General features: G+C 32.8%; 6 protein-coding genes, 1 long non-coding RNA gene and 1 pseudogene across 12 annotated transcripts; 2 read left to right on the top strand and 6 right to left on the bottom strand.

Annotated features, from left to right (window-relative positions):
• Positions 1 to 12,931: 12,931 nt before the first annotated feature.
• On the bottom strand, positions 12,932 to 16,928 carry LOC148598276 (tachykinin-like peptides receptor 99D). The gene has a single exon (XM_088562531.1). The coding sequence runs from the start codon at positions 14,789 to 14,791 to the stop codon at positions 13,784 to 13,786; it is 1,008 nt and encodes a 335-aa protein (XP_088418657.1). The 5' UTR covers positions 14,792 to 16,928; the 3' UTR covers positions 12,932 to 13,783.
• A 212-nt stretch (positions 16,929 to 17,140) lies between these two features.
• LOC148598275 (uncharacterized) lies at positions 17,141 to 26,743 on the bottom strand. Of its 6 annotated transcripts, XR_015918769.1 has the most exons (5): positions 26,625 to 26,743; positions 24,725 to 24,869; positions 23,599 to 24,327; positions 19,586 to 19,784; positions 18,400 to 18,537 (listed from the first exon to the last, which is right to left on the bottom strand). XR_015918769.1 is itself a non-coding variant. In XM_088562524.1 (3 exons), exons 2-3 carry the CDS (start codon positions 19,737 to 19,739, stop codon positions 17,414 to 17,416), a joined length of 1,278 nt encoding a protein of 425 aa, XP_088418650.1. In that variant the 5' UTR covers positions 19,740 to 19,784; positions 26,625 to 26,742; the 3' UTR covers positions 17,141 to 17,413. The 6 variants fall into 6 exon arrangements, 5 of the variants coding, with proteins under 5 accessions (XP_088418650.1, XP_088418652.1, XP_088418651.1 ...); XM_088562524.1 differs by lacking the exons at positions 23,599 to 24,327; positions 24,725 to 24,869 and having other exon boundaries at positions 17,141 to 18,537; positions 26,625 to 26,742; XM_088562526.1 differs by lacking the exons at positions 24,725 to 24,869; positions 26,625 to 26,743 and having other exon boundaries at positions 17,141 to 18,537; positions 23,599 to 23,681.
• A 27-nt stretch (positions 26,744 to 26,770) lies between these two features.
• On the top strand, positions 26,771 to 52,112 carry LOC148598273 (tubulin epsilon chain-like). The gene is made up of 12 exons (XM_088562523.1): positions 26,771 to 26,926; positions 29,643 to 29,716; positions 30,230 to 30,349; positions 31,376 to 31,491; positions 32,208 to 32,329; positions 39,474 to 39,540; positions 40,099 to 40,219; positions 40,994 to 41,190; positions 42,376 to 42,516; positions 44,285 to 44,425; positions 45,431 to 45,605; positions 50,634 to 52,112. The coding sequence occupies exons 1-12, from the start codon at positions 26,902 to 26,904 to the stop codon at positions 50,790 to 50,792; spliced, it is 1,458 nt and encodes a 485-aa protein (XP_088418649.1). The 5' UTR covers positions 26,771 to 26,901; the 3' UTR covers positions 50,793 to 52,112.
• Positions 34,374 to 39,301, bottom strand: LOC148598274 (uncharacterized). The gene is made up of 2 exons (XM_088562529.1): positions 36,913 to 39,301; positions 34,374 to 36,860 (listed from the first exon to the last, which is right to left on the bottom strand). The coding sequence occupies exon 1, from the start codon at positions 39,152 to 39,154 to the stop codon at positions 37,895 to 37,897; it is 1,260 nt and encodes a 419-aa protein (XP_088418655.1). The 5' UTR covers positions 39,155 to 39,301; the 3' UTR covers positions 34,374 to 36,860; positions 36,913 to 37,894.
• An 887-nt stretch (positions 52,113 to 52,999) lies between the features above and the next one.
• Positions 53,000 to 74,252, bottom strand: LOC148598272 (prolyl 4-hydroxylase subunit alpha-1-like). The gene is made up of 13 exons (XM_088562161.1): positions 71,896 to 74,252; positions 69,059 to 69,228; positions 67,955 to 68,107; positions 66,885 to 67,054; positions 65,371 to 65,431; positions 64,099 to 64,247; positions 62,984 to 63,148; positions 58,620 to 58,705; positions 57,584 to 57,689; positions 55,433 to 55,495; positions 54,417 to 54,467; positions 53,787 to 53,855; positions 53,000 to 53,176 (listed from the first exon to the last, which is right to left on the bottom strand). Exons 1-13 carry the CDS (start codon positions 72,063 to 72,065, stop codon positions 53,000 to 53,002), a joined length of 1,590 nt encoding a protein of 529 aa, XP_088418287.1. The 5' UTR covers positions 72,066 to 74,252.
• Positions 74,253 to 80,665: 6,413 nt separating this feature from the next.
• LOC148598271 (heavy metal-binding protein HIP-like) lies at positions 80,666 to 81,996 on the bottom strand. Its single transcript, XM_088560707.1, has 2 exons — positions 81,568 to 81,996; positions 80,666 to 81,179 (listed from the first exon to the last, which is right to left on the bottom strand). Exons 1-2 carry the CDS (start codon positions 81,863 to 81,865, stop codon positions 80,791 to 80,793), a joined length of 687 nt encoding a protein of 228 aa, XP_088416833.1. The 5' UTR covers positions 81,866 to 81,996; the 3' UTR covers positions 80,666 to 80,790.
• Positions 81,997 to 89,433: 7,437 nt separating this feature from the next.
• Positions 89,434 to 99,910, bottom strand: LOC148598270 (uncharacterized). The gene is made up of 3 exons (XR_015918400.1): positions 99,818 to 99,910; positions 94,659 to 97,585; positions 89,434 to 92,725 (listed from the first exon to the last, which is right to left on the bottom strand). It is a non-coding gene; the product is annotated as an uncharacterized LOC148598270 (long non-coding RNA).
• Positions 99,911 to 108,380: 8,470 nt separating this feature from the next.
• LOC148598269 (uncharacterized) lies at positions 108,381 to 116,365 on the top strand (annotated as a pseudogene).
• The last annotated feature ends 1,532 nt before the right edge of the window (positions 116,366 to 117,897 follow it).

Genomic DNA, 117,897 nt, shown 5'->3' with positions numbered 1-117,897 from the left:
GGAATGCTACTTTATTCAAGCAGCAGTTTCTAGGAATACACTAGTTTCATTTACTTTACCAAGGGTATCTTTGATAAATAAGACGATCTAATACTCGAGATGATATTGCTAGCATACAATCAACTGCAGTGACATACTTGTAACCACTCTTTTTTTAGAATGCTGATATATTCTATTGGTAAGGAAACTGCTTTCCTCAATGCCATCTATTACTATTTAAGTATCAGTCCATATAAAATTCAGTCTCTACCAATGGTAAAATAATTCATGGTATAGAAAAATCCACAAACAAATGGTGCTCTTTCGGTCTATATATGCTATATTTACACATAACGATACTCATTTCTGCATTCAGATCTGCATTTTTTTTTAGAAAACCATCCATTTATCTACCACTAAAATCAACCAAATGAAACCGAACCAAGAACGACAACTCTTCCAAAGTGCCAATTACGTGTACAATCTATATATTTATTACCTCAAAAGCGCAAAAACCAAATGAAAAACTAGATTGCTTTGTGTTCAGTAACTGTTTCTGAGTAAGAAACAAAACTGAATTCGATGGGTTTTTGACATTAAAGAATCACCTACTGTCTGATTTTTATGAAGACTGCTACTTAAAATGTGATTGTTAGTCACGGAAACTACCGTAAAAACATTTTATTACCATTTGTTACAGTGCTATTTTATTCAAGCAGCAATTCCTAGAAATACAAGACGCAAAGTTAATATTTCAATGAAAATGTTCTACGCAATTACACTTGTCAAATCACAAGATGTCAAACTACTAAAGGAACATGATTGTAACCACACTCTTTTGGAACGCTGCAGCGTCTAGGAAATCAATAATTAAGGTTTATTTACTTTATCAAGGATATTTTCATTCATAATTACAACTCGTCAGTGTTATGTTCTGTTAGAATCAGGTAGTTGATGAATCATGGTGGAAAAACACAAATCTTTTCATGAAATGTTTTTCAATGTGTTATCTGGAATGCAGAAATGGCATTCATCTCTTTCTTTAAATGTCAGTTATTCGAGGTACAAAATTTATAAAATGTAATTTAATTTCATCATCAAAGGGAGATAACTCACGTCCCATTTCATTCTATTTTAATTTTGAACTTATTTTTGCACTCTCTGCCAATTCTAAAACAAACGAATGGTCAATTAGCCTTCAATAGACTACAAACCATGTGTCCACATGGTCAAATTCGTGTACTGTATTTTTTGTTCATGATTCATCATTTTTTAAATTTTGCCTGATCCTTACCGATCATTAAAATAACATTGCTTCTGAAAGATCCTATGGTCGATTTCACAAAAATTCTTAAGTGGAAAATAAGTCGTAAGTAGTGATGTCACAATACTTTGATTAATTTTGACGTCATAACTTACGACTAATTTTAAACTTCAGATTTTTTTGTGAAATCCATAACTAACTACTACAAAGACATGTTCAAACAAAAGTACTTTAATAATGTCGTTACATTTAAATAGCAGTCACAACTGACCATACTTTTACTTTGCATCAATATATTTCTCTTATTTGAGTAAATCTAGGGGTGATATTTTATTTCATGCAATTACATATCATATCAATTATATCAATTATGAACACGGCAAAATACTGTACTAAATTTCTCCTGAATTTTCTTTTATACAAATTTTGCTACATTACTTTGACAAAGCTGATTCGTGTCCAATGCTTCGGTACGAAGCAAGTTGTTTAAATGTTTGATCTTGTTTTAACTACAGCACTACCGAAATAAAAAAGGTAAAAAAATACATGTAAGTATAGTATGTTTCATAAAAAAATCAATGTCTATAGTCATCCGTTCACGATAAGAAATAACCTTACTTTTCTTGGGTTAAAATTTTGGATTCCAATTAACTTATACAATTTCCGGTATGCCAGAAATATCTTTCAAACTACTAAATAGATTTATTGAAAACAAACCCAACCTACTATAAAGCAAATTTCCGTAAATTAACTTATTTCCGGATGTTATGAACTTTTAATTGAAGACATGTTTTCAGAATAAAGACACGTAATGTGGTTACCCTTATTCTAATTAATTAGAGTGGAACCTGTCTAAACCAAAGTCGCTTGCACTTGAAAAGAAAAAAATGATACGATTCAGACAGGTGTTCGATTAACCAAGGCTAAAACAACATTTAAACTGATATGCTGGAAGTGTCTGGTTTAAAAAGGGTTTCCGGATTTTTTAGTTTCGATTTAGACAGGTTTTACGTACCCTACCATTGCACCTGGTCCATGTTCTCAGCTTTAAGTGAAGTCCGGGTTGCTCATTTACTTCTGTTTCATGATAGTGTTATTTTGGTTATGTTCTTTGTGGTGTTTGTCTGTTTTCTCTGTCCTGTCATCTTTGAAACTTATTCCATTAATTTCCACTTGAATCGTCATTCCATTGTTACTCTCAATGTTTTAGACTTTCCAATGAAAATATTTCACGGGTCATAAATCACCTGAATAAAACTTACAAAACACATGCTGGTTAAAAGATTTTCAATGGAATGTACTATGTATCACAAGAAATATAACACATTGAGAGATTACGACAGGGAAATCTCGTACACTACATTGAGATCTTATTCGAAAATATCTTATATTTTTAAAAAGGTCTGCTTTCTTTTGATTTCTTTAATTGAAATTATTATATTTCATCTTGTACACTTGCCTAAAACGCTCGCTTTGGAGGAATGGTTATTGACATAAATAAACTTCACGAGTTTGATTTAGACAAACAAATATTGTACACGCTTTAAGGAGGTAGACCTAGGGTACGGGACATTACTCATGAAATCAGTGTTTGTTTCATTATATTCAATTTCACCAAAGCCCATCAAGCTTTCATTTGAAACAGTATGAAATCAATCCAAGTTACTTTGATGCTTGCATTAAAATGCTGAATACAAACGTTTCAATGATTTTTAACAGTTGTATTTCTTACCCTAAGTCTACCTCATTAAGATAGAAACATCATTGGCTGACATGTAAAAAATGAAAACTGAAAATTGTAAAACTATAAAATATGGTTATTTAGATTGTTAACGGTCTCCTTTATCACTTTTCTTTTCTTCCTATATTCTGAAATTTTCGATCGCAGGCAACTGTCATGGTTATTATTTGATTATCAATATTCGTCAACAAAGTCGCCCCAATACGGATAACGCTAGTTTTGAATATCTCAACAGACTATCTCAACTGACCCTTTGTAGCTCTCCATGATATTTTCTATGTCGACTTCAAAATAGTCGTTATTCTGTATTTATAAGACTTTTTTATGCTTACAATACCTTTGACATTTCTACAGAAATTGGGCAGAGTACTCTCTGAATATTTGACTGAATTTAAGAGCACATTTCTCTACAAAGTATTCCAGAGAAGTCATACAAACATAACTTAAGTGTTAATAGCCGGTACGATACAAAGCTGATCTGCCCTTAGCTTTTCGTTGTTACAGTATACGATATAACGAGAATTGGTATGATGTATATGTCAAGAGACAAGAAACCCACCGGGATGAAAATCTCAGGCCAATTATTCTTCAATGACGAGGAAAACTTCACACCACAGGACAGGCTGTAGCTGGCTCCACAACATCATTATACACAGATACAGCGATAGAGTTGACCTATATACCCAAGTAACATTAAACTAAAAATGCGGTGGTTTGAAAGTACTTTGGCGTAATCACAACTCCCCTTTAAAATCTGAACTTTGTGGAAAAAAATAGTACACAATTAAACACACCTAAAGGTCAGTTTAAAAAGTTTGAGTTCCTTGTTACAACGGAATTACAGACACTCAATATAAATTATAAAAATGTACTTATTAAGGACTACTAGCAGTTAACTGACATGCCAATTTCAGACCAATTTAAACCTATGAAAAGTTATGTCCCCATCGTATGTATATTTAACCATAATTCTTCCCAAGCGCGAATTAGAATCACAGTACATCATACAATAAGGACACAATCCATGTCATGCCAAAACCTGCTTTTAAATTTAGTGTTTTAATTTCTATGTAAAGACCCTATGAGCGAATTAATGTTCATACCTAAAAAATGCAATCCAAATATATCTGAATCTATAATTGTAGGATCTTTTTTTTTCAAAATTGTTTAAGAAACAGTTCCTTTCAGTATTTTTCATACTGTTTGGGGTCAAATGAAAGATTAATGCAATTATTTTAATAGAGAAATTTGGCATTTGAATTTTTATTTGGTAAGTTAAACTAGGTCAACTTTTTAACGTCCGGAAGCCATTTGGTCAGTTTTTAGGGAATTGCTGTGTTTATGTATTTAAAATGAAAACAAAATGGTGGTATTCTTTTTTATGTTTTGAAGTTGTAGAAAGTTTCATATTATCGAACCTTAAAATTGCGCTGTTGGATTTTTTTTTTATATTACGGAAAGGCTGTAAAATTAATTGTGGTCTCCTGTCAGCTCTTAAACAAATGAATTTCCGCAGTATCGACGTAATATCTTAAAGGCACTTAAGAGATATATTAAACAAAACAATATGGGGCTTGAATAAAAAAACACATAATTTTACAAAATGAAAGTATGGCAGCAAAATATATCATTATAAATGTGTTTATTTCACATTGAATTTTTAAAATAGCAGTGCACGGCAACGTTTCAAATTCACACTGAAGATAATGATGTGTAATATCGATCATGCGATACGAACTCTTCCCTTACAGCATCACCACTCTCGCTGCCGAAGTCAACCACGCTAACTATTGCAAATGATCATCCTCCAAAACTATGATTACCAGCGGCTCTATTGCAGACGCCGCAAGGAAGGGAAATGTAAAGTGCTAGATAATTATTATACATGGGATTTTCTACTGTAATTGGCAATGCACGACATCTTTTCAAATTCAATGTGAGAACGATGGTGTTATGACATATATTTATGACAAACGAACTCATTCCATTACGGGACCACCCGCTTGCCGCCATACAAATACGTAGAAATAATAAGACTCATCGGACTCATTTTTCGAAGTACTATTAACAATCGAAGGAACTATGTCTTTTTTTTTGGACGAGTCTTATCAAATTTAAACAACGAACCTATTTGTGCATTCCTTAAAAATAAGTGAATCATTTCATGAGATTTTCAAAGGAATTTTGTAAGCATTTCCGAAAACAAATTATTTTAATATTGAATAATAATACCAGGGATATTGTGGTATTATTAGGCACGTGATATTGGCCTGAGGCAACTCTGGTCCAATGTGACGAACCGAAGACCTATAATTCATTAATATGAAAATCATTACATAATAATACTTTTTTAATTTAACTTTAGATTTGAAATATTATTTTTTGTGGCTAAACTGCCGAAGTCATTTTGAAACAAAAAAAAAATAAGACTACCCCGACGTGACTTACCCAATACTTATGTTCGTCTTGAGAGTAAACTTCCATTCTTGTCATGAAGACTTTTATAATTCCAAAGTTACCTAAGGTCCACAGATTTTATTACATGGAACTCATAAAGGCTGAAATGAAAAGTCAATTATTTGCATTAAATTGTGTTGTAACATCATGCAAGAATGCAAAAAGTTTGGTTGATTTTTTTACTTCATTACAAAACGTAATCCCATTTCATCCGCTTATTTCTAAACTGACATATTCAAACTATTCTTCTTAAAAATTGTGGAGTTTCACCGTGTGACACGATGTGTTTACCTTTCCACAATTCATCTGCAACTCTTTAAAAATTCGCTTAAGGTAAAGTCCCGAAAATTCCAAACGTTTCACATTACATTTGTGTACGTTGAAGTCAAGTATTTTCAAGAATTTCCGAACGACACTGATCGGGACCTGACCAATATAAATGAAAATCAATATTGTCTTTGTTTTACATATATTGGCTTAGGTATTTGATATTGGCAGGGTTAATGATTATATATCATAAAGGCGGTGTAGGTTGTATTAAAGACAATACTAAAGAGTTCATTAATAATATAGTATTATTATAAGTTTTCCATATTGGCTTAGTTATTGGTCCGAGTCTTATGATATTGGCCTGAGGCAACGACATCTAGCAGAACTTTATTAAGTTATTTGGAAATTCTATAGTAAGTTTAGAGGTACTCAAATATGAGTATTTTGGCCTTGCAACATCCGGGTTAATATGGAAAAATCCGTATTGGCCTTGTAGATTCTCGTATTGACCTTCGGGGATAAAGTTTTCGAGTTGGTAGTTTTACCCGTATTCAGTCAAATATATTCTAGTTAAGTAATAAATGTAGAAATGGTAAGTCACACATGACCAAATTTAGACCTCATTAAGATAAAAAAAAATACACGCTTGACCAATTGCCGAGTAGCTATAAGCAACTTATTCCCTGATGAGAACAGAAAGCAAAGATCAACGAGATTTGCATCTAGGACAGAACTGATCTAATAGTTTGACTTTATCCATTTACCTGTGAAATCCACAGAGATATCTGCAATCATTGATTGGTTTAAATTAGTCAGCATTAATTATGCATTACCATTCAAAGTATTTACAACCGTTTCAGAACGTTTTGACGTTTTGAAAGTGTATCTACAACGGATCTCTGGTTTATTTCGAAATTCTTCAAATGTTGAATTGTGTTATTATCATTGCATGTCCTCGATATGAAAACTTGTATACAAATATGAATATGTTTTCCGGACCTTTCTCTTGACTTTTTATAAAGAATTTTGTACTGGTCAAGGAATTAGAAATTTGTGAAAATTTAAAAACAAATCACCCGGATTATTAAACGGATACAGTTATTGTAATATATAAAATTTAGATGATAGACTAAAGTCGGTATCATACTGAAATAAACTTGATTGAAGTTAATTAATGTCATTAATGTGTCTTTGCGTCGTTATTTTTACTTTTTAGATTGTTTTTTTTAGACATGTCATCGTTCCGTTACACTGGATTTAATTACTTTTGTTGTTTAGATCCTTTGGGTCTTACTTTAAAGTGTATTTATACCTGTTAAAGACCTTTTGGTGATCTCTGTAAGTATTTTCGATTTTGTATTTAGGGTATACGCTCATCTTCAGATTAAGTGCAATGGAAATCGTATGTAAAACATCTAAGTTAAATTCGCCGGGCTGTAATTTTCGTGATTTCCAAAACTTTGTAAATATTGGGAAAAAACGGTATACATGTATATTGCAAATGTATGTTTTTTTGTACACACGTTCAACGGAGTAACCTCTCATCAACGGCGTAAGAAACAAATCATTAGGAAGCTCAGATCCAAAAATAAATTCTGTGCAAGAAGTACTTAAAAGCCAGAAATATCTAAATAGAATGCAAAATCCAGCACCGAGATATTCTATTATGTAAAACAAGTGTTATATTTGTGTAATTGATACTGGTTAGTGAAATCAAATCAATTCAGACTGGCTTATCATTTCATGATAAGCATGGTAGTTATGCCACACCCCAACTACTCATGCATATTCATTATTTTGAATTGTAGAAAACACGTGCAGTCTGCGGGATATAAAAGAGGATTGATATAAATTTTTGGGTGTTTTTTTTAGATAGAATTTTAAGAATTTCACAAGTTATATTTAGTAGTGAATTTTTATAATATCAGAACTGATGCTATATGTTAACTGAATACCGTATTCTATGTAACCGCATTTATACTTAGATTTAGTGAATAATAGAATAATATAGAATAACAGAGCTATATCTTGAGATTACTTTTTATTTAAAACTGCAAATAATTAATTGGATTTCGATACCTGCAGTATGAATCTAAAATGGTGGAGAACCCGGGCAATGAAGTCTCATTGTTTTATGGGTTTCAAAATTTGTGCAGCTGAAAATTTCAGTTAATAATCTATGATATAGCTGTAGTTCGGGGAAAAAAGTCTGATAATACCATAGGGGATCCATTGAAAATCGAAATTACATTTAAATCCGAGTAATGTTAACTTTTTGAATGGCTCAGCTCATGGTCAGGACATTTTGTTGCTAATTTATTGTCTCCGTCTGTTTTCTTCTGGTCTGGTGTCTTTGTCTCTTCGCATTTCCATTTCTCATTAAGGGTCAATCGAGGTTATCATTGATTTAACTGTCAGACAACCTTTGGGTAACGATGTGTAAAAACGGCTGTAACTATTCCTGTAAAAGTTGAATATAAAGGACATATTTTCAATCTTTTACTTGATTTTTCAAATATTTAATCAAATATAAACTACGCATTAAAACATAAAGATTTTGAAAACCTGAAACGAGCTAGCAAGAAGAAATAGATAATAAATATCATTCTGTGTAACAATCAGGCAATAAGTGGAACATCATTATTTGGTCATTTTATGCCTGAACTATATTCAATATATCTAGACACCGTTCAAAAACTGAGGTTATAAAAATTTATCCTATAGCTTCTGCGACTTATATACCTTTTACTGGTATCTATGAGGGAAAATGAAGGAAATTTTCCCGTCATTTTTACATTTCAATTAAATTTGACCTATCAATATCTTAAAATCGCAAAACCTGACAAACACTGGAGGTTATGAGGATTTAGTACTTGAAAATCCAAAAAAAAAAAAATGTGATTTCTTGTAATCTGACACACCCTATACACAGTTTGTCTGGTACTTAGGCAAAAAAATATTAGTACTTTAAATTGTGTAGGGGGTGTTAGATAAGACATCATGCGTACAAAGCAAACTAAGTAAAGTTAAGGTCTAGACGTAACGAATATGCATTAAAATATATACGAAATATATGTTTTTCATATGTTTAAAAATACAAACATGAAATGGAATACATGACTGACTGCAGGAGAAATTCCGGAAACAACAAATTCAACATACGGAAAGAAAAGTACAGAAGAATTTATTTGACTGATCATTAATAATGACAAAAAAAAAAAAAAATAAGTACATCTGACATTTTCCCAAAGAAAAAAAAATTGTATTTAGAATCAAATTCAAAGTTCCCATTGGGAAACACTCTTCTCGTGAAAAAGTTGAGTTCGTATGGGGAAAAGCTATTTCTTTTGGGAATAAAGTTCCAATGGATCTTGTTTCTATATAATAAGTTTAACTGAAAATTGAAACTAAACAAAAATTAAATTTAAAGTTATTTAAGGATCTTACAGGTCAATTTCTATTAGCAATTAGGAGTTATTTTGATGTAGTATTACAATTTTGATGCGATATTACACTTTTTTGGAGAAAGTGTTAAACTGTTCAAGTGTAAGTATTCATAAGAATCAGGCAAAGTGGGAAAAATCAGAAACATGCATGTCAAAACCCCATCGAACTGACAATAAAATATCGCTCAAGGATGCTTTCTCTATTTGAAAAGACCATAATTTGATCTCTGCATCATTGGCTTTGCTCAGAAATTTTTCTACAGAATTTTAGAAAAAAAATGAGGTTTTTGACAGAGTTATCTGTCCTTGAAATGTTCAATTTTCAGTGCATTTCAATGAAATTGTAACTCAATGGTCCAGCATGATATGGAAAATCTTGTCTGTTTTCGTTGATTCTGATGATGCAAATAATCAAATTACACTATCAAAATGATGGGTGTTTTCATACCATGTTTCACCTACTGCCTGATTCTTACAGGGACTGACACTTAATTATCGTATGTCCTTCAGATAAAAGAAATGGCCTCTTGGTCAAAAACACGTGTGTCCGTGATCAGGAACAATTAGAAGATTGCACTTCATGCAGCTGCAAACAATCAAATTAGTACAGATATCTATAATTATAAAACAACAGTAAATGGTGACCAATTATAAAACCAGATGGCAAGTTTGACTGGATGGGACCTCGCCTATAAAGTTGCTAGATTATTACCTTATTATACTTTTACTTACGTGCAACACAACGGTTGTCGCTTGCGGGGCAGGACATGCGTACTCTTCCGGATATACATGTTACTTCCGGTTACTTTTGAGAGTTCATATTGCAAGTGCTTTAGTTTGTTTGTTTGGTTTTTTTTTTGGTCTGACGTCTTTTTTTTCCGTATCTTCAGTTTTTATGTGTTGTCTATATTTCATTCGGTTCGCTATAATGTGTATCGTGTTTGTTTTCTGTGTTCATTTTTACAGATTTTAGACGTATTTTTTAAAAAGCACTCCGGCTAAGAATCATGCAAAATGTGATACATAGTTGGAAAGCCTACATATTTTTATTTTTGATATTTTGTTTAAAATGCTTTAGTAAAAAAAAAATAATATTTGGTTTGTCATATAACCTGTGCTCATAGGAAATAAAAATTGTATAGAATGCACTGTATAATTCAAAATTAAGGGAGATAACTCTGTATATGACACCCAAATACAATAGAATCTATTGGATTTTCAATGTTGATTATCTCCTAAGAGCAAGCAGACTTGAATGAATAATTACACATTTCATAATATAGACCCATAAAACAACTTGATTACAAAAATAAAAATATGTAGCCTTTTTTGGGGTGTATCACTATTTTCAGGTTTTGCAAGATTTTTACAAAGACAGCTACTTAATTATCCCATTACTGACGCTTGTGTATTTTTGCCGACATTTTAATCTCAAGATACTATGTCAATCTTGACAATCAACCAGCTGACAGTTCTAATCGAGTTTAAAATCCTTTCAGTTAAAAAGAGTAATCAAGGGAACCAAGATTCGAGCGGTAATCAAATGAACCCAAGGAAAAGAATACACAGGGAAAATAGACATACACTACAAATAACATCAAATAACTTAAAACTGGGAGCTTAGACCAGGTGCACCGATAGGGTAAGCGTCCTCTGCTTTTCTAGAAACACCCTCCAAGTTGTTTTTTAAATGCGAAGCCCGGGGTAGACGAAAAAGGAAACGAAAACTATGACAAGTTAAACAATGTGTGCTGAAGGGTAGACCCTAACGATCAATTCATTTTTGTAGGTATGACTAGCTGGAGATAAAAAAAAAAAAGAAAAGGCATTGAATAAGTCTGTCTAGTGTGTGTGTGTTTTTTTACTCTTGCATGAGCTATTATAATTCCTATAATATGTATTTTGTGTGCGAAGAACGATAACTCTATGGTATAAAAACGCATTTTATACAAAGAGTAATCAAGGCAATCAAGATTCTAGCGGAAATCAAAAGAATATAATACAGGGACAAAGACCCGGCATGGAAAACAGACACACACAACAGAAAACATAAAATAATAACCAAAATAATATACACAGCAACAAGAGTAAACTCGGACTCCTCTAAAGAACAGGGAGCATGGACCAGGTACACCGGTAGGGTAAATGTCCTATGCCTTTCTAGAAATACCCGCCGAGTTGCTCATAAAAATTCAAGTCCAGGGTAAACAAAGAGGAAAGGAAAACTGACACGTTGAACAAGTCAGTTTTCATGGTGCAGATGGATATACCGTAACGATCCACGAGTTCAGGATGACGAGCCTAAAACTTCTGTAGTGATGACTTCAATCTTGTAGCAACACAACCCTGTTCCAGAAGCCTAATTGTAAGAAATTTAGCGGGATACAAAAAGTCTTCGTAGTTACTGCAAGCTCTGTCATAACGTATGAGTTGTAATACGAAAACTCCATACGCAGGTGCTGAAGGGATGCTGCCACAGATGAAAGGAAACTTGACAATACGGAATGAAAAGTCAGCGCGTTTGCCGTATATAATTTGGTCAATAGTTTTCCTTAACCATCGATCTCTAAGTGTAAGTCAAGATATAAGGCTGACTTCAGTGTCTGTAGTATTCTTTTTCTCAAGTTCTTTGGGGGAAGATGCGATCTATCGAATCCCCGAAACTAGGATTGTTTAACGATAATACGTCTATATAGCGGAAACTGATATTAAAGGATTTAGCTAAACGATGTTCCTTCTTTCCACTCAGATCCGCTATTAAGTCAGCCTCATAAGAGTATAAAATACAAATTTAATAATCATATTTAAATTGCAAATTTCTATATGCTGTACACGTGTTTTTAGGAGTACACTATCAGCAGAAACATTAAAAAACAAATACTTAAGAAGACCGAAATCTTAAAAAGAAATTTTTACCAGTAGAATGTATCGTAACAGAAAGCGGAATCCAGCAATAAGAAGTTCTACCCAACGCAATACAAAAATGGAGTCTTGGTGTTTTCTGAATTAAAATATGTGTAATACTGCAAACTTCGACAAACAATATGAAATTATTCATGGTCAGACAAGTCTAACTACTGGATTGTTGAATGCCCACGGGGACCTGTGGTCCACAAGCAGTGGCATCGATCCAGTGGTCATCAAATTTGTTTGTATCAGCGATAATGGCATCCGACCACTTTGCCTTGTAAAACCTTTACGTTATCATTTAAGGTACGTGTTATAAGTACACTAAAACACTTTCTGATGAAACAACAGAAAGAACAGCTAAAATATTCATATCAAAGTACCAAGGGAATAAGGAATTTTATTGTTTTTCTTTCCAATAACTTGAATAGACAATTCCTTATATCTGAACATAGGATGTTGTATATTACATCAATTACAAATTTAGCATTTAAGAAAAAAATAGTTTTCATAGAATAAGAGAGAAAATGTTTTAGTGTACTTATAACACGTACCTAAAATGATAACGTAAAGGTTTTACAAGGCAAACGCCAACTTTCTTAAATGATTCAGTGGTCGAATGCCATTATCGCTGATACAAACAAATTTGATAACTACTGGATCGATGCCACTGCTGGTGGACCACAGGACGCTTACTCACCGGTGCACCTGGTCCATGCTCCCAGTTTTTAGGGGAGTCCGAGTTGCTCATTTGCTTTTGTTACATTGTATGCATGATTTTAGTTACTTTATGTTCTTTGTTGTGTATGTCTGTTTTCCATGTCTGGTCTTTGTCCCTGGATTACATTCTTTTGATTACCGCTATAACCTTGGTTCCCTTGATTACCCTTAGAACATTGAGGGCATACATTAAATCATTACGAATATTAATAAGACAATTTTGAATTGGATTTAATAGGACAATGAAAAAAAAGTAAAAAAAATACAACAGGCATCACAAGTCATGTTAGTCATAAGAAGAATCTAATCTGTGGATTAACTTCACCATGTGGACCATTTATGTTTCGCTGCGGGATAGTCGATGACCGCGCGCGTCATAAATTTGATCGGGGTAGGGCTTGTGATAGAACGAAAAAAAATCATGCAAAATGTAGATGACATACACAAAGGGTACCCCGCAGCTCAGACAACATTAATCAGGATATCGTATCATTGTTTAATCGTAAACAAAACCCTAATCTTCACCTTTAAGGTTGGAAATCACAAAATCCCTATAGTGTATATGGCAAACCCATTCAATGTGAACAATGATATGCAAGTACCTTATCCAGGAAGAATTTTAACAATAGAACTGGGTTTGTATTACTTCAATCAATCGAAAGTGCTTTCTTCCGTTTTGATGAGTTGTTCACGTAAGACAACCCATGAAGTCATTTGCGCATGGCCTCTTTCATCAGCAGCCAAAACCCCATATAGACGTCGCTTGCGATTTACAATTACATCAGTGATGTCACAAGCGATAACGTAACTTTTTGGAAATGACCGAATTCTCTCAGACTGGAACTCATAGTCTTTTCAATTCTACCGCTATGGGTCACTGGTTCATAAGAATGAAATTCTCAACAATCCCAGTTCTTTGATAGGAAACTGGTAAAGAACCTATTATTCTTTTGACATTACACGGCAAAATAGTACTGAGTAATTTGAATATAAACACTTTTAATTTAATATTTTTTTACAAAAGACATTTTTAAGAATTCCTGTATACTTCACGTCTAAGAAGGCATAAACAATAGGATTTGCTAAATTATTTAAGACAAACATGGTATCTAAGAAACGAACCAGAAGTCGGGTGCTGAGAGGTAAGGTATCCCAAAATCGTTCATTTACACATTCGAGGATAAAAATCACTGCTTTTGGAGCGTAGCTAATGATGAAAATGACAGAAATTAGCATAAACATCGCCGTTGTCCTGTGTTTATTCGATTTTCTGGTTTTGGCCATTTCTTTTCCTTGTTCGTTTAATAAGTCCATTTGAGTAGCAATTTTAACTCTTTTCCTTTTGACGTGGGTGACAAAAACACGCCCTACGAATGAATACAAAATGATGAGTGACCAGACAACAACTAACACCGCCAAGTTCATTAGAACACTGTGACCCAATGATATCCCTCGATTTTTGTAGGTAAACCTCCTGCATGCGTTTCCTGTAATGTGATAATAGTCACTTTTGACATTGTCAAGGCCATATGTAAACAGAATAGGAATTGAAAAAATCAGTGCAGTGAGGAAAACAACCAATAACGAAAATCTCCTCCATTTTAGAGTCATTTGTTTTCCATGTGGACAACATATTTTCAGGTAACGCTGAACTGCAATAGCAAGCAACAGAAATATTGAAACAAAACTTGTCAAATAACCGAAGAACCAACTCCATTTACAAAGGCTTTCGTTTGTATACATCACTGGATTCAAGTTGTACGATATATTAAAACCTGCTGTTTCACAAAGCGCAAGAAGATCAGCGATTGCAAGATACGGCACAAAGTATCTCTCTTTAGATCCACGGAACTTCAAAATGTAAACGAAAAATATCAGAATGTTCCCGCACACACCGACGAAAATGCAAAACGCCAGAAATACTGTATTCGGAAGTGCCATCGTTGAAAGATCATTATTCCATGTTTCCAAACGCAGTAAAATGTCAATGTCTGTGTTGTTATCCATTGTATAAAATGCTTCCTTTTTTCAAGTCAAAAATTGATTGTATTAAAACTCTCTTTCAGAAATTTTGGATATCCATCTACCTTTCTTTTTTAAATGACATATACTGAAGAAAATATGTTCAAATTAAAGTATTTAATTGTCAATTTCCGGATATAAGACATCAACAAATCAAAGCGTTGTCTTAGATATCATGCCATTTATTAGTAAAATGGGGTTTACACTGGAAAATACCCACGTATTTCTTGTTTCCGGTATATTAAAATTGATGAGATAGGTCATTACTTGCTACCAAGAATGCTGAGATTTTTTTCAAATATGACGACCGTATATCCTCTCTGCTTAGTGGTTTTCGGACGGATTCTTAAAACCGGGTTATGACAGTATAACATTCCATTAATATTAAACAATATGCGTAATGAAAATATTACATATATATGTCTGAGTTTTGGTAACATATTGATGAAATAAATAAGAAATGTAAATAAGTACTGTCTGTTTATTTTATCACACTTTTGCAAACGTGAGATTGATCTTTTTGACAAGAGTTCATGGCTAAACGCTTATATAGAAGTCTTTGTGTAACTCTAAACTCGTTTTCAAAAAAAAAAGTCATGTAGAGAAAACTATACGGAAGTATAGTGTTGTCCTTAACATGTAATTCGAAAGAAAACGCCGTTTTTCCAAATTAATACAAATATCAGGTAATATTAAATTTGTAGAAGGAAGAAATACTTGTAAATCACCCCTTTACCGGAGATACTGTTTATAGTTTTAATAAATAATTATATCAAAATTCCGGACAGACTTCTAATTTCTTCTAGAATCAATCATACGTCAGTCTCTGTAATGCGTGGTGTAAATGCGTGTATTATGTCTAGTTCACGAAAAAAAAAATATACACCGCCATGGATACCAATATATCAATAATTATTTACAATTCCATTATTCATCCATAAATATTTCAATATAGCTTGCGATAACATGAGAGATGAAATCGATTTCATGCTTTTTTAAAAATTAAGTGATTGTATAGACAGAAAGTTCGGCTCTTCGTCACGTTTACTAAACTGTGTGTCAATGTTTTTATGAAACCAACGAAATTTGTACGATATAAATTGTTGAATGTTTTCCTTTACCTTATGTGTGTGTTTTTTTCGGAATGTCTTTGCTCTTTTCCACTACAAAAGATGTTTCATGTAAGAACCCTAATTGGGTGTGGTTAGGAGCACTGTCTCATGTATAAGAACCGTAAGAACCGCTCAGTGGAGACGGTCTAGAAGACTTTCTCGTGTAAGAACCACTCGGTGGAGATGGTAAGGAAGATCGTATCATGTCAGAACCGCTCAGTTGAGAAGGTTTAGAAGAAATTTTTACCTAACAACACTTCTGTGGGTATGGTTAGAAGGTTGCCTCGTTTAAGAACCGCTCAGTAGATATCGTTTAGCAGACTGTTTCATGAAAGAACCGATAAGGGATCGGTCAAAATTTATCGCCACAGAGGACCGGTGCAAAAAAAATTAGAGCCTAAATAAAAGTTGCAACCCTATGGCTATCTTTCATCTATATTGAAAAAATAAAAAAATAATGTCCTATGTCAATTACTTGGTAAGAAAAAAGTTGGTGTCCTATCATGGTTTTTTTATAAAGTGTAATTAAAAACAAACATATGTATACAATGTATATGAAAATATGTGATCAAAAGCATCAGATATAAATAAAAATAGTATAAGACAAATGGAAGTATCACTTTGGACAATGATGTCTTTCCTGGAATATTCAGTTATACATGTAAATGGGACAAGAAATACTGTGAGCGAAACTCACAAAGGATACCCCCCTCCCCGCTGCACAAATACGGTATGAAACTTTAAGTTGAATTATCTGCCCTTGGAATAAAGCGAGATGAATTATCTTCCAATATGCAAATCTACACATTGTGTTTAAGCTTCATGTGAAGTTTCATTGAAATCCCTTGAACGGTATAGGAGGAGATGCGTTTACAAAGTATGTGGACAGACGGACGGAAGGACAGACAGGATGATTCCTATATACCCCAAAACTTAGTTTACGTGGGGTATAAATATATCTACAATGTTATGAAGTCTTGAAAGTTTTTTGGCAAGCGGACGCATCGTGATCTTGAAGTGCCAATTTGTAAACTGACATCATTATGCATTTTTAACTATATTGTTGAAATTAAATGCATTTCAATTTATTTGAAAATATCATATTAACACATACAGTGTATTAAAGATCTTACAAATGAGGTATTGATATAAAGCTATTTCTATTTTAATACATATAGTTATTCCAATTACAATGAATTATGTTAAGTAGTTGTATTTTCAGGCACGTTTTTTTTCAATATATTAAGCAGAATGGGAAAAAATGGCTAATTTGATAATGATTTTCCAGCGCTAAAAAGACCTGGCATTAGTTTCATTAACATATTTAAAATTGTGATTTTCTTCAAGGCCTGGACCTTTTTTGATCTTTTCATTAAATCTACAATTTCAAGCAATCTTATAGGTCGTATTTTTAGTTGAAGAAGGATTTATAGGCGTTCCAGCTTCTTAAATTGTCCTTTAGAGTAGACAGTGTATAGCAACAAGACATTTTTTTTTATCTTAAGAAAGTTTTTATTGCAGGTGGCAGACGGAGACACTCAATAGCACGGTCAATGTCTGTGCATGTGTTGGCTAATAGCTTGCGAATCTTCCTCTTACACTGCCATAACAGGGTAAATTGGACCTGGTATTGTGTTTTCAACCAGTCCATAATTAAAGAGACTTTCTCGCCAACCTGAATATCTGGTGACAATACCAACCAATCTTGTGTAATCCAAGCTCCAGAGCTAATGAGCATATAGAGAGAATCGGCATGGTCGGCGATAGCAGCAATCGTAATTGGAGGAACTAAATGGCCGTCAATGTTGGCTCCAGAATTGATAAGTTTTACTACGAGTTGTAACATCTCTCGTTGGTCTTTGGGCTTCTGAAAGGGACTTAAGTATCTCCCTTGTAAAAAGTCGATCATGCGACCGTCGTAACTGTATTGTGTTTGTCGGACGATGTCGACATTTTTACGACTCAAATAGTCACAAGCAATGCAAAGTGGAGTATAGTTGTTTACGTCATACAGGTTGAGGTCACACTTTTTGTCAAGTAAAAGTTGAATAATATTTTGATGGTCAAGTGCAATTGCTAAATGAATCGGGCTCCAGCCTTTTTTATCAGTTACATTAATATCTGCTTTATAATCGATGAGAATTGATACTACATTTATAGCATCAGCTTCGACAGCACGATGTAAAGGTGTTCGATAACAGCTATCCCTGAAGTTGACATCAGCTTCGTAGCGCAAGAGCAGTTCAACAACTTTGGTGTTTCCGTGGTAACTAGCAATTGTCATGGCCGACATTTGATCAGCATCCCATGCATTCAGATTTGCACCTTTCTCGATTAATTTCTCTACAACTTTAGAAAGGTTTTGCTTTGCCGCCAAATGAATCGGTTGAGAATTAGGAAACTCGTCGATGCACAATGAGGGATCACAGCCATTTTCTAGTAATTGAATAGCCACATCTTCATGCCCATGATCTATAGCGTGCGTTAATGGAGTTTTGGTGAACACAATTTCTGCATCGATATTAACGCCACCGTCTATAAGTCTCTGAATTTTTTCTGTATCTTGGTTTTCAATGGCTCCAACTATAGCGAACTGCATCTCTTTCTGTTTCATTTTGGCTGCAAGTGAAACAGAAAATAATTGTTATGAAATTAATTAAAAACAATGTGTCACTTTATTCGTATACTACATGTACATGTTTGAACGTTGTTCAAATAAAGTCAATTTATTTATTTGAAACACATCTTTTAAAACCGTGTTTTGAAACAAGACCCATACATGTCTGGATCTGCACATCCGTCATATACTTAACATCACATATAGTATCGTAATATGTATAAAAACGCTATTCCATTTAAGAAAACAATAGTGTTGGTTACTAACTTCCTAAATATACGATTTGCTAAAATGTATATAAAAATCAACTTTCATCATATGTTTATATCATCAATGTTTATATTGTCACAGTGAAAAATTTGAACAGTATCCATTGAAAATTATTGGTTAAACACGTTTTAAGTTCCAGATTGCACTAAACTGCATAATTGATTTATAGAAATAAACACAGTGTCCCTTTAACGGGTCAGATTAACTACCCGTTAATTTTTATTAACGGGAACGTTATCGTACCCGTAATTAACGGGTGTCTTGTGAATAGCAATTTTTTTTTAACGGAGATCTAACGAGAACGTTAGCGGATCCGTTAGCTAACGGATACTTTTTGAATACACTCCCAGGTTTCTCTGATGGTGGCGCAGGTAAAAAGTAAGGCATAACACGTATTACTAACGGCATACGTTTCCATTCGTCTGAATATAGCTGAAATATTGCTGCTCGGACGTTAAACCCCAACAACAAACAACAAACATCAGTCAAACAAAGCCTATGATGGTCAATTAATGAACCCAATTTTGACCAGAAATGTTGGATTTTTACATTTTTGCGTGTCAATATCAAAGTAGAATGTTGATAAACCGTAGGGTCGAAGTCGAACATCCTAATCTCTAGAATTTTAGACACTTTTGGATTTCTACAGGAAAATATAAGAAAAACAAAACGTTAAAAAAAATCAAGCTGTCAAATTACAAAATTTACTTGTCACGTGACACAGATAACATTAATTCTATAAACACATATGACAGTGACTATTTCTAAAATAAAAATAACCTTTTTGTTCTTTGTCTACGTTTCTCCTGAGCATTTCCAATGTGTTATCGTTTTCAGCAGAATTCAGCAGAACCGGAGGGGGTGGCGCTGAAGGTGGAATAGCAGGTACGACATTCCTGTTTTTCGGAGCTTCCTGTGACTTCTTCTCGGTCATGATTACCTTTAACACCTTTTATACTGAGTAGGAAACGATCTGAAACTATCAAAAATAATTCTACTGCATGTACTTCTACAGTTTGTTTTTTAAGTATGAATGATATTGACATAGTTAATTTTATATTAGATAGCGACCAAAGTCGCTATTAACGTATGTCAAATCAACTACATTTGAAATCAATCCAGTCATCAAGAGCCGGGACAACAGCAACGAAATTCATACGGAAAGACGGGCGAACGGACAGGGTAATTTCAATACACCACCCACTTATTGGGAGGGGTTTTAATAATCAGGCACCACATGATACATGTATGCATAGCTATAAGGCCCAACTCGTGTAAACAATATAATACTATTACCTGACTCGAAAGTCGGTCGTGATTCCAAATAAGTTATTTTTGATACCTTTGTCGCAGTTAAAATATTTACTATTTCTCCCCATGAAAACAATTTCAAGGACATACCACGAAATTTTAACTCCAGGAAAATAAATGAGTATATACTCAGTATATTTATTCTCTTTTTTACACTTGCTACGAGTCTCTCAGTAATATACACCCGGGTAAACCCGTGGCTTTCAAAGCGGTGCTGATCGCAAATACGGTTGATAAACAAGTTCACGAAAATAAACACCTGTAGTACAGAAATGAATCATATAAGGAAAAAAGGTGACTGTTTTTCATGTAAGCCTTACACCATTCCCTCATTTAAAGATTTTCTCGTAAGCAAATGGTTCAAATATTGAAATAACTCTTGTAGATTGAGAGAATTTCTAGTTCGAAGTAAAAAAATCCCTTTTTTTCATATTACTTTTCACAAAGTTTGTTTCTTTATTGTAAACGGGCAAGTCTAAACATACAAAATGACTTTATATTTGTATCTTTTTTGTTAAAACAACTCAAAGAAACATTATCAATTCCAAATAATTTGGAGATGAACAATAATTTATCAAAGCACCTAAGTCGAGAATGTGTAGCTTTCAATACGGTTGATGTGTTAGTCTAAAGCGGTTAAGAGCCTTTTAACACTCATTTAGAAATTTCCGAATTGGACCCCTTCCTTTTTATAAAATCTGGATCCGCCATTGTCGTACATTCCATTCACACAAATCTACTTACAAGTTATATGGATCCTCCCGAAAGAGAATAGGCCACTTGTACATGTGGAGCAAAACTTGGATTGTGGGTAAAACACTGCAGTCGCCCGAAAGGTCTTAGTTGTAAAATATGGTGTAAATGTCAAAGAGACGATAACCCCACCAGGATGAAAATGTCAGCCTAAGGCCACCCTTTGGTCCGCAATGAACGACGAGGAAACCCTCATACCACAGAGCAGGCTTCAGCTGCCCCCCCCCCCCCAAAAAAAAAAAAAAAAAACATTATACACAGGTACAGAGAAATAGTTGCCCACTATATACTCAAGTAACATAAAAATAAACTATAGGAGAAAACGAAACAAGAAATACAGAGGCCAGAAATTCCTGACTTGGGACAGGCGCAAAAAATTCGGCGGTGCTAAAGTACTTTGGCGTGATCACAAACCTCCCCTTTTAAATCTAGCCACTGTGAAAAAAAAATATTACGCCATTAAACACACCTAAAAATTACACAAATGTACAAACTAGGGACTACTAGCAGTTAACTGACATGCCAAAAATATATGTAAACACATGCATTACACAGTCAGGATATCCGTGAAATTATTCGAAAATCAATTTATTTTGGATTATTTATGTTTCGTTAAATGATATGGACTGAAATAAGTTTCTCAGGTTTAAAATTTTCCCATATATACCCGCATAATACGAGCACACACCACTTCATCGAAAAAAGTCCAGTAATTTCCTCTTAAAAACAGTTATTTTTAATAAATAACTGATACACATGTATCAAATACCATACTAGGTACATTGACCCCATGAATAAATAGCGTTAGAATACTAGGTTTATCTCGAATGATACTATAAAATAGTCTAAAATTACCAAGATCCACGTGATGTCCGACAAAAATGAATTACACACGCGTCTTACCAAATTACAGCATATATCAAACTATCGGAAGTTCAACGTTTGCCTTTTAACTGAGAGGTGATGTAACCCAATAATTCATACTTTTCATATTTAATCGAGTATAACACTATAGTTAATTCACCTCAGATCTATTTCAACTTGTTATGCGATGACCACCGCTTTGGAAACCATGGGTTTACCCGCGTGATATATGTATTCTTTTAAGTTGTTACCATTACTATCAAATTTTCGTTCACTATGCAGCTCTCTTTACCGCAACTAGATAACGAATGGAGAATTGATAACAATGGTATTAATTTAAAAGAATACATATACTACTGAGAGACTTAATTTATAGGAAATCAAACTATTTTTGTTTGCAATAGATGTATTAGTATTTACAATTGTATCTCTAATTGCTGAAGAAAATGCACATCTCCGTTGTTTTCATAATGAATAAGTGTGATAAAAACAATGATGTAATCAATTTTGTTTCGGTTGCCATGGCATATTATACCTGCATGTGTTATTTGAGTGCAGCTTCGTACTTCCTATATCTTTACAGTATTTATAGCAGCTAAATTTATATCACATCGCAATCAAATATTGATAGGTTTGGTAATAAAGTATGGAAAGCCATTAGTGACAAAACGGAACATTTGTCAAATCCGGGTATTCAAGAATAGTTATAACCTGTTTCATTGCACTGAGGGGGTTTGTCGGAAGGAACCACACCTTTAGTTGGAAGATTGATTGATTGGTTGATGGGGTTTAACGCCCGAGCAGCACTATTTCAGCTATATTCAGGCGATTTAGTTCGAAGATGTTTGTCAATATCGTGCGTTGCCTAGGCAATTAATTACCAACCACTTATTTCAAAAGACTTACCCAGCAATCATGTTATATAATTACACTGTATTGATGTACTTCTTCTGTACAGTAATTGACTTGTATACCAGGCATAAATATTGCAAATTACAAACATATTCTCATGTACATATACTGTTTTTGATTCTATTTTCATACAATGGTAACATAGTTTGTAGTTCATTGCACCGACTGCAAAGTGTGAATCGAAAAATTTACTTTTTATTGAAAACTCGTCTTATAAATTTACTTATGCCGTTTACTTTAGGAAAGATGGAGGACAGTGATTTGTGAATATACATTTTTTTCGCAGGAAAAAATATCATGTGTTTATCTTTAAAATGAACAAGCCAAATTGTACTTTATACAATTCTCGAGTGAACCGATTAAACCTGAATTACACTCTCGGTGATATAGACATCAAATAAAAATCACACGAAGTTCATCATATGCTTTACAAGTGTCAGCGACGTCTTCATAAATATTGGTATTATAAAGCTCTTTTAAAATGTATATAGAGGTGGTATGATCGAAGAACAAGTCAAACAATTAGCACCATAGCAAGGAAATAAGGTATAACCGAGGTGACTATCGGAGAAAAGTTTTTAAGGAGGTTGGAATCGGTAGTTTATTTATACTCGATTCAATTTGCCCAGTATGGGCTAAAAGTTTACGTATTTTACGTTTACACTGAAACAACAGAGTAATTTGAACTTCCACGTGTGATTTTATTCGATCTAATATTTGCGCCATATTTTCTCCGAAAAGCACATCCGGTGATAGGAATTTCCAGTTGATCGGTATCCATGCCCCATAATTTATCAACATATAAACTGTATCTGCGAGATCAGCCTCTGCAGCAACTGTGATTGGTTGATATTGAGAACCGTCAATGTCAGCACCGGCGTTTATAAGGGCAACAACCAAGTGCAAAGAACCACGTCCGTCCCGTTGCCGCTGCAGTAGACTTGTATATCTACCTTGCATAAACTCCCTTTTTCGAGCCTCATATTGATACTGTGTACGTTTGAGTAAATCGAAATGCTGACGATTCAAGATACTACATGCTAATGTTAGTGGTGTTTGTCCATTAATGTCTTCGATGTCAAGATGACATTTGGCGTCCATAAAAATGTTAAAAATTTCAATTTCGTTAAATGCTACAGTTAAATGTAAAGGTGTCCATAAGTTCTGATCAGTTTTATTCAGATTTGCTCCATGCTGAAGCAAAAGTTTCACAATCTCTGGCTTCCCGTTTTCAATTGCCCGATGTAATGGTGTTCTCTGACAGCTATCGGCTGCGTTTATTTTGGCACCATTTCTAATAAGTAAATCAGCAGCCTCGACTTGGCCCGAGTAACTGGCTATGATTAGTGGCGTCATCTGATCAGAGTCCTGAGTGTCTGTGTCGATGCCTAAATCGATCAGTTTTTGCAACACGTTTGTCAAATTTTCTCGAGCAGCCAAGTGGATCGGTTGAGAGAATGGAAAATGTTTCACGCCTTGCTTAGGGTTGCAGCCATTTTCCAACAACAAAATGGCAACATCTTCGTGTCTCAGTTCAATACTATGAGTTAATGGCGTTTTCGTATACATTATTTCATGTTCTAGATCAACACCCTGTGAAATGAAGTCTCTTACTTTGTCTATCCTCGGCTTTTCTATGGCACATACCATTTTGAATTGCAGCGCCTTTTGTCTCATCTTCTCTAAAAGATTAAAATGAAAAAAAAAACAATAATGGGCATAAAAAACACAATGTAGTCGCCGTATTTTGTGTAAGAATTATAAATGATCAAATTCTAAACACAACTCGATCGGATGAGATTGAAGTTCCAAGATTGGTAAATGGTACGATTTGTTAAAGAAATAAGATTATAACAATAACTTAAATCAAGTTAATTACTGACACGTATCATTTTGGTAATTTCTCCACTTTTCTTGCGACTTATTGAGAGGGCAGTCTGCAGTGTTTAGAGTAAGTTTCGAACGTCAGACTCTGTTCGGAACTCTGTAATATAACTGATATAATTGGAAGGAATTATTCGTGGTTAAATACAAAAAGCTTTGAATTAACTGTATGGGGAACATAAAAAGCATACACACCTTCTTGTTCTGGGTCAACGTTTGCCTCTAAAATTGCCATTATGTCCTGTACGTCGTCCCTAATATTAAGTGGTGGGGGCGCGGGGGCAGGTGGTATCGCAGCTGTTCGAGAATCCTCCGATTGGTCCATACCCGATCTTTTCAGCTTCAGGAAATTCAGAAATAAAAAAATCATATTTCCTTCACTAAAACAAACGTTCGCATAGGCTTGTTGTCTTTCTGTTTTGAAATCAACAATGTACTATTTCAATGAAACGGATTTCATTTCAAACAATACACGCTGTGGTTCATATCAAATTTTATTAAACTAAAAAAAACAACAACAACAAATAACAGCACAAGAAAAAAACATTAAAAAAAATAACAAAAAAATAACAAAAAAATAACAAAAAAACACACACAAAAAAAACCAAGGATTTTCTTCATACATTTTGTACATGAAAATATATTCATATCCCGTCGTTGTACATAATTATTTTTTAGGATCTCACATATTTTCGTCAGACGGTTGGAGAATGACAAATGAAGGCCCGGATGTTAAAATTAAACAAGGAAGCAAGTTTCAAGCGGAAATAAAACATTTCAAGGACAAAGGCTAGACAGAGAAAATAGATACCACAACATAGATACATGAAATAACCAAAATAACATGTACAGGGAAACCAAAGTAAAGATCGACCCGGGCTCCACTTAAAAAAGGAGCATGGACCATGGGTAGGGTAGGCATCCTCTGCTTTCGCAGAAAACCCCATTGTTTTGCTCATAAAATGTACGAAAGAGAAAAGGAAAACTATGACACGGTAAATAAAAGGTTCTCATGGTGCAAATGGAAACACCATAACGATCCACGGCCATAAAACTTATAGGTGTGATGACTTTAATCTTGTAGCAACATTACCCAGTTCCAGAGGCCTAATTGTAAGACGTCTAGTGCGGCATAACAAGTCAAAGGTTCCTGCAAGCACTGGCAAAGCGTGTGAATTGTGATTATGAAAACCCCTTCTGCATTCGATCGCTAGCTATACTTAAAATTCGTTATCAAGGAAGAATTTGACAAGTAACAAATTTTATCCCGTTATTGGTGCTTATATATTTAAGGACCGTAATATTGTCGCAGATTCGTAGGTGAAATAGTTTATTTTTAGTATTACTTACAATTAAACGTGACAGGTTTCTTTTTTAATTAAAAGTAAAAAGGATTTAGGACAGAGACTATTGGCTAACTGTATAACTGGAGTCGTGGTCAATGGTAGTAGGCAAGATTAGCTAACTGTATAACTGGAGTCGTCGTCAAAGGTAGCAGGCAAGTTAATCTTAAAAAGCTACCTAGATTTAGGAAAACCCGCAATCATTAATGTCTTGAAGCGGGGAGGTTGATTTTCATGTTGGTAGCATGGATTCTGGGGAACCGGCTTGTTTAAATTTGTTCAACTCTATATTTACGGACTACACGTAGGTTTGTATACCTATGGTGAAAATAATATGAAACTATGCGGAAATGAGAATTGCTTATACCGGGTATATTGTTATGCACCAACAGGTTGATAAGTGAGGGTGGTTAAAGTTCAAGAAAAAACATCGGAAAGAGTGATTCTATATCGAATATACACTCCCTGTTCAAAACTTGAATTTAAAAGGAATGTATATGCATGTGTAGTTTATGAAACATACCCGATATCAAAGAAAACAATGTGATTTAAAACAGGACAGCGAACAGTGATAAGTTCCTATCAAACACAGGCTCGATCGATTAGCACTATAACTACAGTGAACCACATCAACCATACATCAACTCCGGATAGTTCAGATACTGTAACACACAATGTATCTAAGTCGTTGACCAATTTAGCACGTCAAGACAAACTCTTGATTATTTCATTTGCATAACTAAAAGACTTACTGTTCAATGGTATTTCGCTTTCTCGATCTACTGAAAGTTTAGTGCAACTCAAATAGTATTTCCGAAGTGTTAATACATGTGCATTCCGAGATTTGTTCATGAAATAAGAATGGTCATTAAAATGCTTAATTGTAGATGGAGTCAACATACTGTTTCAAACAGAATAAAGACCCCGATGGCTTCGTTATTTGCCACTTCCCTCAGTTGCATGTTGATACAATGTAGTTGCCAGAGTGGAATTTGTGCTAACTTTTAATTCAAATGGTGTTTTCTTGAAATGACCCAGTCAATTGTTGTCCAGGGTAAGGTCAAAATCAGAAAACTCTATACATGGAGGTCAAAATATATATTTTTGTCGCTTTTCTGTAATTCACTAATTGTAAATCAGATTTAAACATGTAAACAAACTTTTCAGGACTATCATATTCATAATCACTGTTCGGGCTGTTGTTGTCCTTCTTCCATTAATGTGCAGGGGGTGTCTTCTCACTTAGCCAACATTTTGTATTTCAGGTACCTACAGGTAATTAAATTCATGTAGGCTAGGTGAGACTTTGCAATTGTTTTTACTGCAATTATTTAATTGATTGGGGCCTCTTCCATGGGGACTATAATAATTATTCAAGGTAAATGTGTCAATTTGTTGAGGTTTTTTTATAATATGCAGGGGTTTGATAGAAAAAAGTAATAAATATATATATCAGAAATAATAATTGATCAAATCACAATTTCAAGCAATAACACATAACAACATATTTTTATATTAAAGCAATGGTATTTTTTGATAATCAGCACTATATTCATATAAAAAATTGTCTGCATGTTATTACGTTTAATTTATTACATTTAAAAAATATGTTCATACAGGAGCACTACAAGTACAATGTGAAATTGTTTATTCAGTCTAAGTGAACCAAGTGAGAAGCACTATCTGCAAATTCCATTAATGTTATTTCTCCACGTTGAAATCTTTCTTCGAGAATTTGAAGTCGGTGTTCCATTTGTCTGTATTTTCTTTTAGAGGCACGCTGCTTACCACCTGATCTGATCTGAATAATCTTCGCCTCATTTGAGAATTTAAAAATTAAACTTATATTTTTTTTTATTTTTGTATTTGAAATATATATATTTATATATTTTTTTAAAGATAATTAAAAAATGTTTTGTGTTATTTTATAAAAACTTTTAAAAATATATCATTAATATTTTTTTTTATTTTACCCAACATAAATGTAGCCCTTTGGGTGGCCTCAATAAAACAGTTATAAAAACAATATTTCTAAATGTTATTTTAACACCCCAATTACCTATGTTGGCCAGATGAGACTATCAATTTTCAAAATGTTGGCTAAGTAAGAATGAACCGTGCAGGGCTCATCTGGAGCATAGTCCCACAACTTGTCAAAATTAAGTGAGAGATTGTATGTTTTTTGTAGTTTTTACATGTATTTATATTCAAACAAAGCACAAATGTACCTCTAGTCCGGAAAGTCCAGCCATTCAAATACTTCGAACCTTCCTACTAATGAGATTCCAAAATCATGTACATGCATCTGTGTACACATACATGTACATATATATGTACAATATGTACATGTGCATTGTTTTTTCTAGTGCTTATCATTTTCGTCAATGATGAAAGACTTACATGTAAGAATGATTTCGCCACCTGAAATCCTTGAAAGTACAAAAAACATGAAGAGCTGTAAGCCCAACATTGGTTCAAGTGGTGAAAGTGACAATTTTGTTATCTCAAGCTACAACAATGTAATTACAACTCTCAACAGGTGTCAACAATCACCTAATTCGTCAATTACACTATTCAGGCACATGGAGTAAATGTTGATTATTTGACATTTATTCAAGCGTGACTTTAATGCACTCAGTTAAATGTCTATAAATTTCAAATACTGGTAAAAACTTCTGTTGGGAAAATTCTTTTACTTCTTATTGACTTTGTATTAAAATGACATGAAAAGTTATTTATCATTTATTTTTGTACATCAAACTTTATTGTAAACCAAATGTGGGTAATTTGGTCACTACCGGTGTCACTGCATTTTGTAGTTGCATGTCGGCAGTATTTACGATCTTGAAAAATATCATTTATTCTATCAATGAACTCCTCAGAGACCAAAACTAAATATAATCGTGAAATAATACTTGATCTCAATAACACACTTGAAATTGTGCTGAAAATATAATCTCATGAGGCACCACAGGGAAAATATTTTTATAGGTTTAGATTATATGATCCCTGATTAAGTATAAGATTGTAAAAGGATTTCTGTTTTTGATGATTCTTAAAGGCTTGGGTTTTTCTGTTTTAATTTAATCTCTGGTATGCTGTTTGAATTGTCTGGAAGACATGGTTGCATGATAGTGAAACAAAAAATAATGTACTCTATTCATATGCAATTAATGCAATTAATTAATTCATATGCAATGTACATTTATGTTTTATATAATGTCTTTAAAAAGTGCTGTAAATAATAGATGATACTGAAATACATGTATCTTAGGTCAGATGCAAATACTACTTTGAAAAATATACCATTAAAATGATCCTCATTTTCTCGCTTGAAAATGACTAAAGCTTTCAAAATCCTGAATAAAACCTGCATGTGTATGGGTCAGGTTTCATTTTTATTCAAGTCTCAACTCTCAGTCAATTCACATGAAAACTGTTTTGCTGACATTTGCAACAGTAATTTGATATACAATGTAGTAGGGGGAAAAATAGTAAGTTCCATTTTCTTATTACATCATTAGGTGTGTATAGTAAGTTTAATTATTGAAATTAGAACCTGTCATTTTGATGCACTACATGCATGTACATGTACATGTGATATCTAAAAATATATTCATCTCTGGATTAATAAATGCTCTTATGCACATAATGATCAGGAATCCATTTTTTTCCTAAGACCCTTCTTGTAGCAATTCATGTTTTTTTTTGTTGTTTTTTTTTTAATTTCATTAATGAACTTGTACAATGTATCTAATTTATGTTCTTAGTTGGACAGTGTGGAAATCAGATAGGATGCAGATTTTGGGATTTAGCATTGAGGGAGCATTCACAAGTGAATAAGGTATATTTCAGTATATGCACAATGTGTCAGCTATAAAGTTTCTTTTGTAGGAATTTGATTTCAATAAGGAAGTAACCATCAAACCTTATTGGGGGAGAGGTGGCTTAGAGTTGAAATTAAATATTTTGTATGATGTTGTTAAGTCATGATTTCCGACCAAACTTATTATTTTTCACTGAATCTGATTCTCTTATATTTTAGATATTAAATGTACATATTAATTTTATATGTCTGGCACACATCCTGGCTTTTAATTTTGCCAAGTTACCCATCTCCCCACCCCCACCCCAAAAAAAAAAAGAAAAAGAAACCAAGCAGTTTTCTGCTCATCAGCCTTACAAATCTTATTGAATTAGAGAAGTTGTATGAATGCACTGCTTGAAAATGTAAATATAGATTTTTGTACAAAATATTCAACATACATTTTATTCCATTGTTTGTACTGAGGAAATATTCTAAAAGACCAACATAACAAAGAAATATTAGTATCTCAGTAATGTTGCTTTTTTGCAGTCTGGAGTGTATGATGAATCCCTTAGCAGCTTCTTCAGAAATGTTGATTCTAGATCTGATGATCCTGCCAACATTCCAATGGGGAAAGGGAAAGGAAAGATCAAATCCCTGAAAGCAAGGGTAAGGAGATTTTTGAAATTGCATATTAATTTTTTTTCAGGATAATGTAAGATTTAAAGATAATTTTGGATCATACATGTAAAAGATTGGAACATTCAGTAGTGATAGAAAGTACAAAATTGTTTTGTTTTTTTTTTCTCTCAAACTTAGAAAAACATGTAATTTTCATCGATCGTAAAGAAAAGGGACTAGTATTTTAAATATTTATTTATTTTGAAGTGTTTTTTTTCTAATGTAAAGGAAATATTAATTTGAACTATGATTGATTTTCTTACAAAATAAAAGCAGAAATGTAAAATTACATTTTGCTCGAATTAATTAATTTTTGAGTCATTTCCCAAACCTTAATATATCACAAGGTTTATTGAGATTATCTCCCTTTGAAAATACAGCTCATGTTGCAGATTTTTTACAACTATAAATAGAAACATTTTATTACTCCCAACAATAAGCATGTTTGAAAATATTTTTTAGGGGGGTGGGTGAGTTTGTTAGGCCATGTCAGATTAATTTGTAGATTTTCATCCTCCAGCAACTAAAAATAATGGGAAGGTAGGGGCATTTTATTTTCTAATTTTCATGATCAGGAACTGTAAAATTTTAATAAGCTAGCCTATGCTGCTGAACATGCATACTACATTATACATGGATTAAGACTATATAGATCTGCCTAAAGAATTCACATTACATACACCACCTATCATCATGATTTCAAACTTTGTTATGACAGGAAGTCAATAGCCATCTTGCAATAGAATTGTCATGACAGATACAGACATAAAAAATTACAAATAATTAGTAGACAGTTATTTCTGCCTGTCTGTCTCAAAAGATTCCATTTCAATTTTTAAAATTTTTAAATTGGGATGGGACTTCTGAGGTTGAGGCAGGAAGAAATGACAATCTACCAATTAACTTGACATGGCCTTAATTGCTTAATTTTGGGATGTTTTAGAACATAAAGAAAGATGTAATCAATGAGGAGATGATGAATCTGTTTCTAGATGTTGTATTTTCTGATTTCAGGCTGTGCTGGTCGACATGGAGGAAGGAGTAGTCAGTGAGATGATGAAGGGACCACTGAGAGAAGTTTTTGATTTTCAACAACTAATTACTGATGTATCTGGTTGTGGAAATAATTGGTAAGCAAATAGATTGAACATGTTCTTTTAGGGGGCAATTTTGGGATCATTATGCATGTATGTCTGAAACTATTTTTTTGTGTTGTGTTTTTGCATTCATTCTGTAATCCTACATTTAAGATTGTTTTGATGCTTTTTTCATGGATAAAAGGGTCACATCATTGTACATGTACTTCATGGATAAAGGGTCGCATCATTGTACACGTACTTCATGCATGCGACGATGTAATATTGTTTGCACAGTTGAAAAAAAAAGTATTTTCTTTATGAATCTGTTTAAAGAGTAATCAAGGGAACCAAGGTTATAGTGGTAATCAAAAGAATGCAATCCAGGGACAAAGACCAGACATGGAAAACAGACATACACAACAAAAAACATAAAGTAATTAAAATCATACATACAAAATAACAAAAGCAAATGAGCAACTCGGACTCCTAAAAAAACTGGGAGCATGGACCTGGTGCAGCGGTAGGGTAAGTGTCTTCTGCTTTTCTAGAAACACCTGCCGAGTTGAAGTTTAAAGTAATAAAACTGGTGTAGAAAATTAGAAAAAAAAAGATCACATAGTATTCCAAAACATTTCTGTAGCATCTTCAGCAACAAGAACAGATATGGTAAAATGCAGCAAATGCACCAGTTTATAAACTAGATATATAATAGTAAATATTGTCTGTAGTGTGAGTGATCACCACTGGAGGTTATACTTATTTTACAGGGCCGTAGGGCATAAGATGTACGGAGCTCAGTATAGGGAGAAGCTATCAGATACTATCAGAAGGGCTGCAGAGTTTTGTGATTGTCTGCAGTGTTTTTTCATTTTGCATTCCATGGGTGGAGGTTAGTTTTATGGGCAGAGTTTAAAAAAATAGCCATGGTACATGTAGGTGGGTTTAGGGTGTAGGTAGAGGCTCCCTAGTAGAAGTATAGTGAAGGAAGGCATTTGTGAGCTTTTCTGTGATTGTCTATAGTGTTTTTCTTTTTTTTATTCTACATTCCATTGGTAGAGGTCAGTACATGTACAAGGAGATATGTATAAAATTTGATGACAGGTTGTGGCATGAGACAAGCCCCTCTCTCTGTAGACATCAAGTAAAGGTAAAAATCATCTGCTTTCTACAATGATTGAGAACATCTAGCAAGCAAACATTACATTTTTAACTGAGAAAACATTTGATTTTTTGGGCAGTTGTAGGGATAAAATTGGATACAATGTATTTGTGGACCACCTTGATGGTCTCCTGCTTGCTCCAAGTGTGGAAGGTCAGACGTCTACTGATTTCAGTCTACTCTAAGATTGATAGTTACTACTTATATCACAAATGTGGCTTACAAAATATAGAGTGAAGAGTTGTTAACTGCAAGTCAGAGTAATGATTCCCGGTGTTATGACATGCTTAAGTGGGAAATATTGCTTTTGTGAGCTAGCAGTCATTTAAATCTGTTTCAGTCTGTCTGGCTTGTACAATTTTGTTATTCAGGGTCTGTCATCTGATCAAATGCTCTTGCACTGAAATGCATGATATATCTGCCATATATCATGAAACGACCTTTTACGTTTCTTATTCTATAAACCAAACTTCATGCATACCTTGTTGTTTATCTAGAAACAAATGAATTTGACCTTTTTCTTTGAAGTTTTTACTGGCATTATATCAATATATGGAGTATATGATTCACAATTACAAAAGCTTAAGGTTTTGTGTGCAGTCTTGGTTTATGTTCTGTTGTCTACATTGTGCATGGACAGTCTTGGTTTCCAGTTTTCATTTTTGGTCATGACTTTGAACCTTTTGTTTTGATGCTTCCATAATTTTTTTTGTCAATATTTCAGGGTAAATATTTTACTTAGATGTGGGAATGCTACCCCTACATACCATTACTTGGACACTAGTTACGCTTTTTAAAAAGGCTCATTGCCATTATCATTGATACATGTAAGTGTAGGGTGTGAATTTCTCTCATACCTAAAGTGTTGGTAAACTTTAAGGAATTTTGGATGAAACAGATTAGGTTGTTATCTTACTTATGCACATACATGTATATTTAATGTTCTAGTTTTAAGTGTTTCTTCAGTTTTTAGAGCTTCCAGTGTGTGGTCTTGAAGTTGCTATGGTATTACTGTTTCCTTTCAGTAAGGTTGGAGGGGTGTTAAGAGTAATCAAGGGAACCAAGATTCTAGCTGAAATCAAAAGAATGTAATCCAAGGACAAAGACCAGACATGGATAACAGACAAACACAACAAAGAACATTAAGTAACTAAAATAATACATGTAAATGAGCAACTCGGACACCACTAAAAACTGGGAGCATGGGTCAGGTGCACCAGTAGGGTATGCATCCTCTGCCTTTCTAGAAACACTTGCCCTAGTTGCTCATAAAAAGTCAAGTCCGGGGTGTACAAAAGAGGAAAGGAAAACCATGACACGTTGAACAAAAATTGTTTTTATGAAATTTGATTATAAAATTGTATTGTACTTGGATGGCTTGGATAATTTGTGAATATATTGCTTGAAACAAAAAAACCATTCAAATCGTCTTTATGGGTTTTACATGTTCTTCAGCTTCTTAGTGCAGCTCCTCTAAAATTGTTTGATGGGTTTCAATGAAACTTAACGTGAAGACGAGGATAACAAGAAAATCGTGACAACCAGATGTTAGCAATGGGAGATAATTAACATAATCATTAAAGATATTTTTTTCTAACTTCCATACATGTGTTACATCTAGGTAACCAGAACAGTATACATGTACATTGTGTGTGACATGAAAAGATCTGCATGTAATTTTGTCAAGTCAAATACATGTCTTTGCTTTGACAATGAATCAATGTTTCAGTAACAGTTTTTTTAATTAATTTTTCAACTGAATCAAAAGACAATCCTGAAAAAAATCTTTTATTTTGAGTAACAACAACATTAAATATTTGCAAAGTCTGTCTACACAGGAAGGCACACGATTTAAATGTAAAGTATAAAATATATTATATCACAGTATGATCAAAAACTGTTTCAAAAAAGTTTTTAACAAACTACAGTATGTCATAACATGAGAATGTTCTGTGTACTTGGTTTAGAAATTTCCTACATTGTTCTAAATTTTTTTAGAAAGAATATGAAATGTTGCAAAAGAAAACAAAAATCAAACTAAATCAGGTACATGTACTTCTATTTCATTTAATTAGATATGACTACAGTGTTCCTTGCTGTTTTTGATAAGGTCAAGGTATTCCAAGTAGAAAAAATGCACTCTAGCAGGAAGAGGCAAATTTGAAAATTAAACATCAAGCAAATTTAAGTTTTTAATATCTATTCAGAGAAAATTGACCGAAAAGAACAGGGCACTTCTAAAACCCAAACTGGACACTTGCCCCCTCCAAAACTGTCTGTAGGAACACTATACTATATCAATAAAACCAGTAAATACAAAAAAATGAGAAAAACTGTGAAAAAACACCCTTAAGCATGTCAAACTGTCCTCTCTGGCTACGAAAATGTACATTTTTTTTTACTGCAATATGGACTTTTTTACTGCAATATGGACGAGGCAGGACAATTTCTTTGTCAAAATGATTTCAACATTTCCTTTATGTTTGTACATCAACATTAATACAAAAATATAGCACTATTTATTTGTTTTTTTTTTTAAATGTGGAAAATTATTCTTATACAATGTCTGTAAAGAACTTCCTGTCACATTCAAGATACATTTATGTAAAATGTACATTCACAATCCTGTAATGTTAATACAATGCACATACATACACATGCACATTGTGCATCAATGTACATTTACACATTATTGTGATATATTTAATGGCATTTGTTCAACAAAAAACAATATAAAAGCCATCCAAAAAAGGATGGATCATGCAAAATTTCTATGGATATAAACATGAAAAGTTTTACTTTTCTACATGTATTTAGAGACTACATGTACCTTCTTTAAAAATGTATGGTCCTTTGTTTTACTGAACTTCCTCTATTAATTTGGTATAGACATGTACATGTAACCTAACTACAAAAGTACATGTAGCTGTTACATTGTAAGTGCACATTCATCAATACATATCTGTTACAAGTAAATGAGTATAAAATGTACTTCAGTATTTAAATTAATGGAATATTATAAAATCAACTGTTCAGAAATAAATGTTGATTGTCAAACAGAGATTGTACTTAGGCAATTATTTATTTTTCTTGAGGATTGAGACAGATTGTACTTGCTAGTTGCGAAGTATAATAGCAAAGATGATGCATTGGATAATAAATACTGGGCAAGATTGACTGGTAATACATGTAATTATACAAGATGTGTACAGGTACAATTTTTACATGAACCTTGCACAAAAAAAATTGTAATGTACAAAAATGTAAATCTTTGATGAAACCTGTGTAAAGGGAAAAAGGGGCATCTTCAGCTCAATAAAAACATGTAGATCTGCCACATTCCTTGTAGGGTAATTGATGCACATCAGAGTTCTAGTGTGAAAAGTTTTTTTTTATGGTGTGAGAACTAAAAACAAAACTAAATCTGAAATTAATAGTACTAAACATTACAGTGGTGCAACATCAGAAAATAGCCTACATGTATGTTCTTTTCTCAAGTTACATGTATCATCTGGAAACTGCCAGTTTACCACCAGACAGACAGACGGACACACACCTGTCAATGAAAATGGATAACATCACAAAACACTTCACCACTTTGTGTGACCAGGTGGCAGAGTATAAAAAAACACTTTCAAGTCGATCACATGAGATAGGCAGCACAGAACACATTGACAAGATACAAAATAAAATGTACTTTTTTAAGCCATTAAGCAAATACAAGGTACAATGTATTGTAAGTGTTCATACATGTACATGTAAATGCAAGAATGCCAGATATACATTTTTTTGTACATGTACAAATGTACATTGTATTTTATAATCAGGGTTTGAGACTCAACATTTTTAGCTACATTAGGTAGCCCTAAGGACTTTCTGTTCAATAAGGTAGTCCTCAAAATAACCTAGCAGCCCTGTCTTTAGGTAAAATAAGAATTTAAGAATAAATTTAGGTAGCCCAAAGGACTACCTATTAAAATTTCAACGTAGTCCTCTCTCAAATAAGGAAGGCTCAGAACTACTGTTAGTGTAAGTGTTCATACATGTAAATGCAAGAATGCCAGATATACATTTTGTTGCACATGTACAAATATTCATTGTATTTTATAATCAGGGTTTGACACCTAACATTTTTAGCTACATTAGGTAGCCCAAAGGACTTTCTGATCAATAAATTAGGTAGCCCTCAAAATAATCTAGTAGCCCTGTCTTGAGGTAAAATAAGAATTTAAGAATAAATTTAGGTAGCCCAAAGGACTATCTATTAAAATTTCAATGTAGTCCTCTCTCAAATAAGGGTGGCACAGGACTACCTGTCTGCTGTTAGTGTCGAACCCTGATAATACCATAAAACATGCCGAAACCATTACCAAACCTCTATAAATGGAACGTTGTTGGTTCAAGTGGGGCATTATATGTACTTCAAAAACAATAACCGGTACATTATGTTTCAAAATCCATACAAATTTAAACTGTTATGACAAAGTTCACAGGAAAATGTATACATGCACTGTACTCATTGTAAAATATTTGAACAAAAAAAAAAAAGCTAGTACTTACCTTGTACAGCCAATGTACATATACAATGTACCTGCACATGAAAATACCTTTTTAGCCTGAACTAATTTAATAGTACTACATGTAAATGTGCACATGTACAAGGTAACTGTCACAGAACATGAGCATGTGACCAAGTAAAGTTCATGTACACAAATGTGATTTTTTTTTTTTTATAAAAAATTGCAGTAACTAAATACATAAACATGTATAAGGGGCAGATTTACAAAATGTACATTGCACAATGTATATGAAAATACATTTGTAAAGTAAAACCTTTCCCATAAATGATTTTTTTTTCTCTTCTTCACAAAATCAACTTTTACATTGTAATTAATTTTTAGTAAAGTAAAACAAAAAAAAAAAAAAAAACAACGATTAACAAAAATTGTTTCAATGTAAATGCCACAGGTCCATGTACATTATTACACTGGGCGTCAACCAAAATTTTAATTTCTCCACTCTTCACAGTGGAGTCACTCATGTCCTCCACTGTGACTCCACCACAGTAAAAAATGAGATAAATTGCTCCAGTTAAATAGTTTTCAAAATGTTTTCTGTCCTTTACTGAAATGTTATTTAACTGACAGAACCAATAAATATACCTTGGTATAAATACAGGAGAAGTTAATTACAATTTTTGAAATGATGACTCCACTCAAAATATCTCCACGGTGGAGAGTGGAGAAATTAAAATTTGTGTTGACAGTACTGTATGTTACACACATACGTGAAATTTTAAGAACTCAACCATCTAAAAACTCTAACTTCGGCAAACTGTTCTCCTACAAATAGTACAGCAATATCTTCTTTGTGTGTTACTGCAACATTCAGAGGTTTTGCCTCATTACCAAAAGTTTCAGTATCTTTGACAAGGCATTTGATATGTTTGCCTTTTTTGTCAAAAATCTCAACTCTAAAGTTCCCTGCATCAGCTACAATGATATTATTCTGACTGTCAGTAGTAACACCCATTGGACACATCAGCTGGCCATGATCTTCTCCAGAACTTCCAAATTTTAGCTTGAAATTGCCAGAATGGTCAAAAACCTGAATGCAGTTGTTTACACAGTCACTAACTATGATTTGATTTTTCTGATTTGTGGCAAGGAAGTTCGGGGACATGAATCGATTGTCACCGGTGCCTTTCAGTCCAAACTTTGTTGAAAACTTTTTCTGGTCAGTGAAAATCATTACACAGTGACTTTCTAAGTCAGTGATGTATATTTGATGAGTAGAGTTCATTGCAATTCCACTTGGTCTGGCAAACCTATAATGCTCTCCGATACTTTGCAGAAGTTTGCCATCCATGTTGTATAAATGCATTATTGCTGATCCAGCGTTTGAGACTGCAACAAGAATGTTGCCATCATGCATAATTGCCAGACTACTGATTTTGCTATTTGCACATGTTATTCTACTTAGTAGGATTCCTGTGCTCGAAAATACAAGAATTCTTGAACCACTCCTATCAGAGATTGCAAATTGACCAGTGGGTCCTACAGCTAGCCCATATGGTTTGTGGAAGTCGTTTAATGTTCCACCATGATGCCCAAATTTGAGAAGTATGCCATCTCCTTCTACGTAAACAAATTCTTTTTGATCCCCTTTTTCAGTGACAGTATTTTGTATTGATGGATAAAGTGGATTACAAGAGGGAATTGTTGTTTGTTCGTGATTATTGTTCATAGGGGGTGGTGGTCGAGCTGGCGTACCAAGAGCTTCATAAAGACTAGTGACATGGAAATTGTCGGGGAATCCTGAAACTCCATTAGCTGGTATTATAGTTTCTTTTTGACAGTTAGGACATGGGAACTTCCCAGCTGTATCGAAGTTCCTACCATATACGTAATCCCTGATACAATTTTCACAGAAAGTATGCAAACACGGAAGGGCTTTGGGTGTCTTGAAGTGTTCAAGGCAGATGGCACAAGTCAGGTGGTCGTCTTTCAGCTTTGATCGAAAAGTTTTCGCCATAGTTGGGTTGGAAGTAGCCATTTGTTTGTCTACGGAAGTGCTTTTCAAATTACCTTCTGCGAACTGTCTTATTTTTTGTTCGAGATTTACTGATTGTTGTTAATCATGCAACACAGATTTGGCATAAAAAAATAAATTAATCGAAGTTATTTATTTACTTGTTTAAATATTACATAGTTTAATATTCCATATCATGAAACCTTCAGCACACTGTGCAGGGAGGCAAACGCAACAGCAGGTCGGTTCACATAACTAATAACCGAAAGGTGAATGATGCTATCAATAATGACCGAAAATATAATTGAAAAACAACGCACGAAAATGATCATTTATTTTTCAGGTACTGGTTCAGGAGTTGGTACATTTATCTTAAATTTGCTAGAAGATGAATATCCTGATGTTTATAGGTAAAAGTTCTCTGACTATAAACTTTCTTCAACATTAATATCATTAAATTGACCTAACCTTGATTTTATATGAAACATTAATGTTTGCAGTTTGGTCCACATGGGATGGAATACAATCTTATTTCCCTTCATGAACAATATGAAAAGTTTATTATTAAGATAAATTTGAAGCAGGTTTGAAAATGTTCATTAGCTTTTCATATCTTCTTCTTTTAATGAGATAATGGTAAACTTATAGGTACATGTACATAAATAAATGTAAAAAAAAATGTAAAATGTAAGTTAAAAATTAAGATGATAGTTGATTGACTGTTAAACTCAACATGTACTTTCAATTAAAAGAAAAAGATATATTAAGATGTTTTCATTACTGAATTGTGAGTGTATGTTATTTCAATTATAGAAGTTTTCATACATGTATGATTTAAGCATTTTCATCTCAAATTTGTAAAAAAAAACTATTTTTGCCATTGTAGTTGGAAATGACCAATTTGCAAATAGAAATTTGCAGTGTGGTAGATTCTTTTTGTATTTAGATATTCATATCTTCTTTTACAGATTTGTTACAGCAGTTTACCCTTCTGCAGAAGATGATGTAGTTACCTCCCCTTATAACAGTGTACTGGCAATGCACCAGTTAACAGAGAAGGCTGATTGTGTATTACCTGTAGAAAACCAGGTAAATTTTTGCAAGTTTTAAGGTTAAATCCAATAACCTTTCATTTACATAACATAAACTGCCATAGTTTTAAAAGCATTTTTCTTAAGCTATTCTTTTGCCTGATATTGTATGGTTACAATTTATTTGCCTACCCATCTGTCCACACATTTAAGAATTGAATAAGATAAAAATTTTATCTGTTGAAAAATAACATGAATTTTCCATGTGCATATTGTTTATTGCGCGAAGTGCAATAAACAAAATATGCACAACATGGAAAATTTATGTTATTTTTCAATAGACAAAATTTTTATCTTATTCAATTCTTATAAATTAATTTTATAACATATTTTTATCTTTAAACATGGGAAAAGTAGCTCTGAATTTAACTGAATAGGGGCGTGTCAGTATTTTTTGATCCATTGAGATATAACAAAATTATTTTAACCAATCAGATTACAGTATTTATTTCAAATTAATTGATTGTACAATAACCCAAAATATGCCTTGCTCAAACTTAGTCTTTGTTTTGTTGTTATTTGATTTTCTTAATGGCAACAATAATGCATTATGGGAAATATGAAGCTTTACATTATTATACCTTGAACACTTTCGAATATTTTCATATTTTACCCTGACACCAAGATTATAGCATCAATAAACATTATTAACAAAAACTGTTAAAAGTTAAAAATTACTATGAAAGGTTCAGTTTTTTCCAGCTAGACTATGCTCAATGGGACTGATAGTAGTTTAGAAAACTTTATTGACAATTATGAGGTTTTTTTGTAGGCTTTAGTTGACATTGTAAACAAAATTGGTAATGCCATCCCATCAACAAAAACAGGCAAGAAGACTTTCTTCCCAACAGACGTCAAAACAGGAAGTGCAATAAATACTGGAGATGGTGGACTGACAAAGAGCTCTGAGGAAAAACCATTTGACAGCATGAATAATATTGTTGCTAATCTTCTGCTGAATATGACAAGGTATTAATCATGTTAATATTAACAAGGTGTTAATCCTTGCTGAAAATTTTCAAGAGGTTGAACACAATGCATACTGATTTAATCCCACTAGTTTTTATACCACCATAAAAATGTGTATTTTTATAATGGTATAGTCATCATTGTTGTCAGTAAACACTTGATTTTGGTGTGGTAACTTGAGTTGAAGATAATAGATTTTAATTTTTTTAACTTTTATTTGTAGGCTATGTAACTCAGAAAGAAGTTTACGGTTAATTTTTTGAAGTGCTTTAGAATAAAAAAAAATAGCCTGAAGTGCTTTGGAATAAGGGGCCATATAGAGACCAAAAATAAGCAATTCATAATACTTAAACTTTGTATAAAATGTTTATTTCTTGACCAGTTTCTATGTAATTTAATTTGAACTTTTTTTCTGATTTTTTAAAATGCTAACTCTAACGTTCATAATATCCTAAGCTAGTTTTACCCCTTTGGTCATGATATGGTTTGACATTGCCATCTCAAGATTTTTCTCACATGATTTAATATGGTATTTCTACCTCCAATTAGATTTATCATCAGGGGAGGTAAAAATATCTCATCAGAGGGATAGGTCTATTATTAAGGGGCTATAGAATGATAGCAAATTACATGTTTAGCTAACGTGAAATATCTAAATTGATTTAAATCAAGATCTAGAATAAGTGATGCACAATAGAAAAATATAAACTAGATTCTGTGAAAATTTCATAAATTTCATTTCCTTCAGTGGTGTAGGAGAAGTAATGGATTAGAAATGGAAGTATGGCGGGACACCCCTATCACTATATACCGGTACAGGGTTTGAAAATAGCAAGAGCCCACTCGCCAATGGTCCTTAAAATATGGTATGGGCTTCTAAAATTTCTACTGTGATTATAAAGAACTATACTTATTGGCTATCAAAATTTAAGCTGTGGGCCACCAAGCCAAGATTTTAGGTTAAAAACCCTGATATATCCTCACTTTGCAAGTTGAGAGATATGAAAATGCATGAGCAGAATACAGTTATGAACGTTTTAGTTTTAGGTTTCAAATTAAGTGAGAATACAGTCAAAGAAAGTATTTGTGTTTAAGGATTAGTTAATGATGTTTTTGTGATGTTCCCTTATCATCATCACTGTCTATAAAAAGTTAATACATTCAATTTACATTTTGTTGTTTTAGCTCTGCTAGATTTGAAGGGTCGTTGAACGTTGATTTGAATGAAATAACAATGAATTTGGTACCATTCCCCAAGCTTCATTACCTGGTTGCTAGCCAGAGTCCACTCTATACCTCTGCTGATGTTCATCTTCCTCCTAGAAGGTATTATTACATATCTATGAATCAGACTGGTTTCCATAGTAACCATGCTAAGTCAAGACAAATTTGAAAAAAAAACTTCAAGGAAGGGCCACCTCAGTGGTCTGGTTGTAGTATGCTGCTCGAGTGTAGGTGGTAGTGGGTTCAGTCCCCAGAAGAATGATAGCAAAAAGCAAAGACTTTAAAAAAAATTGGTAGTCTCTTCTTTTCTTCTGAGAATCTGGGATATAAGAGATAAAGAGACTTGGAGACAGAATAATGTGTTACAGTGAGATGATAAGGCAACCCATGAGATGTTGCTTCTGTGAGCCAACACGATAAAAATCTGGCTCAATATGTACAAAGTACAAAGCAGAATCTGTCCAATTTATCAAACATTTTTGTTCTGAATCAATCAATCCATCAAACAAACAATCAACATTGCTAAATGCAGTTAATGCACTTCTAGAACAATCTAACTTTCACCCTAAAATGCAGATCAAGGATGACGGAGAAAGATTTAATGAGTTGAAAATTTTTAAAATGTAATGTACGATGTTGCCACCAATTTAATTTCTTATATAACGAATCACAATTGATCTATCATCACAAGGATATCTTACAACTATTTTTGTTGTCAAAAGTGTTTTTATATGCCCGTCGAAGACGGGAAGTATTATGGTATACCATTGTCCGTCTGTCCGTTGTGAAGTCCGTCCATCATTCCACACTTCAGACAATAACTCAAAAACACTTTCACCATCTTTTATGAAACTTTGGTGAATTGTGCATATCTATTGACATAAACTCCCATTCACTTTTTATAAAGTTCAGATTTTTCATTTCCCTGTTATGAATTTTTTACTTAAAAAAAAGGGGGATTTTCGGACAATAACTCATAAACATTTTCACCTACTTTTATGAAACTTTAGTGAATTGTCTATATCTATTGACATAAGCCCCTTTTGATTTTGATAAATTTCAATTTTTCTTTTCTGTGTTATGAATTTTTTTTACTTAAAAAAAGGGGAATTTTCAAGTTTTTGCACAATAACTCAAAGACACTTTCATCAGCTTTTATGAGACTTTGGTGAATTGTTCATATCTATTAATGTAAACTCCCTTCGTATTTGTATAAATGTCAAATTTTACATTTCCATGTTATGAAGTTTTACTCTTTGAAAAAAGGCAGAAACTGCCAAGGAAATTTTATTCGTTGAAAACGGACCATTTGTTATGATGATTGACTAATAAATATAAAATGCACCTGGTAACCTTGTCAGAAAAGTGTGTTTCAAAAAAGATAGAAATATATGGGTGAAAAATCAAGACAACAAACTTAGTTAAACTTGAGGTAGCCTTGAAAGTGCCAAATTTTTGTTTACTTTTTTTTTTTTTGGTGGAGGGGGGGGGGTATTTGACAGGGCTTAGTATTTCTAGTTGATCATATAAATTCATTAAAAGCATAAGGACAAGTGAAAAGGGCAGTGGGCATATCATGCACTTAAAGCGCTGCTCTTTATTAGGTGTGTTGAATGCGTATCAGTGATGGAAAGTTCCGACAAATATTTTTGCGCATTTTACTGATGCCTAAATTTTACATGGACTTGTATGCAAGCATTTGACATTGGTTAACATAGTACTGGTTAATCAAGAAATTTTCTTCAGGTGAAAATTTTGTTTCTGTAGCAAATTTGAAAATGAGGATTGACAAAAATAGAAATAATACGATGGTTAAATAAAAAAATTTTTCTTTCAATGTGCCTCAGTTTTAAACTGGTTCTTTTTTTAGGTTGGACCAAATGTTTTCTGATGCCTTTTCAAGAGATCACCAATTATTAAGAGCAGACCCAAAACGCAGTTTGTATTTAGCCTGTGCTCTAATGGTCAGAGGAAATGTTGAGATATCTGATGTCCGTAGAAACATTGAAAGGTAATAGACAACAGTTTCAAAAGGTGGGCAACAGCATACATGTACATGCATATGCAATCTGCAAAAAATTTGAAGACACCATAAATTTTTTCCCAATTATTGCAACTCCAGTGGATGGATTGATGTCATATGAAATGGTAAATATGTGGCCTTATATAGATATTTTAAATCTATTTTACGGATACCGTCGTTCTGTTTGTCAATTTTGACACATATTTACTGAATGCAATTAAGTTAAGCATCAGTTTATTACTGTTTTCTCATATTTGTTTAATTTTTAACAGAATAAAATATATTGATTTAATATCTTGAAAGATAAATTTAATATAAACTCTTTATGAATCTTTTCAATAGAATATTCTGAATATTACATGAACAGATCATGTGTCACTTTACATAGCAAAACTGCGGTCAGGTCAGTCATCGGTTATCGATCTGTCAGCGATCATTCAAATAGATGCACATATCTGTTCAGGGACTGTACTCACGTTCATGATTATGACCATAAAAGTTTTGTAGTGATGACATAATATTAATCTTGTAGCAACATACCTCTTTTCCAGAAGCCTAGTTGCATGTGAAGTTTTAAAATCTCAGTAAAAATACTTATGACTCTTACTGAACCCTCTGTAGCTTAAGAATGAACTTGGAACAAATGTTGAAAGATAAATAGTTGCAGTGTTTTTGAAAATCTCGTTTTTTTGTCCTTTCTGTTGGTTACATTTTGGGAACTCAGAATTATGTCCTCTGCTCTAATTTTTAACCAATCAGATTGCTTGAAATTGAAGATTAAGGAAGAATTCAAGGATTTGATAAACATCTCAAAGACTTTTACTGAAACCCAGGTCCGGAGTTTGTTTTGGAAAGATTTAAATTTTAAAACTTGTGCGATTTTTCAGTTTAACTTTGTGTGAGAACCTATTATTTTTTGTGTACAATATTTATGAATTTTCAATGATTGACTGTCTAGTAAGTTGGTAATTTTTTGCCTTTGTATTTTTTCAGATTGAAGCCAAATTTAAAGTTCATCCATTGGAACCAGGAGGGGTGGAAGACAGGGTTATGTTCTGTACCCCCAGTAGGCCAGTCGTATTCTCTCCTCACTCTAGCCAATAACACCTGTATACATCACTCATTCACTGACCTCAGGGATAGATTTGTTAAGTTATATAAGAGAAAAGTAAGTTTCAATTTTATCCCATTCTTTTTCATTATATGAAAAGGAACAATAATTTGATTTTAGGGGGTTTAATGTACCCTCCTCTTATTGACTAATCTTATTTCCTTCCCACATCTCTTGTAGACTTATCTTCATCCCTCCTCATACCTCTTGTGGACTTATCCTATTCCCTTCCACACCAGCCAATGTTACCTCTATATGTCACATGTTTACTGATATGGGACAGATTTCTTTAATTATATGTATCGCCTGAATATGGCTGAAATATTGCTGCTCCGGTATTAAACCCTCAATCAATAAATTACAGATTTTGTCTCAGGGCTGTTTCATTATAACAGATAAGGTGTGGGGGTAGGCATTTTTTTACATGTGGACTTACCCACATAAAGCAATTTTAAGTTGAGCTTATATGATTTATTCAGTTTGTCTAGAGTTTTTACAACTTAAAAAAATCCTTGTATCTCATGTGTTTAAATGGAAAAGCCCTCAGGACTTTCAGGAATATTCAGTACAGGTTCATCTAATAAACATTTGTACAAATAAAAAAAAAATAAGATAAGTTCAATGTTTCTGTCAATTTACTAATAACCTGTGGGCTTGAAGAAAGTCAAATAAATGATAATTACCAACTGACCAGATTTTAGCAAGAAATCTTCCAAAAATGGACCAGATAGAACCATTCCCAAAATATCCAGAAAAATTCCCGAATTTGTTCACGTCAAACCACTATATAACCAGTTATTTTATTTCTCAACTTTCCAACTTTCTGTTTTTAAAATCTTGAATAGTTTTGACTCTAAATTAAGAAATTTGATAGAAAAATTGACTATTCTGTATGCATAGTTCTTTGTTGGATCTGTACTAACAGACAAGATTTATAAATGACAATTATAGTATTAAGGCACATTTTCACAGGAGGGGGGGGGGGGCTTTGATTATTTTGAAAAAAAAATAGAATTATTCCAAATTTATAAAAGGAAGTCAGGCGCGTAGCTGAGGGCAAATTGAGGTGTAGGCAAAATTACGGCAGGGGGTCTGGGGGCAGCTTAGAGGGTCCAGGGGGCAGCCCCCCAAGCTCCGCGGAGATAGCGTTTTAGAGCATCATTTATGCCTCTTCTGGATGTATTTTATCTCAAAATAAAAAAAAAAAATTGGCAAAAATAAGTGCAGGCAAATCTTTTTTGCCTAACGGCAGCTATGCGCCTGGAAGTTATAGTATTTAAAGGCATGTATGACAACTGTTATTGGCTTGACCTTTAAAATTGCTATTATTTTAATTTCAAAATCTTGAAAAAACAGGCAATTGCCTTGATAAAGATAGATAACTTTTTAGAATTAGCAAGGAATCTGTGTGTGTGTTGGCTCACTAGTGATAGATCTAACCATATGGCATATGTACAGGAAGAATGTGTAGATAACTTTTTAGAATAAGCAAGGAATCTGTGTGTGTTGGCTCACTAGTGATAGATCTAACCATATGGCATATGTACAGGAAGAATGTGTTAAAATTTAAAGCTGCTATGATGAGTAGTTGCTGGGAAAAGTGGGACTGAACAGCTACGGACAGTATTCCCACCATTCCTTTGTGGCAGGGGTATAACAATAGACAAGTTTCATATATGTAAAGGAATTCATAGTTACTAGTATTTGACTTCAGAAACTGTGCATTAGTCATAAAAGGTCCAAATTAGGAAAGGGCAGTGATAGTTCCCTAGATTGAAATATGAGGGGAAGGAGGTTTAGGAGCTAACCCAGGGTACCAAACTTTCCTTCCAGTAATGGGTGAACAAATATTTGCTTGTGTTTATAATACTTTTAACTTATTTGCTTATCCCTGTCGCCACAAAAATTAAAATTTACTCAAGTCTTAGAATATTCTTAACTTCCATGGTAACTTCAAAGTCTTTGAAATTAATGAAGTTAAGAATTTTTTCTGACTTTTTAGCTCACTTGGCCAAAGGCCATGTGAGCTTTTGCCATCACTTGGCGTCCGTCCGTCCGTCCGTCCGTCCGTCCGTCCGTCGTCCGTCCGTAAACTTTTACATTTCAATCTTCTTCTCTGAAACCACAGGGCCAAATAAAACCAAACTTGACACAAATGTTCACTGATATGAGGGGATGAAAGTTTGTGATTTTGGTGCCGATCGGAAATTCAAGATGGCCGCCACCGAGGATCTTAGTTTAACATTGGACCCTATGGGAGAAACATGTAAAAATCTTCTTCTCAGAAACCACTTGACCAAATTAAACAAAACTTGACACAAATGTTCACTGATATGAGCGAATGAAAGTTTGTGATTTTGGTGCCAATCGGAAATTCAAAATGGCCGCCACCGAGGATCTTAGTTTAACATTGGACCCTATGGGAAAAACATGTAAACATCTTCTTCTCGGAAACCACTTGACCAAATTAAACAAAACTTGACACTATTAAATGTTCACTGATATGAGGGGATGAAAGTTTGTGATTTTGGTGGCGATCAGAAATTCAAGATGGCCGCCACCGAGGATCTTAGTTTAACATTGGACCCTATGGGAAAAACATGTAAAAATCTTCTTCTCGGAAACCGCTTGACCAAATTAAACAAAACTTGACACAAATGTTCACTTTTATGAAGGGATGTAAGTTTGTGATTTTGGTGCCAATCGGAAATTCAAAATGGCCGCCACCGAGGATCTTACTTTAACATTAGACCCTATGAGAAAAACATGTAAAAATCTTTTTCTCGGAAACCGCTTGACCAAATGAAACAAAACTGGAAACAAATGATCGTTGGCATGAGGAGATGAAAGCTTGTGATTCTTTTGCCATTTCAAAATGGCTGCCACTGTGGATCTTAACTTAACCAAAGTTTCCGCTCGAGAAAATATACATCTAGAGGTCGCCACATGATCTTCAACATGTGGGAAATTTCCTCCATGTAGCAAGCTCTAAATTGCCCCAATAAAAACAAAGTGGATAAATCAGTGAACACAATACTGAGGGGAGGGGGGGGGCTGGAGGGGGTCTGATCCCGGAATCCCGACTTTATTTTTACTAAATCCCGAAATCCCGAACAACAAAGGAACTTAAAAACTGCTAAAATCCCGATTCCCGGTGGATTTATTTCCCGAAATCCCGGGCTTAATTCTCAGAAATCCCGAAATCCTGAGCTTAAAAACCTCTGATCCCAGCATCCCGAAAAAGGTCCGGCCCTTCCTCAATACTATATCAGTTTATCATTTATGGTAAGAAACTAAAATGTTTTAAAAAAAGACAACTACATGTCAGTGACTATATTTCCTGCCTTGGGACAGGCACAAACAATATGCAGCGGGGTTAAACTAGTTTTGTTGGATCCAAACCCTCCCCCTCTATACGGTCAAAGGCTAAAATAAATACAAAGACACACAGTAAAAATCAACCTGAAATACATCCAATTCATTAGAAAAGTACCTCAACAATTATTAACAATAACATAGAAGACAAACAAATGAGGTATAAACAATGAATGCTCGCAGTTACTGAAAGCAAGCTCAGGACACAAATAAGGATGACAAATCTTCAAGCCTCCCAACACAAAAAATATCAGTTACAAAACTTCCAAAGGATTTAGAACTGCAACATCATAGACTATGTTGGTCTAGCAAGAAGTTGTGCAATGACTAAAATGCTAAAATATGAATGATTAAGTTATAATGTAATGATCTAATAAGAGTATCAATATTTTTTCCTACAAAGACAAGATTTAATGATCTGACAACAATGTCGAATTTATATCCTTTATGAATCAGTCTATTTAAATAATTCTTAAGATTTGATGGACATTGTTTGCATTTATGTGCCTTGTAAACTATATTTCCATGCAAAACTGGATGTGAAATGCCTAGTTTAATAAGATTAGTTTTTTAGCAAAGTAATCATGTTGGAGGCTAAGAAACGCTGTGTTTTGCAGAAATTTCATGGATTCCGCAAAACAATGGCAATTTCTGCATTTTTAAAGGCCTGGTTCCGGATTTTAGTATGTTGGGGTTGCAAACTATGCATTATGTCCCCTTTCCAACCTGTCCCATGCAATAATTCCTGTTTACCAATGCTTTAAATTGCAAGAAAATCTTCATCTAAGGAAAATTCCTTGTAAATTTACGCAAAATTATATGAAATATTTAGCAAGTATTAAACCAGGTGAGCGATACAGGCTCACGTGAGCCTCTGGTTTCAAGTTTGTGGCACTGGGACCTGATTTTGCATTTAACTACTATGTATATTGCTTTTTGAGTATTTGGTTTTTTTTTAACATAAAATATGTAACATTTAACAAATATTTCAATTCCATAAGGTAAGGAGGTGCCCATGGATTCACCTACGAAAGATAGTTCAAATTTTTTTGTAACTTTTATATCTCATGCAGGAAAATTGCTGAGGGTATAATGTTTATAAAGTGTCTGTCAGTTCTTCCTTAGTCATTACAACCGTTGTCCATCTATTGAACACAATTTTAGGAAATTTGGTATGTAGAAAGGACACAGTTTGTAGTTATTACAAGGAAATTTTGACCCATCATATTTTATGGGAATTATGCTCCTTTGAACATACATGTAGTTTCCAGAAGTAGGGTCCTTGTTATCATAACTGATTTCAAACTACTACACAGACTTTCACACATCTTGGTATATAGTAAGGACACGATTTGTAGTTTTATTCTATAGATAGATCAGTTCTAACCTTTCAGGGGAACTGACAGAAGGGCCGGCTCTAGGACAGTTCTAAAAGTGTCATAGAACCAATAAAGCCAGCTCTTCTGACAGTTCTGCTACAAGAGCCAGCTCTTCTGACAGTTTTAGCAGTGCTTGCTCTACAAAAACAATTCTACTAGTAGAGCTGGCTCTACTGCTAGAACTGTCAGAAGAGCTGACTCTAGAACTGTTGTAAATCTGTCATAGAACTGTTCAAAAGACAATTCTAGTACACTTTGGTGAGAGCTTAGAGCAGATCTCATCTGTATGATTTCATAGAGTTAATAAATGTTATTCCTTTTTATCTTATAGGCTCACATACATCACTACACTCACATAGATGGTATGGATATCTCAGACTTCAATCAGAGTTATGAATCTCTAAATACATTAATTGATGAATATCAGGAACTAGAAAAACAAATGCATAACCCACCACCATCTGAACCCAGGTTACAAGTATTGACTTGACTGATGGCCATTTTAGAGTCTAGATGGTATCAAAGTGTTCTGATACTTTCACTGGTGGTCATTGAAAAGAAAAATATTGTTATCAGAAGATAAACACCATTTACAGTTGCAGCTTGCTTTCCAAAGTGTCACTTTGATTAGATTGTTATTTAAGCATTGGCAAGAGTTGAGGACATGAAATTAATGCCAAAAGATGGAAGCGTACAACCTGTGCCACTGGAACACCTACCAAGAAGAAATTACTTTAAGTTGTGGTTAAGTTGATGAGGATTTTTGCACCGTTGTGTTGATGACTTGACTTAAGATTACACTAGATTTTTCAACTGAATGCATGTTCATGTATGAAAAGAAACGATGAGTGAACAAAGTAATTAAATCCACTGATTTAATTAACTGAACTATGACGGCCCATTTACTTAATGCAACCACTAACTGACAAATTCCTTAATGCTTGTTGATTTGCCAACCCCAGTTCTTAAGTGTTAAGTGCTAATTGATCTTAGCTGTCATCAGGAGAACATAAACTGAAATATAATGAGTTTTTGGATTTTTGCTGTAAACAACTCTAATTACTACCTGTGATATCATCTTACATTTTAAGTAGCACTCCAGCTAAGAATCATGCAAAATGTGATACATGGTTGGAAAGCCAACATATTTTTATTTTTGATATTATGTTTAAAATGCTGTAGAAAACGGAAATTAACAATTTATATAACCCGTGTTCTTAGGAGATAAAAATTGTATAGAATGCACTGTGGAATTCAAAATTAGGGGAGATAACTCTGTTAATGACACTAAAATACAATAGAAGCTGTTGGATTTTTATTGTGGATTATCTCTTATCAGCATGTATACAGATTGGAGTGAATGATTATACATTTCACCATATTGACCTGTAAAGCAACTTAATAACCAAAATAAAAATGTGTAGACTTTTTTGGGATGTATCCCATATTACAGAATTTGCATGATTCCTACAAAGACTACTACTTAATGTTTGTAAAATTGCAATTTTGAAGCAAATTAAGACATACTGTTATTTTCATTGTACCACAGAAACAAAATTTTGGTGAAATTAGGGGGCACTTTTACTCTTAAATCTTTCACCACTTTAAGGACAACTTGATAAAAGGGGAAACATTTTGCTCAATTATATAAACATGTACATTCCTGCCATTTTCATACATCACATACTGTATTTGTTTTCTAATGTAGTATGCACTATGATGTGGATGATTTTATATAGATTTTTTTTATTGTTAATAAAGTTTATGTGATGTATATGTATGTATGCAATAAAGGACATTTTTCAGTTAATTTTCAGTTTTTATATGCCTATCTTTTGAAAGACCTTCATGTACTTCACTATTATCAATTTATCCATCTGAATGCATGTTGTATGATAACTTTGAGCAAATGTGGATTCAAATCGGGGTGGGGTGGGGGGGGGCATGAAAACTTGATTTTCACAAGTGCTATCCCTAAAATTTTCTTGCACTATTTTGCACAACCTTTAAATTTATTTACTTCCCATTACCTGAAATCATGGATCTGCCTCTCGTTTTGGATAGATATTTGGTGTCATAGAAGGACACACTTTCAGTTTATATTGTTTACAATTTTGAGGGTTCTCATTAAATCGAAAGCTGTATATCAATTCTAAAGTTTCTGTCTCATTAAGTATCAGGCAGTGGCTGACACATGGTCTGAAATAACCCACTCTTGAACCATTTGTACCATGAAAATCAAGATTTAAAGTTAAAATTTTCCATATCGTTTTGGTAAAATGAGTTATAATTTCATTGAAATGCATTGCAAATAAACATTTCAGGGGCAGATAATTCCTCAATTTTCTAACAATCCTATTTACAATTTCCAAACATTTCTAGTAATACTGAGGTCAGATAGGGGTCGTTTGAAAGAATATTTTGAGATCTTTGAATCTTGAGGTGTTTCTAGAAAAGCAGGGGACGCTTACCATACCATCTTCTCCATGCTCCCCAGATTTAAGTAAGTCTGAGTGGCTCATTTACTTTTGTTGCTTTGTATGTATTATTTTTATTTTTGTTATGTTTTTGTTGTATGTGCCTGTTTTCTATGTCTGGTCTATGTCCCAGCATTACATTCCTTTTGATTTCCACTGGAATCTTGGTTCCCTTGGTAACTCTTTGAAAGAAAAAGCATCTTCTTTATTTTAAACTTTATTATGCAGCTGTCCATATTGATGGCACTGTCTTTAAGAAGTTTGTATCTTGGTTCTTTGCATGAACCCATTTGTTAATGATCCATTTAGATCCAATGAACACTGGACAACCAGCATGTAAAGTCATAGGATCACCCTTCCCCTCGCTGTCTAGGTTGGTGAAAAACAAAGCTGATCCCTGTAAAATAAATAAGCCATGCTATTGTTATATGGGCTGCTTATGTTAAAAAAAAACAAACAAACAAAAACAAAAAACAAAAACAAAAAACAAAAAACAAAACAAAAAAAGCAAAACCCCCCCCCAAAAAAAGCATACGTTCTTGTAGTATGAAAAATAGTGTTAATTGTTATATCGACCAATGATAACAGTTGAAATCATTCACACGATAAGTTATTTTTTATCGTATAATTTGAGTAGTTACAGCCATTTGTTGAAGTACTTAAGTTATTATGGAAAAGGATGGAAATAGGGATTGTGTTAAGAAGACTGAAACTCTGTAACATACTGTACGGCTGGGTTAAAAGTTCAAACAATCACTTCCTAACTACATACGTCATTTCCGAATAACGTCACTTAACCTTCCGCCAAAAAAAAATTAAAAATTAAAAAAATAGTCATTCATTTTTCAGAGCATCTACAATTACTGGATGTCGTTGAAGTTTCGTCCCGATTGAAATACAAAAGTAACCGCTCGCAGAAATATGATCTCTGGTGGTGAAAACGATCTCCATCTTTAGTTACACCACAACTTATCTTTTACAAAACGTCATATAATCTTTTTCTGTACCTTTGATGGAGCAATTGATAAATTTAAATTTGGAAAAACTGTGGAGCCTCCAACCTCAACGTCTGTCAACTGAAAATTAAATATACAAAATGTGATTTTGCTAAATAAACTAACATGTTTTGTACAATTATAGAGGTTTTATTCATATTAGAAATAACGTTATAATAAGGGGTAAATGCAATATCTTCTTGCATAACATTTTTTACGGTTGTCAGGAGTTATTTGTCTCTACCCCAAATAGTCTTCCTTATTGACAAACATTAAAATAGTAGCCTTTACTGTACACCAATCCCCACCAGAAATGGAACTTAGCTTTTTTCAACGAATTTCCCGAAACTGCTTGACGGATTGCGTATATATTTGGTAGGAATAATTATCATTAACAGTGTATTAAGAAACTACACCATCATTTCAATACATCAAATTTTGTAGAAGTAAAGGATCTTCTTGTAAGCATTTTACACTTCATCAGCGATGGAAACATACTGCTTCATTTAGCAATTTTTTACCGATCTTTTTGGTGTTGATTTCTTTACATAAAAATCGTTCATTCTTCACTCATTTAAACTACTAGTAATAGGACTGGTTTGTAGACAAATACAACTGTACAAATGCTTATTTAATACTTACATATAAAAGAACAGTTAAAATTCTGTTTGTATGCGTATAAAAATGTGGCAACTAGAATTAAAGAAAAAAATAGCAATTAAATATACAGTGTAACCTGTCTTACGTGACCTTCAAGGAAAAGCAAAGTCATAATAAAAAATCCTTTCGAAAATACAGTAAAACCTGTCTTAAATAAACTTCCAAAAGAAGAGTAAAATCATGGTCACATAAGACAGGGGGTCTTTATTTGTTGGGTAATTTTACATTCAAAGCACAACATAGCAACACTTTAATCATAGTCTTTTAAGACAGGTTATGGCTGAATATAGGGTGGCCAATATGACGGGTTTTACTGTTAATATAAACTTCCGCTCAGGTTAAGTAGACATTTCCATATGTCCACTGTAATCAAATAGAGAGTGCCCATGTGAAAACCAGACAGGTCTTGTGATATGGGTGGCACAGGGTAAAATTTACCCCACTTTCTTTTTATTCAATGTAATGATAGAGATAGCAGCATTTTTTTCTGTATTATAAGTGAATGAAATAGAATATATGCTCAACATGCTCGGACAAATCAACTAAATTTTCAACAGATCAACGAGTTACTTCCCTTTATTTCAAAGTTTGTAGTGCTTTTTATTTAATTTAAATTTTCTTACCATTTCACTAAAACAACATGCAGTTTTAGGAAAACACGAAGTTGTCAAATTTTGGATATAAAATTAAATTTTATATGTTATACACTGCCTGGGTTTTCCATGGACACCCTTTTAAAATGAAATATCTCAATCTCAGAATAGTGTTGACTGCTAAAGGCTAATAGTTATTCTTGTGCATCATGTTAAACAAGTATTAAAATTAATTTTTGTGGTGGTACAGCAGTTTCCTCCCATTTTCTCCTTGTATTGCACAATGAATTTTTTTTCATTTTTTTATAATCTACTACACGTACTGTCACTTCTCAGTTCTCAACATCATCCACTATTACCGCTATCTATTAATACAATGTACATTAAAAAAACACAGAAACGTACCAAATAATCGTGTATCCAATCGTAATGTGGTTTGTATTCTCCTCCTATTCCGTAATTTACGACCTGAAATATAAGTATATAATATGTAACCTACAAGGTTAACAATAAGATTACCGAAAACTAATCTGAATCTGAAAATAAGTACTAATAGAAATCAATATTAGAATAGGCAAAGCAACATCAGCTTTTAACAAACTTGAAAATGTCAGAAAAGCAAGAAAAATAAGAATATTCAAGAGCAATGTAAGAGTAGAAATACAAAATGGAGCAGAAACATGGAGAGCCAACTAGAAATAGAGAGAAAACTACATGGAGTAGAAGGAAAATTGTTTAGGAAAATGTTCACAATTAAATGGACGGATAGAGTATCTAGCATTGAACTCGCAGTACGAACTGCAATAAGTAACGTCAACATGGACATACAGAAAAGGAGACGGAAATATACAGGACTTGTACTTGGAATGGATAATTTCAGGCATGTAAGGAATTTAAGCGCTAAGGTGGACACCACCTTGCAGAAGGAAACCAGGACGACTAACGGACACATGTAGAAGGACGTTAGAAGGGGAGATGAAAGAGAATGGAATCGATTGGGATATTGGAAAGAATAGCATAAGACAGAGCTGGATATAGGACCCTGGTAGACGCCTTAAGCTTTGCATAACACTTAGATGATATGATGGTAATTATGATGATGAATCTGAAACACTTTATAACTGATGTTTTGTAAAGATCAAATGCTGCAAGAATTAACTACAATTTTACAACCGATTAGAGTTCTCGTACTAGTTCATAAGAAATACTTAAGAGAATAATATGTCTTGCTAAGAATACCATATTGTTTCAATTTTTAAAGTAAAAAAGAGATTTTATGCAGGACCTTATCTAGACATCAATGACAGGGAGAAGTTGAAGTAAATTCTGTTAAAAAACAAAACAAAACAATATTTACATTTATGTCTACTTATTACATAAACCTTTCTCTGTCAAAGACACATTTGAGAAGTGAGTACAAACAAGGAAAATGTTTGCTCATTTCTCCTTCTAGATTAGGCCCTTTTATGAGATGAAAGTAAAGAAGTATGTTTTGTTTTACAAAATACAACAATACTAATCACATGAATATTGCGAATTCATTTTATACACTGTACACGTGTTTTAAGGAGTAACCTCTCACCAGAAGCACTGTAGACAATACATAGGAAGATCTAAATCAAAAAGCTTAAGAGATTGCTATCAAGAAGTAATCGAAATAAAACTATTGGAATAGGAAGCAAAATCAATCACCAAGAAGAGAATCAATGTTTCCTGATGATCACATACCGAAAAGACATACTGAAATATTGCAATCGATAGGAATACATGTACCACTATAAAATCATAAAAAATACAAAAGGGGAGTTTGTGTCTGTCTAAGATTACCCAATCGTTTCAATGTTTTCAATGGGAGCTTGGTATCCATGAAATCATAGTGTCACGTGACGAGATTTATTAGCCGTATTGCTCTTTTTATTATTTGTTAATTCAGGATTTTTTTTTCATTTCCAACAGAATTTAATAGACCATTGTAAATGAATGTAAAATAAAACAGGAAATGTGCAAATTTCCCCAGTGCGCCATTCCGGTGTAGAAGGTTTGCCCATGGAAACTATAAAACTGTGGAGAGAGACTTATGGACAACAGATGATTAAATGTACTTGTATTCTCCTATTATTAATGCATGCACCTATTTCAATAGAAAATGTATATGGCTTTTAAATGAAACAAATGTTCGTGGAAGTCTTTGTCAGTAAAACGTATGTAAATTTTTATGTTAAAAAAGAATGCCATATATTTTGGGGGAATTTATGAGCACACAGACTACATAGTTTTACATGAAATACACACGAACGTACGTCATGTGACCAAGGTCACATGCAATTCAAGTGAATTAAATATTCTTGCAAATTGCATTTAAAGGATAATATGGACATCATGTTCTTTGAATTTCAAATTTAATTCTGGGGAACCTCACCTGAAACATTGTATACACGAATTCCCTGTGAGTTATTTTCCTATGTGTAACAGCCACTAAATGAATGTAGACTACTCTACATGCCTTAGACAATCTAGCAAATTATTGGTATACTAAAAGTACAAATTTCACTGTACCTGAAAGTAGTCTGCTCTTTCACCATCCATTCCTAGACCGGTTAATTTTTCTAAAAGTGTATTCACATGACGACCATCGGCGTCACTATCATTCTTAAATACATAACTGAAAAGGGAGAACATTTATATTGGCTTAACAATTTAACAACATTACAACAAGAAAATAGTTATAAGATAAATAAGGAAAATAGTAATTAAAAAAAAATACCAAATCTGAATTTAAATCGTTATGGTGTATCCTTCTGCACCATGAAAACTGATTTATTCAACGGGTCATAGTTTTCCTTCCCTCGTTTGTCTACTCCTGATTTGACTTTTTATGAACAACTCGGCTGGTGTTTCTAGAAAAGCAGAGGACGCTTACCCTACCGGTGCATCTGGTCCATGTCCCAGTTTTTAGTGGAGTCCGAGTTGCTCATTTGCTTTTGTTACTTTGTATGTATGATTTTAGTTACTTTATGTTCTTTGTTGTGTACGTCTGTTTTCCATTTCTGGTCTTTGTCCCTGGATTGCATTCTTTTGATTACCGCTATAACCTTGATTCCCTTGATTAATCTTTCTTGATGAGGTCTGTCATTTTAAAAAATTAGTATAGTTTTGTGATGCTTATACTAAATTCATATTCATGATAGAAAATAAAGTTTAACATATATATACAAATTTTAAATAGCGGCAAACGTTTATTTCTATAATCACTTATTGAAATAGTTTTTGAATCACTCGTCAAATGATAGTTGGCAAGCAACATGCAGAACAAGTCATCTGGTTCATGCTATTTAAAACATAGGCTGCGGAACAAACTCTTGAAATCAGTAATACACTTGTCATACATTCAATCATCAATAGAATGAAATACATTTAATTTACTTAGATGCTGACATGAAATTTACGTTAAATGGTTTACAAAACAAATGATTCGTAGATTTATACCACTGAAGCTGACTACCTTTTTTGATATATAGTTTGTATCGCTACGAGAACATTAGTCGCCGTTTATATCTTGATAAACGAGGAAAGAAGTCATGGTTTTACATACGTTGAACTCGTCCTAACGTTTGATGTTTGTCGCGTTGTGTTTTCCCCCTTTGTAGTATCGACGATAAAGACACCAGATCGCACAAGCTGTAAATACAAAAGTATATAAGACGGATAAATAAATAATGTCGACACGACAATCTCGCTCTGCGTCTATTTTGCAAGAAGATAATACTTGTATGACTACAGCAAGGGCTGGAATTGTACAATTTCGACTTATTGTCGACAAATTGTAGAAATTAATGGTTTAGATATGAAACACGATAAAAGTATATGTATAGTAAATGTTTACCAAATTCTGTTTCGATTTTAAATTTGTAACTTAAAGTAATGAAAGCAGAATTCAATTGAAGTGATTAATTAATGACCAATTACTTATATCTATAAGTCACTCCACAAATTCGTACATATATAAAACGATGAATGTAATATAGGTTTCGGCACATAATTATATACATATATTCAGAAATATATCGACAATGCTTTACAAAAATGCACACGAGTGTGCATGAAGAATAATAACAAAATTGAAGTTTACGTTTCGCGAAACGTGGGGCAAGTCACCTCCCGTACACATTCTGCCTCAAAACCTTCAAATGTAAATTGAGGCACATTATTTTCACCAGCAAAAAATGAAATTATACCAAAATCGAAACATGGTGAAATCGGTCACCATGGTAAAAGCGAATTTCTTATGGTCATGAAATCCCGAAATTTAGATTCAGAATGTGATTTTCACTCTAGAAACTTAATTTCATCCAAATCAGATCATTTTTAAATTTGGCGGGAAAATTGGTTGCTATGGTAACGGCGAATTTCGAATCTTCTAGAAATGTAAAAGTATACTAATCATTTCATTTTCACCACCTAAAAAATCAAATTTCATCCAAATCGGAGCATTTGGAAATTTTCGCTGGGAAATCGGTTGCCATTGTAACGGCGACTTTTGAATCTTCTTGAAATTTTAAAATATAAACTGAGCATATCATTTTTACCCTAATAACCAACTTTTATCCAAATGGGAGCATTTTATAAGTTTGGCGGGATTTTGGCTGTCATGACAACAGACAACATATCGATACCGATTTTTTGCATGCTATTGTTCAGCATGCCTAACTTTACCACTGCACCCAATTTTAAGCTCCTAGGTTCTTAGGTTTCTGAAATATTGCATATGTCCAATATTTTAACCTGTTTCCAAATTCGGCAGCCCTTTTAAAATAGCCGCATTTTCCGGAGTTTAAAAAACTTTAGGTACAACTTCAGATGTTACCTGATATGTGTGCAAAGTTTCGTAAGAGTCGGCCTTACGGTTTTTGAGAATTTGTACGGATAAGTTCATTGATAGGAAGACAGAAAGTGACGAAAAAAAAAATTAATTAAAGTTTACGTTTCGCAAAACGTTGGGCAAAGTATTTTCACTTGTTTTTTTTTTTACACGACTCAACCGAACAAATAAATTTCGTAGCAGACGAAACGTTACATGCTACTCATGTAAATTGAGCCTTCACATGAATTTCACATTACATTTTAAGTTTGCACATTAATTTCATGTTAATTTCCTGTGAATTTCATGTAAATCTTGAACAGGTTTTGCCTGTGCATGGTGGTTTACGGTACGGGTTTTAAACGAAATTTCAGCGGAAATATTTGTAAAATGCAGCTATAGAAGAGGTTGACGCCTTACATACTCCAAAACGCTTTTTTTTTCGTAATCAATTGGCAGTAACGTTTTTTTTTTAATTTTGATTGATGTTAAACAAATGTTTCTTTTGTAGATTGTTTCACTGTATGCCCCTGTTTGTTATTTGTACAGAGGCTAAGAAAACAGTTAAATGGACGAATTAATAAATATGCAAGACGTAAATGCTTAGGACACTATGTTAAGCGAATTAATATTTAAACAATTTGCTGCGTTAATTTAAAAAAAAAATCAGAGAACAAAATAAAATAAAATAAACAAAATAATAATGATAAGAAATAAAAACAATAAAAAAGGAATTAAAATTAAAAATAAATAAATAAAATAAAATAAAAAGAAACAAAAGTTTTCTATAAACATCTGTCGAATTGCTTATAAAAAGTCAAGTCCTAGGTTAGCGAAAAGAAAAGAAAAACTGACACAGTGGACATATCAGTTCTCATAGTGTTGATGAATACAAAACAAAAAACTATCCACGAGTTAATGATGACTTCGGTGGTAATGTAGTGATGATTTCATTCTTGTGGCAACACAACCCTGTTCAGAATCCTAGAAGTCTAGTAAGGTAAACAAAGTCCGCGTAGAATCCGATTGTATAAAAGTTGAATTGACACATACTCGTAACTGAAGTGTGTTCTAATGGTAGAAATATACTTAGTACACATTTATGGACATAAGTAAGCAAATAAGGTTAACAATAAAATTACCGAACACTACTCCGATTCATATTCAAGTCAATTCCAAAATAAATCTGACAAAATAGATATTACACCACCGGAACTGCTGATACCGCAATGGTCCTGACTTGCTATTGTCATAATCATAAAATCAGCGGACACATCAGCACAAAGAACAATTTACAAAAAACAATCATTACTCATTTTTTTTAGAAGAAACTGAGTATTTTTCAACCAAGAACTGATATCTAGAAAACAATTTTGTAAGAGACCTTTTAAGACGTATTTTCCTCATACCCCTGATTCAGTAGTATGATAAAAAGCAGGAAAACTGAAATGTGAATTTCATTCCAAGATCCGCATTTTGGACATTAATATCGACATATCTTATGAGTTGATAAAACTGAATAAAGCTGAATGACGATATGCGTCTTTTCTCCATGTGTTATTTTTGGTGTTTCAGGCGATGTTTGGTCTATGGGTTCTCCGTTCATGTACATTCAGTCCTGCTTCTTTGTCTTTGAGTGAAAATGTGTTGTAAGACGCATTGTTTTCCTATCATGCATGTTTTAGTTTTAAAGTATCAGTCTTTAGTGATTCATGCATGTCAAAACCATCCAAATACACCTGGTAGTTTTCAAGAGTTATTATTCTCTACTTGATTGATCTTTAATGGAGATAAATGTATGGTCTCTCCAAAGATACATATTTGAATACAAAAAAACCTCATGTAAAAATATAGCACATGTATACAAAAAAAATGTTCGGTGGGTTCTTGTACGCTATGAATTGTCTCTACCATATATAGGCAGTGTATGAATTTTATATGGACTGGTATCTAATACATTTTACTTTTCCTGATGTTTTTGCAACGATTGTTATGAAATTGGCAAATGTTGTTCTTGATTTGGTTGATTTTAGTTAAGAATTGGCAATAATAAAACTTTTGTCCAATGAAAAATAACATAAATTTTCCATGTGCATATTGTTTATTGCGCGAACTGCAATAAAGAAAATATGCACATGGAAAATTTATGTTATTTTTCAATAGACAAAATTTTTATCATAGCCAATTCTTATAAATTAATTTTAAAACATTTTTTATCTTTAAACATGAGAAAAGTAGCTCTGAATTTAAAATGAATAGGGGCGTGTCAATATTTTTTTTATCCATTGATATATAAACAAAATTATTTTAACCAAGCAGATTACAGTATTTATCTCAAATAGGTTTATTAGGGAATGAATGTATGATTTTCTACAAAACTGAGATCAAAATAGAAAATAAATTATCGGTACTGAAATTTTAGCATGTGTAGACCGAAAAAGGATCATTTGTTTGGTGTTATTTTTTTACTCTATGAATCACCTCTACTATAGGCACTGTTTGGATTTTATATAGATTGGTACTCGATTTACTAAACGCAACATGTTCAGTGGAACTTGTTTCCAATATAGGCTTTTTAAGTATTTTTCATCAGTGATGGATCCGGGATTTCCGAAAGTGGGACGCTGACTCCTAAGGTGGGTCCTGAAGGAATTTTCAGTTTTGTCTATTCAAGTGATGGGATTAATATTGAAACATATTTTTTTCCTGTCCATTGCTATGTAAAACTTGTCTGCTTAAATTTGGAATCATTTAATTTTTTTGCCCTCTTCTCAGTATAAAAATAGTTGGTGCCTAGTCAACCAAATCTTTAGATGATTGGGACATTCGTGGACATAGCCATGGCAGTATAACACAAGAGAAGCATTTTTTGAACTCTTTGAGATTATAAATAGGCAAAATTGACATATAATAACCATTTCACTGAGACCCATAACGCGCCTCATAACCTTTATATAAATATGCTTTTGATATCAACATATTACAGAAACATTTGTAACAATCAGTTTGAGCTTTGCGCTCACTAATCTCAGCGAGAACAGTACCACAACTCGCTACTGGGAAAATATGATCTTAAATTTCCTTAAGACCTTTCTTACCTCATCTTTAAAGCTGAGAAGTTTTATTCTAAATTTTTCACCAAATAAATCATGTATTATTAGTATCCTCGGTGATTTATTTATAAACTCAAGCTTGATTGGCCTTCCATAGAAAAGTATTTCATTAAAAGTGGAGTATTTACAATATCCACCAAATCTTGTTTCCTGTTAATTGAAAAAAAAAGAAAAAAACATGATAGAATTTTCATTGCATCTGATCACAGGGGCTCTCAGAACAATCCAGGGAAATATGTCGAATGGAATCATTGATACTCTAGAAATCGTGGAATATGGCAGACGTTTATTGTCTAAATATCATGCAGATTGTGATTGTTCACCTACGTTATATTTAAACTTAATTATATAAGATTTGTTTAGTAGGGCTTTTGAAAAAGTGTACAAATTTGGTGAAATTATCCCGTACCTCATCGTAGAAGACACCAAAAATATGTTTAAACTAAATATCGCTAATATGGCCAATCAAAACATCACTTACAATTCAATATTATATTGGTATATCAGGTTTGTGTTTTCAGCACAAAAAAAAAAACGTCATAGTTTAGGGACAAACAAAAACCAAACAAGCCTTCCTCCTAAACACTTAACTGTATGTCATTTCATTAAAAGAGTAAATGTGATAGATAATTCATCCAGGGTTCTGGTTTTAATCTTCAAACTATTAAAGTTTTTTTTTTATTGAATTTTATGCTATCTAAAATACTTTCATTTTTAAAGGGTCATTAATTCGAGGTATAAATTATATGATACGGATTGCAATTTCACAACGAAAGGGAGATAACTCATTTCCCCCAATAATCCTTTTTTAGCTTTGCAGTCGCTTGTCTGTATTTTTTACACATCTAAGACGATGGACTATGTGCCCATATTGCCAAATTCGTGTGTGTTTTTTTCCTTAAAATGATTCATTATCTTTTTCTTCAATTTTGCCTGATTCTTTCAATTTCTACACACTTAAATACAACATGCACCAGTTTTGTCGGTCAAGCACATAGTTTTATTTTTTCAATGTTCACATAAAAAATATTAGCCGAGTGATACCTTATGATTAGGCGAGTAGTTATTAGATCTGTGGAGGAAATCAATATATTACATACCCGTTTCATACATGATGCTTCATATCCTTGGAAAGCCTTTGTGTTTCGTATAAGTTCTTCCCCATAGAATTTCATGGTATTTTTTCTCATCATTTGTCGAACTTCCAACAAATTATTTTGCTCATCAATTTTTTCATTAGTTAGCAATGCTGCAATATTGGAAAAGACAAAAGATAATATATACATATAAAGGTCTGAAAAATTCCCAACGATGTTAGAACTGTCAAATTTGCGATGCAAATTTTTGGTCGTTCCCTCCGCGGGACTCGAACTCGTACCGCTGTGACATCTATGGCAACACCGCCTGCACAAAGTCCAGCGCCCTAGACCACTCGACTGGCCTACTCGAGGAAACGACCAAAAATTTGCATCGCAAATTTCACAGTTCTAACATCGTTGGGTATTTTTCAGACCTTTCTATACGTTTACATATCTTCCCTGTATCAATTTGATTCGATGGAGCAGTGTAGCGAATAGAGTCGTCACATTCTGAGACGTTGTATAATATTGATTTGTTGTGACATGCATCATTAATTTGATTCTCTATCCTACATAATAACATCTAAATGAACTGTCCCCTACTACCATACATCGTGTACTAAGTTACAGCCCTAGATTAATCCTACGTGGAGGAATGACCCGGCCAGCGCAAGCTATATTTTAATATAGCCTAGCTGGTCGAGTGGTCTAGGGCGCTGGACTTTGTGCAGGCGGTGTTGCCATAGATGTCACAGCGGTACAAGTTCGAGTCCCGCGGAGGGAACGACCAAAAATTTGCTTCGCAAATTTGACAGTTCTAACATCGTTGGGAATTTTACAGACCTTTCTATACGTTTATATATATATATATATATATATATATACAACATCTCAGAATGTGACGACTTTATTCGCTACACTGCTCCATCAGATCAAATTGATACAGGGAAGATGATGTTAACTTATATATAACAAAAATCAGTGTACAATGATCTAATTACCCAAAATGTGTATATTGAATATGAACTCAATCAAAAACACATAGACCTCGTTTATTATCCGACGAGTAGTAATTACGGTTTTATACATTCTTAAAAAATAGAATAAAAAAATATTTATTTATTTCTAGGTGTATTCTTAAGTCAATAGCTAATTTATTTGGATAATAATAAAAAGATTTCCAACAATTATAGTTTGAAATTTATAGATCTAACATGAAATTGATACCCCTTTGCAAAAAATAAATAAATAAATAAAAAAAAAAAAAAAAAAAAAAAAAAATTGAATACTAACCTGGGTCGACAACTTCATAGGACCCTATTGCTATTCTATCTCTTAGTTTTTCTGACCTGTACTAAAATGAAATAGAAACATTAATGGGTAAAACTAAAACTGGAAGAGTTGTACATACTTTGACTTATTAAGTACTAGCTTTTGTAGGAATCATGCAAAATCTGAAAAAATGTGATACACCCCCAAAAAAGGCTACATATTTTTATTTTTGTTAATAAGCTGTTTTATAGGTCTCTATTATGAAATGTTTAATTATTCATTCTGCTCTTAGAGGATAATCAACATTGAAAATCCAATACATTCTATTGTATTTGAGTGTTTTTTTTACGGAGTTATTTCCCTTATTTTTGAAATCTACAGTACATTCTATATATTTTTTTTATCTCTCAAGAGCATGGGTTATATGAAAAACTGAATGTTAATTTCTGTTTACTATGGCAATTCAAATAAAATATCAAAATAAAAATATGTACGCTTTTCATCCATAAATCACATTTTGCATGATTCTTAGCTGGAGTACTATTTAAATTATTGTTTAAGCATTGTGTTCCCCAACCCACGAGTCAGACTCGTGTGATCCCGATTTATATCAGATTTTATTAATCATACTTATCAATATTTGCAGTATTACAAATTTCAATATACATAAAACACTGAGGATTCATTCCTTGTATATCAAATGGTAGAACCTCTCAGTGATGGATTTGGCTTCCTATTTCCATAGTTTTGGTTTTATGTACATGTTGAATACAATTGATTTTTGGAATAATATCTTTCCGCGTATTTGACTCTAACGCTGCTGTTGATAGGTTACTCCTTGAAACACGTGTACAGTAAATGCTTTTAATTTTGCATTTAATGACATTGGCAAATGACCATACGCACTTGTCTCGGAACTATGCAAACACTATATTTCGTATTTGTACTTACCCTCCATCAATGTCCTACTTTTACAGTACAAAAAGTTAAGTGAATATAATTTCAAAGGCTGAGTTGATATATCCTCGTTGAAAGAGTTTGTTTTTTTTTCAAGCCAGGCTTCAATAGGTATCGTATGTAATGTGTAAAATTGAGATATAATACATTATGGAGAAATTTTGATAATATTTTAGAAAATTTTCAAGGGCTTTCTTTCATGAGTCTGCTCACGTTCTTTTCCTAGGGACAGGTATTTTAAAGTAGCTTTCGATATACCCAAAACACTTTTCCATGCCTGCAGCTGTAAATTATTTTATTAAAATGGTAAGAGAAATTAGGATATTCTTCATTGTTCAAAACTTAACTTTAGGAACTTATGATCCGGGAAGTTTGGAATTATTTGTATACATGTAACGACAAGCACCATACATATAGAAAATTGAATGCAAATACCATAGTTACAAATAAATCTCAAAATATTGTATTGAAATAGACAAAATTATACTCAATCCCTTGAGTATAACAAATGTGTATTGCATATTGTATTTCCCCCAAAATAATGATGTAATATACTGTTCATAATGAGGTCATACTACCTGATTCTTTGCTTCCGTCAGTGAGCGTTTGAGGTCGTCTAAAAGATTTGATATATCCGTTCCATTGCTTCCTTCCAAGGCTTTTGATTGGGCTGTTTCCAACCATTCAATAGCAAGTCTTGGTTGTTTCAGATCATACATGAATGCACCGATATCAAAGCAATCGAAGGCTGTAAAAAACACGATTTGTTTGTGGTGCTGATTGATAAGTCAATATATAAGGCCAAACAAAAAAATGTAAATATAAAAAAAATGAAAGTCTTTGTTTCTCGCAACCAGTATGAATAATAGGTAAGTAGGGAAATTATTTTATTTTTTTTAAATCATTTTACATTGAGTTAATGGGAGGAAATCAAGACTTCAACAAGTGCTTAAGCAAAAATGTTAAGGGAAAGCACAAACAATAAATAAATATATAAATGATTAAATAAATAAAGCTAAGTAAGGTATAGTAGCAGGAAATAGACATATTATATATTTTGCCTAAATTGTTTGATTAAGAAAAGAAAAACAGATTTAACGTGCCATTATTGATGGGGTAACTGCCCTTTATATTTGCAGAGACAGAGTTAAAATTCAAGTCTAAAGTAAAATGAAATTTTCCAACGTACTTATGACTTACAGTTGACGTTGACACGGTCTCGGAACTAAGAACTCTATATTCGCAGCTGTATTACGACTTAAGTAGTTGCATATTCAAGCACATTTTTTCAATGTTCGAATGAACTGAACGACCTTTTAATACGTTATGTTTCAAATGAAAAATTAATATCACAAAGCTTAAACAAAGCCCATATATACAAATACAATTTGACCAATTTGTCATTGCGATATTAACGTTTTAAATAATTAAACAAAAACTGATGTAAAATTTCAATTTTCATTGTATCTTTTTAAGTGGCCTAAATTCTCAAACTATTCCAAATAATATATGTAATAAGTTTTAGATCTTATCCATATAGGAAATATATTTTTAATGGTTGATTAAGACTACCGTATTCAATATTTACAAAACTGAAATCGCTTTTTTCATATTTGTATATTGTTTTTAGGTTTTTCACTTCAATTACCTGTTAAAACTGGTACTTCAAAGCCAAAGACACTCCCACTCGCCATTTCTGCTGCAGTTACACTGTACGTGTTTTGTAATCTGGCAAATGCGTTTACCACGCCATCTACATCCGTTTTACCCGGTAAATGTTCATTGAATGCCGGACCTAATGCTGTGCAAACAGCAGACATTTAAACAAAGCAATTACTTTAATGGAATATCTAAATAATTCCATTGATTTTTCCCACAGGGCTCAAAATAAATTCCAGGAAACATTTTCTTATCATGCATTGTATTATTATAATTTGTTTTCATAAGAGACGATTTGAAAGCTTATAAAACAATCAAAGTAATAAAGTACTGTTTTAGCAGCACTACAATGGATTGCAAAATAGTGCATATTTAAATTATGTAACGTTTTATTTTTGTGCAAAAAGTGGTTTGTTTTCATTCAACACATGTCACCCCTTTGTTCCTTGTACATGTATATACACATTTAAAAGTTGCATCCCTGGTTGTTTAAAAATATAGACACAAGAATTCAACTACATACCCATCAACATGTTCGTGTTTTGAATTATTGCAGTATGCAGGGAACCACCTAATGACCAGTTAAAGTGAACGGGTGTGGGTTTGTATTACGCACAGAATAGAACAGGGGCGGATTGAAAGAGTTCCATCTGCCGTTTTGTTGGACAGAGTAATCAAGAGAACCAAGTTTTTGCGGAAATCAAAAGAATGTAACCAAGGGACAAAGACCAGGAAACGCTAATTTAATTTGGTGAAAAATTTTGGCAAAATGATTAAATGAAAGCTTGGATCCCTTCAAATACTCTGGACTTGCCCCTGAAGAATACATATGTTTACAAGATCTCAAATGCAAGTTACATAAACTTTTATTAAGATTGTGAGATGAGCATCTGAATTAATTTTTTTTTAATTTCATGTTTCTAGGTCTAGTTTTTACAACATAATCATTTACCCTAGCATGGACAATTGCTATACAGACTTTTCTTTTGACTGATCCTTTTGACTACTGCCAAGATTTTATCAGTTCATTAACGTGTCTAAGAATCCATCTGTTACGAATTACGAATGCTTTCTACGCTTTCTTTGTACATACCTTCAAGATAGTTAATCGTGTTGTTTTCGATTAATTTACTGAATTCCGTAATGTCTTCAGAAGCGTCTTTCATTGCTTTGGCAAACAGGTACATTGATACAGGATTTGGGGGAGTCTTACTTGTAGAATTCGTTGAAGTCATTAAATTTGATCTGATATTAGCTGCTATTCTGAAAATTATCAAATGCAATTGAAACATATCCGCACTTTTTGCCGCATATTTATAATAAAATGAAATATAGCATAATAATATATACATAAGTTAAGTAACAGCACATGTTTAAGCCGGTAAAACTAAAGGAATTATATATAAATTTAATGCCGAAACTATTCTTCTTTCACTTATTACACCTTCCCGCTTATATCCATGCAAATAAAAACCATTTACGATTAACGTTTGTTGGGTGTTAGTTCTATCAAACTGAAAGTCGACACTAATTCATAGAGTTATCTGTACTTGATTTGTAGTTTAAACGAAATTTTAATAAATTGTTTTCATTAAGTTGAGTATCCGCCCGTCCGTCCGTCTGTCCACTCTCGACGGTTTCCAGATATATAATATTAATTGATAACGGATCAATAATTTTTTTAAACTTTGCACAGTTATTAAGTTCTATAAAAAACATGTTAAGTTCAATTTTCTCCAAAATCTAAAATGTAGTAGTGCTATCTTGAGTATTTTGCCATCCCCTTTTTTTCACCATATGTGGGGGGGGGGGGGGGTGTCACTTATTGTTCAATTTATGCCCCTTTTAGGAGTTTGACTTATTGCTGACATAACAAAGACTGGCAGAGACAGAATCCGAAATTAAAGAAATATGGGGCTTGCACCAAAAATAATAAGAAAAGAGAATTTCCACCTTCACTTTTGTTGTTTTTGCCTCAGTCTTTACAAAAATCAAACTACGTTGTTATTTAAAAGTGACTAATGCAACCTCACGACCCCCGAGTCAGGATTCGTTTCTGGACTGACATTAAGTAAACAAAAGACTTCTAAGAGAACAAACATCAATGAAATGATTGCAAAATTGTTATTATATTTATAGTATATAACATCGATTTATATATCATAATTTACTGTGTAATCCATATAAAGCTATATAGTACATGTACATGTATTCCATTTCGCTGAAAGACACGTGCATCTTAGTCTCTGTCTTGAGGTAACGAATACAGATGATAAATCGGTATTTGCGTGACTTTGTAACATTTTAGAAAATGAAGAAAATGAAGAAAAAATAAAATAGATGAACACGATTTAATGCAAACAGTAAATATATTCCTGTTTCTATATATTTATTCATTAATAACTAAAAGAAAATCTATTGATTTTTGATACTTTTAAGTTTGGTTTTAAGGAGGTAGACCTAGGGTAAGGGGCACAACTCTCTAACAAATCATTGGAACGTGTGTATTCAGCATTTTACATCATTCTCTTGTAAGCATCAAAGTAGCTTGGACATGATGTCAGAATCCGAAATTAAAGAAATATGGGGCTTGCACCAAAAATAATAAGAAAAGAGAATTTCCACCTTCACTTTTGTTGTTTTTGCCTCAGTCTTTACAAAAATCAAACTACGTTGTTATTTAAAAGTGACTAATGCAACCTCACGACCCCCGAGTCAGGATTCGTTTCTGGACTGACATTAAGTAAACAAAAGACTTCTAAGAGAACAAACATCAATGAAATGATTGCAAAATTGTTATTATATTTATAGTATATAACATCGATTTATATATCATAATTTACTGTGTAATCCATATAAAGCTATATAGTACATGTACATGTATTCCATTTCGCTGAAAGACACGTGCATCTTAGTCTCTGTCTTGAGGTAACGAATACAGATGATAAATCGGTATTTGCGTGACTTTGTAACATTTTAGAAAATGAAGAAAATGAAGAAAAAATAAAATAGATGAACACGATTTAATGCAAACAGTAAATATATTCCTGTTTCTATATATTTATTCATTAATAACTAAAAGAAAATCTATTGATTTTTGATACTTTTAAGTTTGGTTTTAAGGAGGTAGACCTAGGGTAAGGGGCACAACTCTCTAACAAATCATTGGAACGTGTGTATTCAGCATTTTACATCAATCTCTTGTAAGCATCAAAGTAGCTTGGACATGATGTCAGAATCCGAAATTAAAGAAATATGGGGCTTGCACCAAAAATAATAAGAAAAGAGAATTTCCACCTTCACTTTTGTTGGTTTTGCCTCAGTCTTTACAAAAATCAAACTACGTTGTTATTTAAAAGTGACTAATGCAACCTCACGACCCCCGAGTCAGGATTCGTTTCTGGACTGACATTAAGTAAACAAAAGACTTCTAAGAGAACAAACATCAATGAAATGATTGCAAAATTGTTATTATATTTATAGTATATAACATCGATTTATATATCATAATTTACTGTGTAATCCATATAAAGCTATATAGTACATGTACATGTATTCCATTTCGCTGAAAGACACGTGCATCTTAGTCTCTGTCTTGAGGTAACGAATACAGATGATAAATCGGTATTTGCGTGACTTTGTAACATTTTAGAAAATGAAGAAAATGAAGAAAAAATAAAATAGATGAACACGATTTAATGCAAACAGTAAACTAAACAATCACTAAACCATTCCAAAAATTTACATATAAGTGGCAAATCAAGTGACATTGAAAAAGTGAGGGTTCCAGAGAGGTTATTGAAAAGAGGGGGATATCAGGTTATTATTTGTTCATTTTACCCTAAATTTTGAACGAAAAAAATAAAATATCCCCAAATGAGGAAAAGTTCCTCCTGGATCCGCCACTGCTTAGTGCATATCTTTTCTTACCTTTTTAAAGCTTGTAACTTTGATTCCTCTATTTTAATGTTATTCTCCAAAATTTTCAGAACTTTTACTGCAGTCTTCTCTGATTCTTCCATATAATGAGTACATGTGAAGAAATCTCCCGAAATATTCCGAATGCACACCAGTAACGATATAAGAAAAATAATTTTCATTTTAATCCTATACTACCAGAAAGAGAATTATATTGGAAATTTATAAGGGCATTCTGACTGATTTGACGGACGATTTATTAACACCTATAAGTTAAATTACAGGAAGTTGTAATCAGCTGATGGTTGCTTCAGGATACATTAGGGAGACATCTTGTAATTCCAATGCCTTCGGGAGATATTTTCAGTGATAAGAAATACACATTAACTTGTTAATACTCTTTGTAAAGGTTTAGTTAAATGAAAAAAAAAACCTAAAAATAAATAAGATCATAATTCAATAAAATAAAAAGAAAAGATGCGAGAATCAGCAATGTAGAGTGGGCTATGAATAAATTTTGTATCCCAATGGAACATTTCCCGCTCATCAAATATGAAGAAAATTATTAAAGAAATTGTTACAAAATTTTGTTATCGAATACACTGAGTAATGCGTCAAACGATTATTAAGTATGGACGATAAAAATAATGTTTTTTTCGAACTTATAAATAAATTAAAAAAAAAAACAAAACAAAACAAAAACTGGTATTTATTAAATCTAAATATCGCCATTTAATATCAACATAATTTTCGCGACGGCATGAAAACACAAAAATTGTGTTTATTATTTAGTATATATACAAGTAATCCAATCAAAAAACGTCATAAATAAATTGAATTATGATTTAAATATGTTTTTAGTCGGTTTTTAGTGGAGTCCTGGTTACTCATTTACTTTTGTTTCTATGTTCGTGTTATATTTTTATTATTATATTGATAGCCGTGTTTTATGGAATGTTCTCAGTGTAATAAATTTCGATAATTCACACTAACTAAATTCGGTAATTTCACTCCCGCTCTCTCTTCAACCAAAACTTCACAACTTTGATATCAATCACAGAATTCAAAATTCATATTGAAAATATCGATAAATTGAACACTTCTAGGCGTTCGTCGGCACTTGTGATAATATTTTGGTTATTCACTCTTTCCGATGAATTATCCAATTATTATTTCATGTTTGTTGTGTATGTCGAGTCGTTATCCCTGGATTAAGTTCTTTTTGATTACCGTTCAAATCCGTATGCCCATTGCTTTTCCGTAACACTCTGTCCTCAATGAAAATAAATAATAATATTATTATATTAAATAATAATTTGATAATTAATACGTTTCGGTGCATATCATGATTAAATATGCTGATCTCATAGAATATTCGACTTAATAAAATGATGTTTCATATGTCGATGAACAACAACTGCTAATTATTTATATAGGCCGTACCCAAAACCAAGCATTGGTCTCTTCCATGCCGGCAATACTTTTGCCATTCCAGAATAGTGGAGGAACGTCAATAGTTCGGAACTGGAGCTGCTTTGGAGTTAGACCCAAAACTACCTTTATTGATCAGTGTGTATTGGCGTTTTCTATGTATTTCCAAAAATAAGATAGAAATTAAAAAAGAGAAAATTATCAAATGTAATTATAGAAATTGAATATTTTATTTCTGATGTTTCGTAGGCTTGTAAAAAGTTGACCTGTCGCAAAAATTTCACACACTGATGAATCATCAAAATTGAAACAATTAATTATTAGGTAGAATATTCCTGTTTCTATATATTTATTCATTAATAACTAAAAGAAAATCTATTGATTTTTGATACTTTTAAGTTTGGTTTTAAGGAGGTAGACCTAGGGTAAGGGGCACAACTCTCTAACAAATCATTGGAACGTGTGTATTCAGCATTTTACATCAATCTCTTGTAAGCATCAAAGTAGCTTGGACTGATGTCATTCTGTTTCAAATGAAAGCTTGATATGCTTTGTTGAAATTCAACGTGGTACAAACATATTACAGATTTCAAGAGTTATGTCCCTTACACTAAGTCTACCTCCTTAAGTAGATGTTTTTACTAAAATCACAACGGATTCATTCATGTTAAAATCGATCTGGATTCTCAATTATTTTTAACAATGAAACAATTACAACCATCTTACTAGTCTTAGTTTGTCATTCGGATATTGCCATTTGGAGAAGAAAATTATATAGATTTTGCATGCAATCGACTCCTTACTCGAACCGTTTGTTCAATGTTTTTTTTTTCATTTCTACTTTTGGCAGTGTCAGACTTTCACATAGACTTTACCTAATGAAAATGATTGGTATTTATTGAATAATACAAAAATAGCATTTGGAAGGGGATGGTTTTTACAATATACACTTTCTTTAAAAAAAAACCTTTACAAATTGATGTTTGCAAAATTGAATTATATCATGATTTCCTCTTTCTACCCAGTATAACGTTCTCCTGCATGGGGGTACAAATATGTGGAGAGAAGAATAAGCTTAATTTTTATTACCAATTTGAAAAAAAAGAACTGTTAGGCGTGTTCATGGAAGACGCATGCAGTGGACAGTACAGAAGACATTTTGTTTTCTAAATATCTTCATTTCTTATGGATCACGAGTTCCTGTCTGCTTCAAAGTGAATGTTGGTTTGTAATATACAGCAATAACAAGAATGAACTAGATTTCATAGAGAGCAGTAGAAAATAAAAGAAGACAACTCTTTGATATAATCAAACTTTACCTGATTTTTCAGGAAACTTTAAACACATATTCTGAGATCAAGTTTTGATTGATTGATGGGATAAAGTTCGCCTTATACGACCTATGTTATGGTAACGATTGATGACATTTTATCTGTTAACGTGTTTTGTTCGGGGCAATCGTTCGAAGTTCAACTTGTTTAATACCATTCAGACATCTGATAAGAGAAAATAAAGTTGAAATTTAAGATTTTTTATTTAGTTATTTTACTACTGCAAATACACAACTTTAAATTGCATTGTGAAAACTTGTGCCTGATTTACGATAAAAATATTATTTATCGTTTTTCAAGCTTCAAATGTTAAATGCGAGCGAAACTTGTTTTTTCAAGTAGACGGTATTATAAAATAACTTAAATAATGCCAATACTCAAGAGGGGATAGAACAAGTCGAAAACCTCAAGCTACCGCCAAATTAGCTTAACAAGCAGTTGTTGTAAATTAATGGAGCGTATAATCAACAAGCGTCTACAGACATACTTGGAATCGGAGAAAATTCTTGGTCATGAACAAGCTGGTTTTAGACAGTACAAGAGCACAGAAGATCAGACAACACATCTATCTCAAGTAGTCGAGGATGCATTTCAATAAAAAAAGTAACGCTAGCTGTCTTTGTAGATCTTCAGAGAGCATTTGACAAAGTTTGGAAGGATGGCCTTCTTGTGAAACATCTTAGATTTGGAATAATTGAAAGAATGTACAAATGGACCTACTCATATCTGTACAATAGAAGGACAAGAATACTGGTAGATGGGAAGCATGGCTGAAAAATACTTCTGAAACAGGGTGTACCACAGGGAGAGTATTGTCACCGACTCTCTTCATACTCTATGTGAATGACCTAGTTCCAGAGCTACCAAATGGTGTACAATCAGCACTCAACGTAGATGATCTTTTCCTCTGGTGCTCTGAAGAGTATGCAACTACTGCAAGGTACAGGATACAAACATCATAAGATATGTAGTCAAATGGGCAAATGAGTGGTGTGTTACCATCAATAGAGAGAAAACAACAGCAACCCTCTTTACACTCTCACCTAAAACCCAATCTGTCACCATGGATGACATCCAGATCAGCAAACATACCTTGGTGTAACCTTCGATAAATGATTTACATGGAAACAGCATATAATGACAGCAGAAGCCAAAGCCAGACGAAAACTAAACATCATGAGAAAACTTGCTGGTACAAAGTGAGGTGCTAATGAAAAAGTTTTGAAATCTGTTTACGAAGGAAATGTACGCCCACATCTAGAATATGGCTCTAGTACTTGGATGACAGCAGCTAAGTCTCACCATCAGACTCTAGATAAAGTCCAGAATCAGGCTCTCCGCATCATCACAGGAGCCATGAAATAAACACCTATTGCTAGTATGGAGGAAATTACATACAACCATTAAGTAAGAGAAGAGAATGTAAAGCTATGATACAGGTCACCAAATATCAATGCTTACCAAACCACACTATGAATGAGAGATTGAAACAACTATCCTTAGTAAGACTCAAAAGATCCATCTTCACTCCAGAAACAAGAGCATTGCAAAGAAAACACCAAGAACATCTACCCAAGCATGTCAAACCTATAAATTTTAAAATGAATGACAATCTATGTGCAGAGAAGGAGGACAATGTGACCATTCAAACAACAGTTCCGTTACTCAGTGCCAAAGATGAACAATCAAACATCGTCAGAAAAACCGTAACAATGAGCATGCTGAATGAAGAGTATCCATCAGAATTGTGGGCAAGAGTTTACATAGACGGTTCAGCCACAAATGCGACAACAAAAGGATGTCCCGATATCTACATAGAATACCCAAAATGGAGTCCAACAGTCAATGCAATACCAACATAATTACATTGCTCCAACTACAAGGCTGAAGAAGAAACACTCATTCATGCGGCAAATTACATCAAGGAAACCGCAGAAAATATGCAAGTAGTATTCCTAACATATGCCCTCTCCGTAATACAAGCACTGACCAACAACAAACTATCACAACTTGAAAGAGCTATTTATTCCATCAAAAGCCTTAAAACTGTCATACAGTGGATACCTTCACAATGTGGAATCAATGGAAATGAAAAAAAGCAGATAAGCTAGCAAAGAAAGGCTCTCAACAACAGCAATATGAAAATCCTGTCTGGTACACAGAGTTGAAGACCATCATCAAGTCTCTGCACAATACCCTTTAGAAGCAAGATAGCTTCTACCTGTAGACCTACAGAAGACGGCCAGATTTGTTGAGGAGACTGGCATTCAAGTGTAATGGCGAACGACAAGATGATGAAGAAATAACTTAAATGTTTTATAACCAATCCATATAAAAATGCCAATGATAAAAGTGGTTCAGGGTGGAGGAAAAAAACCACTGATCAATATAATTACGCAATAGTGTACGTAACTATAGTTCTATTTGCATACTGATCTGTATTGTTGGGAAAACCATACATTCATCTTCCACATAAATCAACCAAATCAGGAATAATATGGCAAAGTACAAATAACATATATAATCTATTTTGTGTTTTTTTACATCCATGAATTATTTTTCAAATTGGTATGAAAACTGCATATGCCTCGGTGTTCTAAGGATAACGACCAAAAACTTTATGAGGGTGTTGCTCTATGCTCTTTACCAATGATCCAATTTGTGTATTGCTAAAATGGCTTAGTACAGATAGCAGTAGCAATATAAATATGGGACATCTTTAACTGGTGAGCTATTTGTTCCAAATGATACGACTGAATGATTTCGATTCTCCAGGTGAGTGTCACAGGCTTTTCAGTTTCTATTTGTATATAGCTACCTCTGGGTTAGGTTTTCAGAGCTGGTAGTCATAAAACACAATAAAACATAATAAAAATCAAAAGCGCTGACCAACCAAGCTTCATTCCTTGTTATTCAAATGTAGAACTTTCCATTTCTTGATATGGCCTCGTATTTCGATTTTGTTTTGTTGGAGTTGGTTTTAGATATAAGTTATAAGCTCCCAAGTGACCGTCTATGGTCATTTAGGCAGTTATAAATTCTGCTGGATAATGAGGCGTTTGCCAAATCCCTCTAACAGACGTACAGACTGTCAAAATAACCATAGATGGTTACGGGAGCTTTAACAATTTTGTACAATTTTATATAAACCAGAAATGAATATAATTTAGAATTATAGATCTTCCTTTTGGTTTTTTAGGAAGTCATTCGGCTGAAATTACATTGACCGGTGGCGTAATTGAACTATCCACGCCACCACATCCAGGTCAAATTGTTTGAAACTGCAGACTCAGCATGTTCCGTTCTGATAGTCAAGGTCATCGACGTTGTTACCATTGTTGGCTGGATTTTCCCTTAGAGGTCTCCATTTTCATAATGTTCATTGGTTTGATACTACAAATACTTCATCAACCCCGAATGGCATTTTATGAATGGTCTTCATTTGCATATTGCTGCTTGGGTTATTAGAACGAATTCCTTTAAGAGTGGTAAACACTACACAAAATCGTACAGTATTCTTATATATTTGATTCTAATGCCGATGAAGTGAGATTTCTCCTTGAAACAGGTGAACAGTTTACCGGAATTTGCAATATCAAAAATTTTGTACTTTGAAATAAAAATATTATTATTGTATAAGCAATTGTGAAAGACACAAAAAATAATCGTAGTGACTCTTATGCTACAGTAAGGTAAAACTAATTAGTTTTGGAAGGCATTTGGAGTTAATTTTAACTGTTTGTTTCTCTTCTTCCAATGCACTCTATGTATTGTAAATTGATGCGGTGTGTGATTGTCTGCATATTTGATCTTTGAACTATAAAAAAGTCCGGTATGAAGGTTTCTTCGTAGTTCATTGAAGGCCAATGGGTGCCTTAGGCTGACATTTTCATTCCAATTGAGTTGTTGTCTCTTCGACATCTACACCATACCTATTCCTGTTACGATATATTTATAACGTGACATTCCAATCTGTCAAACGTTTACTTATTGTCTGTTTGAAAAAAATGATAAAAGTGTCTGTGTTATACAATAAAACGAATAATTAATTTAAATTTAAATTGATAATCACATGTTGTTGGATGGAAAACGAATTTTCGTTTTGCATAATAATAGTCATGAATAGCTATATTTTCTTTAAAAAGTTTCATAACTGTTAACTCCACCCCCCGCAAAAACACAAAACAAACAATACAAACAAAACAAAACAAAAACAAAAACAGAAGCAAACAAACAAATATTTAGAAAAAAAGTATAAGAACTTTTAATTAAGGGTTGCATGAAAACATGGCTTCGTGGAGAACTGGGCTAAAGTATGTTGTTTCTAACTCATTATTGAAATTTAGAGTATTACGACATGTTGACCGTTTGAATCTTACAATATATATTTGCACGACCAGATTTCATTCTAACCGGTTCATGATTAAAATAAAAAGTGCGAACGGCGTATATTTTGGCAATTGAAAAAATGGCTGAACTGACTACAAATAGATCTCACCATGCTGACACTTTTGCTCTGTCAGAATTTGGCTAAACCTAACGATTTTTGAGATATGTGCGAAAAACTTCAAGATCAGTCTGACCCTTATGTTCTATTTTTAGTAACAGATGCCATGTTTTTCGACAGAACACATATCTTCATATCATTTATATACAAAATACCCTAAAGAACATTCACATTAAGTTCGGTTCAAATTGGTCGAGTAGTTTTAGATGAGAAGATTTTTGAAGTAATTACGTTAAAAATGACGCAAACCAAAACAATAGATATCATCATGCTTAACACTTGTACCTCGTCAAAAATTTACTAAACATAACGGTTTTGAAGGTATCATTTGCAAAAAAAAAAAAAAAAAAATTCTGTCTGACCACTCTGTTCTACGTTTAGTAACGGTGGCCATATATTTTCGACAGATAAAAACTGGAATGAACATTAATTGCCCCAGAAAGATACGCATATCTTACTTTACTAGCGATACCCGTTGCATTATTAGCGAGTATAATTTGGTAAGTGTCAAGCTCGTCGGACCGTCTGTTCGTCGAGATGATGATATTTTGTCTCATCGGTCAGATAGAAAATTCATATCGGTCAATCCAGATGTGCTCTTTGTTTGATTGTTTTATTTGCTTTATATTTGTTAATGCGGTTTAAAAAGTGAAACAGAAAAAACAGGGTTAGCAAACCACACCAGGGGAATTAACTCATCAAAACAACACCAAATTGTTTTCCCAATTTATAATAAAATATCTATGTCACAAGTTTTTACAACCCCTGTTTAAAATGTGTATGCGACAAACCAATATAGTTTCATTTTAGTAGGCAAAATCACGTAACCAGGGAGATCTTCAAATTTTTCGGAACATCGTGAACTATTACTGCGGGCTGTTATACTGTAGCATCCAGGTTTAGCATACATATAGCAGTTCGCAAATGTTTTGTTTTCTTTATCGAGAGAAAACTTTGTGTCCAAAAGGAAAATCGCTTAGTATTCTCATTCTCAAAGTTCAAACAGTATACAAGGTATCGAAATGATATGTTACAAGACATTTTTGCTATGGATGCTCGCGAAAAAAGTAATATTGAAAATAAGTTATAGACTTATTTTGAATATATCATCCTCTTGGATATACTTATTTTTACTTGCTTTTAGTTTACAGACCTGTCTTAACCAGACAGTTTTTATAGTTCCTTGCTATCAAACTAAATATATTATGAACCTTCATAACCGAACACCCGTCTCCACCGTAAAATTTTTAAAGTCCTAAAATGGTTTGGTTAAGAAGTTTTTTGTAAACAACATTTCGGTTACAAAGAAGAAACATTTTCTTTAGCAAACGTCCTACCTGTTATGTTTCGCTTTCGATATGTTATTATATCATTAAAACTTTCCGGATTCAGACAGAAAGGCCTTCTTATATTTCGTCTGATTATTATTATCATAATTATCATTACTAGTATAATAACTCGTAGGGAAAATGCGTCAGGTTCAAGATAAAGATAATAATATACAAGTAAAAACTACAGAAAATTATTTTGTTTACATTAAAAGGCGCCACAATACCTCAAAACACCACAGAAAAGTACATACGTCTAAGAAAAAGTAATCCACAGAAATCTATTTGTATCAACATATATATTACACCATTATAACAAATGTCCGGCAAACATAGAATATTTGCTCCCAATTACAGTACCATACGTTCTTGGATTCCTCAGAAAGACCGTATCACCTTTTTTAAGCTCAAGAATTGCATATAGTGAACCGGAAGTGCCATGAAGATACGCACAGTGTACTCGGACAATGAATTCGTCATTCTTGATCAAATTAAGCTCCAACCATTGCTCTCCATTGGAAACAAGAGAAGCCATAAATGAATACACACCTGGTTTGAAGGCAGTAAATTTTCCTGATTCGGGATTGTAACCGCGTCCGATGTTGGTCTGTACATTATCGAGTCTCAGTATTTTGTTCTTTGTCAAGGCCGTTGTTTTTGTCAGTGTGGCAAAAAAGGCAACCACTCGATCTTCTGTATCTGGAAAAATTTTGCAGACAATAAACCTCCAACATAGAAAAAAGGAAACTCAACAGTAGTTTACTACAATGAGATCATTACACACAAATGAAAAAGATATTGTCCGGGTGATGAAAAAGAATCACAGAACACTACCCGAATGTCATATTAAAATTACTAGTCGAGCTACTGCAAGCTATGGCAATTTATTAAGTAGTCTTAAATAATCTTAAATGACACAATGTTGCTTTGTCTTAGTACAATGACAGCAATTAAATTTCGAACCGAACGAAAACAAAAACAAAAGCACAAGAAAAAAAAGGTCGCACTTTTTATATTCGTTTTTGAATTTTAAATTAGTTTTTTTCTTTACGAATAAAAAAAAAAAAAAATAAATAAAGATACTCACATTCTACAAAGGAATCACCGACTGTATCGTTTAGAAATTTCTGAACTTTTTGAAACCTTTCCGATATGAGGTCACTAACAGATTCGGTTATAGCGCTTTGGACCCTCTCTTTTATTTTGACTTCGATTATGTTCTTTAACTGAGATGTCAGTTCTGAAATGTCCATTTCTGCTTTTAATGGGGCATTCAGCTTTGACACTAACGGAATTTCAACAGAATGATTTGTATTCCCTTTTGAAAAATCTACTAAACATAATAAAGCGAATAAAATAATACTTATTTTCACTGATTCGAACATGATGTTATCCTTGCGTTAAGCGGATGGTATTTCTCAGTTGTGAATGCCAAATATCGTTTATATCATTAATATAAGCAAAATATATCTTAACACAGCTGCAAAATATATTAATGGCGACTGAATTATTATTACTTTTAATCAAGGCCAACGATTAAGTGCTGGGTTCTGTAAGAATTAGGCAAATGTGAAAAAAAAAAGAACCATGATAAGAAAAAACATTTAAATAGTCCATTGAGGCCAAATTGTCAAAGGTATAAGAAGATCCAGAAAAGCGAGCTCAAAGTTAAATAGATTGATAGGGGTAAATGTATTATGTCCCTTTGATAATGAAATTGCATTGAATTTCATATAGTTTATGACTCGAATTACTGACATGAAAATACAGAAATGAATGTCATTCATACATTTCAGATATAATTTGAATAAGAATACACGGAAGGGCAATTTATGATTTTCCCACCAAGATTCTACCAGTGGCTGATTTTTACAGAGAATATCACTTAAACAACACTTCATAAATATCAGATATAAGGATGAGGTGATACATGCATATAAAAAACCATGCATTTATATATATTTTGAATGAAGATACAGTATAACAAACCACACAATCAGCCTAAAATTATCATATTGTTGTTACAGTTTTTAGAATCATAAAAAAAAAGAAATAAAATTGTATTTGAAAGTGACACTTTGCAAGACTTATAATTTTTTATTTGCTTGATTTAGGGAGGAAATGATTTTCTACAAATCTGTGTACTGAAAGGACTTATGTTAATAGATAATTATATGTCGTATTTAATTAAACCAAACGAATATAATCTCTATTATTGGCAGTGTCTGAATTTTATATTGATTGGTGCTTTAGGAAGCAAGCTTTCGTACCTATGTATAAGATAAATGCACACATCTATAAACGAATTGACATGAACAATAACTAACTGATGAATATCATAAATCCTGATGGGCATGTTTTTAGTGGATTAAACAAATGCATATTTTGTACAGGATACCCAAAGAATGCATACCTTTATTAAAATCTGCTTAGCGGTTTCTTCAGAGAAGTATATGTTGAAAGAAAGATCTAACCACGCATATGTCGGTGACAAGTAATGGTAATGTCCATGAAGGCCAGGTCAGCTAATCAAAATTTCAAAGGGATTAAGTAGCTGTCTTTGTAAGAATCATGCAAAATCTGAAAAATGTGATAGTTATTAGTGGATTAAACAAATGCATATTTTGTACAGGATACCCAAAATAATGCATACCTTCATTAAAATCTGCTTAGCGGTTTCTTCAGAGAATTAAAAAAGAAAGATCTAACCACGCCTATGTCGGTGACGAGAAATGGTAATGTCCATGAAGGCTAGGTAAGCTAATCAACATTTCAAAGAGATTAAGTAGCTGACTTTGTAAGAATCATGCACAATCTGAAAAATGTGATACCCACCACCCCCCCCCAAAAAAAAAGCTACATATTTTTATTTTTGAATTTAAGTTGTTTAATGGATCTATATTATGAAATGTGTAATTATTCATTCAAATTTGTCTGCTCTTAGGAGATAATAGACATAATAAATATATTTGAATGTCATTTACAGATTTATCTCCCTTAACTTTGAAATCTTCAGTGCATTCTATATAATTTGTATATCCTAAGAATACGGGATATATGAAAAACCGAACGTTAATTTCTGTTTACTATGGCAATTTAAACAAAATATCAAACATAAAAATATGTAGGCTTTTCACCCACGAATCACATTTTGCATAATTCTTAGCTGGAGTGCTACTTAATATGAAGATTTTTTTGTATGAAGCGTAGACAAATATGAAGTATGTCTTTGTATCAATTTAGTATAATTCGTTGTTTGTTAAAAAATTGAAAAAAAAATGTTATGACATGTTTACACGGAGTCTTCATTGTAATGTACTGGTCGCACTTTTATAGATAAAAATGCCATTTGTTTTCTTTGAAAAAATACTTAAACCACAAAAGATTCATCTTAATTACCTGTACCAAAACAGAAAAGTACGACACTTGTGTGGCATGCATTTGATATGTAACAAGGTCAGACATGCCCTATTTTTGCTTTACCTATTCATACGTTATATTAGTGTAACAATAGGCATTGTTTCACATTTGTGTAGACTGAGAATTCAGGATGTTTGCTTTAATATTTTGTACCCTTTTATTACATAAGGGAGGTAAGCTATAGAATGATGTATTATAAAGTTATTTGTAGTGGATATAAGAAAGTCTAGTCATAAATTTTAAGAAGAAATTATCAAATCCATTTCAATCAATAATTTTATGATTGTTTAGCCTTAGATACAATTCTAAGGCTTCTAACGTTTTGATATATATTTTTTAGACAAAATATAATAAAATTTCTCAAATCACTATACCTTTTTAAATAACTTTTAAATTGCTCGACTTAAGGTATTCTACAGTATTATAACTAAAATAATATGAACAGAAAAAAAAGTAAGACCATGATGATGTAAGGGCCTTTATTGGAACGAAAAGGGAAAGCATTCTATTTTTGCTGGAATCATGTTTATGCCGCTATTGAACTTATCCGTTGCTTTTTTCGCGGGTGTCAATGTTTCGGTTCTAACAAGTAATTAGCACTTTCTATAACGTAAAACCCCATTTTGCGGTGAGATTACTATTGCAACATTTCAAACTATCCATATTTTCAAGTTACAACATTGAACTTGTGACACAGTTCCCGGGCTTGTTATTTCATCAGTTGTTGTACTGCTTAGTTAATTTTGTCAATCGATTAATTATATATTTAGCATGTACATTTACAAAGTAATCCATTTGATCTAGTTTACAGGGAGAACATGTAAACAATTATCCGTTATTTAAAGGTTACTAAAGTACATCAGAAAATATAAGGATGTATAAGAATAAACTTTTATTTTTAACTCAGTAAATGTTACAGACAACATTTCCACACTTATATTGTCATTCGGTTGTTGAAATTTTTAGAAAAAAGATTATAAAGGTCGTGTATCGAATTTGTTCTTTGCAAGAGTTATCGTTCTTCGATTTGGTGTGATTTTGCTGATTAAAATGGGAGATAAATATATGACTATCTAAATCATACAGATCAGGGAATCGATTCACAAATTACACGTAAATGAGACTCATGAGCTTTGTTAAAGGATGCCCTGGAACACAATAAGAACCATTGCAATGGTGTAACAATATAGAACATGTAGGCAAAAACATCATACCTTAAAAGATGTTTTATTCTACAACATGAATCATTTCTACCAACGGAAGTTTATATGCATAGATAAAAAAAAAAGTATTATCACGTAATATTTCAACTTTAATCCATAGACATGAATAAAGAATTAAAAGACACCACTTGCGTTTGCAGTTAAGATATACGTAAATTGAGTGTCATGGTTGCATGTCGCATTACATGTACGACAAAATTGGATTCTAAAATGGCGTGACGCATTCCCGTTGTAAACAGCTATGGTCTTAATAGCGGAATACCCTGCTCACAATTGCGCAATCGTTATAATGACTCACCTGTCATAGTATTCATCGATTTTAATCGTTCACTAATTATAAAAGCGACAAGTCCGATAATTTTTCTGAAAAATCGCCTTTATTCTACTACGCCTTTGGCCTACTACATAAATATGGGATATTATGACAAAACCTTTAGGCTGTTCTATCGACACTCCCACGTAAAAGCTGATAGAAAATGTGTCATCTGGAAAAGTTAACAAATACATATGGATTCACAAACGGCACCGTCAATGAAGATTGGTTTGATTCTGAATTACCTTATTTAAATTATATAAACAAATACTATAAAGAAGAGCATAACTGTCAAGAAACCCTGGAAATCCCAATTGCATTGAACGTGTTCAAAATACCGTTTGTATACAGTCGAATGTGCCACATATGATATTCTAATTTGACGTGCTTAAAAAACGCCGTAGTAAAAAAGTGATAAACATGTGACTAACGTCGATGTCGTAGTAGTATGACAGTCTTTTCGCGACGTAATGGATAAATTGTACCAAATTTTATAGACGTCAAAACTAAATTTCTTCCAATACAGTCGTCATTTTGTACAACACATAAGTTGCATCTTTTCAAGACAAATATTAAGAAACAAGTGTAGTCTTATTAGAATCGAAATGAATTACGGAAACTCCAATTTATCATTGCTTTAGCACGAGCTGATCATTATATGGTGCTCGATTCATATTATATAATACAACCTATTTGATTCTCATGTGTTGGACATTTATCTATTTTATTTGATGCATGTCAAAAGTAATTTTAGCTACTTAGCGCGCATTCCAAAATGATCCAATGATTTATATTTACCGCATATGATGTTACATCATGACACGAGTTCGTTGCATGATTAATTTATCCGTAAATTCGTTTCCAATGTCTTTTTATTATAAATGTTACTTTTTATTATTATCATTTGCGTGTATTTAAAATATCATTATTGAAAAAGTTGAATTGAGTGTTCTTTATTTTGAAGCTTATTTGGAGAGGTAATAGGAAAAGCCGAAACAGAATTTTATTCCTTTTCAAAGGAGCGCATGACTCGTCAGCCATGTTAGAAAAGAAATAATACTTGGTCCCTGGGCTGTTATGTTTATTTCAACATGGTTAGGCATTATATTTGTCATTGCCTGAGATGTTAAATTCTGACAAATAATATGCCTACTCACGTTTAAATAAACATAAAATCCGGGATGGAGATATTATTTCATATTCATGCACACCAAGCTAAACAAAATTGTTTTTTGTTTTAATTTTCATGATATTCATTTCAAAAATGGAATCTAGGTTTAACTGATTGATACCCTTTGCGTCAGAAGACATTAAGTTGTTTTGTATAAAGCTTCGATGCAATAAAAATAATAAAACACAAACACAAAAGTAAAACAAAATTGATACAGTGCAACCTTTATAAATCTCTTTTGAATTTTGAAATGTAGTTTTAACATGAGTTAGATTCACCATGATTCATAAACATTAAAATGTAAATACAGGAACTGTTAAAAAGTGCCTGGTTTATGAGGTTTTCGTATTATTCGGGGTTACGTTCAAAAAGATTACAGAGTATCGAATTCAAATTAGTTTTCCTCAAGGTAGTAAATAGATTATATACTTATGGGAATTGTCAAAACGTTATTAAACTGAACCTCGTCGCTGTATCGAAGGTGAACATGATTAGAACATCATAAATGTTGGAGGTTCATAAATGATCCAAGTTATGTAGCCAAAACTGAAAAGTAACCAATAGCGATATGTTTTTAATATTTAAGCTTATATTCTGTCTATAGCTGAAGGTTTTGGGTCCCTTGGTTGTAACTATCCCTGTAATGCACAGGTTGGAGGAACGTTTGTCAATGTAATAGGTCAGGAATACAGGATATCAAAATTCTCCTGTAAACAACCAAATGTTTTGTTCAGGGAAAATGGAGTTGCAGTAGAGTGCATGGAACAGCGAGGTCCATTTTACTTACAGCGGTAAGCATATTTATATCAAACATGTCAGATTTTGTCGCTGTGGACATTCTTATAAGTCTCAAAAATACATGTATACTCATTAAGGTGTATACAATATAGTATATTATATAATATGTAATTTAACTTTTAAAAACGTGTAAACATTGAAGCTTTCCATTAAAATATCATTGAATTTAACATTATTTTCAAATAAAGACATTTTATGTTTTGTGAAGGTATTAAAAAGGCAGGAAGCATGTAACTGTGCATTTTGTAATTTCACTTTTTCTCAAATTATGTTCATACATTTTGTGTCAAGGTAGATATTCTCACGAAAGTCTCGTTTTGAAAGTTATTTCAGTCAGCATGGAACTTACTGTTACCCGATTTATTTGCGTATCAGGATACTGATCCATATTTTGAATTTTATATTCAAATACTGATATCTTAAAGAAACTGTTTTTCGGCGGTCATATATTTTCTCGTTTTTTATGCTCGCGAAAAATAGTTCGTTCACAATAATGCAATGAACATTGCCTATACTTTTCTACCGATTCTTTTATTAATAACACATTTATTTCATTTCAATTCCTTGACATAACAATTTAGAATTGTTTTTCACGGTGTTTTATTCTTTATCTTCATTTAAAAGAACATTTTTTAAAACAATGATAATAATGCATGTTTCTATTGCTTCAATAATTAATCATTAGTTCAGCACTATAGTTGGCATTATCATACGAGCAATCCATCTCTTGATCGAATATAATACCAAATTCTCACCAAATGATTAAAAGAATGATATATTTTTAACAGAGAATTACAAAGGTATTCCTTCTCTTTGTGAAGTATGTGGCTGTAGAAATGGATGGAAGTTGTTCCTTGATGATGGTCAGTGTTTTCAGTTTTGTGTCATACACAATCAGATTTTATTGTACACTAAATTAAATCCTCTGTAAATTTACATATATTTATTAATCTTAAAGATTCTCCTTATGTGTGACGTATACATGTATTTATATAAAAGTACATATAATTCATGCAAGACTAATAAATTTTGTTTTTCAGTATGTTTACATACTTTTTTTAAGGGTTAAACATACATTAAATGATATTTATTTGACTACTAGGTACTTCTGGTAGGGATAACTATAAGTAGTTGCAATAATTTTTGTAGGCAGTAAATGTTGCGTTACCCATACTCCTTGCAAATCACTTCCACAAAATGCGGGTGTTTCTAGAAAGGCAATGAACAATTATCCTGCCGGTACAGCTGGTCCATGCTCCCAATTTTCAGTATAGTCCAAGTTACTCATTTAACTTTGTTATTTTACATGTATCATATTGACTTACTTTTTATACATAAACATATTGACTTACCTTTTATGAGCAACTCGGCGGGTGTTTCTAGAAAAGCAGAGGACGGTTACCCTACCGGTGCACCTGGTCCATGCTCCCAGTTTTTAGTGGAGTCCGAGTTGCTTATTTACTTTTGTTACTTTGTATGTATGATTTTAGTTACTTTATGTTCTTCGTTGAGTATGTCTGTTTTCCATGTCTGGTTTTTGTCCCTGCATTACATTTATTTGATTACCGCTATAACCTTGGTTCCCTTGATTACACTCTCACTTTCTTTATTTAACGTTTCTTGTAGTGTGTGTCTTATTTCCAAGTATGATCTTTGTACCCGAATTACAGTCTTCTGGTTTCCGCTAGAATATTGCCTCTTATTACTCTTCCAGTGTGTTGTTACATGTACCGTATACATATATAAAATATATTATGTTGCGATATAAGGCACTATAAAACTGTAAATATATGCCGCCTTCTAACGTCTCATCTTTCGACACTTAATCGGCAGCCAAACCTGTACTCTTTTACTCTTTTTGTTTTATAAATAAAATCATTGATACATATCTGATGAGTGTTCGTGTTAAAGTCCTGTGAAAATAGTTAATTTTTATTTTTATATATTCTACTCATGTTTTTTTTTTAATTCTTATTTATTCTACTTCTATTTTTTATTACAAGTTAATCTACAACATAAAGAGAAGAATAAATTATTCAAATCTTTTATCAAATTATCGGGCATTCCATCACAGAGAATATATCACGTTCATGATATATATTAAGTTAAAAATAAAAAAAAATGATATTTAATGTACGTATGAACGAATGACACAAATCTCAAAGGGTAATCGGCTTTATAAAAGCTACAAGTTTCTTAAGCCGTTGAAGCACAGTTTTAACTATTCATATAGACCTTGTCCACAGTTAATTTTACTGTTTACCGTGTGTTGCATTTCTTAAGATAAAATAAAAAAAAAATCGAAATGGTTTTTTGTCATTAAAACGCTTTGCATTATGAAAACTGATTTGTTAAAGTTTTTCTTTCGTCTTCGTTGAATTTGGTTTTTTTATGATCAACTCGGTGGGTGTTTATAGAAAAGCAGAGGACGCTCACAATACCCTTGCACCTGTTCCATGATCCCAGTTTTTAGTGGAGTCCGAGTTGCCCACCTACTTTTGTTACTTTTTATGTATTATTTTGGTTATTTTATATTCTTCGTTGTATGTTTCTGTTTACCATCTGCGGTCTTTGTCCCTGGATTACATTCCTTTGATTTCCGCTTGAATCTTGGTTCCCTTGATTACACATGCATAAAAACATGTCAAATATCAATTTAAGAAATAAATGTTTCATTCTATATGTTTCAACGTTGATCGGTCACTTATATTGGGCATGAAGGTCTAAAGTGCTTTAATGAAAATGTGCTACGGTCAACGCAGGTAAATGCCAATGACACGTCAAAAATGCAACATTCAGTATTTAAGAAGAAACAGCAATATAGAAGGCGCAAACGAATGGAGATTCATGAAGACAAACAGCTGGAAACACCAAAAAGATAAAGGATAAAATAAAACACAAAACAGGCACACAACACACAGCTTTGAGAAAAAAAAAGCACATAAACAGAATAAAAAAAAAAAACAAAAACAAAAACAAAACAAAACAAAAACAAAAACAAAACAAAATATACAAAACGACTTAAAACAAACAGTCGTCCCTACTAAAAACTTCACTGAACCAAATAGGCTTGGAATGTAACGCAATTACTGCTTCTTGCATTTGACGACACCTGCCGAGTTGCTCGTTAGGTCTGATGAAAATGAAATGCTAACATCGAATAATAAATGTTAACTGTATATTGTTTTTGTAAAACAATTTCTGTTACCAAGTAGTCAAAAGTATGTATTAATGGAAGGGAACAGGTAACAACCAACTAAAAACTTGTTATCTAAATAATATATTTGAAATCTAAGAAGCCTTATTTTGTTTTGTTTTTTTTTCAGAGAAAATTATAAAGCGAGGTAGGTAAACATATATTTGAAACTATATGATAGCAAAAACACAATCATTAATATAAAAGTACATTGTATTTACAAGGCAAATTCTTCCTACTATCATTAAGTAGTTCTCCAGCTAAGGATGACGGAAAATTTGATTCATAGTTTGGAAGTTGATAATTTTGCTAAAAACGTGATAGTTAACAGAAATCAACATTCAGTTTTTTATCATATAACCCATGTTAGGAAATAAAAACTATACAAAAAATGCACTATTGATTTCAAAATTAAGGGAGTTAACTCTGTAATGATACTCCAATACAATGGAATCTATTGAATTTCAATATTTATTATCTCCTAGGAGCAGGCATATTTGAATAAATAAGTACACATTGCATAATTTAGACCCATAAAACAACTTAATTACAGAAATAAAATATGTAGCCTTGTTTGGGATGTACCACATTTTTCAAATTTGGCACGATTCTTACAGACAGCTACTTCCTATGTTAAATTCGAGTCTAGGGCGTCTTTAAGGGTATGTGTATGTCTGTTTTGCATGTCTGGTCTTTGTCCCTTGATTACATTCTTTTGATTACCGCTATAACCTTGGTTCCCTTGATTACTCTTTTAAAAAGAGCTCCAGATGAGTGAAAATCACACTCCATTTTTCAATATATATTTGGGTGAAAACATTATGGAATTTCCTTTAGCACACTATCACTCCTATGTTATTATATGAATTGAGTAATTGATCAATTAATACAAGTTTTTCACGATAAGACTTCTTATGAAGCACATTGACTACCTTTAAGGAAGAAAAGCTCCTAACAAATATATATATTGCAAATTATGCCGTACGTCATTGTTTCCTTTTTGTTTTATTTTTTTGAACAATATTTTTCACCGTTCATTCAATGACAACGCAGTAGTATTTTAGTATTTTGCACATATTTCATGTTTAGACTACATTATTGTAATTTCCGCTAGAATCTTGGCTGCCTTGGGTATTCTTTCAATTGAGTATTTACTCGATTGTACCCATTATCTGGTGCTCTGTATTAAATCATTGTCTATATATATATATTTTTTATCTGTGAAATGCTTCAAAAATTATTTTATGAATTATTAATTACAAAGCAAATGCTTAATTGTACATTTACATAATATGAAAACAAACGAATTAGATCTTTTTACTAATGTTATCATTTCAAAAAATGCATCATTTTTAATTATATATTACTTCTAAAAATAACTTCAAGATTAAACCTTCTGAAATATGTTTAAAAGTAAAATCTACCCGACAGGAAATACATTGTGATATTACAAACGACATTTATAAACATTTCGATAATGATGCACCGTAATATAAATTATAAATCATAATTTACATTGCTTTACATAAACTGCTTCCTTACGTTCAATGTCTTTTTTAAAATAATAATTATTGATATGCCCGGTATTGTTTATTTCAGCTATGACTGCAATTCCAGGTTAGTTAATATGTAACATTAGCTATATATTACATATCAATAAAGAAGTACGCTTTCATTGCCCTTATCAATGATATCTTTTCAAACAATGATTTTCAGTTATCCTTAAATATAATTGAAGGATTACTGAACAATAACCTTACAGGAAGCATGTTAAGATAAACTTCAAGAAATGCACTAGTTTAAATCTATTTATATTCAAATTACCGTGTAGCTGTTTCGTCATTTGTGAATATGTTTTTCTCGGTTTTTCTACATATCTGTCCACATTCAATGTAATAATACATTTATATTGATCAAAATTGTTAAATATGCTATATATAAGTGAAATAAATTACTAGTTCCCATTTCTTATTTTAGCGATCGTCTGTAATTTTCCCCCTGGCTGTCCAAAACAGAACCCTTATGTAGATATATTATGTCCACACTATCTATGCTCCGGTGATGGTGGTGGTGTAAAGTGCAAAGGATGTTACCGAGTCAATAATAGCAGTTTGAAGCTCTGAACTAAAAAAAATATAGAAACTATTAAACGAGGATTTTATATAACATAGTCGTCTTAAACTTGCACAAATACAAGGTTAATTATGAGAGAAGGGGTTTAAGATTATTACACTCAATGGCTGTTTTTACCCGACGGAAGTCACAAATCTACTGGACGGACTTCTCTGACACCGAACTGTATCATATTTAACTTATTTTTCCAAATATAATTATATTATTATATAATTAATTAAGTATAAGCTTAAGGTGAGGAAGACAGGAAGACTGGTCAAGGGACATTACAGTTGCAATCAATCTTGTTTTTATCATATGAAATTTCATTTAAGAATGTCAAGTAAATGTTTGAAATAAAATGAAATCAAGCTATATTACTTATATGCTGACCGATTTATCAGAAATTAATTACACAAAAGCACCAAAAATTTGTAATGGTTATATGACCCTATCCTTGGTCTATCGCATTAAAATAATTTCTAGATTACGTGTCTGTTTCTGTCAGAATCAGGCAGTAGGTGAAACGTGATACGAAAAAAATCCACCGTTTTAAAAGTTAAGTTTGACTATTTGTGACATCAGAATAAGGAAAAAAGACAAAATTTTATAGATGATTTTGGTATATTGCGTTATGATTTCATTGCATTGCGCAGAAAATGAACATTTCGAAGGTTGACAACTCCGTCAAAAACTTCCTTTTTAAACGTTTTTATTGAGAATTATCTAAGCAAATTCAGAGAAGCTAAGATCAAAGAGTAATCAAGGAAACAAAGGTTATAGCGGTAATTAAAAGAATGTAATCCAGGGACAAAGACCAGACATGGAAAACAGAAATGCACAACAAGGAACATAAAGTAACTAAAATCATACATACAAAGTAACCAAAGTAAATGAGTAACTTGGACTCCACTAAAAACTGGGAGCATGGACCAGGTGCATCGGTAGGGTAAGCGTCCTCTGCTTTTCTAGAAACCCCCATCGAGTTGTCAAAAAAAAAAAGTCAAGTCCGGGGTAGACGAAAGAGGAAAAGAAAACTACGACACGTTGAACAGAAACAAACTACTCTGTAATGGACAGTTGCAACCGAGCTACATGAATAGAAAATATATATGTTTCCTTAAGTTGAGATATTACAACCAAGGTTTGCTAGAGTTAACCCTCTTTTGTAGGAAATTACTTTTTCTACTTCCTCAATGTTATATAGTTATAATACATCTTTGTGTTGAAGTGTACCTATAAAATGTGATGTATATAAATCGTTCAAAGAAATCATCACAATTCAAAGCGAAGGGAACAAGTAAAGTCTCTAAACACTAATCAGAGGGAATTTAACCTTCCCGGAGCAAAGATTATCTTTGCATGAATGGTTACGATTGTTTGTATAACACTCACCGTTAACGTGACTGTATGTTAATAACAAATGCAAATGAAAAACTTTCAAATCTACACAAAGAAATGTTGAATCGATTTTTGTTTAAAATAAATGTAAGAACAAATATTTCGGTTTGCTATCTATGTTTATATTCTGAGTGACTTTGTAAAAAATTGGTATAGCTATCTTCGCAAGATACAATCAATAGGTAAAGCTGTAATGTGATAACTTTTACTCAAGTAAAGCTATATATCTTTCTGTTCTAATGGGTAGAGGATATCATTTACCTTTCTAATAATAATAAAAAAGAACAACTAAAAACACACAAAAATAAAACAAAAAACAAATTGTGGATATTTGTTACATGTCAGTCTCTCTAACGATCAGAGAGTGGGTGAAATATGGCGTAAAACACTTTTCTTACATTCTATTAAACAATTTCTGAGGAAATCCAGGAATGATGGGATCAAATTATGGTCTTTCCAAATAGAAGAAAAGCATCCTTGAGTGATATTGCACTTAATTTGTCATTTGTTTGAAACTAAGTTGCTTAATTATGATATTTCTGACCTCTGTATATATGGTTTCGTTTTAACTTTCAGTATACTTTTATATGGCTGGAGTATATAGGAGGAACCAATTGTTTTACTTTTTCTATGTACCATTCTGAAAAAAAAAACAAAAAAAAAAAACACTAAGAGTTTGTTTAATTGATCTATTTGTTGAAAATGAATTGATAAAGCAGTTTAATCATGTCCTGCCAGCATTACATGTTCATGAAATTTAGTTTGTTTTACTTTCAGCAATATTTGATGGTAAACATTGACTTTCCGGTAATTTTGTTTGGTAAATAATGACAACATGAATATAAGACAAACTATACATTACAAATTGGACGTTTCCAGAACACAGACAAACTTCAACACGTTTTATAGTCTAAAATAAATTGGAGAAGATAGAAGAGTGGGTATTCAGATACAATAACTAAGGGTAAATAAAGTAGTGCAAAAAAGGAAACAATAAACTGAATAGGAAGATAGGCCATAAAGCATAGTTATAAGGTGAGCCGGCAGGGCTTCCATTCATTTATTCTTAATATTCTCACAAAAGCTTTGGCCGTTAATTAAATGATGCTAAATACCAAAAAGGCATTGTGTACAGTTTTTGAATGCCATAAATTATCAAGTTCGGTCATATTGAGTCAAATTATAGCGGATTAAGGTAATATTAATAATAAATAGGCCTAGCTTGTTTAAACGCTACGATGCTGTATAAATGTTTTGCTGCATTTAGCTGATAACACGTACAAATTACCCCTTTTTTTCTTGAAATGACCGCCATTTTTCTTGATACCATTCGAAATCTGAATTTCTACGATAATGCCTACATAAATTAATATGCTTCGTTTTATTTATTGTAAAAGTTTGGATAAGAAAATCAACATTGGATGTCAATTAAGTATAAAAAATGGGCATAAATACAAACATGTTTCATAATACATTTTGTTGTAGTTTTGGAAAGAAACGGGTTTCTTAATAGATATATATAGATATTTATATATACATACGGGTAGCTTAAGTGATGAGTTGGAGTAGTGCACGGGATTATTCACTCATAAACTATACTGTGTTTTCACCAAAACAGATACGTTAAAAATACCTTAAGCGTTCAAATTGAAGGTAAATCAATGAAAACCGTTTTTGTCCAGTTATACATTACAGCTATAAGAGTGCACTTAATCGTTGAACATGTACAAGATCTTATATATAATTTAACTTTAACTGATTACTTTTCAAGATATTCTAGTTAAATTCTAGAAAAATTCCAATGACATTAGTATTCACATATCCGTAAACACATATAGTTATTAAGTTCTGGGTAGACTGGACTTAGACCCTATTTGAGCTAAAAGCCAATACCGTTATAAAGCCTTCATCCTCTATTATGCGAATTCAAAAATTGATCAATAAGTCAAGAATTTGTCGAAAAACAAAATGTACGGCAATTGCGTGTAACATTCATATTCCAATCCCTATCCATATACAAAGGCGTTTTTTCCATAATGATACAAGAACTGTCAATGTTATTTCTTAAAAGTCTAACCCTGCAGAGTTGTGCAAAATTTTTCTGATTACTAATCAATTAAATGGGTCAACGTTGTTAAATCGACGTGTATAGATTTTGTTACCACTCTAAATATTGAGGCATAGTCATTATATCATATATCGATGATGTTGACCCATTGTCAGAAAACTAGACAGAAGAAAAATCAACTAAATTTTACATTATATCTGTATCATTGTTTAGATGTTGAATCGTTAGACTTTTGATAGTCATTTTTCTTAACTTTACATTGTTTTAAACCGGACCTAAAGTGTCTATCGAAAAAGTAGTAAATGATTGGATTGACGACATTATTCAATAAATACAACCTATAAAAACACAGACAGACCAAATACTCTCCTTCAGAAAGGTTGTCCCAGAACCCTTCAACAACGGCTTCAACGATCATCAGTATAAGCCGAGGCAGAAACGACAAAACATATACTGCTGTGATCAAGAAAAACATAAGAGATATCTTATGTTTACGAAATATGCGCCTGAAAAGTCGATTTTGACGATTTCTTTGCCTGAATCCAATTTTTTCTTTCACAGTTGATTCGACAGACTGGCTTACAGTTGATTCACCACAATCGGAATCTCCTTGACTGTTTGGAACATCATCAGCTCTAACCGAATTTAAACAGCTTGTCCTCTCTTTATCGGTTCTATCGATCCGTTTACTTCCCGTGTCACATTCTATTTTAGTCCGGTTTGCTCGATTGACTGATGTGTATTTTCTTCTGAATGATTGCTGTTTAAAAATTGTCTTCAAGATAGCTCCATAGAGCACACAAACAGTTGTTATACCGAGAACACACATAATTAGTAGAAATATTGAATATCCAAACAGAACTGATTTATTTGCATTGGGTACCGCATCACATGTATAACCTGTTATCAGGGTATGGTTGTAAATAATTTTGTGATTTGATTCACCGTATAAGTATAAACGGAAACAATTATCAATCGGCGTTTTCCAATACTTAGCGTTCCTATAAATGGCCGGCATACTTTTAGGAATCTCTGAACTGCTACGACAAGAAGCATTAGACTGGAGCAAATAGAGCAAAGCATAACGGTTGTCCATAATACCTTGCAGGCGGAATTATTCCGAAAGTATACGGGATTAAAATTTAAAACTAGTGCAAATGTTACGCCTATTATGCAGGCAGCCATGTCAACGACAGCCAAACATGGAATAAAATATCGGTCATCAGAAATTGTTTTGATCTTAATGGCGTAGACATACAACACTGTGACATTTCCAAAGATTGAAACGATTAAGAATATTAGCAAGATGACTGTATTTGGGACAAAAAGTTCCAATCTACTTTGTGAAAGCTTCTCCAAAAGAAAGTAGTTTTCTAATGTGTTGTTCATGTTAACATTATATCCTGTAATAAAAAAAGATAACATTATATATAACATTATTCCACAAGGGAAATACACTTTCTTACAACATGAATTAAAAGTTACTATTACAGCACACGATATCATTTTATATAACCAATATACTGAATAAAATATGCGAATGATGACAAAATAATATTTTATCTATAAATATGAACTTCTAAGTTTCTGCTACAAATATGTTCCAAAATTGTTCAATTCCTTAACATAACGCAATGACAACAACTGAATTAAGTTATATGCTGAGGGGTTCTATATTGATATGGCTTGATATATTTAAAATGAACAAAGCTATATGTTGAACTCATCAATATAAAGCGGTATTCATCTTCTACGACATTATTATTACACAGTTTACATATTCTTGCACTTCTGTCCATACTGTAATACCTACCGCTATCAGTAGCTAAGCTGTGGGCATTTATGTAATATTTTATAGATAGAAGTCATTAAATATGCCTATCATGACTTGAATATCTCTAAATACATGTAAATGATGGAATTAAGATGAACCCTACATAGTCAATGAACATGGTTGTATAAAACGGGAATATCAGCACAGTGCAACTTTTGAATGGTATAAACTTACACCATATACCACATCCATTCCTGATGAAGAATTCCTCATTCCAAAATAGAAAAAAAAAATTATCACCACCCATATAAACTCAACTGAATTGTTTCTCCCAATATGTATATAATCAAATTGAATTCTATATTTTTTAATTCGTCACAGAAGGGCAGTGTGCTACACAGAAAAGCAGGTTTGCGAAATACTTGATTTCCTCATTGATAACATATTTGTCGCATTTGGAGGAGAAATTTTTCAACAACAAGTTGTCATTTAAATGGGCACTAACTGTGCTCCTTTTCTAGCCGATTTGTTTTCATATTCATACGAGACAAAATTTCTTCAGAATCTCGTAAAGAAAAAAGATTAAAAGATGCTAAATCCTGTAACTATACGACCAGATATATCGATGATGTATTTTCAACAGTCCTTCTTTTGGTAAATTCTTACCGTCATTATAGCCAACAGAGCTCGAGATTAAGAATACTACAGAAAGAGCTTGTTCTGCATCTTTGTAGACCCACAATTTAAGTTGACAACAGTGGTAATCACATCACTAAGATTTATGATGAAAGAGACGAATTTAATTTTAAAATCATATCTGTGCAACAATATCCTTTCATTTCCTGCATATGGTGTTTATATTTCCCAATTGATTCACTACGCCAGAGCAAGTATTAACTACTCTGATTACCTTGAACGTCATAATTATCTGCGTAACAGACTCCAGAATCAGGAGTGTGAGAAAATTCGTCCTAAAAGGTCTCTTACCAAAGTCTTGTTTATATAAATATCAGTCCTTGGTTGAAAAAGAAACTAAGTTTCTTTTAAACAATGAGTAGTGATTGATATCACTGGTATATTCACGCTACAATGGAAGATGGAGGTTTAGCGCGCTGTAAAACCTAGATTTTATCTACCATTTCGTTTGAAATGGCTGTACCAAATCAGGACCATTGCGGTACCAGCTGCTGCGGTGGTGTAATATTTATTTTGCAACATTTATTTTGGATTTGTCGTGATTGTGAATGGGATTAGTGTTCGGAAATTTTGTTGTTATCCTTATTCAAAAGGTATTTAAGTCGAATTTCAGTTATATATTTACATGACAAGAAAAAAAAAAGTTTCCAGACCCATTACATTCTTTCTAATATGAAAATAATCCCTGGCGGTCTTTCTTGGCAGGAACTAACATGACAACAGTAGTTGGTAAATATGCATGGTGAAAAGGTATTTTCTGTAGGCCAGTATTTTGCCTAGTTCCTAAGGGAAATCAATCGAACCAGAATGCAAACGGATATCAAAATATAACGACTTATGCAAGAGGTTAGTATTTTTGATATAAACCTCCATATATCTTTTATCACGTCGATTTTTATTTCATGAAGACAAATTATGCATATAAATTCTAATTAAATTGATGTAAGACAACAAAAACAAACAGACAAACAAACAAACAAAAACACTGATATAAACTTCATATTTTTTTAGAAAAGGTGTAAATAAAATTAACAGAACAACACAATGAGTGAAGAAGTAAAGAAATGTTTGAATTAAAATACAGTATGTAATGATTACGAAGCGACGCAGAAGAAAATACATCTACTTATATTGATTTCGTTGTTTTAAAACGGAATAAACTTACCAGCGCAGATAATTTGATTCTGTTTTGTTTATACTAAAATTTAGAATCAATGTAAGATAAAACCACGGGTATAACATGGAAGTATTAAACTGTCAAATGTTTCCTGTTAGATAACACTATATACTAAGTCAATAAAAACAAAGGTGTGTTCTAATGACGTAACGACGGTATGGTAAAACATGACACAGAGTTAATCCCAAAGTTTGCATCTCGTCCATGCTCCTAGTTTTTAGTGGAGTCCCGAGCTGCTAGTTTACTTTTGGTACTTTGTATGTAATATTTTGACTATTTTATGTTCTTTGTTGTGTTTGTCTGTTTTCCATGTCTGGTCTTTGTCCCTGGATTACCATCTTTTGATTTCGTATATAATGGTGGTTCTCTTGATTACTCTTTGAATTTGTACATGTACTTTACTTATTTTGCATTAAGAGCTAAGGAAAAAAGGCTTTTCACAACAAGTTAACTAGAAAAACAAACTGTTTGTTTATAAAACCTTACAAAAGGATACCTCACTTGTCACCGTACATAAAAATATGATCATAACAAAAACAAAATGGACAGCCATTATATGGCAAAGTTATATATAGCTTCTGTCAAGTTATCAATTGGCAGAGATCAGTAGATAAGAGAAACGACTGATACCAAATCTCTGCTTCAAACATTAGATAAAATGTATCCATAGTCGTCAAGCAGGATGTAAAGCGTACTTTGCTTGAGTATGAAACAAATTTCTACGATTTATTATTCGATAATTATTCCATCAAAATATCGAATGGCTTAGATAGGTACAAATATAGTAAGAGAAGTAGTTCAGTAGTTATATTTACACATTTTCTACCACAGTCACAGTGTCAATGAAATTTATACAGTTGGCCATCAAATTTCACCAAGATTTAATTTAATGCCATAACATAAACCACAATAATAAACCACAGTCTTTGACATACTTGTACATGTCAACTTTGGTGAGTCATTCGGATATAAAAACATCACTCAATTATCACATTGTACTTAATATATATACATATAAAGTCTTTAGCCACGGAAATGATAAGCGTTTGATATTCTATCTCAAACACCCATTGTCTTACTATATATTGTATCAAACTGGTTGGTTTTTGTTCTCATGTTAGTGCACGTGTGCGGAGTGTTTTGTTCTATTTAATTTTAAATATAGCCTGTGTAAGAATCTCTCTGATAAGAGTCTCGCGGCCTTTATTAATTGCACAAAGCTCAATTTAGTCTTAAAAGAGACTTACAGTATATTGACCTTGTGTATCCAATATTATGGATATAACCATACATCAGTGTTTTTTTTTTTTTTTTAATAAATGTAACTTTTAAGGTTGAATTCTCTGCTAATGTCAATATTCGGTAATTTAAAAGAAAAAAATATGAGTTAAGATGTTATCTATTAATTTAACAATTAGTCGATTTAAACTTATTTGATAGTTAACATTGTGCAAATAAAGTTGTTATAGGTAATACCCGAACACATAATGACAAATCAGGGGACTTTTGATATAACACATGAACTTGCAAAGTAGAGAGTAAACCGAATTTATTTTGTGAACAATACCGGCTTTTAGAATATGATATCCTATATTACAAATTCATTATGCAACGCATAGCTATTCAGCCTTTATGCACTTTTACGAAATATCATGCTCTATTTAAAATACATGATCTTTTTAATAACAGTTATGATTACGAAAGAATGTAGCCCTGTCAAAGTCAAAGCAGAGGTTAAGGGATCAAATTCATTTTCCTTGAGTTTATCAAAGTGCTCCACATCTAATTTTGGTCATAGTATTTAATATCTAAATATTCGAACTCTTACCTTAGATACTTTTTATATCTCAACTGATTTGAAGATAAACCTCCAGAGTATGATACCTGTATTGCACATGAACTGATGAGAACGTTAAGATTTATTGTTGGATGTACATATATTAGATGGTGTCGACACAACTGAAATAGCCGATTAGTGGTTTATCAGGAAATGCAAGATGAAGCCACTTGAATTCGTCCGTTAGGGAGAAAACACTTTGATTTGTCAGATCAGAAGTAACATGAGTTGGTTAAACGCTCAGTAGCTTAACACATTCAGTTACACTCAGAATGTAGTGCATGTGCAAGTGTTCAAGTACATGAACCATTCTGTTAAAGAATTTAAAAAAAAAAAAAAAAAATTCAATACATCTGAAAAAAAAAAAACAACTGAAAAACATCTGTGACGCAGATCGTTTTTGATTGCCTTTATAAGGAAAAAATGCATGGATGTTTTTTTTTAATTTGACCAATCAATATCTTTAAAAAAGGCATATTTTACAAACACCTTAATGGTAATAAAATATGAATAGTTGGTTAATGCAAAAAAAAACTCTTCGATCTCTGCGTTTTTCCTTCATGTGCCACATGTGATATACATTTTGCCCGAGTCTTAGCCAGAGAAGTACTTCATAAGAAGATATTTGTTGATATACATTGACACCTGTAATACCATGAATACTCTCAGGATGTTCTCTTTTCTCGTCAAAATTACATTAACAAAAGGAAGCCACAGCTATGTTCAGTTACGAGTAATAGTAAAATTACTGAACTGATAATCTCTAGACAGTAGTTAAGGGTTGAATAAAAAAGGAATGTTCGTATGACAAATGGTAATATAAAAAAACAAGGGTTAAAACAATAAAGGTTAATAACAAAATTATAGGAACGATAAATTTTGGCAGTAGTCAAAAGTAATTGTCTAAACGGAAAGTCCGTATCATAACTGGCAATATGAGGAAAACACTGGAAAGTTGGAAAACCACTCGATGGTCCTGGCTTGGTAGAGGCATTGAAAGGTAGGTTAAACCAGATTTTATAACGCGCTTAACATCATGCTTCCATTACGGTTCTTTATTTCGGGTATATTTCGAATAAAAACATCGCTTCAGTTTCCGTAAACAAAAGCGCAGTTAAAAACATAATAATAATTGCATTCAATTATATTTGCCAAAATGAATATATATTTGTAAGTATTTTTCCTAGTTTTACACATATTTTTTTCATAACAAGGCGCATTAATGTAAAGCCTAGACTATCAATATTATTCGAGCTTTGAATGACATACACTTCCCATTTTTACCATATACGTATATCATCCCTGATTACTTATTTCCAAACCCAAAGAGTTGACTTTCGACAACTGGTACATCTCGTAGGTGAACCTTGAAGAACTCGAAAGAGGGAGACTCCCTTAAATATTTCCCAAAAGATTGATTTTTTTACGGAGCATTGTTTCGCAAATAACTTGTAGTAAAGCTATGTTAGTTTTGTACAATTTTCTGTTTTAAAATACAATTTCAAAAAATGATTAGAAGCTTACTGGCAGTTTGGTTCAAATTAAAAAGACAATTCCTGATTGAAATTCCAAATTTACCGTATATTCCCTATTCTAATTTTCTTACTTTACATTGTCAACGGGAAATATATTCTTTAAAATTTCGAATCTGTTTTCCATTGAATTAAACATGAATTTGAAATAAATTCCTTTAAAACCACTTACTTCAATACATAAACACTATTTCTTTTTCCAACCCCTTCTTTAAAAGGGAAGTTGACACTGTACAGATATTGTACTCTTAAACATGTTACTAATATGTGGCAAACGAAATTTCAATTTTAATTCTTATATTTCCAAACAGTTAACTAAAATTTAGGGGGTGAATTATAATTTATGTCGGCTATTAGTATTACATTTTTTTGCATGTTGGATTTAAAATGGGTGTTATAATTTAGGTGGGACATTAAGGCTGATTGTGAGCATTTAGAAAATTTGAACTAGAGGCTAGAAACCACTAATTGCACTTCCCATAGGCTTCTATGCTAATTTCAATAGTCAATGGCTTCTCTGGACTTAACCTTAACTTTAATCTGCAGAGAACTATATATCAGCATGATTCTACATATGTCAGCTCACAATCCTCAGAATGGCATGTGGGGTTAGCAGACTTGCAGTGCAGTACTGGTCACCGGAAGTGAAGGGGCTATAAATGCAATGGGAAATCCCAGTATTTTCACAAGATAGGGGTATATTTAGAAATCATTATGGAGATTAGGCTTCACATCACAAGAAGCAAAATGTACCTATAAAATGTACAGAAATGTTTTTCCTTCCAGAAACTGTTTCATTTTTTTTAAATAAGATAAGAATTTTTTTCACAGCACTATGAGGAACAAGGGTAATTTCTGCGTAGGACTATTTTTTTCGTATGTTCCAAATGCTCATTGGTTGAATTGGTGGTCTGTAACCTAGACCCTGCATTGATAGTAACAGCCAATGAGATACACGTATTTGTTCAATTGTTTATTAGCAACATCAGCGTAAAATATTACTATCAACAACTCTAGAATTCTTTTGATAACAATCATTTTATCTATTTAGCATAGTCATTTTGTTGTGGGTTGTGGAGTTGTTTTAAGTTTATACGTTTTTTGGATATCACAACTTAACCGTAATTCTGTATGTTTAGGTATCAATGATAAGGCAAATTGAATAGCTGGAGACATATATTCCTTAGTTTTATTTTGTTAACATAGTCTTTGAAATAAAATAAAATAATGATAGGTCAGCTGTTACCACAAACTAAAACATCAATCTTCCCGGGCATAATGAAAAGGCAAAGTAAGTCATCACCATGCACCATCTAGAAGAACGAATCCGCGCAGGAGGTTTGACTATCATTAAGATTGGGCATCACCGTGGATTCTGGCAACAGCATAACTGTTAATGTTTTAATGGCACTCATTTAAACCATTTTGTAACCAGACGATACTTTAATAGTATGCGTTCTGTTGTTTGCTATGCAGAACCAAAATAAGTAGTCGAAAATTGATATTTCTGATGCATCTTAAAATAATAAATACATTTATATAATATTAGGGTACGTGTTTATAGTGTCAAAATGAACATGTAATGAGGTGCAGTATTTGCTTCAGTTTGTAGCAATACTGTTACATGATTACAACAATTTACTTATCAGCTTACATAGCATTCCTTTCATCTTTCTTCTACCCCAGACTTTTTAGCAACCCGGCTAGTGTTTCTAGAAAAGCAGAAAACGCTTACCCTACCGATGCATCTGGCCCATGCTACCAGTTTTTAGTGGAGTCTAAGTTATTTTTTGACTTTTGACTTTGTATGTATTATTTTAGTTGCTTTATGTTCTTTTTGTGTTTAGCTGTTTCCTATGTCTGGTCTTTGTCCCTGAATTACATTCTTTTGATTTCTGCAAGTATCATGGTTCCCTTGATTACTGTTACAACATGTAAGCATGAATGATGTGCATACATCTGACAGTGTAAGCTTTAATATGTAAACCGTACATGGATCATAAAGTACTCATGAACTCGTCAAATAAAAATGTTTGTACAGTACAACTACATAACACATGGATACTAACAGTTTGGGTATGAATTATATGTTGAATGCATACATGTACATCTTTAGCTTAGAGGGTGAACATTATAAAATGCATTGCTGTTTACAGTGTAAACATGTTACCTATTCCAAACATATTATCGACTTACGGTGTAAGCCATAGTTTTAAATACAATCTACTTTTGTTTAATCTTATAGCTACATTTGTACTATAGGTATTACAACTTACGTTGTAATTTTTAATTACAATATTTGATTTATCACAGTGTGAGAATGCATTATATTTTTATATACACTTTACATGAATGAAAAAATGTGAAAAAATAAATTTACAGTATTTTTTCCTTAATTAGACAAGTCTGATTTACTTGTCTAATGTAATGACAAATACCATCTATTGCTTACGGTGTAAGCACTAACTCTACATAGATATGTATATATACATGCATATATACAACTAAACATTGGTACAGTCTATGATGAACATGAATATAAAGGGCTTCAGTTGAAATGTTGTATGTCACAAGAACATTTATTCAAATCGTTTGTATGTGTACCATGTAGTTACAGTGTAAGCTGGAAGTTGTTCTTTTGCAATTTTACAGCTGATATTTTTTCACCCTGGGGTTGTCTCTTTGACATACTCACCATTTCCATTCCCAGTATATTTTCTCGAAAATGATTTATTTACACTCTGTTGTAGGTCATTGGGTGTATCGTATTTCCGACAGACCGCAAACGACTATTTATATAATTTCCATTGTATCTGTTAATTAATATTTATTTTGTATAAGATGCTTTGTAAGAAAAAAACTACGCAATAACCTGAATCAGAGAGGACAAATGAACCTGCTCTGACACCCAGAATGAGATCTAAAACTGTAGGTATTGACTACAGTTTGATCGCGGGCTGAAATATTAAAACAACTAAACAGTCGAGTGATCAATCCTGAACTGAACATCACAAATGCATATGTACCAGTGCCAGAAAGAAACATAGAAAATACTCAAATTGCTACAATACTTAATCAAGATGGATCAACTGTACAAAGCATCCTTTATGAAAGAGGTAGAGCCAGGTTGTAAAGATATCGGCCATGTTAAGTGACGGAAAAATTAAGTCATTCAATCCATTATCTATGGTGCTTAAATAAAGGGTGATGTATTGTAGTTCTTTGGTATAGCAGTATTTTAGGATGTTGTTATTGTGTAATAATATCCGGACCAAATGACGGTTCGGCGAAATCGCTTCAAAAGGACCGAAATCCGGCGGATATTGTTGAAATTTTGTATTGGCTGCATTGGTCGAACAAAACATTTTTTATAGTATTTGAAGAAAAGTAATCATGAGTAAAATAACTCTAAAGTCAAGTTGTTAGTGGCATGCAGCCAACTTTAAAAATAAAGATAAACATGCGCCATGTCTAAAAATTAACGTTCATGATGATCTTCTGATCGTTTCAATGTAGACTTGAATAATGAGATACAGCAATAATAATAATTCATATGATTAGTACTGTACTTTAGATATGATTGGGTTTAAAAATGAAGACCCAGTGCTTCCTAGAGTGGCAAAAATACTTGTAAACTTGGGCAACAGACAAAATCAAGAAAAGTACAGTTTTTTTTAAATATAATAATGCGGGCAAGTCGCTTGTCTTAGCACCTGCTTTGGTTTCCATTTCTCATCGTCAGCAACAATATTCGAAGGAGCAGAAAACGTTATTTTTGTAAAATGGATTGCACGTATCTGAAGAAAAAATTCAAGATGCAAGGTAAGTATCACTTGTAATTTTGTGGCAACATAAATTGCGAGTGGTGACTGTATATCTACTGAAGTACAGAATATGTTGCATATTCAGGTAATGAGTCGTGTAGATAAATCATGGTACATACAAGTGAAATATAAAAAAGAGAAGATTTCAAAAGAAATAAAAATCATTTATTATATATGGCATGCAATTCAATGCATGCATTATATATATATTTTTTCTCGACATAACAAGCGTGAATTTTGACCCCCATCCAAACTCCGACACATACCGTTTCGAAACGAAATTAGTGTAGTCCATCTATCATATTTTGAAAAGAAAGAAAAGAAATGAAAAGTTTTCAATGTATGTTCATAAAAATTACAATAAATCTGTCCTAACGCGGTATTATTCATTCTTTACTTTAAGTAGTATATTCCCCTCATATCTCGTGGAGGTCTCATGGCTTAATGGTTAGCGCTCGTTGGGATCTACATTTCTAGGTGTTTGGATCATAGGTATGAATCGCTTTTGTTTTGGATTAATTCTATATTTCGAAACCTGTCTTCTTTTTCTTCTTACTATGAAAAATTAGTTGATTAATAATTAGTGAGACTGCACGGTATTGTACTACTTACGTGATATTTACATTGTTTTTGTGTGTCATTTTAATCAAAAATAAATGTTCATGAATTGTTAACAAAACGAATTGAGAAACACATTTTATAGATTTTAGAAAAGAGTCAAATAAAATGTTTACATTATTACAAGTTTAAGTATGATTTTCCCCTTGGCTGTTGTGACGAACTGTAGCGTGGATAACGGCAGATGACAATCTCCTTTAAAGTCAACGTTCTGTTCTGATCTGATCTGAATTGTGCATTTTTTTTCTTCATTTTTTTTTAATATTAATCAAAACAAAAGTAACAAAAGCAATAAAGTAAAAAAAAATAACTTACTCCTGATGTAATGCACAGAGAAACTATAAGCCTATTTCCGGGTTACTACAGTACAGTTTCATGTGTCTCCAGATAGTATTCTAAATACATCGGGATAAAAATAATATCGAAAACATTTCACCTGCTGAACCCAGAAACTGTTGCAAATTAAAAATAAATCTTACATTAAGCTATGCAGTTCTCTAACACGATCAGGAAATATTTTTTTTTCAGTAACAGGCCCCATACAGTACTATTGCATTGTGTGCAATAAAAGGACAAAGCCGAGAGAACGACAACCATGCAACAAAGATGTGTGTACTATCTTTAAAAAAAGAACTTTATGTATCTAAATTTGGCCTGAAGATACATTATGCAATGTATTACAAACAAAGTTATTGTCGTAAGGATAAAGGACTAATGAACATAAAATGTACAGATGCTAATGCCTTAACAGATCTGCAATTTCATATTTTTTGAACAAATTGAAATCAACAGCCTTAAAAAATGAAAACACAAGAATTAATTTTGAAGATAACAATTTTTCACCTTCAGAATATCCAACTCTTACTGCAATAACAAAACTTGATTTCAAAGATTTATTTCAAACATATAAAAAGGACAGTATTTGATGTTCACAAGCTCATATTTCAAGGACATAATTTTTCTTTTCAAGTTAAAATCTGGAATCTCCAACAAAATTATTTCAATTATTTTTGACATATCAAAATCAAATATAAGACGAGCCATTTAATCTGTCAGAAAAAGCTTTGACCGAAAACTTGGTGCCTCAATTCCTTGTTTTAAGCATGTAAGTCACAAAGAGATAATTGAAAGACATACTAAGCCACTTGCTAAAACTTTATTAGGTGACGGAACAGATACAGAAGGTATACTTGTGCTTGATGGAACGTACATATACATACAGAAAAGTGGGATCTTTCTGGTCCAAAAAGGACGTACAGCTTACATAAAGGACGTCTCCTTGTAAAGCCGATGATCGCTGTTTCTAAAACTGGATACTTTGTGGAAGTACTAGGACATAATCTAGCCGATTAAAAAATAATGGCGATTTCACCTTTAAGCACATGTTCAACCAAAATGTACAGGATATCGAGAACTGGGTTAAAGAAAATGACATTGTTCTGGTAGACCGTGGATTTCGAGACTCAATAGAGATGCTGGAAGACCTTGGCATCAAAGCTGAAATGCCAAGTTTCATTCCAAAGGGACAAAAACAAATGACCACAGAGGAAGCTAATTCAAGTAGAATTATTACTAAGGTGAGTACATTGATGGCTCTTCCGTTTCATATACGACAATAACACAAAATATGATTTCTAAATTCGAAAGTCAGTGCATAGACAGAGCAATGAAAATGAAGGTAAAAACCATGATAAACAACACATATAGGGTAAAAAATGTACTAGTACTGGTAACGAAATTGAGACATTTAGACACCTGAAACTACGACGTACTCATAGGTGTTAACTTTCGGAATTCTCCAACTCATTTTTTATTAAAGCGGAATATCTTTGCCGAGTTTGTTATCTTAACGACATGTTTTTACATGAATTGTATTTATTCGTGTTATTATCTTAAGCTTAAAATTCAAATACGACGGAAAAATGGGGCTAAATCTCCCGGCCTAACACGGCAAGTTTGTTGGAGAGTGTTGAATTTTTCACAAACAATGGAAAAAGAAAGAATCAACACCTATGCATCGGTATTTTTTTTCTTTATCTTACAGGTTACAGACCACCATTTGCATCGTCAATTTGGAACGTACGCAAAAAGTCCTACGCTAAGGTACAACGTAGTCCCTTCAGCATGCCATTATAAAAAAGTTGACAACATTTTTAAATGAATGAAGTTTGTTTTTTTAAAGAAATTTTAACCTAATAATTTTGAGCCAAGTGTATGCTGCCTCAAATTTAAATAAACTTATTTGGTGGAACTATAACTAAAACTGGTCTGAATTAAGAATTGTTTGGATTCACCGGGCTATTTTTAGGGTAGATGAGTTCCGAGTATTAGTGCTGCACTGCAAGGTAGTAAACCGTTTGTGAAATATTGAGTGACACAGCAGTACATGTGTATGTTTCAGGTGATATATGGGTTAGGTTAGGTTAAGCGTAAGCGAAACTCCTGAGAATTCACTGAAAAATGATCCAATTAACATAGAGAGTAATGGAAATCTGTATTAGTGGTATGTAGCCTGAACTGAAATGCATGGCAAAATATCATGTCTCTCAAAAGTGTTTCAAACTGTCTTAAATTCTTTAAAACCATGCGAAGATTGATGCACAAAATTTCTATACAGTGAATACAAATAAAAAAAACGCTGCACGACACCGCCAAAAGAACACTTTCCTTGACACAGGTTCAAAACCCATTACCAGCATCGATAAACTCAAATAGATTAAATTATGAGCTGCAAGGCTACAACAAGAAATTGCACAAAACACCTGTCAATGGTATTGTTATTCCTGGTATGTCAGAACAAGATAATAAGAACAGTGTCTAAAAATCACAACCCTCCTTTGGAATAAGGAAGCCGAATTTGAACAATTGGCTAAAGAATCCTTGCATGATAGGATTGGTGGTCCTTTCGTTTCTCCATCCCTTATGTATTGTACACAAAAGGTTTGTTCATTACGGACAGAACCAACTCCGATCTTTTGACCATATGGTCATAAGGATCCAGGCATTTCTATGTGAATGATGATAATTCTGGTTTTCTCGTTTTAGATGTACCAAAATGTTTTCTGCAAGTTTGTTGTGTGTGACAATTATAAACAGAACATTAGAATAAAATAAAACGTGGAAAAATTAGTGTCATATTGAACGAAATTATCCAACATATACTTCGTTTTTGTTGTTGACGTGTACGGAAAACTTCTGCGTTCGCCATTTGAGGCGGTGTTTTGCAAACATATCATTTTTTTCCATTGATTCATTACAATTTCGTTCAAAATATTTGAGAACAAAAAAGACGAGGAAAAAGCTGGATAGGAATTTGGAATCGAGAACGGAAAAAAATATACAATCAGAAAAACAAAAACACCCCCAAAATTTACATGTTTTAGAATAAGAAGTATAAAATGTAAATTGATCATGTTAATGGCTGAATGACTGTCTAAAAACAATAGATCCGAATGGGGTATATTTATGTTTAGCGAAAATATTCCCATATATAGATACAAAAAGCATCATTTGAGCATTTTGCCTTAGGAATCGTGTCTATCATTGGCAGACAATGACTTATAACGGTCTCAGTTTTGCATTACTATTTCCATGGATTCTATTGTGAAGTGCAAAAAAATATGTTAATTGATTCAATAGACCATGCACTTATATAGCATGTCAAAGGACAAGTGAAAAATTAATAAAGAGAGATAACCCACAAGTAAGGTGATCCAACAAAGATCGGACTACAAAATAGTATTGAAATATAAATAGCCATTTCACTACATTCACTTTCGTTTTGCACTCATCAAAATCAAACCTTTTCAGAATAAAGATAGATAACCCGCTCAAAAATATGCAATGCAAGACTGGTACGTCTATAGATTGGTACTCAATGGATTAGAACTAATTATTTGTTTTGAGTCCAATTGATGACAATGCCATTTGTAGCTTGTTGTATAATTTTGGATAAACAAAACAGTAACCATCTTATTATTTTAACATTAAACTTAATAAGTTAGGTTCCCCTTTTTTGAAGTCGATACAACTATATTTCATGGTAATCTTCACTGTTATTGAAATAAAAGCTTGGTGAATAAATGTGTTATTCATGGGTGCAAAGTCTTTAAGGATAGTCTTTGTATTAATTACTGTCATTCATTTTTTGTGTGTTTTGCAAAGTGTTGATAGTACGACTTTATTCATGAACAAATATAGCTCAGAGAATGCAAATTACCCAAATATATAAATCAACAGCGAAATGAACAAATCATAACTTATCAATACATGTAAATTATGATTTTTGTAAAAAAAGAGTAATCAATTGAACCAAGGTTATAGCGTTAATCAAAAGAATGTAATAATGGGACAAAGACCAGACATGAACAACAGACATACACAACAAAGAACATAAAGTAACTAAAATCATACATACAAAGTAACAAAAGCGAATGAGCAACTCGGACTCCACTGAAAATTGGGAGCATGGAACCGCCGAGTGTCTCATAAAAAGGCAAGTCCGGGGTAGACAAACAAGGAAAGGAAAACTATTACATTCTTTTGATTACCGCTATAACATTGGTTCCCTTGATTACTCTTACACCTTTGGAAAGATAACATATTATATTATATAAAAACAATATTTCAAATACAAAGACAACAAAACAAAACTGAAATTGCTGTACCAAGTAAAAAGTATACTCATAAGTTAAGTTAAATCTGTATCAAATCACAATTTTATTTGAACATCAATAAATAAAAGCATATGTATCACTGGAACAAGTTGCATTGCAATCTGCCAGATATGATGCCAAAAGAAACTTTTACTCACAAAAGGTCATTAATGTAATATTATACAACAGTCATAATAAAAACATCGCTCTTCTATAGCGATAACATCATTATCAATTGATTTTGTACGTACGATCTTTGAAAATAAAACTTGTTGAGTGATTGCATTTATGGAACTGAATTGTAATACGAAAAGACCATGTATTAAAGTAAGCAGGCAAGCCCAAACCAAACATGATGTAAATCAGCCGAAATCCAAACGTATGCAATTGTACTTACCCACACAGAGAGCCATACAAATAATCAAGGACTTCATTCTGTATGTAAATGTTCAAATCACTTTTCAGCGTTAAATTGTAATAAAAATTAGCCCCTTTTATACCCTCAGCCTCATGACGTACAATTGTAGTTTGTGTTTCAGACCAGCGAAGGCTAGTTCTTCGATAGAATTAAACAGTGTCTTGGTATGCGAAATAATTGAACTTTTGCTAGAACAAAAGGTGATATTCACTAATCTTGACATGCTTAAACCATGATCTCTAGGCATGAGGGGCTGATGCAATCACAATTATGCATGTCTAATGTGGACATGCCTGCCATATTAAGCTGACTTGACAATATGTATGAAATACAGCTTTTTTTATATATTTTACCTGTATCAAACTAAAATAAAACAAAAAACAAAACAAAACAAAACAAATCTAAGGCGATAGACCTTGGGAAAAGGACATAACTCTGACAAATCATTGGAACGTTTGTATTTAGCATTTGACATCGATCGCATGTAAGCATCAAAGTAACTTGGATTGATTTCATTCTTTTTCAAATGGAAATTTGATAGACTTAGGTGAAATATGATACAAATATATCACTGATTTTAAGAGTTATGTCCATTCCCTAATATACTTTGTTAAAGGAAAATAAAACTTGGTAGAAAAGTTCATACATATCAAGTGAAAATATCAAGGCAATATCGAGAGAATTGAAAACAATTGCAATGTTTCTGAATTGGTACATTGGGGATGATTGGGTATTTTTGCCTCGATATTCTTTACAGTTATCCTACACTGAAATATTTATTTGCAGTATATTTTGATATAATTATAACTTATTTGCAAAATGATATTGAATTTGTACTTATCCTTTATTACGATTGTACAAGTAGTAAAATTACACAGACAAAATGGTGGGTAATACTTTTCAATTAAGACAATATTAGATTGTTACGAAGTAATGGTTTCTACCCAGATTATCTACGTTTTAACCAAGTCCTGATTGCCTATGTATGAACTTACAGCTTTTTTATATATTGCACTTTTTGTCTTCCCAATTCTCTATTGCCCCATGTTCATCAACAAATGTAATTTTGCCCACCAATGACCCATTGTCCATCCACCAAAAACCCGCACCCTTCAAATAATGCCCCATTGTCCATCCATCAGTGGCTAATGCCCATCAACCAATACCCCATTGTTCACCCATCAATGGCCCGAGCCCTTCAACCAATATCTCGTTATCAATCCACCAGTTGCACTTGCCGTTCAACCAAAGCCCCGTTGTCCATTCACCAATAACATATGCCCTTCAACTAAGCCGCATTGTTCATCCAGCAATGACCAATTCCCATCAACCAATACCTAATTGTCCATCCGACAATGGCCCGTGCCATCCACCAATGACCCATTGTCCATCCACCAAAAACCCGCACCCTTCAAATAATGCCCCATTGTCCATCTATCAATGGCTAATGCCCATCAACCAATACCCCATTGTTCACCCATCAATGGCTCGAGCCCTTCAACCAATATCTCGTTATCCATCCACCAATTGTACTTGCCGTTCAACCAAAGCCCCGTTGTCCATTCACCAATAACATATGCCCTTCAACTAAGCCGCATTGTCCATCCAGCAATGACCAATTCCCATCAACCAATACCCAATTGTCCATCCGACAATGGCCCGTGCCATTCAGCCAATGCCCCATTGTCCATCCACCAATAACCCATCTCTTAAACCAATGCCCCTTTGTCGATCCCCCAATGGCCCATGCCCATCAATCAATGACCCATTGTCTATTCACCAATGGTCCATGCCCAATTGTTATTCATATCCAATATTGCTCTTTATATGACAAACACAGATTTTAATGATTAGAACTGTTATTAAATAAAATATTCATTTAGGTAGTACTTCAGTTTAGAATCATGCAAAATGTGATTCAAGGTTGGAAAGGCTACATATTTCCATTTTTAATATTTTGTTTAAAACGTTATACTAAAGAGAAACTAACACGTGGTTTTTCATATAACTCCCGATCATAAGAGATAAATATTATATAGAATGTACTGTAGAATTCAAAATAAAGGGAAATAACTCTGTAAATGATACTAAAATACAGTATAAACCATTGGGTATTCAATTTGAATCTCCTAAGAGCAGACAGAGTGGAATGCATTGTTATACATTTCATCATATAGACCTATTAAGCAACTTAATAACAGAAATAAAAATATTTAGTCTATTTTGGGGCGTATCACATATGACGGAATTTGCTTAATTCGACTCAAAACATTATACATCGTTGTTCCAAGAAATATGGAACACCTAGATACAAATATATAGTTCTTGGTAGAGATTCCTCATACTTTCATCTGTGGCAACATCCCTTCAGCACATGCGTATGGAGTGTTCATATCACAACTCATACGTTATGCCAGAGCTTGTCGAGACTACGCAGACTTTTTGTATCGCGCTAGAACTCTAACAAATAGGCCTCTGGAACAGGGATATGCTGCTACAAGATTGAAGTCATCACTACAGAAGTTTTGTGGTCGTCATCATGAACTCGTTATGGTATATTCATCTGCACCACGAAAACTGATTTATTCAACGAATCATAGTTTTCCTTTCCTTGTTTGTCTACCCCGGACTTGCCTTTTTATGAGCAACTCGGCGGGTGTTTCTAGAAAAGCAGAGGACGCTTACCCTACCGGCGCACCTGGTGCATGCTCCCAGGTTTTGGTGGAGTCCGAGTTGCTCATTTGCTTTTGTTACTTTGTATGAATTTTTTCACTTACTTTATGTTCTTTGTTGTGTATGTGTGGAAGAGTGAATTTTATAATGAATATACATATAATTTTATTTTCAGAATTTCCGTGATTTAAGATGAGAGATTTATTAATAAAATATTATTTGAAAATCATAATTTGACTTGATCTTTTTAATTATTGAACAATCAGAACTCATTCAGAAATAAGATCAGTCAGTTACCTTGTGTTTATATTTTTATATTTAAATTAAGTATATGACCTAAGTTTATGAATATGACCATGGATTGTTACCTTATTTGGAATTTCAGTAGTATTGATTATTTGAATTATTTGATATTTAATTGGAAGAAAGTCACATGCACTTTTGGAGGGAAATCCTTTTGTTCTTGTTGTCACTCTCTATACATTTAAAGTCTCAGATGGCAGACATTTTTGTAACTCAGTAAAAACTATTGGAATATCCTGGGATATTAATTTTGATGGAAGTCTGATTGTCTACTTTATGTGTATATCAACATTATTGACTTCTTCTACTTTAAAAGGTATTTATTAGTAATAATCTTGCTAAATGTCCCAAAATAACATTTTGAGTGATTTGAGCTGAATGAATGGATGACTGACTTATCAACTTATAAAACAGTAAAATAGTAATAAAGTTAAATAAAATGATAAATGAGTTAATATAAATCAGTAATAAATATAATAAAATCTAAATGATCAAAATATTATTATTTTGATAAAACATAAATTTTATAAAGTTGATTTAGTAAGTGTTTTTTTTGTGTTATGCGTTACATGTAATTGTGCGCATTTTGAAGCACAATAGTTATTATTGTAATCTTGTATTCAGATGTAACCATGACACTGCTAATGTTATTGCACAGAGTATTGTAATGAGTTGATATACTGGGAAACTGACCTTTGCACCTAAGTGTGAGGTAAGGAAGTGTTACATTTTTATGAAATTTGCTTAACTAATATTATTTGCTTGCTTGGTAATATTTGGCTTTCAATCAGTAACTATTAAGCTTATTTTTAACTGATTTTTGTTGCTGTTTTAGACATTTCACTCTAAATTAATTTTTGCATTTCATTGTGTTTAAAACATATATAGATGTGGAACATTTTACATGAGATTCATGCGCAACAGACAAATACATTTTTCTAAGAAAATGCATTATATGGGAACTATCATATAGAAGGTGTAATGTTATTATATTATAACTATTTTATTTTATTTGACTGATAGAATTTATCTATGCTATCAGGGTTATCTTTCTTTACCCAAGTCTTATGAATTTATGTATCGTTATTGCAGGGTCTTTTTGTTTATCCATATAACTGCAATAAATGTTGAAACCTAACGATTTGTTGTGGTTGATTTTTCCTTGGAGAACTGGCCGGACAACATATGTTTGTTTTCCATGTCTGGTCTTTGTCCCTGGATTACATTCTTTTGATTACCCTAGAACCTTGATTCATTTGATTTCTTTTTCAAATTGTCAACCCTTAACCCTTAAAAGAATCTTTACAAATAAATGAATGAAACAACAATAACGCCCATATTCGACATGATTCGCGTACCATCTTAGTGTGTCTTCTAAAGTGCACTGTTTAAGTCAAATTAACTAATATAATGATCGTGTGCCTCATAATTAAAATAGATGTGTGAATAATATTCGAAACTGGAAGTCATCGGTTGAATTTACCCACTTTGATCCTTCAGCTACTAGTATCTTTCACATGTAATTAAGAAACGTGACAGAAAAGGAAAGAAACTAACCAATAATTATTTGAAATCGTGCTAAGATTAAATAACAAAGTATGCTTTATTGAAGTGCTTAGGTATTGTGTAGCTGCGTATACTTTTGCACTCATAATTTATTTCAGGATCAGATAATAACACATTTTGATCTATAAACGTCGCTAAATATTTTGCTTGTAGGTATTCGTGCAAATAAAAAAATAAACTGCGACTACTGCTAAACAAATGAATATTCCCGAAATAAACATACATGTAAGGTCCAAACCATCTCCCCACCGTTTGCTGTCTGGAGTATTGTTAACATAATATTCTGAATCTGCATTTTCTACTTCTGATCATTGTAACCCACAAATCATCCATTCCATTAAGGACACACACATGTATACATGCATATACTTAAAAAAGAAATGAATGCAATTTTGCGTTTCTTATAACATTTTGAATAGAATATAAAGGAAAGACTTGTGTATGTGTGTGTCTTTTTAGACATAATCCACCCTGCCTGTTGCAATTTAGAGAAATACTGCATACTTGTAACACCAACCCACTTTTGGTAAGCAGTGGTTATTTATTTTCCCCTCTTTTCACTAAAATTCAGAATAGAAAAAAAGGTTTATATCGCATAGAAACAAGTACTACAATGAAACTCCCAGTCTAAGCATGAAGAGA

Source organism: Perna viridis, chromosome 14 (assembly GCF_037379345.1).
Source record: "Perna viridis isolate PV_CMFRI_1.1 ecotype Kerala chromosome 14, ASM3737934v1, whole genome shotgun sequence".
NCBI classification, from domain to species: Eukaryota; Metazoa; Mollusca; class Bivalvia; order Mytilida; family Mytilidae; genus Perna; species Perna viridis.
The sequence above is the reverse complement of the archived record's forward strand: the minus strand, read 5'-3'. Positions and strand labels throughout refer to the sequence as shown.

Bases quoted from the DNA above. Each gene is read 5' to 3' on its own strand.
- LOC148598274 (XM_088562529.1), bottom strand. From the start codon at position 39,154: ATGGCTACTTCCAACCCAACTATGGCGAAAACTTTTCGATCAAAGCTG.
- LOC148598275 (XM_088562524.1), bottom strand. From the start codon at position 19,739: ATGACCGAGAAGAAGTCACAGGAAGCTCCGAAAAACAGGAATGTCGTA. The intron at 18,538-19,585 runs GTTATTTTTATT...TTTCACTTGCAG, and splicing joins CGTAGACAAAGAACAAAAAG to CCAAAATGAAACAGAAAGAG.
- LOC148598272 (XM_088562161.1), bottom strand. From the start codon at position 72,065: ATGAAAATTATTTTTCTTATATCGTTACTGGTGTGCATTCGGAATATT. The intron at 67,055-67,954 runs GTAATTGAAGTG...TGTTTTTTACAG, and splicing joins TGAAGTACCAGTTTTAACAG to CCTTCGATTGCTTTGATATC. The intron at 53,856-54,416 runs GTAAGTATTAAA...TTTAATTTTCAG, and splicing joins TTTTAACTGTTCTTTTATAT to TTGACAGACGTTGAGGTTGG.
- LOC148598276 (XM_088562531.1), bottom strand. From the start codon at position 14,791: ATGGATAACAACACAGACATTGACATTTTACTGCGTTTGGAAACATGG.
- LOC148598273 (XM_088562523.1), top strand. From the start codon at position 26,902: ATGACCCAGTCAATTGTTGTCCAGG. The intron at 39,541-40,098 runs GTAAAAGTTCTC...CTTCTTTTACAG, and splicing joins GAATATCCTGATGTTTATAG to ATTTGTTACAGCAGTTTACC. The intron at 40,220-40,993 runs GTAAATTTTTGC...GTTTTTTTGTAG, and splicing joins TATTACCTGTAGAAAACCAG to GCTTTAGTTGACATTGTAAA.
- LOC148598271 (XM_088560707.1), bottom strand. From the start codon at position 81,865: ATGTTCGAATCAGTGAAAATAAGTATTATTTTATTCGCTTTATTATGT. The intron at 81,180-81,567 runs GTGAGTATCTTT...AAATTTTTCCAG, and splicing joins CGGTGATTCCTTTGTAGAAT to ATACAGAAGATCGAGTGGTT.